The sequence below is a fragment of the Pempheris klunzingeri genome, chromosome 7 (genome assembly GCF_042242105.1).
Source record: "Pempheris klunzingeri isolate RE-2024b chromosome 7, fPemKlu1.hap1, whole genome shotgun sequence".
Classification (NCBI taxonomy): domain Eukaryota; kingdom Metazoa; phylum Chordata; class Actinopteri; order Acropomatiformes; family Pempheridae; genus Pempheris; species Pempheris klunzingeri.
Genome location: NC_092018.1, coordinates 8,645,224 through 8,789,402, shown reverse-complemented (window position 1 = coordinate 8,789,402; position 144,179 = coordinate 8,645,224). Strand labels below are relative to the sequence as shown.

General features: G+C 41.6%; 6 protein-coding genes and 1 long non-coding RNA gene across 8 annotated transcripts; 2 read left to right on the top strand and 5 right to left on the bottom strand.

The window, feature by feature from the left end:
* Positions 1–57,309: 57,309 nt before the first annotated feature.
* On the top strand, positions 57,310–58,450 carry LOC139204416 (uncharacterized). The gene is made up of 2 exons (XR_011584425.1): positions 57,310–58,050; positions 58,389–58,450. It is a non-coding gene; the product is annotated as an uncharacterized lncRNA (long non-coding RNA).
* A 17,125-nt stretch (positions 58,451–75,575) lies between these two features.
* Positions 75,576–77,250, bottom strand: gadd45ga (growth arrest and DNA-damage-inducible, gamma a). The gene is made up of 4 exons (XM_070834214.1): positions 77,106–77,250; positions 76,892–76,993; positions 76,554–76,764; positions 75,576–76,398 (listed from the first exon to the last, which is right to left on the bottom strand). Exons 1-4 carry the CDS (start codon positions 77,156–77,158, stop codon positions 76,285–76,287), a joined length of 480 nt encoding a protein of 159 aa, XP_070690315.1. The 5' UTR covers positions 77,159–77,250; the 3' UTR covers positions 75,576–76,284.
* Positions 77,251–79,850: 2,600 nt separating this feature from the next.
* Positions 79,851–86,496, bottom strand: creb3l3l (cAMP responsive element binding protein 3-like 3 like). Its single transcript, XM_070834433.1, has 10 exons — positions 86,378–86,496; positions 84,948–85,088; positions 84,282–84,672; positions 83,950–84,059; positions 83,739–83,831; positions 83,222–83,328; positions 82,771–82,839; positions 82,571–82,655; positions 82,363–82,456; positions 79,851–81,579 (listed from the first exon to the last, which is right to left on the bottom strand). The coding sequence occupies exons 2-10, from the start codon at positions 85,086–85,088 to the stop codon at positions 81,173–81,175; spliced, it is 1,497 nt and encodes a 498-aa protein (XP_070690534.1). The 5' UTR covers positions 86,378–86,496; the 3' UTR covers positions 79,851–81,172.
* Positions 86,497–88,362: 1,866 nt separating this feature from the next.
* Positions 88,363–93,306, bottom strand: nim1ka (NIM1 serine/threonine protein kinase a). Its single transcript, XM_070834345.1, has 5 exons — positions 92,996–93,306; positions 92,792–92,904; positions 91,225–91,346; positions 90,918–91,064; positions 88,363–89,121 (listed from the first exon to the last, which is right to left on the bottom strand). The coding sequence occupies exons 1-5, from the start codon at positions 93,304–93,306 to the stop codon at positions 88,363–88,365; spliced, it is 1,452 nt and encodes a 483-aa protein (XP_070690446.1).
* Positions 93,307–101,668: 8,362 nt separating this feature from the next.
* On the bottom strand, positions 101,669–107,414 carry znf131 (zinc finger protein 131). Its single transcript, XM_070833607.1, has 9 exons — positions 107,319–107,414; positions 106,090–106,237; positions 105,896–105,997; positions 105,132–105,276; positions 104,866–104,974; positions 104,543–104,734; positions 104,032–104,407; positions 103,754–103,884; positions 101,669–102,948 (listed from the first exon to the last, which is right to left on the bottom strand). The coding sequence occupies exons 2-9, from the start codon at positions 106,217–106,219 to the stop codon at positions 102,421–102,423; spliced, it is 1,713 nt and encodes a 570-aa protein (XP_070689708.1). The 5' UTR covers positions 106,220–106,237; positions 107,319–107,414; the 3' UTR covers positions 101,669–102,420.
* A 2,655-nt stretch (positions 107,415–110,069) lies between these two features.
* On the top strand, positions 110,070–113,792 carry selenop (selenoprotein P). 2 transcript variants are annotated; one of them, XM_070833234.1, is made up of 5 exons: positions 110,070–110,158; positions 110,820–111,054; positions 111,369–111,581; positions 111,691–111,808; positions 111,957–113,792. In XM_070833234.1, the coding sequence occupies exons 2-5, from the start codon at positions 110,852–110,854 to the stop codon at positions 112,626–112,628; spliced, it is 1,206 nt and encodes a 401-aa protein (XP_070689335.1). In that variant the 5' UTR covers positions 110,070–110,158; positions 110,820–110,851; the 3' UTR covers positions 112,629–113,792. The 2 variants fall into 2 exon arrangements, with proteins under 2 accessions (XP_070689335.1, XP_070689336.1); XM_070833235.1 differs by having other exon boundaries at positions 111,957–112,553.
* Positions 113,793–116,680: 2,888 nt separating this feature from the next.
* Positions 116,681–143,934, bottom strand: ghra (growth hormone receptor a). The gene is given in 11 exon segments (XM_070834171.1): positions 116,681–120,094; positions 120,096–120,840; positions 120,936–121,171; positions 122,150–122,219; positions 122,431–122,521; positions 122,688–122,841; positions 123,501–123,679; positions 124,710–124,879; positions 125,041–125,170; positions 134,451–134,572; positions 143,858–143,934. Coding segments are annotated over 11 exon segments (2,118 nt in total). The 5' UTR covers positions 143,896–143,934; the 3' UTR covers positions 116,681–119,911.
* Positions 143,935–144,179: the final 245 nt, after the last annotated feature.

Genomic DNA, 144,179 nt, shown 5'->3' with positions numbered 1-144,179 from the left:
AGGTGGATGAGGCAAAAAAGAGGCAGTTTTGCGTCCGCTCCCAAAACGGCCATTTCCTTGACCCCGGGGTCAGCGTTTTTGGCCAACCCCCCCTTCTCCACTGTTTTGGCTGCCACTTGTTTTCTGGCCGACTTACCACATTAAAAGTGATCAGTAACTGTTTCCCAACAGGTCTGGAGGTGGATGAGGCAAAAAAGAGGCAGTTTTGCGTCCGCTCCCAAAACGGCCATTTCCTTGACCCCGGGGTCAGCGTTTTTGGCCAATCCCCCCTCCTCCACTGTTTTGGCTGCCACTTGTTTTCTGGCCGACTTACCACATTAAAAGTGATCAGTAACTGTTTCCCAACAGGTCTGGAGGTGGATGAGGCAAAAAAGAGGCAGTTTTGCGTCCGCTCCCAAAACGGCCATTTCCTTGACCCCGGGGTCAGCGTTTTTGGCCAATCCCCCCTCCTCCACTGTTTTGGCTGCCACTTGTTTTCTGGCCGACTTACCACATTAAAAGTGATCAGTAACTGTTTCCCAACAGGTCTGGAGGTGGATGAGGCAAAAAAGAGGCAGTTTTGCGTCCGCTCCCAAAACGGCCATTTCCTTGACCCCGGGGTCAGCGTTTTTGGCCTCCACTGTTTTGGCTGCCACTTGTTTTCTGGCCGACTTACCACATTAAAAGTGATCAGTAACTGTTTCCCAACAGGTCTGGAGGTGGATGAGGCAAAAAAGAGGCAGTTTTGCGTCCGCTCCCAAAACGGCCATTTCCTTGACCCCGGGGTCGGCGTTTTTGGCCAATCCCCCCTCCTCCACAGTTTTGCCTGCCACTTGTTTTCTGGCCGACTTACCACATTAAAAGTGATCAGTAACTGTTTCCCAACAGGTCTGGAGGTGGATGAGGCAAAAAAGAGGCAGTTTTGCGTCCGCTCCCAAAACGGCCATTTCCTTGACCCCGGAGTCAGCGTTTTTGGCCAATCCCCCCTCCTCCACTGTTTTGGCTGCCACTTGTTTTCTGGACGACTTACCACATTAAAAGTGCCAGAGGTCCTTTAAGATTGCAGGTGCTGGATGATTTAAAGTTAAAACCTTAATTTATGCAGTGTTCAGCGGTTACTGCAAATAAAGATATGCTGACATGTAGACATCTTGTACACATTAAATTGTTTGTGAATCTAACACAGCCTTGCTTTTTAAATGACTTCTAAATTGGATGGTGGGAGACATTGCACTTTCTTAGAATATGATGTTTTCTTAGCTCCTTCATACCAAGAAGCTGCAGTGTAAACAGTCGCTCTAATTTTAGCAAATCCTAGAACAGCTGAGCTTCTTTGCATATTCCTTCATGTTATTTCAATGTGCCTCAGGAAATGAGTGTAACCACTGTCAGCTACATGCTTCCCACAGCCACAATCTGGTTCAGTACTCTGTGGGTTTTATTTGATTGAATTTGCAACAGAAAAAAACAGTTTGAAAAGATGAAGATGTCTTCATTCATTTTATCAAATAGCTTCTATATGTGAGCATAGTCTGACTAGTTTCTGGGGTTTAATTTTAGAATCCTTTTAACTCCTTGACAGTGAGGAAACCTGTAATATTCTTTGACCTGACTGACCAATTTCAATTTGTCATTCGCTGATTTTTCTTGTCCAGTTAGTTTTAATAGAGTAACTTGGAGTTCAAATATTTTTTTCCAGACTTACCAACATGCGCCTCTCAACTGTTGACACATGCATATAAAGATTTGTGATAATAAAAAAAAGTTCAGTAGCATGGCTCAGCAGTTCAACTGGTTTATTCTTGTGTGGACCTAATTTCCCTCTCTATGCGTATTTTCTCTCCTCTGTTCCAGTTGAAGTCTTGCATTTCTTTGGAGCTGCAAACAGGTGGATACAAAATCTAAATTGCTCCTATGAGTGCAAGCGTATGTGTTTATGTGTGAGCCCAGCAGTGCACTAATGAAGTGTCCAGGGTGTTTTTTGTACTGCATGCTGATGATAAGCAAGTACAGAAAGTGGATGAATGGTTACACACAGCTATATAGATACAGTTAAATGTGAGAAGAGAACTGAGAAGGCGCTGAGACATTTTTGTTTCCCTTGCAGTTTTACCCAGGAGGTTGTTGACTGACACCTCAGTAAGAGAGACAGGTATAAATTGCTGTTACGACTGGGATATAGTGAAAGATAGAGCGAGGGGTGAATAACTTAAGCCTGGACTACTATAGAAGAGAAAACAGGAGTTGAATGAGAAGAAGACGAGTGGAAAATGTGCCTGCTGAGGCGTAAAATTAGCAATTACATTGGGTGTCATCAGTAATGACTATTTCAGTCCAGATATAGGGGGTTAATGTCCAACAGTGAGACTGTAATTCAGCCGTTACACCTGTGTTCAATCAGCCGGTCAGGGGAGGCTGTGGTGGAGCACAACCCGGCTCAAAAATCACACCTATGCACCAATAAGCCAAGATGGCCGCCATCTGCTGGGAAAGCTTTCAGAGGCAATTTATTTTTTAAGACCCATATGCTGACCTTGGTTGTGAAAGAACAAATTTGTATGAAACTACATTGCAGGTTTTATCCGTCTGTGTGTGCGTGAGTTTGGTTGCATGTGTTTAAATGTTGCTAGTTTTTTCTTCTTTTGACTTCACAGAAATAAGTGCAACAGCTGAGGCTGGGAATTAATTGGCTAAAAAAAACTGAGGTCAGAGATGCAGTTGACCATGACAGGTGGAGAAACAGATTTATTTTAACTTGGTCTCTAACACATTGGGAACTTCAGGGATTTGTGATAACACATACATAATCAAATCAAATCATGTTTTATCAATCCTCCCTCATGAATCTAAGTTTGTGCAGTGCTTTTTTTTCTGATGTGACTATCCAAACCTTGTGAGGAAACTATCACACAGTGTTTCTGGAAATTGACATCTTCATTTTCACACAACCACCTTCATTGGCAAATCTGTCCGCCAAAATAGTCCTGCTCATTTGGTTTGATTATTCTGCAGCTCTCATAAAAAATAACCATCTGTCCTTGGTTTCCAGAGGAAGCGCTTTTTAAAATCCCTACGCTTTCATTCATCACCATGATGTCACATCTATCACTGTAGCGACGAGAATACAAATGAGGTGGATGCGCACTCAGTGGCCCGCTGTAAATAATTTACTGTTTTGTTTTATTGGAAACAGAGACACAACATTATTTTCTGCTAGGACTCCCCTTGGCCAAGGTCTGCAGACACATTCATCCATGGTGCACCATATAGAGAAAGTTAAATCTCATTTTTATGTGTCTTTATTATGCATTATCACTCTAACCGTTGAGGAGGGCTCTCTCATGTCCTGGACACACAGAGAAGTGCTGTTAGTGAGATGGCATGATGCATCACAGCTCCTGAAGGCTTTAGGGTGAAAGCCAGGAAATGCTATGCTGTATTAGTTACGTTTTTAAAAGCCAGATGTAGACGTGATCTGTTCTCTCTTTTGATGTAATAATGAATTATGTGTTATCTTGCAGGCACAGGAATGCCGGCACAAGGATCCCCTCAAAAACACATTCATGGTTACATATATGGTTATGCATAGACACATCTAGGCAAACACCCAGCTTCCACCCTCTCCGTCACCTTTCATTACTCTCCCCTGCGCTCTATACTATAAGTCACACCGTTTCTATTCAAGCTGAATTTGAAAACAGTCCTTGGCAGTGCAGGCATCCAGCATTTTAAAGTGCAACTCTGGACGTTAATCCTAGTGCAGCAGTTCACCGACAGTGCTGATTATAAAAGCTTTAATTGCTATCTTTAATTATCCAAGCATTGCCACTGGAGTGACAGTTTTAGAACTCTCCACTTTCTTCACCTTTAAACTTGCCAGCCAGTCATAATCCTTTTGGGAGGCTGGCATGCTGAATTGCTGTAGCAGTTACTCTGCAGTTACTGTTCAGTACTGCACAAACCATCTAATCAAACCTTATTAACCAAAACACACCCCAGTAAACAGTAAAGCTGCACTAATCAATATCTTTATATCAAAAATTAGTCAAATGACCAAATGTCATTTGAAAGCGTAACTTCAAGGGATGAACACACAGAGAATTATCACCCAACCCTGCAGTTCCCCTTAGTTTTACTCAGTATTTTAGCAACTTTCACCTAACTCTTTTGTTTGCATCTTCACTCTGCTCTGTCTTACAGCAGAGCGCATCAAGCTCTTTTCCAGCTGCAACAGGCAGCTGTTTTTAAATGATATACTAACCACAGCACCAAACTGACAGACAAAGTTAGCAAATAGCTGCTGAACAAAGTGGAGCATTTGGCTGCTAAAGGTTTAGGTACTTTAAAGAGTTAGGGGGGAAACCAAAGCAGAGCGCAAAAGAGAATGAACACTGGGTTGACATTCATCAGGTGGCCAGAAACATGAATCTTAATGGTGCTTCATGTCTGCCTGATGTGGGTGTTTGCTAACATTTCTGAAATACTAACGTTTTAAGGTGACAACATGATAATCCACAAGTGGCCAGAAAATAACTTGAATGCAGGTTTCTGTAAGTAGCAGATTCTCTAGAAACAGCCCCTATCTCCCAGTCTGCTTGCAAGGTAAATATATAGATACGAACACTACCTACTTAAGCAGATACAAAACACAAACGCTTTCAATCCTAACTGGGCGATTTCTTCACACAGAGAGGTTTCAGAGTTCCTCAGTGTTGTGCCATTTCCTCTTGTTTGTTGGGCCTGTTTGGCCAAGTGCTTCTGACACATCTCTCGTTCCCTCACTTGCCCAAAGCAGCCACTATACCAGAACTATCCACCCGAAAAAAATCAATTTGTCTACCTCCGACGTGTGCTGCACATCCGTCACTTCAAACCCTGGCTCGCTTGTTCATTTTCAGAGAAACCTTCAGCCAGCCTCAAGCGTGTGAAGGAAGTGGACCGTTGTCAGCAAGCTAAAGAGCAATTTAAGAAAAGGTGACCAGGGCAAACCTCATCTGACAGGCTGCACAGGTGAAACAACAATCATACATAGATACAGTGCATTTGAATTTCAGTGAGTGTTTCTGTATGTCCAGAAAATGTGGGTGAAGTTGCATGCAAGTTTAGCGGTAGAGTATAGACCTCGTAATATGATACATAACTTTAGGAATTTTCCATAAAGCAACTAAAAAGTGCTTTTCGTGCAATAATTTTATTTATTTCTAAAATGTATTTCTTTATTTATCGATTCTACTCAGCGGCTTTTAGAATTAACTTCCAACTTTAAGATTGCAGGACTGTCGTGATTCTCGACATATTCAACACTCCAGCTGGCACCAGCAACATAAAAGAAACAATGAGTACACTTCATCATTATGACTATCAGCACTGGTGTGACACTGGAGCACCTACAGCTCCGGTGTTCCTGTCACCAGTCATGGCAAACCCTTTTATAACAATGTGACATTTAGTGTAATTGCTTAATAACTTGGATTTGTAGCCATTAATTTAGACACATAGTTAAAGTTCATTGCAAATGAGGAGACATTTGAAATGGCACTTAACACTTACAAAACAGTGCAAGAAAAAAGCCACAATTAAATGTCCCTCTTCCTTATGATTATTTAAGTTTGTAATTTCATAATGATCATAATTAATTAATGTAGAGTGTTATTAAAACATACTGTTCACAGTATGTGATACACTGATTATAGTCACCATAGGGGGAAACACATTTCAAGTTATCTTTTTATGAATGACGGTTATTCTATGCAAAGACTTTGTCTTCTTTATCTTTCAAGTTCAAATTAGTGCAACAACAAATCAGTGTTCAGGCTGATCAGTGTCATTTCAAAATGTCACAATAAAGCAATCATTACAAGCATCGTGCATTAGGTTATATTAAAATGCAGTGTCAGATATTGTTTGTGTAGACAGCAGTGAATAACGATAAATCATTTCCCAAGAGTTTGTTCAGATGTTATCAGTGGTGTCAGATTGTGTATTATAGCCAGGAATGGACCAGGCCCAATCCTTTCCCCAAATTTCACTTTTAAGACACTTAACCGAGTGACCACAGCTACTTTCTCTTACTTCACCCTCTACCTAAATCACACAGTAACCGCACAGGCACTCTGTCTCTCTGTTTCCAAATGTTTTACAACAGATCCCAGCCCTATATCAAAGAAAGAATTGCGTAGTGTCTAATACTGCTCATAATTGCGAGCCACAGAAGCTACATTTGAGGGGTGGCTGATGATGATTATAATGTGGCTGTTTATAGGCAGCGTTATTACTAACTGACATGCAGGGAATGATGAAAGCTTTGCTTGATGCCTCTCTCTGAAACCTCTTTATGACAATCTACAGCCATTGTTGTTAATGATGATGAGAAGTGTAATGGGAGAAATGTGAATCAGAGTCATGGAAGGCAGTGATATGTGCTTGACTTAATTTGAATGTGCTCAGACCCTGCTACAGTGATACAAAGTGACATCTTTTTGAGGGTGGGAACAGCGCGCTCTTGAATTGCCTCTGTCACCAGTCGAATATTAATGATCATTGTAGATGTTTTAGGGATTCTTGAGAGGAGTTGCTTCAGCTGCACACAGAAGTGGGGATCATCAAATCAGTGCTGTAGTTGCATGTGGTCTTGGATAATTTGGGGGAAGGCATGCAGCATTATAGCTATGAAGAAGCAGATAAAATCCTATTTGACAAATGGAGCATGGCAGGCACAATGTGACATTGGCATCACCACAGTTAAGACATCGTCTCACAGCTTAAGCCATGCTCTAAATATGAAGTCTTAACTAAATCTCTCAGCTTATCTGATAGCAGACACTTCAGGGAAAGTGCTGTGGCTATGAGTTTTCATCCCCACTGTCACTGATTTGTTAGGGCCACCTTCGCTGCTGACACTGATACTCTGCTCTCCTCTCCTCTCCTCTCCTCTCCTCTCCTCTCCTCTCCTCTCCTCTCCTCTCCTCTCCTCTCCTCTCCTCTCCTCTCCTCTCCTCTCCTCTCCTCTCCTCTCCTCTCCTCTCCTCTCCTCATCTATCTCTTCCCCTCCTTATTCCCACTTTCTCCTCTTTTCCCTCTCTCCATCCATATTACCATGGTCTGCTACTCCCCATCTCCTGTGGGGATTAGCAGGCTAAACACAGGGAGGGCTCAGTAGCATATGGGAGACGGTTCCTCCTCGGATCGTAAATTCGTCCATGATTGAGGGGAGTAACGCCAGGCCCCTACTGGGCAAGCAGGAGTTCCAAGGCACCATACCAGGCAAAATGACCTCAAACTGACATTAAAGCGACCTTGGGTGGGACTTAGTGTGTCAGCGCTCTTGCTGGAACGTGATGATAAGGCTCCAGATTAACAGTTGAGACTGGGGGGGATGAGACCATCTTTTGGCGATACAGGAGATTAAGAAAGAGGAGATGCAAGAAGCACATGTGCTCATGCACAAATTCACACACGTATGGTGAAGATGAAGACGTTTAGTCAGCAAGAGCCGCAGCATCTATTTTCATGTGCTTTACGTGGGGTTACAGCAGTGTTGTAGTACTCGAGATCAGTCTTGCCTCAAGACCACTTTTTGAAAGTCTCAGTCTCAACTCAGAATCAACTGCATTTTTACCTGGTCTTGTCTCGGCCTCAGACAAAGAGGACTATCAGCCAAATCTTTTGTCATAAAATTTTGACCAACTTGGTCTTGGTCATGACTTGGTCTTAGTTTACGTGGTCTTGGTTACAACACTTGGATACACTATACTTTTTATATATCAGTAGCAGGTCATTTAGCTCTGGTGACGAATGAGGGTAGAATGTGGAAAAAGATGGTTTAATCTACTTAATGCAAAAACACCATTAAAGCCTCCCCTCAACATGTCACTTAAGGCCAGAAGTTTAACTTTAATTAACAATATGTCGAAGATCATCAAAGATTGCTCTGCTGTTATAAAAAAGCTGTAAAAAGCAAGAGATATAAGAGGAATTTGATATCATAATAAAATGAATAATTTTATTCTGTACCCGCTGGCAGAGTGGTTCCAAGCCTTTTATGCCTGTGACCCCTTGCTATAAAGCAGTATATCTGTTTTTGACCCCTTGCCATGGCTGTTGTACTGTAGTTGTGTGTAACTCAACTGACTTTCCTTTAAGATTTTTTAGAGGCCTGAAGAGGTTAAACAATTCATTATGATCCAAGGAGAAAATGCATCATAATTGCCCCCTAACTTCCTATGATGGTTTTTATCTTGCAACCCCTTATCATGGTCCCCAAACGTCCAGATTGAGAACTATCTACATCTATAGACTTTTACAAGATACTTTCTCAAAACTACAGCAAGCCTACCGGCATACAATTTGAGGTGATGCCAGACACTGTATTGAGCCATAAAAAAAACATGTAAGGAAGCTGCAGCATTGTGCTCTTCTTATGCTAAATTAACCCCATTCCTTTGCCTCCTCTTTCCTCAGCCAAGTGGCTGTGAGCTCTGACGGAGATGGACCCAGACTTATCAGACGTCTGCTCTGTCAACAGAAAAACATAGATGTTTCATGTTCTGCATGAGAATAATACCAGCTGACCGTTAAAGGAAGCTCTGTGGCTTAATCAATAGTGCAATTATGCTTACGGAAAATATTATGTCATGCGTGGCAAGGATTGGGCTCTGGTGTATTGTAATCAGTGAAAATGAGGCTCAGTGACTCCTCTGGCGAAGGCTGTGGATAGGGGTACAATGAATGACTAAAGATGAAGTGAAGAGAAGGACATCGATGATGTCATAAAGGCAGACATAATGTTTATATTTAGACTATGGGCTAAATGAACGCAGACACAGTTTGCCAGTCCTATATCAAATTTTCCTAGTTTTAGCTCACCCACCAAGTGTATTCCCTGGTGTTTAATGTATCTCATAATCAGAATATTGGGCATTCAGTGTCTGTCTGTTCTCCCTTTATCCAATTTTGGAGCAGTCTGTCTCGTGTTTCCTAATCGATTAAACTCTCTGAGATGCAGTCGTTGCGTGAATGACGCTGTCTCAACACAAACCTGCCGACCAGATGCTTGCTGCTTTTATTTACTTTTAATGAAGATAAAGAATGTATTTCACTAGAAGTGAGACAAAAGGCATGAGACACAGGTGAGAGCTGTCAGTGGCACCTCTGTACATGCTTTAGGATGTGAGGGTATTCTTTTGCAGCTAGAGCACTGGTTAACAAACACATGAGATTAACTACAGCCTTTTATTTCCTTCTCTATGGAGACCTAATTTAATTTGAGTCAATGGCAATTTTCCTGTATATGGTGACTTTGTGAGATAAGAATGAAATCCGAAGTTTCAACTCAGTACCCCAGTATAGGCATTGTAAGTGTTTTGTGCAGCTTCTGTGTCAAAGGACATCAATAAATGACAGTACCCAATAAATGATACACTGAATGGGAGCAAAAATACAATGAGACTGTTCCTTGAGCAGATTTGAACGACACTATACAGCATTATGTATTCAAAAGACACATTTATTTTTGAAAGGTGGAAAAAATAGATTCAGACATTCCACTTTCAGATTTCCTTTCAAACTGTGAGCTCAATTTGTTTCATTTTGACACTGCTTACAAGCAAGGCTACTGGGCAACAGTTACTGGTTCTCATTAAAGATTGTTCCTTTTCACGTTACATTTGTCTTGTGTTGCTGTAGCCAAGATGAAAACATGCCCACTGGAGTTCTCATCACTCACATACGAGCTGTGGCAGGACTGGCAAGCGGCAGCTCCTTCAAGGGTACTCAACAACAAAACATTTTTATACCATGTTTTCCTCTGCAAATACAAAAGAGTTCCTCTTCACATGTCAACATGATTATTCAGGCCAGTGTTTCCTGCTGAATGTGGACCGGTGGTCTTACTTTCCCACATGGAGCTGTGGGAAGTCTTGAGATGTGGGACAAAGGGGGCCTACAATCCTGCTTGGATTACCTCATGGCTTTGGTCCCTGAAGTGGCCAGTCAGTCTCTCCCTCTCCCCTCTTAAAAAACAAGCAAAGAGTGTGAGTGAGTAAGGAAGGAAAGGAGAAAGCATCCGAAAGAGAGGAAGAGCGGAGTGTTGAGTGGGTAAGAGCATAAAAGGTGCTGGTAAGGAAACAGATTGAATGTGAAAGCTAAGGAGAGATAGAGAGCAAGAAGGGGGAAAGACAGAAAAGAAGGGGTCTAATGTTTAGTATTCATCCACGTTTGTATGATTAGGCCAAGAACGGCAATTAGTCCAGATGGAGAATAGAGACTCGACTACTGATTCACATAAGAGCTTCCCCAGGGACACAGTTCACCTGGTGTGAAGCTCCCATCCAATGCCTTCGGGCAGCTAACCTCACACAGCGCTCAGCATGGCGACTCAGACATATTTACGACAAGATTTCCACCTGCCACCAATACATATACAACTGGGGCCACTGACCCTATCTGTTGTTCACCAGTGTGAGTCACCAACTTCTACAGCTGCGTTGTTGAGTCCATCTTAACCGGCTGCATCACCGTGTGGTACGACAGCACCACCATCATGGACCGTAAACACCTGCAGAGAGTGGTGAAGACTGCGTCCAAGATCACCAGGACTCCCCTGCCCTCTCTGCAGGGCATCTACAGACACAGAGTCCACCGGAGGGCTGCCTCCATCATCAAGGACCCCACCCACCCCCAACACAAACTGTTCACTCTCCTCCCCTCAGGCCTTCTGCACTGTACACTTGACAATAAACGCTTTGAATCTTGAACCTAAGAAAGTCCTGCATGTGATTTTAGATTTGTTTCTTCATTGTGTGGTGCAGGACACTACATTCTTGTGACACTTTTAGTATCTTCTCAGAGGACACTTTCACTTTCAGATCACTTTGCTGCATTAAACTGGTCTGTGATAGGTACATATCTACCTTTACTACTAATTGTGGACAGTTCTATGTGAAAGTAGTACTTATCAGTTTATTTTGGCCACTTGGTGGCAGAATTCCAAAAAGCTTAATATCATACATAAGTTTTACATATACATCCTAGTACAGCTGATATGGCTGATGTGTTAAATGGCTGCCTGTTCACACATGCAAACGATTGTTTCTGATGATCCATCATGTTAAACAGTTAGTTACTAGGCAACTAAACTGCAATGGGTTTATCAGGTGTTTTCTGCTGAAAACAGATGTCATAACAGTAAAGTTATGAGCTGTACAACCAAGACCATGCACTACCAGACTGAAAAACAGTGTTTTACTGAAAGTTTCAAGCCTATTTCAGGTGTACTCTGTTGAGGCTGACCCAACAATGTTACATTCTCCTGGAGTACAACTGTACTTCACCGCAGCAATGTGAAAAGTTAAACGATTGGAGGTCTGCAAAAACAAGATTTTCAAGGGGTAAGCGTTTTTGTAAAGCCGCTAAAAGGCTCTATACTGAACAAACTTATGACTAGTGACCTCTTCCTTACTACACTCACTCAATTAAAAAAAACACAGTTGTGCTTCAAATCTTTATTTGTACTTATTGCATCAACATTGTTCCATATGCACTGTAATGAATGTCATTTACTGCTTACCAAAAACCATAAGCATCTACTTGTTTACTGTTTGATCTTTACACAAAAGCAGCCAATTAACGGCACATTCCATTTTACTCCCAGAAAAGATTCACAGATTTGATTTACCATTTCTGGAACAGGTTGATTTATGTCGCAGCTGGTGCCTTGGTATACATATTTGCCTGGATTTACTTTGTGTTAACACAGTTTTTCTGTTGTTCAATACATTCCAGTTAAAGGAAAGCCCTGATTAAATCAACATCTCCCTTGAACAACAATCTGAACTTCAGAGATTCCCACTAAAAGCAACTGTTCAGAATAAGTGATGAAATCTATGTGGTGAAAATGCAGTCTGTGGCAACTATCACCTCGATATCTCAGGGTATCAAGCTGTCTCTGGGCATCAAGTGTTTCAAATCATAAATGAATTGGAAAAACAGCTAATATCTCACTGGACTGAGCCGCATTGATTTTACCCTTAGAGCATGAAAAAAAGAGAAAATCACTTTGCAAGCAGCATGAAGCCTGAATCTGTGGGCTTAGTAACTTAACCTTGAGGTGTTGAATATTTTTTCTGTCATTTGATGTGATCTGTGGTGCCTTAGCTGAGGAGTGAAGACCACACATAAGCCTATTTGGTAGTATCAAGCAGGTGAAAGAGTAGTAAAGTCAGACTGGCCTGTAATGGAAGTGGTATTGTATAAAAAGTAACTGCTGACTAGAAACTGGTGTTTTATTTTAGTTTAAATGAAAAGGTGCCCAAGCTTTCCTGTCAAGTTCATTAGATAATATCGATTCAGTTTAGAATATGAACTGAAATTCTCACTATTATTAGCTTTTTAGTTTTGAAAGAAACCCCTCTGTGGGAAAATAGTTCTCTATAGATTCTTCGCATGAGCAAATATCCACTGTGTTGGTGGTTGTGGTTTCAATGCATAAATGCAGATGATAAATGATAAATACAGCAGATGATTTGAAGAAAAGTTTACTGAAGTCTTTCAAAAGATGCAACAGGCTACCTCCAAGACAAATATATTGATTAAATGTTGTTTATTCATCTGCTTATGCATGAATTAACACAGTCACTTATTTTTTACTGCACAGCCTTATCATAACACCATAACACATTCTGTGCATCTATGCAACATTTGACCAAATTTTATGTATATTTGTTTTTATGTGCGACGTGAAATGTAAGTTTCTTTTTTTAAACTTTTGTTTTACATATTTTTGTGTTTTCACACAACTTCATGAGTCTGCAGTCAATCTCATTTTCATTCCTACATTTTGTTTTGTTAAATTTTGTTGTATCCATATTTATTTCTATTGACACAAGCATGCTATTCCCCGTCAGCCACTGCCTCCACGTTACTCAGAAGCTCACTGAAGCTGGGTCCATATTCGGTGACATCTGCCATCAGCAGTGCATGACTGTGGAGAAATCTGTTTAAATCTACAGGGCACTGTACTCAATGGTTCCCATTGATCTACATTTGCCTGACACTGTGACTGACAGAGCCAATCAGCCTATCATGGCCCTGGAGACGGACAGACACTCATTTACAGGTGAGATGGGGTGGGATGAGTTTGATTGATTGACAGACTGTCACTGAGCCATTGGGGCATTACAAAACCATCTATGCACAGCAGAAGAGCAATATTATGTTGGTGTATGAGCGTGTATGAGCGTGTGTATTGATGCTTTTGCATGAGTGTGTATGTATGGATGTATTTGTGAGTGTGGGTGGTCAGCCTTATACAGATTACCCATTGCACCTTGAGTGTGGTGACAGGTAAAGAATCAGGCTGTCAGGCTGGCCCAGCCCACATCTTCAAAGACTGGCAGAATTAAATAACCTATCAGGCAAGATACTGAGGCAGGAGGCTGTCAGGCCAGAATCATAATACACCCTATGCATAAAGGAAAGAAATGTGCACATATCCACACCCCCAAGGTGTGTCTGCCCTCTGCCTATGTGTTTATACAGTCTCTCACTAAAACCAGTGCTCCCTCTGTAGAGGTCCCTCAATCTCTCTTATCCCCTGCTCTCTCTCTCTGTCTTTTCCCCTCCCTCTCTCTACCCTGTGGTTCAGTGTGGGATTCAGCGGTGCCATTACTCAAACACAGCCTGTCAGTACAGATAACAGTTGTTTGTTATTTAACACTGTACAGAGAGCTGTGTGGAAAGCCAAAATCTCGAAACATTTCTTTATCCCCTCTATTTATTTGTATTTTTTTTATGCTTTTGCATTCAGCATGGTTCAAACTGGCTTAAAGCCGCAAATGTGAGGATTTTTCTCTCAAGTGCGAAGTCATATCATATCTCAAAAATCATAATTAGTAGAGAAGAAATGTCTTTTATGTGAAAATGCTTGGTCAGCATATTTAGATATCCATCAAAGAAAAGAATAGTTTAAACTGGCATGATTTTTTCCAGCTATTAACTACCTGTTTCATAGCTTCAGTCTATATTTGTTATACAGTATTTCTTTGGTTTGGCACCCCGGGTTTTTGCTCGGATAGGATGTCAGTGTGACAAGATTTTAAATGACCTTTTTATCCTTAGAACATCTACTGCCCTCATGTGGACAAGGTATGTATGTTCAAACAGAAACGACCATATATTCCTCAGAAGAAATATAGACAGGACAGGATCATTTTTACCACAGCACACAGAATGCACACTTTAAAAGACAAGTTGCATACATGTTTAAACATAAGTAGTTATGATGTTTTTTGTTGTTTTCTCTTGTGTCTGTATGTAATGTAAGCAGTGTCTTGTAAGTACATGAGGGCTGGGCACCTTTAATTCTAAGACATTTAAATCTGCTATAATCAATGATTTTAGATTAACATTGGCTCACATGACTACTTGAGAGAGAAGTTGCTCACCTCTATGAACATTTATAGCATTTGCCAGCTAACTTTTCTGGCCTTTTTACAGCCCACATCTTTATTTTTGATTCACTTTCATCGTTTTCCTATAATTTCCAGTGGCAGCAGGCAGCTGCAGTCAGTGAAAGTGCTCAAACACTAGACTATACACCGCCTCCCCACCACCAAACAACAGACAAACAAAGTTAGTGTCTAGCTGGTGAACATAGTGGGGTATTTGGCAGCTAAAGAACGAAGAGGAAAGTATTTCCCTCAGGAGTTGGTAGAGAAAGAAAAGAAAAAACTGTGTATAGTGTACTTACATTCATCCAATGTTGCTCTGTATCTGCATGGTGTGGGAATAAATGGCTGTTTGCTATCAAGTTCACAATCAATCAACTTGTGTTCACGGCTTGTTTCCACTTCCATGAGTGGCTAAAAAATCGGTTATTGCAGGTCTAAATAAAAGTAGTGCTGGCTGAATTCCAAAGTAAAGCATGTACCTTACAGTATCTCCAGGATAAATAAATCAACTTAACTGCATGTATCAGTAACTGTGTGATACAGATATTGAAAGTTGTACCACGGGAGCACAGACCAGACTTGCTGATGACAAGCCTCTGTGCAGCCATGAACTAGTGTTTGCTTGCAGTGTCTCTCACTGGGTGGTCTGGTTCAGCGACAAGGTTTTGTGAGAGCGTAAGCATGTGGTATTACAGTTTCCTGTCTGTGGACCTGACAGTAAGGCTTGGCGTGAGATGTGTGTGTTATTGATGTGCTGTTGGCATGTTTCTGTGAGGGTAGTCACGCTCCAGTGGAACCCATTCCTGCAACACACCTGTTGCTGACTCTGGCAAAAATATAATGTACTCTCTATCCAGACAACAGCAGGAATTACAGTAGAACTAAAGATGACAGTTATAGTGAGTCTAATTATTTATATACCTTTAAGCGCCTTTCCTCCTCTCTCTCTTCCTCCTCTGTCAACTGCTTTCATTTTCTGCTATGCTTCTTTTCGCATTGAGAAATTCTAAGCAGAAACCAGAAATCTAAATCCGACATAATTTAGTAGTTGTGAAAAGAAGAGTGCAGGCCAACAATTCAGATAATATTCAGACGATACCACATAGATCATTAGCCAACATGTCTACTGACACATCCTGCCAGCACATATATTCTCACCCACATGTTATTTCTCATGTCCAGGCATCCGCAGAATGGTTCTTGTGCATTTAGATGATTTTGGAGCCCAAGCTGTTTTACCAAGTGCAGTAGTCCCCGAATGAGCTTCCCACCTTGGGTTTGGCAGACAACATTTCCCGTGAGCTCCCAGAGATATTAACCTCAGCACCAGGAGTCGATTTTTAACATAATAAATGCACAGTCAGACAGTCGAAGAAACAGACAAAGACAGGAAAGTATGTGAAACTGCTCAGCCTCCCTACATTTTGAACTGGCCCTTTTGAACCATGTGAAACAGACACAGATCTTATCTAACAAGACAGATCCATTTTAAAAAAACAAATAAACAGATAAATAGAAAGTCCATTTAGAACCAGTAGATGGCAGTAATACACCACTGAGCCACTGCTGCTTGAGTGATGTACAACCATTTATATGTAAACGTTAACACTTACAACAGAGATTACAAGGCGAGTTACATTTGAGTCTATATTCTATATTGTTCTGACATTTAAAAGATGTGTGCATTGTGATTTCAGTGTTTGAACTGGGAAAATTACCTCAATCTCAGGGTAATTTCATTTTATGAAGTTAATTAACACAGCAATATGAGAGCTTTGCATACTGTGTTTGCATACTGTATCATTGCCAATTAGCCCATATGAATCCAAATGCTCTACATTCACAGCCAGCCATGGACCAATGATAATTCCTTCTATTGCGTTTGGAGTGATTTTCCTCCTGTTACAGTCTTTGCTCCTTTGCCAGAATGTAAAGGGGAGGATTGGAGGGAAAAAAAAATAATTCAAAAAGATGATGTCTGGCCATTTCACAACGTCTTGCTTGGAGATGTGCGGTGCTCTTACATTTCAAGAAAACATATTACATCACTTTACGTTCTGGAGAAAATCGTACCATAATAATAGAGGCTGTAGGTTAAAGAAATGTGCTGTTTTTAGACACACTGCTACCACTGCTCCAGGGACAGCAATGTATCTGTTGGCCAGTAGGTCCACTACTTTGGATCGGACTGTAATATTCCAACAACTACTGGACTGGACTGATGTGAAATTTAGTACAGACATTCAAGGTTTCCAAAGGATGAAACCTACTGACTCTGGTGATCCTCTGGCTTTTCATCTAGTAGCACACGTCATACCCACATTTGTGGTTTGGAATGAAATGTCTCATCAACTGGAGGGATAGCTGTGAAATCTGGTACAGACATTCATTCCTTAGGATGAATTGTGATCATCCTGCTTTTCCTCAGGCACAATCATCAGGTCAAAATTTCAATTTGTCTGCTAAACTAATGACATTCCCATCAGTTTTAGCTGTACTTTGTATTAAGTTGTTGTTTGCAAATGTCAACATGTTAATCTAAGATTAACACTGTACAGCCTTAAAATCAACGTTTTAGCTTTGCAATTGTAAGTAGGATGGCGTCAGTATTTTTATCGTTAGTATTTAGCTCAGAGCACTGCAGTGCTAACATGACTGTAGACTATGTTACTATATATACAAATGTTTTTTTACCTCTTCTCATGAAATGATTGTGACAATGTGATTTATTCTTGATAAATAAAGTTTATATCTTCTCAACTTTATTGATCAAACTCTTCCAAACATATCACAGTGAAACTTAAACCACAATTAACCTTTGCAAACTGTGTATTCAGGCTTTAACAAAATTGGGGGTACTGAACAATTATTCCAACTTTATGGGCAACAGTGTATATTATATTACTCAGTGAGAGAGGTGGGAGATTTAGCCCAAACTAAAAGTATTTTGAGTGAGAATAGGTGAAATTATGGCACTTTAGTTGTTCTCGTCGAGCTGTCAGACAAAAAAAGAAATAGATAATGATAACAAATTGCCTACACTCTGCAATCCACTGGTACATTTGAATTATTCATTAATAACCGATAAGAGCTGTGTGTGTCATCATCCACGCATCCCTTTCAGTGTACCGTTCTGTATATATGATCTTCCAGGAATGAGAGTACCAGCAAAATGAAGGAAAATGCTCAGGCTCTGCATCATTGTTTCCTTGTGTGTAGGCAGCGAAATCCTTCGAATGTATTACAGGGGAAATTACCACATAGCTTTCAATTTACTAGAAAGCGTGCTGTACTCAAGAACTTGAAAGAGAAAGCAGTGACAGGAAGTTGAGCTATTAGATCTCCAAGGCTATACACCAGACTGAAAAATCCTTTTTTGACAAATATAGTGCCATCCTAGCTGAATAAGAGCTTATCAGCAAAGCATCCATTTCCTGATAAAATCTGCACTCCTTTCCAATAAGGCAAAGGGGAGGGGGGAAGAGCAGGAAATATCAGCCGATGCAGAGGAAGATGCTTTGCTGTTCTACAATTGGCTGCTTGAAAGTCGGCAGCCTGCCATAAATCAACACTTAACGTTCAGGAGGCTGGAGGATTCTGGGAAAGCGTGTGACAATAACAGCCTGCAAAACAGCTTAAATGATCACTCCTCAGTTTGCTGTGGATATTACTAGAACTGCTGGCCGGACCCCATCACAACAAGATGCATAATCATGCTTCCAGGAAGAGAGCAGAGCAAAACGACTTCTGACTGTGTTTGGATGTGTTTAGACCACTTTCCAACTAAATTAACTATTGCATTATTACAGTATTGAGATTATTCTGGTTCCCATTAGCTCTAACAGGTTACAGTCCAAGACGAAAATCACTAGAATACAACGGGCAACTGTTGCTCTGTTCGTCTTCGAGAAATATATTCAGCTGATGAACTTGTAAATTTAAAATTCAACATATGTTGTGGGGTTGCAGCTGATTATTTTTAATGTGTCTTTTTGAGCACTGGAGAATTACACCACTTTAACCAGCAGAGGTCAGCAGACACTTGGTGATCAGATAAAGTACCTGAACTAAATCAGCCCTTTTCTGGAACATGACTGTGTTCTCACCATTTTATCGGGAAGTGATATCATTACTCCTGCTTACATCATGTTATATCTGCCAGTATTTTAACGTAGCTCTGAACTGTGGAGGGCTACCTTAGTGTCTTCTAGAAGTTTGCACTGGTTTTCAAGCCCAGTTTAATGGGCTAATTATGGATCAGCCTCTAATGGGTTACCGATCTCTGCTTTTCTCATCAAGTGTTATAACACACTCTCCTGGCTAATACCAACTGCATGTTTCAATATAGATGTTTATCTGAAACCGAAGGAGGCTGTTCATGCCACGACCAAAACAGGATCTATTACAGTATGTTCAAGGTGGTGCACTCAGGTTACATGAATGATAGTATGTTGTGACATGTCTTGCATAAGTAATTGTGCAGCCCTTCACAGCAGCATTCATTCTAGATCTGCCAAGCTTCCAGCGGCACATGACAAGGCCAGGGGTGAAAGTGAGACTTGACAATTCTCTTGTCACATGTTCTCATCTGACTATGAAGGACGAGTGAGAGAACACAGGGTGTTGTTACAGTGTGTGATCTGTAGCGGAATCCTTGAGAGCTGGATCCCCTCTGCGGTTATGGAAGGTGGGTGTCATGTGGTGTTGGTATGCAACAGAAAGCCAGTAGCATCCAGCTCTGGAGCTATGGCATGCATCGCTGTGACATCACTAGACTGCTGACTGCATGGCTGCTGAAGAGGCTTGCCCATGTTTGGAACTCTGAAACCGATTAAGGATGCAAATAATTGCGCTCCAATTCGAGCAAACTCTGGGTTTCTGACCAATATGAATTATGTCTCTCCTGAGTTCATAATCGGGGTGGGAGGTCTTATTATATAATGGCTCATATAACCTGTTAATCTTTCCATTGACAGTGCAGTGAAGTACAATACCACCTCTCCAGTCTGAAGGGCAAACTCTTGTACAGAGCATCCTGAAAAGATCCCTTTCCCCCACTAGCACTGCACCCTTCTAGCCTGCCTTACTACTTTGCCAAGCTTCATCTGCGTTGGTTTTATGTCAATAGACCAAAATTAATTCTCATAAAAGTCCTCCCTCTCATGGTGTTCTTCTTTCCTTTCAGCCAAGTCCATAGTCTGCAGGTCAAAATGATACTTATACTTATTTTTACCCAACCAAAGTTCTGTAATTTTACTGTCAACTTTGCACATTTTGGAACAGCCCTCACTAGGAGGCTAAAAATCCAATCTAACTATGAAAAGGTCGTGGTGAAACAGTTTTTCAGTTTCTCAGCTCAGTTTTTTTAAAAACTTTCCATGAATTTTTATCTCACACTTACATTTAGTATTTAGTAGAACCAAGCAATGACTTTGTGAACTGAGCAGATGTAGGTCATGTAGCTTATATTAGGGATACCATTCTATATATCTTAGTAGCACTGAGGGGCAGAGGGGGAAAAGGGGTGTGAGGGCTTATGGATTCTTCCAATTTCATCTGCTGTATGTAACGCATTGAGATACAAACCATCTGTTTACAGTATGTGCATGCAAATCAGGAATACATCAGGGACACATGCAGTACACTGCAGAGAATTCAGCCTTATAGCAACAACAAACAGTGGTGTCAAACTTCAGTCTGCCAAGGAAATCAGTGTATTGTCTAACTGTGCTGTATTGTGTGTCAGAAGTAAAGCTCTCAACATTTCCCATCACTGCATTTGAACGCTGAAAAGCATCAAGTAAAGCCTTAACCTGCAGAGAACAATTATAGATTGCAGATGTTAAAAATCTGCAATAAGTGGGTCTTTAGGGGTACTTTTACTTGGAATAGAGAATAGAGTCGTGAATAATCCAATTTCTTGCAAGAGGCGGTGCCTGCATGACTTTCAACTTTTGACTTTTAATTGATACAAATGTCCCTTTAGGTCCCATGAGGGAAAGAGTTCTGAACCCTTTGACTGTGAAGAGTGTTCAAAAACCCCCATGTCATGTACCAAATGCTTTCACCTCCCCCTCACAGAGAGTGGGAAGTGTTTACTGACTCAGAGCTGACATAGGTGGGCTCTCATTTCAGTTTGCAGTTTACATGCATGATTTATAATCAGTTGTGAGTAGTGAGAGACGAGAACCCCCATACACAGACACACAAATGCACAGCATTTACAAAAATGCTAAGTCCACAGTCATTCCGGGCTCTGCGTCTCCTGTTTGTTTTGCATGTGGTGCAAAGAATGCACAGCAGGGGTCATTTGGAGAGACAGAAAGAGATGGAAAGAGGTGAGCCGGAGGTTGACAGAGGAGAGGAGGTAAATAAATGGAACAAAGAAAAGGGTGCAGGACATTCTGACCCAGAGTGAAGAGAATGGAACACGAGGCTAGAGTAACACCGTGTATCTGCTTTGGCCCTTGTATTGGTGCCCCATGCCAAGACTGTCAAAAGATCACGGGGGCACACAAACACACACATAAAAAATTTCCCATGTACATACACAGAGGCCAATTATGTTCCTGCAAAAACACTACAATAACACACACACACACACACACACACACACATACTCACACAGTTAATGATGTTCTCCAAAGAGAGCAGGAAAGGAGATCAATAGCTATTAGAAAGCATTGTGAGGTTGTATTTCTCTCTCTTCCCTCTAATGTGTGCAATGATTTGTTTCAGTGAAAGCACACAGCCATTTCTTTTCATCTGGTCACTTGCTATTACAGTAACAGCAAAACATTACCAGCAGCACATTCCCTATTCCTCTGTGCCCAGGAAGTTATATTTGCTTCATATCCCTCGGTAATGCCAAGAAAGACTGAAGACTAATTTTAGCCATTTAACAGCAAACCCCTGGATATTATTATCACCACAGACATAACATCTGTTTGATAATATATATTCCAATGGTTCGGGACAGTGTCGGCAGTGGCAGAAGATTACCCACATTGCAGAGTTGAAATTGTGCCACAGCTTCTTGTGCTCTATTTGAGAAGCAAACTGGAAATAAACTGGAGAGATACTACTTGTCCCTGTGAGTCCACATGACTTTCTTTTATAACTGATTTACAGAGAGGGACTCTCAAAATAGCCACCCAGTGGAACAGGCTGTCTTGGTGAGGCATGTGCCTGTAACACAAGTTCAAAAAAGGATTTTATTAAGACGCCATGCTGCTTCAACAAAAGGCATGATAAATTAGATTTGGGGTCAGAGAACATAGTGATGTTGCTTACTCTCGTGTTTGGCAATTCTTCTATCAGGCTATCATACAGCTCACTTTCTCTATTTGGCCAGTCTGCTATTAAGCATGTCGAGCAGACACCTATTTAAAGGGTTGCCAGATGAAGCACAGCTGATTGGTGTATAATTGTGAGCCATTCTTGGACTTAGTGTTGGCGTGCCTTAGGAGCAGTATGAAACATGCTTGCCTAGGATGTTCTCCAGATTCAGCTTTATTGATGTTATGGTTTAATGATGCAGTCAACAGAAGTGTCCCAATATTTGCAGCATGGTGATTAGATAACTGCTGAAAGGAAGAAAAGTGAAATATAGGATTTTAAGGTGGAGCACGGTTTGCACATCTGCGAGTAGAAAGTGCTGCAGAAGTGAAAAATATGCACAATGAAAATGCATAAAGGGGGGATTTAAAAAATGCATAGAATGCATGTAGTTTTTGGTGTAAATACTCACTTCCCTGTATTGTACTGAATTAGTCACTTACATTTCACAACATTATAGTAAATAATGAATGTAGTCAACATGCAGTTTAATCAGGCAACAAGTTCTAAATATTGCAATCACTGCCCTGTTTGCTTTGAGTCAGTGTTCCTGCCCACGATGCCATGTGTGCTGTTCTCTCTCTCTGTGTAGACATACCCAACCTATTTTGCTAAATCTGGGGAAACATTTAACACTCTCCCTTCAAATGGTCAGAATCTGTGCCCTACACTGGATGTCATACCAACAAACGAGACAGCTTGGGAGGAAAGGTGGCTCAGTGGTTTGTGCTTTCATGTCACAGAGTTTGATTCTCTCCGCAAGTTGGTGTGGGTTTATCTGTTGCGCACTAGTTTCCTCCCACATGTGGAAGAAAAGCTAATCAGATGAATTAGAGAAGAAAATGCATGGTGTTGCTGTGACTTCATAGTTACATAACATCTACTTATTTGTCCTGTGTTTTGAGTGAGGAGTATTCTCTGAAAAAATAACAGAATGAAACACTATATACTTAAAAATACCAAAATCTGTGCTGAAAATCAGTAGTTTATTCAGTCTTTACTGTGGTGAGCCTATTTTTCAACAGTGCAATGCATAACAGTAAGAGTAAGAGTAAATTGTGGGTGGAAAATATGAGGAAGTGATTGCTCAGACGATGGAATAAGATAAATGCCTGAAAATATTTTTACTAGTTTTGTATGACTTGGAACAAAACAGTACTATCAAAATGGAGTATTGAGTCGGGCAGACAGAAAGCCTCCAACTCATTGTTCCCCCTACTAAAGAGCCACACGCTGGACTGTTAGTGGGAGGTGGGAGGTCAATCAGTAGCAGGCTGAGGGGTCATTGGGTCAGAGGTAGGGCTCTGTGTTGTAATTGTGCTGTCCCCTGGGCTGTGTAAGAGGGACTGGACAGCTGTCCTGCCCCATAAAGATACATTAACCCTGCCCTGGCTAAGTGCAAACTAGACCCATTCATTGTGAATGAGTCTGTAATTGCTGGAGCAGGAGAGAGATGATGGTGACATAAAACATAAGAACTAATCAGACAGCTGCACCAATGCTGTAACATTTAGTGTGCAGAAACATATACAGTAGATATGAAGTTGTTCTGCAACATACCTCTTGTGGCCCCATTACTGTCGTTCTGAGGCCTCATAAACTGGAGTCCTGTACATTTTGTGTCCGTTTAGGGGTGGTGCTCTATATCTGGTGCAGCTGTTGTATTTCCCCAAGGGCAGGATGAGGAGAAAGGGGACAGAGAGGAGGGTCTCTGCCCTGTGCTGACTGTATCGTGCTGCTGCTGCTGCTCCTCTCCGTCTCTGCCCACATCTCAGGTTTCACAGCCCACACGACTGAATCACACAGTCACCCATGAAATACACATGTGTGTGCACTTGCAGGCACACACACACACGCACAAGCACTTTTTCATACCCCCAAGAATGATTCATGGTTACCCCCTCATTTCCCTAGGGAGCAGTGACTCAGGGTGAGTGGAGAGACAGAAGAAAAGGACAGAACATGAGACAATGAAGTGAAAAGTGAAGAGAACAGAGAGTAGAGTCGAGTGGTGTAATGATGAGCAGTTTGGCCTTCAGTGCTTTGAGGAGGCAGCAGACGCTCTGTGCAACAGAACTTTTGCTGAACATGAGCTTCATGATGCACGGTGCTGGTCTTAGTCACCACGGCAACTGTTGTATGCAGCTCAATAGAGGGTAATTTTCTGCGAGTGACATTCATCATTGTTTCAGGAAGTACATGTTTCACTCACACACTGTGAGGGACAGCATTGTCAATGTGAGGACGAATTATGTTTCACTCTGTTTTCCAGTAATAAATGTCAAGACTGAAATAAATAAGTCAGGTCAAAAGTTACTGTAATTGATGGTGATCATCGTGCTGCTAGTTATTTTCCTACTAATGCTTACAAATGTAACTATTAAGCAATTAAATGTGCAAACTCTCAAACACAGAAACCTAGAATAAGTAATCTCTTTGTGAAATGCTTGCTATCTCTGAAATACTTAGCTGTGTACAATGCAATCATTTTGCAATATCATTGCTGTTTTCTGCTGAAATTATGAAAGGACAGGGAAGCAATTGTTTATTCTGATTATAGGTCTGAACTGTCATCATTTAGGATCTTAAGAAGGAAAAAAGTTAAAATTTGGCTTCTTCTTGGAACGTCAGACTCAAATTTTTGCTAAAAACCCACACGGAATACCAGGTAATGGTCATTTGCCAAGATCATTGAATTTGTGATTATGCCAGCATTATGTGTTAGAGATCAAAAGCAGGTGCAGATGGCTGAAATCTCTTTCATGCATGTACATGAATGTGGGTGGCACATTGTGGCCAGATTAGTAACAGTGATGCAAAAGCAGCTGTGAGTTCCATGTGCTTGGTGTGCAACTACCCGCTAAGATGCAGGACATGCAAGTAAAAAATGTACTCACATTGTGCCCACAAATGATAACATGTATCTGTGCTGCTAATGAAGTGATGGAAAGTGATGGAAAGTGCAAGGAAAACACCACACTTTCAATATTCAAACTCAAACTGAGCAAGCAGTTATTTCTCTGACTAAACTGACAGATTTCACCACCAAAGCGCCTTGTCAGAAAAAGGGCAGACCTTTTGATCTCCTCTGATCGGAGGTGAGGAAGGGATCTTCATATTTCGGCCTATTCATCCGTCTCTCCCACGTGTTACAGTAATTACTACATGTCCGTCCATTTATGAGAGAAGCTACTACAGTTTCTTGCCAAGTGGTCCTAATTGGCGCAGTTATGAGCAGTCGGTGTGACCTTTTCAAACAGAGAAGCAGGGTGAGTCAGAGTGTGTGAAGTGCACCATCTTAAAACATGGTCAGACCACATGGTGTAGAGTTGAAAGAGGGGGAGAGAACCTAACAGCAGTTGGGCTTATGACTCATGGCTCTTTCTCTCTGGGATGCTTTCAGCCTTAGGTAGGTGTGTGTGTGGGATTGTCAGCATGCGTGGTAGCATGTGGTGAGCTGTTTACTGTGAGGATCTGCACCATCTAATGTCAATTATTTTAATGCATAAACAATTTGGAAAAAGACCAAAAAGGAAATGCCTAGGAATGTAACACAGCAAAGTTTGTTAAATGAATATTAACAATAGTATGGGGAGTTTCCAAGTTTTCAATTTCAAACATGGCAAGTCGGATAGGAATGACTTCTACAGAAATGAAAACAACCTGCCCATGATGTCTTGTTGTGAGGAGAATGCCGAGCAAAGTGGAGTTTCCTTCAGTGGAGGAATCCCCCCATGCCGCGACCTGGTTTCCTTCTCTCTCACACCTCTCAGAAACACACACACGCCCACACACACAGCGCTACTTACACTGCATCTCTTTAGACGCACTGATGCATGTAGTAAGAATTGGTTCCTTTAACCAGCATATATTGTAAGATTATTTGTATTAAATTGCATCTTCCGGCTAACTTTTCTCTCTGATGATTTTGCCGTCACAGTTGTAAAGGTCCCATGTGTATGACTCCCTTTGTGGTTACTTTCACTTAAATCAAAGAATTTTGTGTTAACCTGTCATGAAAGTTAAATGTTTCCCAAAGTAAATGCCAAACCTACTCTCAAACCGGTATCTTTTACCTAGATCTCACTGACATATTGGTACCTATGTAGTGGCAGAGGGCCAAAAAGACATAGGTCATCATTGGCTTGACCCCTCTAATGGAGTATGATGATCTCTGACCTCTGACCTGTCTGCTCACACCCATCATGGCCCTTATTGACTCAGACCGAGAGTCAGCTCAAAGTTAGTCACATCAACCCTGAAGAAAAAGTGAAAACTGGCCCCGGATCAGCATGTGTGACCATGTTAGCCTCTTGTCCCTGCAGTCAGTGTGGCTGCCAGGGTGGAGGAAGTGAGTGTGATGTCTGATTATTATCTGACTGACAGGAAACCCTTTTGTCTCCAGGGTTATCTGGCTGCCTGCAGAAGAGATGACGTGAGCACTGGAGGACAGAAAGGCCAATTCACTGGCACTGTGTACAACTGTTGCTAGCTTCCTGTAGATACGCCCACAACCAAATAAAGACTACTCCAAAGTAATGTTCACCTGCAAGATTACTGCTGAGGTTTAGCTTTTGTCCTGCAGGCCAATCTGAAATTCCATTAACCCAGAACAGCATGCATGATGGGGCTGGATGCTGGCTCTGTGTGCCAGACAGCCACTTTCTTTTACTCACCTTGCTGGCTTTCTGCCTCTTCCATCTTCCCTTCAGTATACTTTCTGCTTTTTTCCTCCTACTCTCTCCTGTCCCTCTTGGTCCTCATTGTCCCACTGGTCTTGCTTTATTTAGCACTTGATTCCAGACATAAAATTTCACAGGAATTATGAGCAATGGGACCCCACAGTGTATACAGAAGCCACCACGGTGGTCTAACACATGCCTCAGTATGCTGTATTCTCTGTTTACCCTCTACATCTGTGGCTGTCCATGTGAGCTGAGTTTAGTAAGCAAAGGATAGTGTGGGAGCGAAGATAAATATTATGGACAAATACAGAAGTCCCGTTTCTCTGAATCTGTCTTACAAAAGACAAGATCATATTATTAGTATTAGTGATAAATAACTTATACATGATGATGTACGTTTTTATTGTTGTTTAAAGACACCACAAAACCAGATCCAGAATGCAGCGCATATTCAAATCCTGCAATCACCACTAACACAGCATTTGAGATTTTTCTGGAAAGCACAAGGAATGTAAATGTTAACTACAAGAATAATTTAATACTCCACCATGCCCTCTTTGTCAAGCTTTTGAAACATCTTGCACATTAAAATTGAACTTTTTTTTCCATTTTTAGTAAACTAAAATATTTCATGATTTTTCCGACCACTTTGTGAAATCAGCATATGTGCAAATACAATGCAGAGGAAGCTGATTCATTTTCCATTACTCCCAAATTGCAGAGCTTCCACAATCTTTTTTCCTCCTGAATATTTTTGAATGTGCCAAATTCATTCACAGGAGGCAGACTACTTCTTCTTCATTGTGCAACTACAATCTATGATCTGTAGAGTGTATGGACATTCCTTCTTCCCCGTTAACCCTTTAACCATGACTCCAAACAGACTCCAAATGCCCAATCATAATTATCTTTAAAGATCAAACATATGCTAGGACTCATGATAACACTTTGTTATAACATTTTGAGGAGATATTTGAGGGCCATGTTTAGTCAACCAAGCTGTGGGTGAAAGATAACCTGTTTGGGTTTGGGTTTTTTTACCATAGTGAAAGGGGGTTCTCCTAGAACACATCTGCTAATGAGACTTGTCAGACACAAGGGAGATGGGGCCACTTGTTTGTGTGCTGTGTCTGTGTGCAGGTGTTTCTGAGGGTTTTACGTGGGCTTGTTTGTGATTTGCAAAGCCAGAGGGCCAACTTTTGTGTGCCGGTGTATGTGTTTGTGGGTGGGACGAAAGGGGCTTGTCTGGCTCTGTGTGTCTGGTGGTTTATCTACCATACTGTATTGTGCCTTCCTTTCTCTGCTTCTCACAGGAAGGTTCACAGGTGGGAGGTGAGTCTTTGGGTCTTTTGGTCTGTCACTCCCGCCGCTAGATTGCAGGTGGCCCTGATGTTGACCACAGACATCCAGCGCCCACACAGAATCAGTCCTAGACAACACAAACTCTTTTGAGGCAGCAGGGTGGCCTTGTGTTCAGAGAGATCCTCCTTCAACTGCAGGACTGGTTCAGCCTCTCATGTTAGCAAGAATCTGTCCAGCTGAAATGTATTTGGATGAAACACTTAATCCTTGTGGGAGGTATTCTGTTACTGACCCTCACCTCTAACCTTGATGAGATGTGCAAAGAGAGTTTTACTACAAAAGATCAATAAAGTATCACATTATATTTAGCCCTGGTCCTTCAATTTCACAGTCTTGTAATCTCTTTTTGTAGCATACAGGCGAGTAAAGGACTCCTGTCTCTGCCCATGTATCTGTCTGACACACATGACTGCAGCCTCAGTGTCAGCTGCTCCTCTAAGCTAATGAAATGAACTTTTAAGACTGCAAGAGGGGATCTGCTGACTTTGAAGAGATGCTCCTTTTTACCCATAATGCCGTGGCAGGTGGAGAGGCTCACTAATTCCATTAACAGAAGTTCTTCATCTAATCATCCAAGACAGAAGGCGATAGTGGGATGAAAAGAAACATGGACCAGAAAAACGGGGGCCTTCACAGGGAGGAGCATGCTGAGCCTCCTTTCAACCAAAGTCATGACATACTAAGATCTTTTGCAATGAGATGATTCAAAATGTCATTCAGTTTGTCTTCCTTTTGTTGTCATCTTGTATCCTCAGAATGAATGTTTTGATTTTGACATCTACTATTGAAAGCAGAGTTATATAACATTTAAAACTGCATGTTATGTAAATACATGATTGATAAAATAATATTCTATGTCTGCAAAATTATTTTGATTATTTTGCATATAACATTCTGCAGTCTTCCACAATGCACAGGCTTCGATCAGCTTTAAACAAGGATGTGTTGTGTAAGGTGCACTCAGTCTATTAAGAAGGTTGTAGTAGGACATCACCCTGAGTGCACAAGCCCTTGAAATAAAGCTTTAGCTGTGCAGGCAGATGAGGGCACTTTATCATTGCAGCTTAGATCTGCTGTCTTCAGTCAGTCCGCCTCAAGTGCTGCAAACTACATTTTCCCTGTCACATGATGTTTGCGTGTGTGGGTGCGGGAATTCAACATGAAACGATCCCATTTGTGTTTTGGACTTTGCATGTTTAATCTACAGCTGAGCTCTGCATGTCTGCCATGTGGTTGTACGTCTGCATGCATTTTTTTTTCAACACTCAATTTAGAACAAAGGAGTCTAATTCTATGCTTTTCAGCAAGTCTCTCCTAACTAAAAAAAAAAAAAGAATCTCTGTTTATTGGTCCACTGGCAGCAAAGTGTTTGCATGTGTGTGTGTCCATGTTGTCCTGTGTCTGTGTTTTCGCTTTGTCTGGTTTGATTTTAGGGACTGGGCGACGTTCAGGTGTCTGGCACATAGAGATCCTCTGCTGTAACTGACAATTCATTCTTCGCACACACCCGCAAACAGACTGTTCACATGTATGCACATGCATACAGAGATACATATACACACCCTCAAACAGATGGTTCACACACACCCACTTCTGAATTTCCATTCAACATGCACATGTATCCCTGCTCTGCCCAGACACTATGTTGAACAGACAGAGTGAAGTACTACAGACTGACACGGTTTCATTGTGACAGGAAAGGGTGGCTAGTATCACAAACTGACTGGTTTTAACCCAAAATTATAATGATTCTGGGTCAACCAATACTTCAGATATGAGTATGTTTCGTAATTGTTCCCATCAACTTCAAGTCTTTTTAGCCTTAAACCGTCTTTCTGTCTGAATCAAATTGATCTCCACCCTGAAAGGACTCCTATACTGTGAGTCAAAGACAGACAAACAGTACTCATAGCAGTATGTGTAAATGATACTGCCACCATATCTGAGCGCAAAACCAAACTTAAATGGGAAGAGACACAGACAGACAGTCATACAGCTAAATAGGTGTATCCAAAAGCCTGTTATTTAGAAGACTGTAACTGCAACTCAAGCTGACAATTACAGCTCTAAGTTACAGCACCTACAGTCATAACCTGCAGCTTCTATTAGCATCTACAAATGAGTTTCTCCCAAGATGCTTAGCACAACTAGGTTAGCAGATTGGACTGGCAATGAACACTGTATTATTTGAGATCTGCTAACCGATGCTTGACACTCCAAGTCATTTGTGTCGGGCAGCACAGCTCCTGCTGCATCCTGCTGCATAACCACAATCACATGAGATTATTCCAAAACCAGCATGGAGTCAATTATGCTCTGACAGGCTTAGACGGCGCTTGATTTAGAAATGCTGATAGCCAGGGATGGAAACGACAAGATGTGGTCTGCTAGAAATAGAAGGAATGGTCACTTTAAAAAGGAACTGATGCTCTAAAAATAAACCCTTCCAGACTCAGTCAATACAAAGCTCCCAGGAAAAGTACTAAGGGAACAACAGAGACATCTTAGGGGATATTTACAGTGCTGTCATCCATTTAAAGTAGCACATACTCCTTCTTTGGCTGCCCTACATTCATGCTCTCGTTCATTCAGGCTGTCGTCTGCAGTACAGACAGATAATCCACAGCATTCAGGTGAGAGGCAGCTCATGTAGGATCTGGTTCTCCCTGGTTAGTTCTGAGTAAAAGCAGAAGCTAATCTTAACCTGTTGCTCCAAAAAGAAGACAGTGCTAATAATAGTGGTATGTACCTGTGTGTGTGTGTGTTTGCGTGGGTGAGTGAGTGTGCTTAGAGACTTTAAATAGTAGGTCACAGTAATCAGACATTTACCTCCAGAAAGGAGCATCTCTTACACATGACCCCTCTTCTCTCGAAATGATTATAATAAATTTATGTGCAATTGTTCGCATGTGTGGAAATGCAAATCATACACTTGCAATGCAAACATGAATCAGCACTCAGACCTTATGGCCTCTACACTTCAATTTTGACTTCGATTTGCTCAATCCATGTGTGAAATGAAGAGATGCATCCCCACAACTGAGACTGTATTTTCGGGCCCCTTCCAAGTAAACTGCTGCTGCAGGTCATTGGTGTTATAATGCTGACAGGAAACAACCCTATTCTGCACGGATTTATGGGTTTAAAGAACATATGACAGACAACAGTACAACAGTAACAACTTATAGTGAAGTGAGTTCAGCATGAAGTTTGTTTCAAGTAATTATGCTTACTTAACTACAACTAAAAGTGAAAAATGACAGCAAAGACTGCAGACATATGGACCGGAATTAGTTTTGTTTTGGCCTCAATGCCTCCAACCTTAAGGGGAGGGCAGGTTGTCAACACCACAGTATGTCCTGTAAACAACCTATTTATAAGTCCATCACACTTCTGTTTTCAAGTCCTGCTGTGCTTAGTGTGAACTTAATGAACTTACCAATTAAGAACTTAGCAGAGAAAAGCATTTCTATGGCTAAGGTGCTACATTATTGATGAAAGTATGTAAAATATTGATCTTCACAGTGCTCTGCCACTTCCTCTCGCTGTTTCTTTTTTCTTCTTTCTGTCAGCCTCCATCATCTGCCTCCATCATCATCATCATCATCATCATCATCATCTCTCTCTCTCTCTCTCTCTCTGTCTCTGTGTCTCTGTGTCTCTCATATACTGTATATGTGCATTGTTCACCTCCAGTCAGGCGTATGAGACGGCTATTTAGAGTGTCTCTGTTGTATCCTGCTGTTAATCCACTTCCCTCTGAAAACACTTCCTTTTCCCTTCCCAGATATACTCACTGACACGCACACACAAACACCCGCTAATGCACAAAACACGCACAAAAAACATTTCTACATACACACCCTGTAGACATGAGCCACTCATTCAAACTTCCCACACATCCGTGCATGAATGTGTTGGTGTGTGAACGTGTGAGTGCTTTCATAATTGTTGCATCTATGTGATATTTTCTCCCTCTCCTCCATCTTACCCCCAACCTTTTCATCTGACTCCGATCAGATACTGTGTGACTAATAGCTTTACCTGCTTTTCAAGTATCAATTTAAAATCTGCTCTCCTAGTGGTTTCGATCCACATGTTTGCACAAAAAACTACTAGATGGTACAAAATGATTCACCCGCCTCTTGCTCTCATCTTGCATGCTCCGGATGCGCACAATGCAAGGCATTGCTCTATATTCTTAATTGAAGTGATCCACCGCTTCTGTCGCTCCTATCTATTTTGGGTGACATGCATGCACACCTTTGTATCCACGGATGTAGGTCAAGCGCTTGTATCGAATCAAGACCTGCTTGATCATGGAAACAGGTCAGTCTAGCAGTTATGTATTGGCCCAGATATTTTAACCTACATCTCCTCTTTTGTGCTCATGGTGAGAAAATAGAGAAAGCTGGAGAAACCCACCCATTGAATTCTGGGATGTCACAATGGTTTTGCCTTACTCTTTAGAGAGCCCAAGGTGTCATAAGCGAAACAAAAAAAATAAGCATATTGGATGGGAAACTGTATTTTTCCACTCTTGCTTTCCTGGTCTTCAGTTCTGCATGTTCTTGCATGGAGTAACTTGCATGAATTTTAAAGAAAGTGATGAAAGCACTAACAGGGGGCGAAACTTTCGAAGAACTTGTTATTCTATGTGCACAACCTTCCATTCTCCTGCAATTACGCTCCCACCCCCACCCAACTCCCAGACGTTACTGTATATAATAAAATATTCTTAGTCAATTAGTGTCCTTAAAAGAGGGTTAAAGGCAGCAGCTTCAGAAGCAGGGTAATCAAGACCAGAGAAAGCAGCTCCTGTTTCAAGTTAGCTCTGATTCTGCAATTTACAAAGCACTGGCAGAGTAGAACTCCAGACTGAATTCTAGACCTGCCCTATAATAGAGAGACACTGTAATTAGAGAGAAGAGGGGCTTTTAGATGCTGAATTGTCTTTTGAGGTAGTTCAAAGACAAGCCACAGCAGCTGCACTGAGTGTTGGATTCACTGAGCTATGAGCCTGTTGTTTATTTATGTAATTGATTGTTGTATCATAAATTAGTGTTCCAAACACCAAAATGTTATCCATACGAACCAAGCAAATATGCAATTCAGATGAAAAAGCAGGCATTCACCTATAAACACTGACTTTGTACAGTCTGGTAAATGTTGAATCTGCATAAGCAGTCAGACACAAATCAGTTACCAGTAATGTGATGTAACTCAGCAGATTAAGTCTGGGTTTCCCGTGGACACCAATTTTCAATAAATTTTTTTAGTTGCAGCAAATGCAACCTTTCATAAAATATCTGAACAAGCCTATTGCATGAGTCTGCTCATGGACTCCTTCATGTCTTCAAGCTCTTTCTACTTACAGTAGATCAAAGCTGCAGCATGACATGAGGAAAGCAGCGCATGCAACTGCAACTGCAAAAAAATATGATCAGATAATCAAATGCATGTTTATTAGAAATATAGATGCTCACTGTTATGGAAATAAAGAAACACTCCAGCCACTAGTCATGTTTTTAAGTATGCTCTGAAGTGTCTTGTGCATAAATAAAAGCAAGCAGTATAGCAAATCCATCCTTGAAGGAAGGCACACGGCTCAGTCACGTGGTTTTTCCCCACATAGGCATATTTTCTTCATACAAAACGTGCTTCAGAACTCACCACATAAAAAGGATGTAAGCTTTATTTTTACACCGGAATTATATCTGCGACTGAATGTCGTTGCTAACGAGATCACGCACAGACATGTGTATGTCTTTCCTGAACATTATATTTATTGTCTGTGCATGCAGAAGCAGCATGTGTGCTACAGTTATTTGCTGAATGCCTCAAATCTGCACTCAGTTCTCTCTGGGTTTTTTTCTCTTTCACCTCCTGAAAAAAAAAAAGTCAGAGAGATGTGTCATTGTGAAAGTTCTGCTCATCGGAGGGGAAAATCGTGTTGCTACATGAGCAGTTCTGAAAATGCTCTGCTCTCAAAACAGTAATGTTTCCAAATCCAGTCTGATCAGCTGTTTCCTTATATAGATCTGCCTGCACTGACTCTGAGCTTGCTGGATAACCACAGACAACTGAGAGTGAAATAGCAATTACGGACAAACAGTGTGGTAACATGACATTTGTGGACATTTGTGACATCGCAGTGGAGCTTAGTGCACTAGAGAGGGAGGGTTACACAAGGCAACTCGATATATTCCATATCGCAATATTAGTCTTGGTACAAAATGAGACATAGATTGATATGACTTCTCATCATAGCTATTTGCATATGAGTAATATTCATGCATAAGGCCCTTGGGTGTTTCTTTCATGTGCAATTACATTTGTAAGTGTGGGTGGGAAAAGTGAATTGATGACCAGCCGTGTAAACCAAGCACTGTACTTAAGTACAGTTTTGAGGTATTTTGCACTTTCTTGAGTATTTCCAGTCAATCTAACCCTAACCCTCATACTTCAACTCCAGTACAACTCAGAGGGAAATTACATTTATCCGACAGATGTAGTTACTTTTCATATTGAGATTTTACATTTAAAAACATTCATGGTTATTAAATACAATGTATTGTTTAAGATTAAACCAGTGGTTCCCAATGTTTAAGGTTTATGACCCATTACAAAACACACATTTCTCCACTAAACATTGTTTTTTTTTTTTTCAATAATTGATGGACTCCCAAACTCTTCAATATTAAATATATATATTTATAAATAAAGATGAGAGAATAGTCCAAAAACTGATAACTTTGTGTGGCAGAACTTACAAGCATTGTATGCATATTTATTATATTCCTGGCACTCTTTTGATTGGCCAAACCCCTCAGTTGGAGAACACTGGACTAAACTATATATATAGTTTATATATGAAGTAATTTCTCAACTAGCTACAACAGAGGAATGCTACTTTTTTATTGCAGTTTTACTGCGTACTTTTTCTTTTGATAAGTATATTTTGCTGATAATACCTCTGTGCTTTTACTTATCTGAGTACTTCTTCCACCACTGTTGATAATGCTGTCTGTGCTCTTCAGCAAGACTCTTCTAACCATTGCAACTTGCAACTATGCAAACTTGTCAGTGGTAGCTCGCAGAGTGAAGCATTTAATGGAATCTGCTTACTTTCAGCAAAATGTCCATAATCTCACCTACACAAATGAATTTGGTTAAAGATGGAGTCAGTGATTTTAATCCAATACACTTTTTGTCAAATTTAGTAAATATCTCTCAGGTGTTTGTTCACACCGATGACTCTGTAAAATGGAAACAAACAGTGGCTTCGTACTGAGCCATTAAACATTATTCCAGCCAAGTAGCAACAGAAGGTGTTTGTGCTTGGGCACAGGACAGGGGGAAAGGGAGGGGAGGCTCGATGGGGAGAAAGGGAGCAGCGGGAGTGAGATGAACGGTACTTCTGGCCTACTCAATGCTAACTGGCTAAATATCAATAATCTTTCTTTAGAAACTCTATCTTTAAGTGTTGAATATATAGAATATTTTAAATCATCATGTCGTCTCCTGGCCCTGGTTCATATAGAGTGCAGATGTTGCCAAGGAAGAGACTTTTTATCAAATGTATGTGTGTTGTTGAGTCAAGTCTGAGCATGCAGAATAAATGCACGATAGCAGACAGTTTATTGCTGAATTTATGATGTAACAGAGGTGTGTTGTGTCTGTCTATTAAAATCCCTTTTGTTTTGATTTTCTCTGGAATAACAAAGGGCCGTAAATGGTAAAGGGTGAAAAACGTCATACCCTGGATTCCCTGAATCCAATAATACCCTGAAAGCAGGTCTGTTTACTTAATTACCACCCCTCTACCTCACTGATGACATCACTGGCCTTTAGGTAAAAACACAATTAAGACTCTGTGATTTACTGGTTCTATTTGTGTCACTGTGGCTAAAAAAAGAGCTGCGGCTCTAAAAATAGTGAGCGGTAACCATTAAAAATAGGGGTAAGAATGCTGTTATTACAGAGCTCAGTGTCCCTCGGCTTTCCTAGATTACAGGAGTTGGGAGCACGGGGAGACTGAGACGCATTATTGTTGCTGACGTGGTGCTTGCTGTCATAATGACTGTGCAGAAAAAAAAGACTCAGAAACAATTTGCACCTGACCTGAGTTCAGCAGGAAATCCAGCCACAGCTGAGGTTTAAATTTGCTTTTGGAAGGGTTTCAACAACAACAATACATAGAAACAAGTCCAGCATCCCTCACTAGCGCATTTATAACCTGATCTGGGTAAAAATCTGATGCCAAGCACCTGCTATTTATAGACTCTGGGGAATTCAAAAGGTGAAAACTCTCCTAGTTTTGAGGTTGATGTGCTGGGTTATCAAAGACCCTGTGTATGTGACTTTCTGTGCGTATCCCCATTCTGCCTCACAACCAAACTCATCCCTTCCTATTGGTCTTCCTTTGAACTCGATTCCCCGATACTATCTCTATCTCTCCACAGTAATATGCACTCCCAGCTCCCAAACCACACTTCTTTGTCTTCAGCTTAGAGCTATACTGCTTGTGATCTTTCTGACCAAATATGATCTTTTCAAGACGCACTAAATTAATGCTTTTTAACAACCGCTCTGCGATAATCCTGTTCAATCCTGTATGTTTTTTTCTGTGTTTTCCTCCCCCCTATTCAAATCCTTGATTAATGAGTTCAAAGGAGCCAGCATATGGGTACTCAGATCAGGGCGTACTGTAGACACACACACACACACACACACACACACACACACACACACACGCAAGCCGACAAATACTCAAGCCAGGATTAAAATACAGAAGGTGGGACTGCCATTGTGGTGGCATTATTGCTCATTAAAGCATATTTCTGGAGGGATTTCAGGGTCAGTGTGTGTCCAGGGGGATTTCGGGGGTGATGGCCATGGAGTGATTAGTGGTCTCCAGATGTTCCTTGTCAACATTGTCTTTCTGACCATTGACAAAACAACCGTATGGCCTCTTTATATAGAATGTGTGTGTGTGCGTGTGTGTGTGTGGGGGGGCGTAAGCTTTAGAGAAGACACACCTGAGACAGTAAGAGTAAGTGAGCTCTCTTTCATCCAGTGTGCGTGTGGGTGTGGAAATGTATTGCCCAAAAAAGTGTTCTAGGAATACAACAATCAAACGTAACCAAACAAAAAATATCTTGCAAGGAAAAATAGGTTGAACTCTGTCGGCCCTGCTCAAACAATGCATGGTGCATGGTCTAAAATGCATGGCCAACTCCACTTTTGCTTTTTAAATGGAACATAATCTTGATGTAAAGTAAGGCACAAGGCAAATGGGTTGAAGTTTAGGACCATGGGCGTGCACATGGGCGCTCTGCATGTGGGTGCTGGGTGTGAAAATGAAAACTGCATTGGTTTGGAAACCAGCATTGACTCTAGTGCTGCGCTGTGTGCCGCTTGGTGTAAGATAGGGCCCTTTGACATCCAAGAAAAACCATAAAGATCTAAATATCAGTTCTCTTTAATGTTTTCAGACTGGTAGGTAATAGAGGATCAGGACGAGCAAGGAGAGCTCTGGAAGAAGAAAGGAGATATGACAGTTTGGCCTCTTCCCTTGTGGAAGGTAATTTTAAGTAACTTCAAGAAATCCCTGTAACAGCCCTGCTGCCACAGCACATTGATCTCAGGTCATTTTGCCAGTTCTAGCCCTCTAAGTAAGCACTACATTCACTCAGAGAGAGAAAAACATTCATATAATGATGCCACTGATGAAGAAAAAAAAACATGCTAATAACCCATTTTATCTGAGGCTTTGGCATTTAGAGGTGCAGTGAGCAGTACATCAACCATAGATTCTTTTATTTGAAATTACCAGATCTAATATTTCAGTGGTTGACTGACTTATGAGTGTGGGTTCACTGGGTGCAGTGTCATCAGCAGTGAGGCGTCTAAACTATCAAACATCAAACACTAGTCCTCGCTTCCTTCTTTCATCTTTCACTATCTCATGTGTTTTTTCTCTCTCTTCTCTTTACTTCTCTTTTTTTCTCTTAGCTCATACCGTCCAGTATGTACCTGCACCACGGTTGCTTCTTTTCATCCCAGTCTTTACAGCTCTCCTTTACACTTTTCTCACTTGTGCCTCCCATATGCCAAAGTCATGTAGCCTAGGGGTGTGAACCTGTGTGCACTCCAAAACACCGGGTGGGAGGACAGAAAGGAAGAAAAAAAAAGAAAAGAGAGTGAAGCTAGACTGGGTGAGTTGTTTTGAAGAACAAAGGTTGTCATTAGCTGCTTTGTAACATGCACAGAGACTCAGCAGCTGCGTGGCAATGACTATTTGCAGTAAAGCTGAATCAGGCTAAAACTCATTCAAGCATAAACAGTGATAAGAATATGTAGCTAAACAGAATGTGTAATCTTTACATATCATAGGTCAAATTCTGCTTTCTGTTTAAGCTACATAGCGGCCTCCTTACAATATATAAAGTCAGACGGGAAGTCTACATAGCAGGAATCTTCTACAATCCTTTAATCATAAAGTGTTGCAGGGGTCAAGAGATTACAGATTCCTCAAAATAATATATTGTATATAGGCAGTAAAACCAGGTCAGTGTGTTAAGCAGCACACCAGCCCTTTTTTTTTTGCCTCCTTTGTGTGCCAGCGCAAGCCAGCTTGTTGTGGTTGCACTCTAAAAGGCCCCGTTTTTTAGTCGTTCGGCTGGTGGCATCTCACGTCTCATTCACTGTCACCCAACAGGTGAGAGCACAGCTGCAAAGATCTGCCTACATCTGTCACAGCAGAGTGGCCAGTCAGAGGCAGAGAAGGGCGAAATCAGAGAGGGAGGGAGTCAAAAGTGACACAGCTGTCCTCATTAACACACACTGGTGACACATATGGCGGATAGATATATGTTTAACGTATAGTGTCCAGAGTGAAAAGCACCACACATACAGCAGTACCCCTGGCGATCATGTTCATGTCCACAACATCACTGAAGGTTGTAGATTTAGGATGAATAGCTGTAAATCAATAATCATCTATGAGATCATCTAAAGTTTTTGTGGTCTGTTTCTAAAATGTGAGAAAGAGAAACGTATTCTATGATGATTTTGAAGTTGAAGTTTGAAGTTAAACTTTGCCCTCATGGTTCAAAATGTTTTTAAAGATTTAGAACAATATGAGAATAACAAAGACTATTACTGTTCTTTGTCCTCAGCTTTTCAAGTAAAAAAGTCTTAATTGATAACAGCACACTTCAAAGGTAAGCTTTTAGTATTGTGGTGCCTACCATTTTTATATGAATCATTTTTTGAATTAATTAATTGCTTTGCTTTGCATTTATTGTCTTTTTGTATCGTGTATATGATCTGTTTATTAGCATTACATCAAAAGTTATGAAGGCAGTAAAATGACTTCCACGAAACACTGTATCAATTCATTGTCATTATGTATTGCTGTTAAAAAGCTCACACAGCTGCACACACAAGCAAGCACAAATGCACACATTATAAAATCCCCTGTGGTTACTGCTGTCCTCACACCCAAGCAGCCCTGTTTCTGGGGTCCCCAGTGTTTAGGCTGATAAGTGACGCCTCATCGTACCACTTCCTTCTTCACCTTGATTGATGGTTCACTATCATGCCATGTGACTGACCAAAGCTGAACATGCAGGTCATGGGTCAGAACAAGAGAGATAACCACCTGCTGGAGCAGTTTGGAGCCCCTGCATATATCACATGCTCTGTATGGTGTGGGTGTGGCCGAGGGAGCGTGTTGACGTGTGCGTGTTAGTTGTCAGGAAATTCTGTGAAGGTTGTCTTTGTTCTAGTGGTGGAAAACAAGCTAACAGATGTTTCAGTTCAGTACGATGGCCAGTAGCTGGGGATAAACATCATGGCAACAAAGGCTGGCTTTGAAACATGGCATGAGCCGAACAAAGTTTTGTTACAACAAGTCAATAATTGCTTTACCCCACTGTGGATAACCAAGATGGGGGCAGACAGCACACAAAATCGGCCACTCCTTTCACAAGTTTGTAGAGTAATTAGCAGCTATTGTGTTATCCAGGTATGATTTTCATGTTTTTACAGAGGACTGTTGGATGCTTTAATTAGGGATCACAGACACACTACAACTGGGTTAATAACTACCTTTACCCATGTCAACCCCACCCATTCAGTCAGTGTTCCAGCGTAAGTGACACCTTTCTAACAATGATCATGGGAAACCCGCCCAGATAAACACAGGAAGTGGGTGTAGCCAAGAAGATATAAGGGTAGAGAATAGGAGGTCATTTCGTAGGAACTCCAGGGGGGGAACTGACAAAGAGGAGGATAGTTTCCACCTTGTGAATACAAATGACCAAAAGTAAGCCCCCCTCCCCGCCCGCTTAAAAACAGATATTTAATCTGCTTCACTCAATTCAATTCTCAAGTCTACAGCTCCTGCTAACACAAGATGAAACACATCCTGGACTTTTTGGTCTACCTATTGTGTCTTTCAGGAGTAATAATTAAAATAGCACTTAAGTCTTTTAAAATGCTGCACCTCTGCACACCTGTGGTCTGTGCAGGCCTCAAGTCATTTACTGTATGATACTGTGAAGGGGGCAAATAATTCCACAGTGATTTGAAGGTGGTGACAGCACTCTCATTAGAAGTTCAAAATATCTAATGAACTGTTTTCAATGATAACGAAGGCTTAAAAATCATGGAGTAAAGGGAACTTATCTCTTAGCTTTGCCATGTGCTTTCATTAGGTACTTTAATGATACTGAAGGTGAGGATGAGTCAACTGCCCACTCCTGTTGAGAAACAAGAACCTGCTCTGATGATGGTGGATATTCATCCACACACTTTCTAGGGGGGGTAATTAATGAAAAAATCAAATGCAAGAACTGCATGCTCTAACAGAACCCTTATAATGATGATATTATGGTCTTTTCCCCTTCATAAGAGACAGCAAAAATCCTAAATGTCAACTAAAAATGCAGTGTCTGTACAACTGATAAAAATTAAGGAATCTCAAATGACCTTTTCACACAGTCTGCTATTAAACTCACAAAAGTGTGTCCATATGACCACATTCACTCACGTTAATCCCCCAGGGTGTGTGTTAACAAAGATAATGAGCTACTTATCAGATGGTTAGTTCTGGTATTAATTGCCTGGTCAGTGTTATTCAAACACGACACCCTGAAGACACCCTGAGGGCTGGCTGCACAACTAACTCATCTGTAATGCAGAGCAAGCTGTTATGGAGCTCATTACTGTGAGTGGGAGCACGGGGGTGGAGCACACACACACACACACACACACACACACATACACAATCTGTCAGACTGCACACTGAGCCTGCAATACACAGAAATGTTTCAGTCTTCACAGTTAAGGAGATTTAGTGTAAAAGGGATTTTGCTGCTATGACCAAAAACTTGTGCAGCTGGAATTACTGTAAACTGTGACCCTGTGTGAGTGGTAAGTGCTGAAATTGCAGTCCAAGCCTCCTCTCGCCTGCATTATTAATAACCACACAAACACACACACACACACACAGATGGACTCACAACATTTTCAATCCTGCTACTTTATGCAGTCTGTTACACAGCTGTCACTCTACTTAGCGGGCAGGCATCTTTTAAAAGAACATCTTTATCTAAATGTGAATATGAAAATCTAACCACATTGATCTGATAATGTTTCAAAGCCCTCAAGTGTTCATTATGTTCTGTTCAGTGTACAAGTTGCTTCTCTCACTCCGAGCTCCAAGCTCTTTGATTATGGAGGAGTCTCCGCAGGAATGTTATGCTAAACGCCGCACTGCAGACGTCAGGCTTTTGGGTTGAGGACGCATACCACTGATTCCATTCATTTTACACTGCACACATGCCCAGAGAGAGCGAGCACTGAGGGAATCCCCATGGGGCCTTCTCTTTTGGTGTGCACTAAATGCTTACAGCAACAGCTGCAGACACAAGTGTGTGATGTTGGGAAAACCTGCTGCTGAACATCAAACCACCCAAAAAGCCCATTAGATCTGGTGGAGTGAACTCCCTCTGCACTTCAATAAAGCTTGTGTTGGCTTTTTGTCATTTGCATGTTTGAAGGTTTAAAATCAAACGCTTTTGAAGGCCATGATCAGACACGCAGATAGACATTTGGCTTACCGTAATGACTGTGGTGAAAAGTTCCCAAATGTAAGTACTGTACTCATGTATAATGTATTCCCACAACTTCATACATCTACTCCACTATCTTTCAGAAATTCAGAAGAAAATTTAAATATTTACATATAAAATGTGATTATCTAACAAAATATTTTCTATAAATGTCCAAAAAACTGTAGTTAAAATTAGCTCAATTTCTGCATAGTGAGTATTCTTACTTTTGATACTTGACATTTTTCTACTAAAGTAGTACTAAGTAGAACTAGAAATACAGGACTAATGGAGTCTAACAAATAGAGCATTTCCACAGTGTTGCATTGCTACTTTGGCTTCAGTAGAAAATCTCTTGGTAGGCATCGTTAACTTTAAGCTTCTGCATGTGTTAATCTCCATACATTCATTATCTCTTCCTCGTTGATTTAAAGCGAAAGATTACAACTTAAAAAACAATGGGTGATTTCAGCCAGTATTAGAATCCAACCTCGTTTCCAACCTGAGAGATTTAGGAAGACAAAAGAAAATCACGGGGATCAAACAACATTCCTCTAATACAAAGACATCGGTTCAAATATAATATGGCTGATTCCTCGCTTAGCTGATTTTACTAAATACCATAGTAGTGTGTGTGAGGAAAAACTATCTGCACAGAAAGAAAAGAAAGCAATCCTATTGTTGTGTCTTTGGATGTTTACAATGACATGATCTGCCATCTATAAACGATGGCTCCCCCTCAAAGAGTACGGACTGTAATCCCTCAATGTCAGATTAGTAAATGCTTAAATTCCCTCTGCTACATATTATTAACTACCACATTCCTGATTAAAGGATGGAGAAATTTGAGAAAAATTAGAGCAATAAGTAGGAAAAGGTGAGAAAAAGGAGGAGGAAAGAAATAGCAGTTGTGGCACTAACTGCAGAGAGAAGGGGGAAGACAGTTGGAGTCAAGACACACCGAGCAACAGAGGAAGGGGTTTCAATGTGTTTGAGGACCCTCGATAGAAATTTGAATGGTGTGTGAGATACTTTAAGAATCTATATAATAGAAGAAAGACAAACTCCCCTCTATAGGACAAACAGAGAGTCAAAAACAGGCGCACATCATTTGCGAGCAGCATCAGATATTTTTATCTCCTTGCTAAAACGAACCTCTCCAAACACACACTTCTCTGTCTTTTCTGAACTCTCCCATATACATACATATACACTGACTCACACACGCACACACATATATAAATCCTCAGGGGGCCGTTCAGCCGATCGCTCGTGCTGTGAAAAACATCCCAGGGGGATTTTAGAGAGCACTGATCCTCTGAGATTGTGTATGTGTCAATATGTAAACATGTGTATCTGGATGCATTGCTCTGTTTTTGTTTTCGGGGATGTACTGTATTCTAGCATGTGGCCTTTGATGTGGCGGCCGTGTTGTTGACATCCACATGGCTACGCTGTGCCCTTTTGAGGGCTGAATTTATTAAAGGATTGGTTGACTATGCAGAGCAGTGCAGGAGGATTATGACAAAGTCCAGTGTGTTTAAAAAAAACTACAATAATAACCATGTGTGATGTTTACACAGTGTTCTCTCTGACGTGTGGTGAGTGCACTTGGCATCAGACTCTCAAAATATACATAAGCTATTGTTGTTGTGTAAGTGTAACCATTAATAAATCAAATCACTTCACGACAATGAAATAACAACCAGTCACCACGTGCCACCAAATAATAACTATTAAACTCTGCATCTGATTAATTGTGAATAATGTAAACTACAATAGTTTAATAAATGAATCTAAACTGCTTAAAGCTTAGATTTAGAGAGAGTAAAATTTGCTTTCTTGCTGAGAGTCAGACGATAAGATCAGCACCATTGACCGAGTAAGTCTGTCCGGTACAAATATGAGGCTACCACCAGTAACCAGTTAGTTTGGCTTACCATCAAGACTGGAAGCAGGGGGACACAGCTAGCCTGTCTGTCCAAAATGTAAAAGGTAAAATCTGCCCATCAGCTCCTCTAAAGAGCGTTGATTAACATAAAATTATGTTACCAAAGTGTTAAAAACCACAAGTTGTGGTTTTCCAGGTAGTTATGTGCCAATGTTTTGGCTAGACGTGGTGACTTAGTTTCTGCTGGCTGCCTGGCACACGGCTGATTAATCTTTGGCAAGAAAGCGAATGAGCATATCTCCCAAAACGTCAAATTATTAAATGCATAAACAAAATAAGTATAAAGATTGAAGTCCTCCTTCGTGGAATGATTACTTGACAGTTGCATAAGTTCATGTTTGCCAGAGATTTTTGACACTTAAACTACTTAAAATGTTTGTTTCGAGTTAAGACAGCTATGATGAGAATGAGATTCATGCAACAGAGCATCAGACCCACTGTTGTGAAAAAATCTAGGAATCCAGCAATCTAGGCATACTAGAATAAAGTTAGAATATAGAGAAAAAAAGTGTAATGTTATGAGCAATAAGTTAAGATTTTGAGGAAAAATGATATATGCATATGCATGATAATATGCATAATATCTCATGATATAATGACTTTTTGCTGGTAAGATTTTACTTTCATTCCATCTGATATTTTTCTCAACATCTTTACTTTATACTTTATTTTTAAAACTCCAGCGGCACTAACACTGTTACAAAATGGTTAAGGTTTAGGCTCATTTTAAGAAAAAAATATAACTTAACTCCCTATATAATAGTTCAAACATCACATACGTCTAAGACATACATTTCTTTACTTTTTTTGACACTACATGCACATGTTAAGCATACATGCCTCGTGCAGAATATTTCTAACCAGACACCCACATACTCATTAGTAGGTGTGATAACAGAAAGCGGTAAGTGACAGAATCTGTGACTGCGTCCTGAACTCACCTACAGTACAGTAATCTCTTCATGTGACCCAGATTACATTGCCCTACATAGGCCTGTGGTCAGAGACTCTGCTGATCCTACAGTCCAGACTTTGCCGGTACTGTGCAACACTGCGCACCAAGGCACACAAAGACAGCCTTGTGCTGATGCAACAAAAGGCAATAGAGAACATCAAACACATCTGTAGAAGGAACACCCCCACTGGAGGCCAGAGGCAAATCCCCCTCTGTGTGCGTGTGTGCTGGTGTATGTACATGTGTATGTCTTCTAATGATGCAGCAGTGGTGGACACAGTGTCCCTGTGTGGGCCCCACAGACGGGTTGGCTGTGTCCTCTGGATAATCGGCTGGTGAAGGTCTTGATTAGCAGTGGAACAGCATAAACTTTGCCCAGCTTCAGCTGCCCTGTTATGGCCTTTTCTACGTCAGAGAACAGATACTCTGGACTCAGAACTGTTGCAATTACAAGGCTGTCTGGAGGGAGTCCAGAGTAAGGAGTGGGTCTTGTTCACAGTTGAATGTTTGTAGGGGGCAAAAGAGACCCCCAAGAATGAGAAACAATATCCCCCACACATAAAGAGTTTGTTTGCTTTCAAGGTTCTCACAGTCGTGCTAGCTCTCTCCTCCTCCTCTTCTTCCTCCTCCTCTTCTCACACCCCCACCCCATTAATACTCTTCTAAGTCTCCACAGTAAACAAAAAGCCTGTTGAAAAAGATTTCATAAGAATGGGACATCCAATTAATATCATATAAACAACATAGATTTTCAGTAGACCACCAGTATTTACATTGTCTTCTTATTTACCCCAGCGTTGCTGTCATGTGGGACCACAAGACTAATGACAGCAGATAGTATTCATGTTATTCTCGTGCTTCTGGATATTCATAGCTCCAGTGCTGAGAGGCTGAGCTGTCCTGTGGTATTGACTGCGTGGTTTGGTTGTATGACAACAGGATGAGGCAGCACGAAGTGGGCAGTGGTCAGAACAATGGATGAGAGGAGGGCAGAGGGAGGCTTATGGGGGATGAAGTCGGAGTTATAGCACAGGTAGAAACAGTTAGGTGTGTTTTTCAAGATATCTGTGTTCTCTGTTTAATGTATAACAGAGGATAATGTGTACATTTTAGTTAGTCTATTGCTTATTTTAGTTTAGATTAGCTGTAGCTGTGGTATTGGTGGTACATTTGGAATATTATATGACCTTCTTATGTCCTGTTATGTCCTGTTATATGACCTTCTTATTCTTATATGTCAAATTGTGGCATTATCATTCATTTGATTATCCACTTCTTGGTTATACATTCTCAGAAAAGCATGGTAATAAACATTTAGATTTTGCCAGTGACAATGAAAGCAAGTAAGTAGTATTAAGTTGTTAATGCTAGCTTGTTAAGTCTTTTAAGTGTAGATTTTTTTAATGATTAAAGCAAACAATTTTGATGGCATAGGTTTCTGTGGCACAATGTTAAACGTGGCTCTTTGAAGATGTATAGTCTTTTTTGGTACTGCCACTGGGGGAGCTATAGTCAGAAATTCTAAACGTAGTGGCTTTAATGACTGCAATTTATTAAATCCTATGAAACCCGTGAGTGATGCAGAAGCCATTATTTTTTGTTAGGATTTGAGTGGACTTGAAGCTAAGCTAAGATCACCATCCTAAATCTTCACAAAGAGGCATACATGTATCCATGACCTTATGTCACAAGTAGGAAAAATAGTAAAACTCCCCTAGAGCAAGCTATTCTTTGCTATTCTAAGCTATTCTATACACATTTGTTTCCCTGTGAGGCAGAATCACATGGAATATCAAGAGGCAACATACTGTCTTTATTCATAGCCAAAGCGCTCAAAAATAGTATTTTTGTAAGAAACTGTATTTTGGGTGCTGATGATTAAATGGAGCTTCACGTGTACCTGTTACATGTTTTCTGGTTTGCTCCCTTTGGAATGCAGTATTAACAAACCCCATTTCATTTACAAATCTGTTTTGTTTGTGACACTATTGCTTTTATCAAACTCTTAGTTAGATTGATTCTAATGTCCCACAGCTTTCAGTGTCTTCCTATGACTGGAGAAACACAAATGAACACCACAATTGTGCAATAAAAGTGAATCATGCGAAGGGTTCATGATACCATGGTGCCTTTTCCCCTCTGAATGGACAAGGGCAGGTGCTTATGAATCAGGATTTTACTGGCAACAAACTTTCATCTATAAATACAGTTGAGGTTTTGCAGCTGAACCTTGTATGCAGTTGTCATTTATGAATTGGCAGACCAAATTCCTCATTTGTTTGAACAGTGACATGCTTTAAAATTTGCTCAACCACCAAATAACTACATAACACCATGCAGATCTGAGCTGTGCGTGTTTTAGTAGTGTCATAAATATGAATGTATAATGCTTTGTCGAAATCAAAATGATTTTCTGTGATTTGTATATTTTGTTCGGCCCACTGCCGCAGTCACACCAAGGAACTGGGAACAAAACTAAATAACAGCTTGAGCGCAGTCAGGTCATGTGGGTGCTGCTCATTTTTCTGTGGTTTCTCTACTTATGACAGGACGGGGACAATTGTTGGCCTGGATCTGCAGAACTATTTGCTGGGAGACAAATTGTTTTGCCCCACATTCTGTTTCCAGCCCTATTGCAGAAAAACATTACACACAACCAATCGGACAAACAAACCAACCAGCCAAAGAACACACAGAGCATTTCGCTAAAACCTGAGGTGTACCTAACGTGGAAAACATGGATTTTTTACTTAGCCCTTATGTTGCAAATCATGCATTCTTTGTTAACAATGTGGGACACAATTTTTGCTTGCACTGTGATGATAGATAAAAAAAGGTATTCCTAAAAAATGGTATTTCTAAATATTTGGGAGGGAGTGACATCCTATGTAATGAGATGATTTTGTCAGGTGGAAAAGCTTCCTATTGTATTCTATATTATCCATTTGTAAAGACACAGGTAATCTATTCGTTCAATGTACCTGATAGCCACAGTGAGCTCAATCAATGCATATTATTGTCTGTCTTTTAAGGCTATTTCATTAGGGGACTTTTGAAAACAGAGCAGTCAGATGGACTTTGATGCGTAAATGTGAAGAGTGACCGTTTCTACAAGAACAGCTTTTGTAAACAACGCAGTATGTTCCAGGAAAAGAACATTTCTTTTATGAGAACTTCGACAGAGACCAAAGAGAGACAAAGAGATTCTTTGTGAATACACGTGTCTCAAGTGTGGCATGTAACACTGTAGACAAAGATCAAAGCCTCAAATCAAGGGCATGCATTTAACATATGTTCATACAGTATGACAGGGTCAAGGCTTGGCCATCATGAAGATAAAAAAAAAACTGCTCAGTCTGAACAGCTGATGCAGATATTCATCAGCAGGGGATTTTTCTGCACATTGCATGGAGGAGAGTCATCAGCAGCAGCAGCAGCAGCAGCAGCACGGGTACTTTTGCTCCTCATTTACACTGTTAAACTTAATAACTTTATGACATTAGTTCTTGAACATTCCTGAGTTGCTCAGCTGCTGATCCTAAACCTGTCAAATTCATTCTGAGGCTACGGCTGGTTTTAGTTTCAGATGATGATAATATCAAAAGCACATGAACAATAGGTCTAAGACAAAGAAACAACAAGTGAGTACATGTGAACGCTACTGTCTCTGTGTATTTCTCCCTCTTCCTTTCCTGCAGTTGTTGTGAGAATATACGCACCAGGGAAGGTGTTACATGCAACAGCGGAGCAGCGTTGCCCACTGCAGATGCCATGTGACAGTTCAGATTTCCTTTTCTGTATCTCTATATGTGAGAGGCAGGGACTGCAGATCCCTGCCACACAAACAACATGATGTGTCCCTGTGCTCCCATAAAGTTACACAACCCTGGATCACACCAAGCCAAACGGTACAGTGGGAACAAGCAACAAACAAGCATGTGCTCTACGTTAATGTTGAGATGCCTTCTTATTCTAGCGCTTGAGTGTATTCACCTGCCATTCCAGGTGTAGATCATTACATGATTAGACCGTAAAATAAGATTAACAAGCTTTAATGCATACACAAACCAGGGTTTATTGTGTTTCGATGTAACAAACTGAGGGACACTGTTCGTAATGTTATGTAAGGGTTAACACGCTCCTACATGTTATGAAAGCATCTGGTCCACTGCTCTTTTGGTACATGCCCTGAAAGCTGTGCACATGCATCCACACATGCATGCACATTAACACTTCCTCTCTCTTAGACTCACATAAAAAGCCCCATCAAACCACGTGCAAGTGACACACTGGTTTCAAAGCATGTCTTACTGTCTTGCTCATTGCTGGAAGTACTGTACTTCAGTACAAACTTGAGGTACTTTTCATTTTATGCTGCTTTATACCTCTACTCCACTATATCTTGGAAGCAGATATTGTACCTTTGTTGCATTCACTATCTTTTGTCAGCTGTGTCACAGACAATCTTTTTTATAAAGGCCCAGTCTAACCAGAAAGTGGTGCTGCCAAATTCAATTATGCATCTTTGTGAAAAATGTGGTTCTACAAGCGTAGTGACATACTGACTGCATGCAGGGCTTGTTGACAAATTACTGTTGCTGACAAATTAACTTCCAACCCACTAGTTAGATGGGGACACTGGCACAGACAGAGTAGCCCTCCAACCTAGCTAACGGCCTAATAGGACTATGAATTTCATACAGTTTGTACCCTGAACTGTGTCTCCATGTCTCATAACTATCTACAAATTGCCTCACTGGTGGAATTCTGGCAACAGAAATTAAGTTAATATACAACTAATTTGCAACAGCAAATACATCTTAAGGGAGGGAAACGTGGTGCTCACCAAGTTACGTTCTTTTTATCTTTTTTACATAGCACATGGCAAGTTGGAAAAATGTTGATGCTGAGCATATCAGGGAAATGTTCACTGACAACGTATGTCATTGGTTGTCTTTATTTTACTTCATACGTACTTGTTTTATCTTTTTTATAATAACAGAAATGGTGATCTTTCCTTAATCTTCACCGAGCACTTATGTTGCCAAAACTTTACACAGACCAGAGTGTGGACAGGAGCTCTGATGTGACAGGCCTGCAGGTCCACCCCAGATCATAACTGTAGAGTTTCATTCACTCAAAGAAACATTGTCTGCCAACTCAATCAAGGTAGTGATTACATTTATCACCGTGATGTAATTAAGAAAACAATTTAGTAACATACAAATGTAATTTCTAGGGGACAGGGTGGCTGAGAGAGGAAGGTTAACATATCAGCACTGTGCATTCTAGCATTCTTTGCTATTGATCATCTGCACAGATTCATGCATCAAAATTCACCAAAATCACCCCTACAAGCAAAGCTGCTGGTCATGGCCATTACATAGAAATGAACTGATTTTACTGTGAAATCTTTTGGTCTTTATAGTTGTCTATGGGGAAAAATGTCTTTTTGTCTGCAGGGGATTTTTTGGGTTGCAGCACCTTGGTTGGCTTGCCACTTGTGACCACAGTGGCTGCTATTTGGCTGAAGTAGGATTTCTTGCTTTCAGGCACACTAGGCATTAGTCTAATCTGATTGGCCCAACTACTCTTTAAGTAGTAGAATAAAAGTAAACGATATTGTTGCATATTTACATACAGTATATACTTAAGGTAAAGTACATTGATGTGGTGTGTAGTAAAAGATCTCCCACTATGCCTTCATTTTACACCTTATGTCATCAGTAGACAAAGAGTGATTCACACCCTGAAAACACATTCCTGTACAATGAACATGCAACACATTCCGATGAAAAAAGTCAGTTCCTTTGATTCATAAAACAAGAAGCATTTCCCTCGCATTCATCATCAGGATCTTCAGACATTGGTTTTCATTTGACAAACAACCCTGTGTGTGTGATACATGGCTCAACAACATAAATGCTGTTATTTATCATTCTGTAAGAGACTATCCCAGATATGAGTGTTGGCTACTCTTCCCATGACAATATTCAACCTTCAGATAAATCTCAGAGAATACTATCCAGTTCATAAGTGGAAATGGAGAAAGATGGGGAAACATGACATCACCTTCCTTTGGCAGTATGTGTAATCTCCCTGAACAGTAAACAAGAGATACAGAACACACAGACAAGTCTGTCTTTGGAGATAGGTAGTACAGTACAGCAGTCAGAGGCAGCATCACACACCTCCTTACATAAACCCTCACAGCTCGTCATCTCCCCATATGAATCAGCCATTATCTCACAACCAGCTCAGTATTCTTAGACAAGAGACTATTCTCCAAGAGCTCCAAGAGCATGCTTATTGTTAAAGAAGAGACCAGGCAGACACAGTCTGTACAGACACTCAGTGTGTCTCGCGGAGGTGTGTGTATGTGTGTGTATTGTGTTCATATCAGATGAGATTGACTGTCCCTATGACTGGCACGTGAAGATCTCATGTGCTTGGCATGTTGTCGGCATCATCAGAACCACTCACCTCATCCTGTCTAAGAAACAATTACAATTTTACCTCCTCATCCTGTCTCATGTTGAAACAGAGAAAAACTCACATATATACTGTAAATTATAACAATAAATGTGAAGTATGTAAAACATTGCAAACATGTTGCAGTCTTTTTGTACTTTTTCAACTAAGCCTCATTCCGTGATGTGCCTCATTATTTTATAGTGCCATTTTTCTTCTCTGTAAAGATCATGTTATTGAGTTCATAGAGATTAGATAATGCTCCTCCTGTCCCTGACAGTCAAAATGTCCTTCACTCCCTAGGAGGGCTGCGGAGGGGGTTAACAATTCCTGCTTTTTGCTGCACATCTATCACCAACTGTACAAAAACCACCAGAAACAAGAGCCATTTTCAGGCAGCTGTCGCGTGCAGCTGGTAACCTGAGACTGGGCTCTCCGAGAGGCTTTTAATTCCACACATGTGGCACTACCTGTCCAGTGTGGATTTGAAGATTTTATGCGCGTGCGGCAGCTGCTGCGGCTTGTAAGACTTGATGAGGAGGGAAAAAAAGGAGGGTGAGACTGTAAAAGTGAACCTCTTAGAACTTAAACATACAATTCCATACATATACTGGAGGTATTCAACCATTCAGTTGTCCCTCTATCCATTTATGGTGATTAGCCACATGTGTCTGAACATGTCAGGGAAACAGAGAATGAGTAAAGTGGAAATCTGTTGACCCAAGTGTGTCTGTGTTTATGAAACTTTACCACTGACTGCTGCCACACAGTAGGTCCTCTAGAGACACAGCACAGAGGGCTTAGTGAGTTGATAGATGTGGGGGAGGAGGACAGGGGGAAGGGATAGCACGACACTGGAGATAACTAATGAAGTAGGTAGGAGAATAGATTGTTCAGTGTTACCCCGTATAATTTATCTCTGAAACTATGGTGTATGTACACCCTGTATGTGCATTATGCTCGTGAATAATACACAATAAGTCTGAAAAAAGATGACATTATGCAGTCAGAAGACTGTGTTCTGAATACTTTGGATACTTGACTTTATCTAATCTTTGTGAATCTAATCCTGTGAAAATGATGCAACCATAGGAAAACTCACCTGTATTACATTAGCCTTGTGAGACTGTTATTGAATGTAAATCCTCCATCTCATGTATTGACCCTGAACCTACAGTGTTTTTTAAGCAGGTGTTTTGAGTCACGTACTAAACATTATAATCTCTTCAGATACCTTCAAAGCAGCTGTTGTAAAACCCTTACTAAAGAAATAGGCCTAGAAAGATACTAGAAAGATACTTGAAAAGTTAGTTTCAGTGCAAATATCCCTCTTTCTTAAAGAGAATAATATCCTAGAGGAATTTCATTCAGGCTTTAGAGCATACCACAGAAGTGAAATTGCTCAAACTAAAAACTCAGGCTAAACCCTGATGAAAATATGGTTCTCAGTTCAGTATCCTCTCAGTTGTAAGCGCAGCGCTTAGATACGATTGACCGTGATATCCTAATCAGTCATCTGTAAAAGTTGGTTAAATGGTTGTTAAAATGGTTCAAACCATATATCAAAGGAGGAAAGTTTTAGTCGTAGAGATCATGTGTCTAAGGAACATGACAACTGCTTTGGGGTTGCAAAAGGGAGCTGCCCTAGGCCATCATTATTCTGACCATGAAGCTGCCACTCAGTCATCATCAGAGAGGACAATGAATGTTTCCATTGTTATGCAGATGACACACAACTGTACATCTCTGCTGAACCCAATGATGCTGCAGCTCTGAAGTACATTACAAATTTTGGCAATAAATAAATGGATGAACATTGATTGTATGTTGCAGAGACTAAATACAATGTCTCAAAATATTTGTTTTCTTCATTAGAGTGCAGAGGGAGTGCAGTCAGGAAAGTTAAAGTGCATTTTCACACCGCAGACAGGATTAGTTGGAGCTTTGTCAGCAAAACCCAGTCGAAAATAACTGTATGAACAGTACAATGAAGAAAAAAAAACAAGTGAACAGCAATGTTTTGTATTTGATAGAAGCATGTTGTTTCTTTTGTTCCTCTACCTCTGGAGGAGGGAGACATGGAGTGCTACTGAGAAAGCAAGAGACACTGAGTACTACTAGGAAAGTAACTATATCCTCTTCAGGGCGCTGACTGCTGAACCTTGAGTTCGGCTGTCTACAGGAATGAGGACAACACTTTTGCACTGGGGATTTTTTTTCTCACTAACTTTAGCATTGGCTTCACCTCCTTTTAACCCTTACCACCTCTATTTCCACAGTTTAATCACTGTGTGGGAGGGAATGCACAATAGGCTACTTGCCTTCTATTTGTTAGGAAGCATAAAGTTTATGGCTTTAGAAGCAGAGAGACTGTGTGAATTTATGGAAATACAGGGCAGTTTTTACTTCCAACCTGTTTTTCTCTGCAGATTAGTCACTGTGCAGCTGGTTGTGGGCTTCACTGTATGTACTCAGCAGGACTCAACTTCCCCTGTCCTTATTTTCCTCAGCCCAGTTTATTGCAGGTTCTGGCAGCCACTTCACACAAACTTGCCGGTCCACGTGCCAGAGAGGAGGTAACTGCAGGTGACTAGGAAATGGATGATCGATGCAGTTCTATCTCACACAGCCTTTGCTCTTTAGCAGGCTCTCCACCAGCCTGTGGTCACAGGACGCTGATTACAATGTATAACCTTTAATCGAGGGGGAACCTGCACTTTCTGACCACCTTTCACTTCAACAAACTACCCTTATTCAACTTCCAACCTATCTTGCCCAACCTGATTCTCCTTTGATATTCCCACTACAAGAGTTTTTTTTTTCATATTGTTTCCCGATGTCTCAATGTGAATTTTCTCAATGTGAAATCCAGGTTCAGAACATGCTTCTTGTGACCAAAAATTTCAACTATTCACAACAATTTAGCCAACTGTGTCTCTGAACACTCTCAGTACAGTTTGACGAAGTAATCTTGCCTCAAGGAGTGCTTACTAGCTTTTTACAGAGCTTTCTACCATGTTATATCTTAATCAGGAGTTTCTTTCAGTTGCCATAGAGACAGCTCAGTCACCATGAAACGTTAAGCATGGAATGGATGGGAGTGGGCTTCTTGATCTGTCCTCAGCTGTCCACCGTCACCTGGTGGATGACTTTGATTTAAGGTTGACTCTTGAAGCATTACTATGACAGTTGCGACAATCTTTACTCCTAAGTCTGTTGGTTTTATATTGGTTGCATGCTACTCACATTACACACTGAGTCTAAATCGCCCTTCCAAACCAGAAGATGTGAAAATTTATTTGCACATCCTTGCAAAACAGACAGTGCTTTTGTTCTGAAATGTATCTGTTTCGTCACTGTAGAATGAAAATAAGATGTTGCCAAATTGGGCAATTGTGAATTTTTGTTTTAGCTTGAGAAAATTCCTCTATTTCTTAAACTAAATAACCATTTCAAGACCCACAAGGTTACCTGTAAAATGCATAATTCTGCTTTTCTAAATCACAAAAAGCTGAATCTTTAGAGATACACAGTTTTCACAGGACAGTGAAAAAATGTTGGTATGACCAAACCCTTTGGTTTCATCCCAACTAACATAAACCCAACAGATACATGCATGATATATGGCTCATTAGCCTTGCCTTATATACATGTTTGGAGAGCCATATGAACATGAACCATTCCCCCTCTCTTCACAGACCTGGCCAGTGGAGGCGAACAGGATGTAGGTAAGTTCTGCTCTGCTGAGAAAGGGGATGTCTGGCTCACATTAGATGGTGTGTGGGTTCAACGTCTACACTGCTGACGATCACATCAAAGTCATTTTGCACTAGCCAGAGCAATAAAAATCCCACTTCAGTGAGTTGTCTGGTTTTAATGTGTTTATATTAGGATGTCGAGTGTTTTAGGTTAAAGCTGAGACAACACAGAAAAAAATATGATGGAATAACAATATGCGATGTCTTAAACTCTTAGCCACTCAAAGGAGGCCCTTAATGTGTGATGATGTTCCAGCAACAGTGCCTCAAGATTATTTTTGCTTTGTGCCGTGGAAGGGTATTTAGGGAGGTTAAGCTTATCTGCCCTTCTAATGTGATTAATCCTCCAGTAAATGTATCATTTGATAAAGGATTACTCTCTATCTCTTTGTTGTCTTTTCACTCAGAAAAGATCTTCCAAGGCTAAAATGCATCAACTAATCTACATCCAAGAGTGATTCAATGACCGAGATGAGCTCAGACAAAAGGACTGTATGCTACCGGTGTGAACTTAGACGACACTAGATCGCTAAAGTTATTTTAACTCACTCATCTCTTTGACAAAGACCAAAACTCCCTGACACTTGATCAAAGGGCTTGTTCATCTTAAGATCCTTTTTTCTTTCTGTTTTTCAGACTTCAAAGCCCTCAAACATCTTACGCTCTTCTGCTTAACGGAAAAAGGAGGAAAAAAAAGTGCTTGCTGTGTGGCTGCTACAAGCTGGCAGCAAACATGAGCACAGTTAATAATATCTCAGCTGGATTGTCAGACTGTGCTTGCAACCTGTCTGCTTCTTTTTGTCTGTCTTCCCGTCTGTCGTTCTCTCTCATTCCTTTTCTCTCTCTCCTGGTGGGTCTCTGCATTTTGTGAAGGTGACAACATGGTGAGTCAGCTTGGACTTTCCAGCCTCTCCTCTGATCTCTCTCTCTCTGGAACTCACCTCTCAATGCTTTTCTAAGAATCTGCTGCAAATGCACACGTACACACACACACACACACACACACACACACACTCTCTTCAACCTTTGTCAACCTTTGTCTCTTTTCTGTGAAAGACCACATTTCACACAGGTATTTAACATTTCACCTTCTCTCTTCTCTTAAGAACTCGACTTCTTCCCTGAAGCAGGGAATGGTAACCCACCTAGAGCCACTAGGACCCCCCCCCCCACCCCACCCTGGAGTTGGGATTAGGGTGCCTACCAGACAACCTCATGTCACAGAGGAGTGCGAAGCTGATCTGTCACCTTTTCTCTCCTCTTTCTCAGTTTCCGCCACGGGGTTCAGGGCCTTGCCTGGACAGGCTGAGTGTACTGTTACTTGGGCGTGTGCCAGTGAGGAGTCCAGTTTCACACCCCAATGTGAACCTTATCTGAGAAATACTGAGTGTTTCTTAGATATGGCAGAGTAAACAAACCACTCCATACCTGAGCCACAAGAGGCCAGCTCTTGGTGTTAAGGAGACAGTGTTGAATCCTCAGATGCAGTAACTTGCCTGTCACATGTGCACGTGTATTCTGATGCACACATGCTAGAAAAAAGAAGAGGCATGGTTGTGGAGCATCAAACTTCACATCGCAGTCAAATAATCCGAGCCATATTGAAAAAAGACGAAACAAAAAGCAAAGCAGTTCTATTGGAGGTTTTGCTCAAATCGTGTTACCTTAACAATAACTGCACTTGCATTTCATACAGAAAGTATTTCTATCTTTGCAGAGACCTTTTTTATCTTGTTTTACATGCTTCTCAAAACCACTAAGGGAATGCATAGTATTTCATATCTCATCAGGTCTGATTGTGCTAACCAGGTCAAATGTGAATGCCACTTGCTACAAGTTATAGTATGTATGTATAGTATGTTTTAAAATCTAATCTGTATCCATGTGCCCTGCAAAATGATGCCTTTCTATGCATGCGTAAGTGCACACATATCGTACACTCACTTTGGAGTGGAGCCAGAGAAGTTAAACCTGCAATCAGCACGTACAGTGCCGTGAAAAAGTATTTGCCCCCTTCCTGATTTCTGTGGTACCCCGCGGTACAGATTCTGAACCCTGTTCAATGCAGTACATTTTATATACACTGCATGAATAACTAAGCCCTGTGTACACTGTCAGTGTTGTGAGAAGGTAACTACTCTATAGATCGATAGGTTACAGTGATGCCAAAAACAAAATATTCATCACAATCTGCTTTACTTACAGTGTCGTGAAAAAGTATTTGCCCCCTTCCCGATTTCTGTGTTTTTTGCATATTTATCACTCGCAAAGGTTTCAGTTCATCAAACCAATTTTAATATCACACAGAGACAACCCAAGGAAATACAAAATGCAGTTTCTAAATGATCATTTTATTTACCAAGGGGGGAAAAAATACAAACCTATCTGACCCTATGTGAAAAAGTAATTGCCCCCCCTTGTTAAATCACAAAGTAACTGTGACTAACCACAGTTTTGGGAAAGCTGAGTTCAATTTCACAGGCCACACCCAAACCTGATTGCCACCACCTTTGTTGAATCAAGAAATCACTTAAATAGAATCTGTTAGACAAAGTGAAGTAGGCTACAAAATCTCAAGAACAAACGCATCATGCCACGATCCAAAGGAATTCAAGAAGAAATGAGAAAAAAAGTGATTGAAATCTATCAGTCTGGAAAAGGTTACAAAGCCATTTCCAAGGCTCTGGGGCTCCAGCGAACCACTGTCAGAGCCATTATCCACAAATGGAGAAAACTGGGAACAGTGGCAAACCTTCCCAGGAGTGGTCGACCAACTAAGATTACTCCAAGAGTGCGACGACGACTCATCCAGGAGGTCACAAAAGAACCTAGAAAAACATCCAAAGAACTGCAGGCTTCGTTGGCCTCAGTTAAGGTCAGTGTTCACGACTCCACTATAAGAAAGACACTGGCCAAAAATGGCATCCATGGGAGAGTTCCCAGGCGGAAACCACTGCTGTCACAAAAGAACACAAAGGCTTGTCTCACATTTGCCAAAAAGCATCTTGATGATCCTCAAGACTTTTGGAGAAACATTCTGTGGACTGATGAGTCAAAAATTGAACTTTTTGGAAGGTGTGCAGCCCGTTACATCTGGCGTAAAAATGGCACAGCATTTGCTAAAAAGAACATAATGCCAACAGTAAAGCATGGTGGTGACAGTGTGATGGTCTGGGGCTGCTTTGCTGCCTCAGGACCAGGATAACTTGCTGTGATTGACGGAAAAATGAATTCTGCTGTTTACCAGAAGATCCTGAAGGAGAACATCCGGTCATCAGTTTGTGCCCTCAAACTCAAGCGCTCTTGGATCATGCAGCAGGACAACAATCCGAAACACACCAGCAAGTCCACCTCTGAATGGCTCAAAAAAAACAAAATTAAGGTTTTGGAGTGGCCAAGTCAAAGTCCGGATGTAAATCCAATTGAGATGCTGTGGTGTGACCTTAAACGGGCAGTTCATGCTAGAAAACCCTCCAATATGGCAGAGTTGAAACAATTCTGCAAAGAAGAGTGGGCCAAAATTCCTCCACAGCGGTGTGTAAGATTTCAGTTATTGCTGCCAAAGGTGGCACAACTCGCTATTAGGTTCTGGGGGCAATTACTTTTTCACATGGGGCCAGATAGGTTTGGATTTTTTTTTTGTGCCTTAATGAATTGAATCATCATTTAGAAACTGCATTTTGTATTTCCTTGGGTTGTCTCTGTGTGACACACACACACACACTCAAACATGCACCTGTCTCTGCAGCAATCTTACGGTAAAGAGTTTTATTACAAGACTCACTCGCTGCCTCAAGACACTGTAAACTTGCTAGCGTGTCAAGTTTGTGTTTGTGTATGTTTGCGTGCTCCACGCTGGCTGTCAGTTCCTCCTTTTGTGATGCTTGCAAGCAAAACAGCTGAACACATTAAGAATATTTTTCAACCACAGGTGGACAATGTACACAACTCTATGACTTGAGTCAAAACGTAGGTACTCCTGGTCACATATTACTCCAACAGACGTGGAAGTTATTCAGTCAATTTTTTTTATGCCACAGCATATGAAATAGAATGAAGTGGAGTCAAAGGTATAATATTTGTCTTTCTAATGTAATGGAATAAAGGTCATAAAGTCATTGTCTTGTTAAATGATGGAGGGAAATACATTTTTTTCTAAAGTCTTTGTTACAGATTTTTGGGTAGTAGTTGAATTTTGTCATGGGTGCACACAAACACATTACATGAACACATACAGCCAGAGAGAGGCATGACAAATGATTATTATAGTCATAAATTCTATCCTCATCATTACGAAATTATCCATTTATTTCTCCAGGCAAAGTGTCACAGGAAAACTTGTCAGTGGTGGTGGAGAAAAAATTGCGTATTTTGAGTACACTCACAGGCTTATACACACCTTTGTAAATACTCATGACCTCACAGGTATTTTCTGAAAGGGCTTTCTACCCATGAAGTCATGATTTATGTCTTTCTAAATCAGGCAGTTGGATCGTCCTGATTAGATCAGCCAGTCAGCGTACAACATCCACACAAAGAGCTGATGGTGAAGTGATGGCTACGCAGGTATACAGGAAAGACAGGCTCCAGCAGCAATTACACAGTGTGTTGCTGTAAATATAAGGATGTGGTCTTAATAAACTTGTCCAGCTAAATGAGGGCTTTAGGGGTTGCAGACAGGTAGGGTGATGGTGGGCCGACAGTAAACCAGAGTCTTCGACAGGTAGATGCAGGTACGAAGTTAGATAGCGAGGTAGGCCGATTGTTATCAGCCACACAGCAACGTGTGCTGTTGTGAGTGCAAACAGTCAAGATAAGGGAGTAAAATGACAATTATACTGCTAAAAGTATATTCTGTTTGTGTTTACACACATGCAAGACTCCATATGTGCATGTTTACATACACAACAGCAGAAGTATGTCTTTTATTAGATGTGAACAGGTGTGTATCTGTGTGTTTGTGTGTCTGTGTGTGTGTGTTTGTGTGTGATTGTGTGTGTCTGTACATCTTGTGTAGTGTTTTTCCCACTCAATCTGTCATCTGAGTCCCATACCAATCTGATCATTTGTAGCAGAAATTCAGGAAAACCAGACCAGGTGTCCAAGTTCCTCTGTGTCAAAGGTCATCACAGTGGTAAATAGGGGTGCTTTTTATCAGTATGCTGCTGGAAACTTAGTCAAAGTAAGCATTAAGACTGAAAGCTTGCAAGGGTTTCTTAAGTGTTTATGTGTCCATAATTAAGATAAACCTCTATTTGTCCCACATGTAGGAATGTGATTTATTATCAAGAAAGAAATGTTACATCACTGATTCTCAACATTTTTGGCTTGTTGCCCCTTAAAAACAAGAGTACATACTTGCAGCTGCCAACTAAGGTGTGCATATGTGAAATGATAAACAGCAGAATGATCCCTGTGTGAAAACGTCTGAACAAAATAGTGATATAGTAACACATTTGAATCATACATAATATACCTGGATTAATGATTGACAAATACATGAATTTACATAACAGGTTCCAAAATGTTTATATTGCTGTATTATAAGTTTACCCTTATGTTGGTAAAATTGTACATATATAAAAACGCTGTTTACTTCATTTCTGCCCTTTTGCCTTTGATTTGATCTCATCAGCCGTCCTGCTTATTTAAATACAGCTGTGTTGTCGTGTTGGAATGAGATTGCCTTGAGGAATGAATCCAAGTTTATATTTTAGTAAAAGTGTTAATAATGCAGCACCAGCAAACAGTCCCTCGTGAATTCTAAAGCTTTTTATCCAGGTCCAGTTGGCTGTAACTGCCATATCTCAACTTTTTTTTTTCTCTCTAAATGTTTCTTTCCAATTCAGTCAAGTGCATAAAAAGACGCAAATAAACACGTTAATACACGCTGTGTCCTGTTTACTTTGTGATCACCTGCTGAATAGTTTCCGATTATATCTGCCAAATGCGCAGAAGGCCCAGCGAAGCTTCCCTGACAGCTGAGGGTGGAATGAACCTCTACCTACTAATGTGTTTTCTGAGATTAACTGAAGTGGCTGCAGCTGTTAACAAAATAAAGGAGCCATGGATTCTAAATCTTGCCCTATTCAAGATCCAAACTTTTTTAAAACTTAAGCCCATGTTGTGTGACGACTCAAACAGGATCTAAATATCAATTGGGTGTTGAAATTCAATGTTATCACTGCATATGTTATTTATGCAGTGTAGGCTACTGTGTAAAGTTCACAGGATACTTTGGGAGCACAGGAGACTTTATTTAGGTCTTTACCCTATCAAGATTATATCTAGATGATGGATAAGTCAAAATGAGGGTTTGATTTTTTCATTTTAAGTGTCACTCCCTATAAATACACACTTGCATATGATCCCACTCATCTCATTTCTCCCCTGCAGGATGTTTCCTTTCAGCTGATCGGCTCGCTGCTTGCAGGGAGACTCCAGGTCTGCTCAGACAGCCCAGGCAGTTGCTGTTGCTAATATAACTTTGAACAAATCCTCTGGCATCCTCTGAATGAGCCATTCACAGGCAGTCATTATCCTGATCTCACTATCCATGCGGGATCAAATGGCCTCGTGTAACACATTTCTAGAATTCAAATAAGAGGCAATGTTCTCTATTTGCTTTTGTTTGTGAGTAATAAACAAAGAGAAGACAAAGGTTCCGTAATTGAATCAACTGTCGTTCTAATTTCTGGGGCATCCCTCACCCTAATTAAGAATTGCTCGTTGGTTGTCATGAGAGACAATGACAACCTCAATAGAGCTGTCACTCTGGATCAGACTGACGTGTTGCCTTGGCAACAGGGGTCAGTGGGTTTGCAGTGCATGTGGAGATGGGAGGAGGAGGAGGAGGAGGAGGAGGAGGAGGAGGAGGAGGAGGAGGAGGAAGAGGAGGAGGAGGACAGAAGTGTGGAGGGTGGAAAGAGAATCTAGATCCAAGAATCAGCTGGGAGTCAGTGTTGCATTAGCATTTGATAAAAGCAGCTAAACAAAGCATGCATACAGAGTTTGCACAATTCTCTCTGAAGGTCAGCGCAGCATTAGGGATATCTTAAAATGCAATTTGCAATGTGTCATATACTATCTCTCAGGTCAGACTCTACCTCATTTGTCGTTTTTCCATAATTTATCTCCATTACCTGGATTTTGCAAAGGGATGACTCAATGCTCTTTGAGGCTTTTAACCTTCGGTTCTGTGTACTTTTCATGACGTTTCGAGGTAGAAGCTGGAACACACCAGAATGGGGCTTTTGATTAACAGATTTGCATGTGTCTCACAAGCACTCGTTGCTGTGTAAATATCAAGTTGTTTTGCAGCTCTGAATGACTCCTCTGTGTCAACAAACTGCGGCTCTGTCCTGGGGATGCCATTGTGTCTAAATAAATTGACGTGGATGAAAACAGGGCTATAATCGGGTTTATGAAAGTCTTTCTGCCCCTCTCCCTCCTATCCGTCTACCCAGAATGCTCTTTTTATTTGCAGAGACATTTGCGTGAAGTGTGCCACACTTTATGTCTTGGCAAAAATCCACAGCCATCTATCTCAAAAGCTCTTTATTTTTCCTTGTGCACACACACACTGCAGAAAAGTGGCCCCACTCACAGCCTTGTATTTTTGAAAGGGCCTGGCTCAGATATCCTATAGGCAGGAGTAACAGCTGTCGCTAAGCCACCATAGCTGGCCCCCACTCAGCACCCAGTGGGGACCCAAAACTCTCCATGTCTATCGCTGTCTCCATCCCGCTGTCTAGCCTTTGGATTGGCTGTCGCTTGCGACTTTCACTGTCTCTGCCTCTGTCTCCCATTCTTCCTCTGCTCTTTTTTTCACTCTAATTGCATTGTATCTTAGTTTTACATTTAGGAAAATGTGGTTCGTCTTGTTTTTTGGAATTATAAAAAAAAACAGAAAAAGGATAGAAAAGGAAAGCATATGAATACGAAAATGACCCAAGGGGTGAGACAAAGAAGGGGAGAGGTCCTCTACTCCATTCATTGAGTGTAAGGCCAAAGACTGGGCCGCACGCCCCTTTGCCACACACACATACACACACTCCACCCCACCCGAGCCACCCTGTAATCTGCACTGTTCCACCCTGAGGGCCTGAGGCTGGGGCAGCTGCTACTGATGGAGCCAGAGAGCCAGCTGTCCTCGCACACATACACACACACACACACACACACACACACTCATTCATTTGGGACAATGGAGTCAGGATAGGGGTGTGTGTGGCTCATGATTTTGGAGTGTGCCGTGGTCATGGGGAGGGGGGCCCCCACAGTCAGTAAAGTGGTTTTTATGTTCGCTTTGTGTCTCTGCAACAGTTGGCAGCACGTGTGTCAATGACACGCCTCTCTGCTTTATTGTCCATGAAGTCAGAGGGTTTAGGGTGACCCGGGACAAACACACTGACACACTTACAGAAACACAAAGCGATGCATACACACAAACAAGCGAGCATGTAGATAGACTTTTTTTTTCTTCCAAAATCTCATCAAGAACAGAAAAAAACAGACACATTGTTTGCTCTGCTTGCTACTGTGATTTCATCATCTTGCAACATCAGCAGAAGACCCGTGTTTGTTTTTTTGTTTTTCACTATCCTTGTAAAAACGTAAAAATTTGTTCTGTAGCACAAAATCTGTATGTAAGTTTGGATTTCTCTGTGTATTAATATATAATATAGGTACAAAGTAAGGACATAAAGATCTTGCATGTTTGACTATGAAGGAAAAGTTCTTAGCAGAGCTTCAAAAATAACACATCAATGGGTACAATCTTCAGGGTCTGATTGGTTTATCTCTATCTCTAACTGCTTCAGTTTCTGGCTCCTGCTGCTATTGGATATCCCTCTCTCTTTATACCCGATTGGCTCAGCTACCGATTGCATTCAGCCTTTGCCGTCTGATTGGTGGAGTATCAGCCCACGAATGGCTGTGATTTGCCCTTGGTTGCGTGTTCACCAGTCAGTGTTTTCTTAATGCTGCAGCTGCTTTGGAGACAGGGTGTTTGTATGGAGGCTGATTTGCTCGAGTGGGTGCGTGAGGTGGGTTAGGTGTGTAGTTAGCGACTAAAAGGCCATATGGCCGATGACACATACACACACACACCTGACGGCTGCCTCACACCTGCTGCGCTGTGTATGGTTGAGTAAGATCCAGATCAAAGGAAACAAGCCCTCGGGGACTGGTGTGTGCGTGCATTTGTGTGTGTTTGAAGAGAAATTCACTGCTTCTGAATCTATGCCAACAAAGAGGATTTGTATGTGAATGAGAGACGACTCATGTCTGGCTTTGCTAAGATTGAGACCTGGTAGAGCTGAAAGGGTATATGTTATGAAAGGGTAAGGGGTCTGTGCTGCAGACTGCACACACGCACGCACCAGAAATAGACCTACATTAACAGGGACAGGTAGAGGGTGGCAGTATGGGAGGAGGGTGGCAGGAGGGAGGTAAATTGTAAACTGTACTGTAAGTTGTATAGGGTTCATTTTCATTGAAAGTGTGTTGGAGCCATGCTCTGCACTAAAGAAAAAAGAAAGAAAGAATTGGGGCTCGTCATCATAAATCAGGCAGTGGATCTTAGCATTAAGACCTCATTAATAAAGCTGGAGATGCCCTTTAATTTGCTGCAGGAATTAACGTTCCCTTACACTCTTACGCACACCCACCTACAACCTACACGCATATGCACACACACGCAATCAAATGCTGGGTTCTTTCGGTTCGCCCACAAAGGCAACAAAGTCTGTCTTTGTCACTTTCCAAGTCAGACGTCAGTGAGAGTTTGCCTTGCTCTGGGGCTGAAGATAAAGCTTGCCCACACAAAGCCCTCATGTATATCTGCATAGTAGTAACCACCCACATACACACTGCACACAGTACAAGATACTGTGGGCCTACAAAAAAGTATTATTTAATAAAGACAAACAGCAGATACAGAACTTCCTAATTCCTCCTCCTTGCATATATGCAGCACATGCAGGCATGCATGTAAAGGACAGAGGCACGCGCTCATACATAAGATCAGCCAAACACAATTCATGCAAACTGACAAACCTACAGATCCTCTACAGAGCTTTTGTGGTCCATGTCCATGTCTGTGAGCACACATGCACGGCTGTGTTTGTTTACAAAGGAAACAGATTGGTTCTGTGTCCGTGTACAGTAGTTGCTGGGTAGAGTTGAGGAAGATGTCTGCAGAAGATGTTGTGGTTGGCTAGAGCCTTTCTTTGTTTCATAAACTGCCTGCCTGGCACTCTGCTGATAGTCCGGGACAAAGGGGCCGCTTCAGATTCATGTTAGACCTAAGGAGGAAGAGGTTTGTCTGAGGAAAAAGTAAATGCTTTTCTTGCTTTATGTTATAATGTTTTCTTCCACTTCATTTGCCTTTCACGAACAAATGCAGTGCAACACTCATGTTTCACTCATGAGGTGTCCTTAAGCAAGACACTGATCTCCAGCTCCAGGCGGGCTGCTCTCAATCTCATTTCACCTCCCAGAGGAGGAGGAATGAAAGAGGAAGTGGTCCTATAGAGACCAATTTAGTATTGCATTTGCTTGTCCGTATTGCTGCTATGGATGAACTGTCACTCAATTTCTACATCCCTGTTTTCCAGTGATTTGGCAAACGTGATTGCACTGACATGCTTTGTGGGTTGTGCTAGGACAAAACAAAAGCATGGATTACTGATTAGATTACCTCTCTCCTGCCCTAAGGGCACATTCATCTGAAGAGCTGGTCGTGGATTTAAGACAGAAGGAAAAAAGGATAAATTTAGATGACAAAGAAGCGCCTGTTTTATGGAAACAAACAGTGGAGCACACACTCACACACAGATGTACGGTCTTGCACGCTATTGTGAAGCTACTGTTCACTTGCTGCAGCTGCATCCTGTGTGGCAGGTAGCACATGGCTCCTACTCTATATCACTCACATGCATAAACACACACATCTGCACATGCACAGTTAAAAAAAACACACACACAAAAACACAGACCACACTTACACTCGTTTCAGTTATTACACCTCTGCAAAAATATGAAAATGAATGCAGATCATTGGTACTGTTAAACAATCACAAAAAAGTCAGTTTAGTGTTCTTTCAAAGAACCAAATAGTACTAAAAGGCAATTTCCATAAAAATCAATCAGCATTTACAACTAATTATCACAAAGCACAAGAGAAAATTGAAATACATCTATGCGCCATCGCCATCTTTGTTTGAACATGGCTTTAATTTTGTTTGTGTTCTACTGTGTGTGAGATAACTGCATTTAATAATTGGGAAGATAACAGAGCTTCTGTGTTTTGTGTGTCCACAATGATGAAGAGAGTGTTGACAGGAAGACAACAAGATCCTGACGGTAAGGAAACCTAAAACTGGTGACATAAGCAGCAATCAACTTCTTTAACAATAACAGCTGTATAAGGAAAACATACACATGAGCACATGTACAGTCGTGCATGTGCACAAGCGCAAAAACACACATTTGGGATTGCTGCTTTTATTGTGACAGATGCTCATGCACAAACACGCACAGCCTCTACCAACCAAAAATCTAAAAATGAAGAAAATATTTCTGTCACAACAAAAAAATAAGAGCAATCTTAAGGAGTGTGTTCAGCATTTATAACAAACAAATCACGCACACACAAACTCACGGGCAGGTACACACATATACACTCCTCATAACCCTTCACTGGGAGATTGGACTGTTGATTTTTAATTGGCTTAGTGGCATGTGTTTATTTGATCCTGGTATTATTGCCCAGTGTGTTTTCTTCCTTGAGTGAGCTGATTAAAAAATCTCCCCCTGTCAACATGCTGCCAGATAGATACCACTGTTTGATTAATTTACACACGCAAACACACATGTCATAATCCCTGCCCTCCCATTGGCTACTGTGGGAGCACTGTTTCCAAAGCAACTTCGGAATGCCGTGCGTGGCACCGCCCCTTTCAGGAAGGAACAGCATGTAAACAAACCCGACATGTGCAGCACTGTGTGCTCCGCCTGACTCTGTGGTAAACAGAGTGTGATTCTGGGTGCAGGCGGGCTGAGGCTGACCTCTAGGATTACATGTTATTCTGTTGCCTTTGAGGACTTTACATATTTGCAGGCCTGGACATGTTGTTGGTGTGTGACTTATTGAAACAGAATTGTCAAATCTGAGCCAAAATAAAAATGTAAAAAATACACACAGGAATACAGGCTACAGTGTTTAACTGTGTATTTCTAATGTTAGGTAACGAAAGGGTGTGTCGCAAGTCAACAACAGTCTGCCGTGGGAAAGCAAGTGCAGGTGCATTATACACAAACAACAGTGCCAGTGACCTGTCTTCCAGCGTCACATCTAACCCTTCCCCGTGTCATTTTACGTGATGTTCAGCCTTTTGTGCTGCTGTGTGTGTTTACTTCAGCAGCCCAGTGAGCACAATATGGTCTTTCCTCCGCAGGCCAGCAGCTAAAGGTGACCAAAGTTCAGGGGATTTAGCTCTGAGTGGTGCATAACAGCTCAGGCATTTCACGATGGTATGGCCTCACTGGCTGGGCCATACAGTCCTCTACTGTAGGTGAAAACAGAAAGGGGAAACATAACAAGGTTATTAAAGAACATAACAGCAGACAAACACATTCATAACAGTGATCAAAATACCCACACACTGGGACACCTATCCCATTGAGCAAGAACTTCCAACAACCAATCAAATTTCTGTTACCAACAGCAACAACTCATGTTTGTGCCTGCCCCTAGCTAATCCTGCCCTCCAATTGGCTGCTGCCTGGATCTTGGAGCACAGCCCCTCCCCCCCCCCCCCCTTCTCTCTGCCTGTCCCTCCATCCCTACAGATTAAGTAACACAGGCAAAACAAAAAGAGCTTATTTTTGTTTTGCATCAGTGACAGTGCACCCACACAAACATGGGACTTTAAATGCAAAGGTATATGCTTTATGATGGCACAGAGAAATGAAAGAGCTACAGTCACAGAGGAGTGGGAGAGGAGGCGGGATAAATTGAACCACTGTTGCCATGCGCCCTCAGTGTGTTACTAGGTTAAGTATGGTATGTTGCTATGAAAAAAAACGAAGTGCAAGGAAGAGGGGCAATTGCATCACTCCCTTGAAAAGTCCTTGAAAAACACGTCTCTCTCCTTTTGTACCCTCTGCAAAATTCTAATTGCACTTTCATATCATCCTCTGGGAGGAATTTCAAATTGAAATTCTACACATGGAGCTACAGCGAGCAAACTTCTAAATGTTCTCTCATGCATGAAACTCCATGAGACTCCAACTTAATCTCTCAGTATTTTAGTGTTGTTGTTTTAAAAAATAAAAAAACAGTCATGCATGATCTGTGTTTATCAGTTGTACTAAATCTCGTTGTTCCTTTTTGCTGCAGGCATTTAAGGCAAAGAGTATGAACATGCAGCCGGCTGCAGTTTGTTTTTGTCTTGGGGTGAGTGTTCAAAGGCTGTTGTTGGAGTAGACATACCATTAGATAAGATACGTTGCCAAGAACCTGGTCAGTCAGTCCAGATCGGACGTTATTACGCAACTTCATAGTAGTTCAAAGAGCATGTTTTTAACCCACAAGAAAACATGTCAGCCCCACACATGTATAGGAAAACATTTACACGCACAGGCACACACACTCTTTCAAAAAGAAGTCAGCTTGTTTGTGCATGAGCAGGAGGCTGTCATGATGAACTGCTGCATCATCGCTCCCCTAATAACCCTGACCTGTAATCGAGTGATGGCACTGCGCAAACAAACAAGGCCATCTTCAGGGATCCACCTCTCTGCTCTCCTTTACTTCTTTGTCTGCTCTGTCCCCTCTGTTTCTTTTACCTACTGACATCTTCCCTCTCCTTACTCTTCCTCTCTTTCTCATCCTCCAGCCCGTGTCCCTGAAGGCTGCTCAGCCTCTCTCGAGGTTTCTAATTAGCGTGTGCACTGAAAGCAGAGAGGCAGTCTGGCAGTCTCACTGTTTACTCACTGCTCTTGCTCTCTATCTCTCTCGCTCCCTCTCTCTCTTCCTCTATCTTTGTCTCTCTCACCCTCTCTCTGAAAAGGTCATGCTGCCTTGACACCTTTCCACAGCCTGCACCAAAGCACTGAGAACTTCCTTAAATTGAGAACATAGGGCTCGTTACTTCTATTTCCATTTTCTACTTTATTCCATGTGTTCAGAGTCCTGATGTGACTTAACAATTAAACTCAGTGGACAATGTCTTCTTGTTTTTCTGTGTGTGGCACATGTGTTTCATGCTTTAACATTGCTCTTGAATTAAACAATCCCCGCGAGATAGAATGAGCCATTCAGACATTCTTTGTTTAGCCTGAAATAGTCTTACACATCAGCTTGATGGAATTTGGAATTTACACCATGCATGCAATGCGTCTCTTTCTTTTTTGTGCTCTTTCAATCTACCCTTGAATCAACCCGGTCATGCCGTCTGCCGTTTCTGTCTGCGTGCCAGTCAGAGCTGAGACTCTATCATCAGATGAGCAAATAGCTTGCAACTTTGCCACATTTTATCTATGTGTCTGTCTTCAGACCGCAGTATTCACCTCCCCTTCTCCAGGCAGCACTTGTATGGCCATGGCTTCCGGCCTGCTGCTCTACATGAGGATTGCGGGCTATTACAAGGGATTCCTGGCATGGCTTTGAGTACATGTGCTTCTGGAAGGATAAGCTCAGCTATGTCAGTAATGTGTCAGCCCCGCTGAGGTTACAGGCTGCTCCCCTTATTTGGCAAATCACTTAGCATTGCCCCACCTCAGCCAGACTGGCAGCCACGGTAAACCAGAAAATATGAAGAGAATCCAGAGGCAGACGGGATAGAGACATAAGATGCATTCTTACATTCACTAAACACCTTAGCCTTTAGTGAATGATAACACACTTAAAGGCATGATTTTAAGGCACTTGACTCTATATTTGGCTAGTTTTCTATATTCATTTTCTACCCTCCTCTTATGTTATCTACTCTTCCAGAACATACCAGGTGAGACTATAAGACTGTCAGAGCTGTTTCAGTTGTCCTAAAATAGCTTTTGCCTTTTACAGTTATCTCATTGCAGCTTATGTAAAGAAGCAAGCCCACAGCTCCAGCCTCATTCGATCAATGCATTTGGCATCATATCACTCCTTGTGGACTTGAGTCACATTTGATTTGTTCATGAGCGTTACTTGTTTTCTCATCTCAGAGTGTTTCTTGTTTGGCATGTTTGTTGTGATCGTGTTCACTTCATGTGAAATACCATGAGGCGGCATCAAATTAGAAACCTGGCACTTGGACCATGTGATCTAAGTTTAGCTGCTGAGGTGTATGTAAGGTCAATGCTTTCATGGCCCATATACATTTTACAAAGGCACTGAGTACACACACTTGTTTATGCTAATATTATAGACACAGCGCTCAGAAATCACACAAATCATCCAGTCAATCCATTCAGCTGCTACTGAACAAACACTCTGATGCAATCCCAGAGCAATTTTTGCAGATGTACCAATTTGAAGACAGACGTCCAAATGATTATATTCTGCACAACGAGTGGAAAGAAATATTTTCCAAGTTTAAAACCATTCTCTCTGCCCAGCTGTTATTAGTAGTATATAAGGACAATTGTGTCATTGGTTTAACCAATAGAGCCAAGAGTAGTATTTCACATTAACAGCAGTTAAGTGTGTGTCATGACCTCATCTGCAATGACCTGCTGTGTGTGTGTCACTCTACCCCCCAAGGGAACACAGTGGATCTCTAAGTGTAGGTCAGGTCTACATGTGTGTGTGTGTGTGTGTGTGTGTGTCTGTGAGTGTGTTTGTAACCTGGTCACCATCCCCTTGGCTCAAACACACAGCTGTTTTCTGACACATGCAACTTTTCTGATTATAGGCTCTGTAGAAAGACAACCAAAGATCATTACTTCTGAAGTGAGAGGTCTGGCTCATCTGATCTCATCCCACCTAGTGTGGTGCGGTCATTCCAGGTGCCCAGGTGTGTGTGTGTGTGTGTAAGTGCATGTGTATGCGAATTTGTGTATGTGTGTGTGTATGTGTATGCTTCAACATGTGCAGCTACCTCAGCCTCAACCGCAACCACAAAACTCAAAAACCACCTGTATAAGGTCATACTGACAGACTGATAGTGACTTCTCACAAACAGCAGCCTCAGTGTGTGTACATGTTGTACTGGAATCACCTTGGCCACCACAGCGATGAGAAATTCCCTGCATTGTGAATCTGAGAACTTCTAAAAGTTGCATATTGTGCTGGCTCACCACAGGGTCTTCGTGGAGTGAGCTCACTGTAAGTTGAGCAACAGCAGCAGCAGAAGCAGCTAGGGTGCAGCTCATCTCTCCAGTGAGTGACACATACTTACATTAGAGACACCCAACACCATCCATCCATCTATCTATTTCTCTCCGCTGCCTGCCAGAGTCAGCTGGGTCCTGAGCTCATTGCACCAATCTGGCCGCACCAGAGAGAGAGAGAGAGAGAGAGAGAGACTCAGAGCTGGGTGGGGTGAGAGGAGATGCTGCCTGCCAGCTCATGGTGTAATCTCATCTTGCTGTGGTTACTGTAAATGAGATGGAGAAGGGAATGGGAAGAAGGGACCACAGTTCCCAGTGAAAGTAATGGCTCGGGGAAGGGAGGGAAGTATCACTCTACCAAAGTTCCTCTGAAACATTTAGCATTTACAGTTAAGCCACAAGTCTGGGAATCATGTCTCAATATGGAAACACAGACTGTAACATTTCACCATGGTTAAACAGCACACTTTATGTGGTATTATAACAGCACAGGAGAAAATGTGTAACTTAAAACAAATGTCTGAAGTATTAACATTGTACATTTTCTTTCCTCTCTTCATATGTTGACAGCAAGGCTCAGCATTACCAATGCCTACTTTTTCTTTCATAAGCTCGTTGCAGTGCTCTTTGTGTACAGAAAGAGGTTTAAGTGGATCTGATGCTATGTTCACACTTCAAGCTTCAAAGCTACAAGATGACTAAGCGCGGCTGGCTACACTGATGCCCAGTTTATGTTGAAGTGTCGCTCAAGTGCTCGTTGACGTGTCGTGACTGCCACATTCATTTATGATTATTCTTTAATAGTTAATAAACATGATTTAGTAGCAACACACAGAAGCTAACCTTAGCTAGCATAGCGTCAGGTAGCTAGATAACGGTTAAAATCGCACACGGGATCGGCTGATGGCAAAAGTGAAGCAAACGTATGATTGGTTGACACTTCAAAGGTAGGGACCAGCTTAACTTTATTTGTAGCACATCACGCCCCGATTGCCAAGCATCAGTTTGTAGCTTCAAGTTGCCGGCTCCCGCTAAAAATGACTTGTGTGACGTCACTTTGCCGCTTTTAGTTTGAACACATGAGAGATCACTGCACAATAACCTAAGACAGCACATGCAAAGAGCAGAACAGAACTCAAGCAAAGTAAGAAAAATACTTCACCAATTTGGCAACAAGTGCATAGCATGCTGAGAAAAAACTGCTGCAAAGGAAGAAAACACAACCAAACACAGAAATCTTAACCCAAGATTCTGGAAGGTGCTGGTAAATTGGCTAAAATGTACACTTTTTGGTGGGACAACTAGTACGTCCCAGCCAAATCCACGCGTTCATCATTTTTTTGCTGTCTGTGCTACTTGCAGCGTTATTTGGTTGTAGTCTGTATTTGGTTCGTTCTGCATTTTGTTGTGTTTATTTTCAGTTTACAGCATTTTTTGTTGACAAAATGTCTTTCCTCTTTGTTTGCATTTTGTCTATTTGCATGTGTTTTTGGTTAAAGTGCATTGATATTTCCACAAACATTTCCATGTCTATGCCAAGCTAAGCTAACAAGCAGCTACATATTTACAAATATAAGGCTGGTATCAATCCTGTCATGTAAGTCTCTGCAAAAGAGCGAATAAGCAACTTCTCAAATTGTCTAACGTTTCCTGAAAGCGTGTCAGTAAGTTATCAGTTGAACACCCTTTAATCGTCAAAGTAAATTTTGTGTTTGCCATCGGCCTAGTAGATCCATCTGGGACAAACTGAATATTTTGTCTGGGGTATCTTGAGTATATCTCATTATCAGCGCTTCATATAGAAAGAAAACAATGTGGATTGCTCTCTGGAGTAAACTGCTGCTTGATGTTTACCATATTTCTATGGAAATACTAATGTTTCTCAGTCATAGCACACATCTGTCTGATCTTGCTCCCTCCCTCAGTCTATCGTGGTGCTAGATCTGTGGCTCAGACCTCGTGCAGACAGTCGGGCTGCCTCAACAGTCTGGACTGTTGCTCTAGGCTTTGGCACCACAGTCAACACAGGGAGAAGATGTTAACTCCATAAAGATAGCAGCAGAGGCAGAGGCAAGGGACTGCTTCCAGTAGCCCGAGTCTTTTTTTGTTCTCTGCTGTCACACATACACCTGTATCCAAAAGGAACACAGCACAAACAGACAGGCATGGTATTGCCTTTTATAGAGCTTGCATAAGTTGGTGCTACAGAAATGAGGGTTGATAATGTAGGCCTGACTGATACAGACATGGAGAAATTAGATGTTTGAGAGCAAAAAAAATTGTTTTATCTATCACAAGAGCCATTACTGTCACATTAATGTTACCCAAAGTAGGTCAAGGATTTAGTCAACAATCTCCTTCGTACTTTGTTCACTCAGAGAACATGATAAAACAGTCAACATTTATATTCTTGATATTTGGGGTATTATATGTTGGGTTTTTCCAGAAATAGGTCGAGATTAGACGCAATTGCCTCTATTACAGTTGCCGGTAGTCTTGTTTTTCATGGCAGAAGACATTGTTGTCACAAGGTTGTCTGAAGAACACTAATCTGCATAGGCAAAAATCCTTGATCCTTGATTTGTTTTTCTCTTGGAAACGTGCCAGATTTAAAAAAAAAAAACTTTCTCTTTTCAGTTTGAACATATTAGATGTGTCCCAATCTACCCTGTGAGTTGCCTGGGACTTTTATGGATCATTTTCACAAGTAATTGTATTTCAACTTTCAGTCAGACATAGGCTTCATGTTTGGTCATAGCAGGGTCCAGAGTGCAGCAACCACAGACAAATAGTCATCGCAAGCCACACTGGTCTTCAAATCAGAATGTCACAAAACTGTTTAATGCCAATCTAGCTCACAGTTTTGACAGTGTATGTAAGAAAATGACTAGTTATGTCAGCATTTATTTGAGTCTCACATATACACTACAGTGCAGATAGTAATGGAAAGTCCCTTTATTGCTTCTCTTAAACTTGTTTTTGAAATTCTGTCTGAGTAAAGCTTCCTTTGTTCTTAGAATACTGAGCAATTACTTGAGATCAGTCTTAGCAGAGGTGTGTGTGTGTGTGTGTGTGTGTGTGTGTGTGTGTGTGTGCGCGCGCACATGCAGGTGCATGTGTCTGTTCATGTCCACCTGTGTGCTCAGGCATGCACACATGCAGAGTATGACCAGTGGTTGGCTGAAGACTGAGGCGCTGCCAAGAAAAGCTGAAAAGATGAGTTCCTCTGAAGTCTACTATCGCTTTGATGTGGGCCGCCCTTTACTGTCAGCCTCAGCTCAGAGCCAACCACAGCACTCACACACTTCCCCTTACCTGCCACTGATGATCTCACTGACCCTCATGCTACTACAGCTCGACTCCAACTCCAGTCTGTTTCCTACGGTGTGAATGCACGTGACAGTGTGTGCCCAGTGTACAAAATGCATAACTTTTCATTACTTTCCCCATGTGTGTTGCCTAATGGTTTGCATGAATCTTGTAAGCCATTGCAGGATTCATTTAATAGAATTTTCCATGCTTGAAAATCACATATTATGCAACGCTGTAGATTTCCCAGCAGTGCATTTCTGATAAGTAAAGTTTAACCTCAGCCTACTGCAGCAGAGCAAAATTGTGTTATTAATACCACATAGTCTCCGATTTCCCCTTGAGTGCACAGAGCTACAACTGAGCACGCAGACTTCTCTAGCCTCAGCTGCCTGTGCGCAGAAAACAAAAGAAAGCTCTCTCCTGCAAGACCCCCAGCCTCGGCCTCGATTCTGGCTGCAGCGATTGTGCAAGCTGTCGCGTAAGGCAGCTGGTCTACGAGCAGTAAGAGATCAGTGCCTGGAAAAAGCACATGTCACAAGCGTCATTATGTCGCAACTACCCTACTCTCTATTCATTCTCTCTCACAGCCACTGGACGTTTTCTGTCTTCCACCCACATTTTACTCTGTCATTTTTCTCTTTTGACATCGCGCAACATTTCCTGACACCTCTGTATCTGTGCAATCTGCTTAAACCTCCCACACTCTGCTGCATGTTAGCTAACCTAAGGTTCGGCCATTGCAGGATTCATTCAACTGTTAAATATTATGCAACACAGTAGATTTCCCAGCAGTGCATTTCTGATGGCCAGTGCTCATGTGTGTGAGGTTTAACGCAAAGGAGAAACAACATTTCTGACAAGAGAGGATGAGTTTGATTTCAAATGTTTATTCATAAAACATTAAAAATGAGTACAATTCAAATCAAACATTGCATTGTTTTGTCTGCATATTTCAAAGTAAAAACAATAGTCCGTGTAAAAGTGTCACAGGTACAGACACAGCTCAAATCAGGATCTGCAAGCAAAGTCTCTGCTTATTCCAAGAACTTCCTGAGAGCTGCACTGAAAAAAGAAAAGTTCAGTCCGCTTAGACATTTTCGGATACCCTCTTCAGTACCAGCGTCTTCCTTGTTGCCCTCCGATGGGACTCAGTCCTGCCTCTGCACTTTCATATGTCCATCTCTTGCACAGTCTTTATCTGTGTGACCTTCTCCTGCGCTCTTCCCCCATGTACAGGGCAGCAACTGGGTCAGACCACACCATCTCTTCATGCACTATGCAGTATAGTCCAAATCCTCCTCAGTGTCCATCAGACTTTCTGTCCAACTCCACACACATGACCCAGTCCACACCTGACCTCTGAACTTGAGCCCCTTCCTCAGGGTAATCCAGAACCAACGTGCTGACCCAGAATGCACGGGAAGGGTGCGTTCTTGCAGGGGGTTACAGCCACAGCCTCTTAATCCAGACGTGTGAGGCAGAAAGGCTCGCCACCCCTAGCTGAAGCTCAGCTCCTTGACTTTTCATCTTTTCATCATCTTCATCATCATCACATGAAGCATCGTGAGTGGAATGTCACTTCAGCGCTCAGGGAGTGTTATGGTGGGCACCCAGTCATACACACTGCGGCTTTCCTCACAGAAGAGACTCAGTTTGTCCAGAGCGGGGTCTTTCCATGGGTTTGCACTGGGGCTCTGGAATAAAAAGAACAAGATGTTTAGAGTCAGAGCTACAGACACGGGCTGTGCAGGCGTGCAGTAACTTAGCAGAGCATGCAGGAGAGTCAGACAGGGTAAGTGATGCATGCATGATTCACTGGCTGACTGAGTGGGTGCTCCAGGGAACGTACCGTGACAAGAATGCAGTGCGCGTCCTTGGGCTCGCCGGTCTCGTCTGCACCCACGAGGTCGGCCAGGCGCTCGATGTCGTTGACGCGCACCACGTTGATGTCGTTGTCGAAGCAGAAAGCCTGGATGAGGGTGAAGTGGATTTGAAGAGCGATGTCACACTCGTACTCCTCATCGGTGGCGAGGACACAGAACGCCACGCTGTCTGGATCACTGTGGGAACGAGGAGAAAGGCGGTCAGATAACATCCTCTCACGCTTGTGCGTAAAATTAAAACATATATAGGCTATAAACATATATCCAGCTGTAGTTCTAACATTTCATGGATTGTTATACTTACACATTCATGACTTTAGCAGATTCATAAACTCCAACTGTCAGGTAGTCCTGCTTCTTCGCAGCGACCAGCAGCTCTTCCAGGGCTGCGCCTGCACTTTGCACCCTTGACAAAGAAAAATACACATCATCAACACACTGGGCGCATTTGGGCAAAAGGAAATAAAGCATCGACCCGACAGTTGTAATAATCTCGAGTCCGTGTGTTAAATATTTACCTATCTGCGTTTTCCATTGTGTTGTCTTGTCCGCGGATCTCTTCCAGAGTCATAGTTATAATCCAAGCGCGATCGGCGGTTTTTGCAGCGGACTGTAAAGGCTGTGTTGAGTCTCTTGCGTTATTCTGAGCTCTAAACCGGCTGTGGGCGCTTTTATAGCAGGTCAGCGTAGTTTCTCGGCAAGGGGCGGTCTTTTCCGCTCCTGCCTCCTGCCATTGGCTCAGAGCAGCCGGGGTGAGGAAAGCAAAAGTCCCCGGGCAGTTACGCGGAGCTTGTTGACAACTCCACGTGGGGCAAGATTACAAATTTTCAAGAAATCCCCCCCACCATCCGCCCACCGTCAATTCCCCCTTACCTTGTCAACATCCAACATCACCACACTGAACAAAAACTAAAAGTCCTGCTTACGATGGACTTTCACAGTCGCATACTCAAAAACAAATCTGGAGCCCACCACGGCTTCAGCCACCTGAATATCACATAGTAAATAATATTCTGGTTTATGCTGACATGTTTATGACCTGAATGTATCATGCACACGTGATATCACACGCTTTTGAAAACTAAACATCACATTTTTTTATTATAACAACATTACCTGATTGTTTGCATTAGTGGCATTTATAGTGTCGCTTGTCACACCCTTGTGTTTTTTTAAAGTTATATCATTCTTATGCACCATGTGATGTTTTCCCATGGCAGTTATAAAACCAGGCAGGTCTCACATCATCCTGCAGGCGACGGAGTGTACTGAATAAGCAGATAAAGGAGAATTGACTGTGGGTGGATCAGTCTGCTCCATGATGAATCTCTGTGGGACTGGACTTCCCCAGCCTGGGGAATCACTGCTGTGATAAATATAGCCCGTCCAAACTTTCCCTGCAGTCTGGCCGTGCTTTAATGAACAGCCCGCTGATGTTCCACCTGCATGCCCGTGCGCACTGTTACCCTGTGTGTTTACAACCTGCCACCCTGCAGATACAGAACTGCAAGCCTTTCCTGACCCAAATACAGTTCTTGACAGTGATGCAGGAGTGACCAAAACAGCTTGTGGCCGGCACACGCCAGGTTTTGTCCGCCTTTTGAAAAGGAGGCTTAATTGCCAGTCTGACTTGACGCGTGTTGGAGGAAAAAAAAAAAAAAAAGGCGACTTTGTGTCACAACAATACCCACGTCCTCCACCTGCCCCCGGTCCTTTCACAGGGGTTGGAGGGGGTGTGAGTAAGTGTGTGTGCGGCCACACTACTAATTACCCCACTCCACACGGGCAGATGCCCGACAGATGCGCACGGACCCCTCCCGAAGCAAAGCGCCACGTGCCGACCAGATCGCAGTCTAGTCTTTTCAATCCAGTTTATCTTATCAGTGGGACTGCGTGTGTTTACATTCAACATCATTCGCTTTTCGGACAGATGCCGAAGGCTGACCATGTTAACAACGGCCGTCTGGTCTTATGTCGACTTGAAAATCCTGTCTACTACAATGCAAGCAGTAATTTAAAGCATGTCTGAGTAATTCAGACTGGAAAACAGATGAAACCTCATTAGTCATAGTGAAGAAAAATTGCACACTAATTGATAGTAACATCACAACAGGCCAAATTACGGGGAACAGCAATCTAAGGAAATTAAATTTCTTGGTAAATCTTTAGTCATATAATAAACCACTCTGACATTAGTTGGGGTATAATATCAAATGCCAATATGATAACAAGATGACCTTTAACCTTGCCCACACCATCCACACAGATCCTGAACAGCGGCCCCTGCTGCAGGGCTGAGAGCAGAAGTCTGGACTGACATCGCCATCTGCTGGCCGCGGTGAGAACGACCTTTCCCTTACTGCACAACTTGCCTCGACATGTTGAATAAGCTCATGACTCATGATCCCAGCCTCACGCTGGTGAGTCACCAGCCACTCTGAGTGTTGTTATTCCCCAACAGCTGAGGTAACCTCTTAAGTCAGACAAATATTGTTTGTCAGCCATGGCATATTAATGTTAATAGGGGAATACGCAAACAGAAAGAGTTTGTGAGTCAAAAAAGCAAAAATTCTACAGTTTGAGGATACAGAATTTAAGTATACGTGAATTGAAACTGCTTGCGTGACCCCATTTTACCCATACAGGTGCATTTACATGTATACATGTATGTACATGTATGTATATTTACATTTTTAAAAAAATCAAAAGCACTCATATGCTGGTCATTTTAACATTGTATAAATGTTTTTGTATCTGGAGTTTTGTGTATTTTACAGTTCTGAATGCAGCAAGCGGTTTGGTCAAGAGGACAGGGGAAATCCCAGGCTGGCTGTGAAAATCCCAATGGAGGATAAATCAAAAACTCCCCAAGTGACCTTGAATGGGGCACCCAACTCCCTAAAACAACTATGGCCAAGACCTGTGGCAAACAGTTCCACACTGTGGTTGGCCTTGTAGCTCCTGAGCGCTAGTTAGCCTGTGAAAATGTCACTAAGAGGGCCGAGCTGGGCTGTTAAAGAGGACTTTCTTGTCTAAAGAAAGTTTCCTAAAACTGAGAAGACTTTAAACAAATGTACATAATGTTAGGAGAAAACATACCCACACTACTGTCTAGCCAATTGTGTCTCTCTTGTAGTGTTTCATTTCAACGTAGGTCTTGAATTGTCAACAGCCTCAAGTTGCAAAATAAAGTAGTAAAGATCGAGCATACAGGTATTGTTCTGTTCCTTCATTAATAACACTGATTAAGGAAAATGGAGTCATTCTGATTTATAAAAAGTTTATTATTATAGAGGTCCAGACATGTCATATACATAAAGAATTCAAATGTACAGAAGAGTTACAATCATTTAAGCATATTTACATTCCCTTCTTAGACTACGTCAAATGTCAGTGCATTTGCTCAACATGATCAACATTTAAAATCTCATTAAGAATCGATTATAACAAAAAGCAGTTCCAGTACTATTTAGATTCCATTTCTTACTGACCGTAACAAAAGAAAATTCACAAAAAATAACAAAAATGCCTCACTGACAAAACAGGTCATCACATTTTTGAGTATATTTTACTGCAACACGGTTTACAGAGTAAATATATCAAACCCCTTTTTCTGTGCACACACGCAGGTGCTAAGGTATTTCAGAGATGCTTATACAGGTCAAACTGTCCCATGAAGTTGAAAAAGAGGAGGCCGTGGGGGTAGACTGGGGCTGGCAAACAATGACAAAGGCAAGGGTTCGGTGTTTTGTTCTATATTTTGTAGACAATTTTTTTGCTGCTTTACTGTACAACATAAGAACTAAGCATTCCAAAATTAAAATGAGCGTGGATACCCTTGTTACAAGGGAAATACTACTAACAAACTTTACAAGTCTTCTACATGGCCAAATGTCCTGCAATGGCTTAAGCATTACTGTGGTCAAACAACCACTTAGATCAAGCAGCCTATCTTCTACTATGCAATGGATGGTTCTGGCTAGTTTACTGGGCAAACTACATATTTTCACAATAATTTACTATGGGAGTGTCATTCATGAGCAGCTTACGTTAACATCTACATCTGCTGGAGGGGATCAGACAGATTAGAGTCAAACAAAGCTCTCACTAGAATTTGGCAATGAATAATAAATGATCACGTAATACTTCTCTTGAAGTCATCTACTGCCGGTTCATTGTAATTTTTGATGCCAACAACTTAACAGATTTTGGTCATCAACACCACTTTTGACGGTGCTACTGTCAGTGCTACCTGAGTAGCATGCAGCCTCCAGCAATGCAAGTGTTTATATTATATATATATGTCGCTGCAATGTCCTGTTCTTTAGAGTGCTGAAATTTAGGAATCTCTCTCCAGTTCTTTTTGCCCACTAGAATAAGGGATTCAGAACAAAGTGCAAAAACAGTAACAGCAGTACACCAGAGGGCTATAGAGGGGAAAAGTAAGGACAGACAGATGGATCATATATCTTGATAATTACTGGCGATTTCCCTTCCTCCCTTTGTAAATTTAAGCTTCTCTCTGCTACCTTGAACATGAGGAATATGGCTCCCTCTGCTGGTCATTTTGATCGACATCTCCCTACTACATCTCATCCGAGCGATGCTGTTGTAATATAATAGACGGGGGATTCCGGTCTATCCAGTTATCCTTGGATCCTGTGACCTCATACGCCACAGCTGACGTCACTGCAGCGTCAATGGATCCTTCCTGTAACGCCCCTACTCCGCCAGCCTGCCCCGGCGTCATCTCTGTGGCCTGAGCGGGACTGGGGAAGTCTGCCGAGGAGTTGCTGTTGACTCCCGCTTCCGAGTCGGGCTGCTCCACCCTCTGGTAGTCAGGGGTGTGATTCTTCTGACCGCCGGCGAAGATGGCTTTAACGTTCTCCACCTCTGCTTGGATCACTGAGTGAAGGTCCTCTTCTTCAGGCTCAAGGTAGGATACGGCGTCTGTACTGTCTGGTGGCAGTGAGCGAAGGGTCCGGGAGATGACTGCAATAACGGATGGAAAACGGTTACCACAACTGAGCCAGCACAGCCATGTTGATGAATAAGAAAGTCATGAAACCTCAGTCACACAATAGAATAAAATAAATAAAACAGCACTACACTGGCAAATGGTCAGTGAAGCAGAGACTGTATATAAGAAGTGGATATCACCACTGTGACGTCAACCATTGGTTTGTGGACCACCGTTTTGAAGCCTTGAGTTTAGCTTTAAAAGGAGTCGCCATCCTGGTTTCAAGGCTTTTGGAGCCAGAAGTGACATTTACCCCTGATTGCTTCGTCACAAAGTAGTCACGCTCTAAAGCATACCCCTGCTTTATCATCGATTTTCCTCTAAATTTGGCCATAATTTATTAAATGATCATCATGTTTTGAAGAAGACATGAAACTAGCGACTGACACCATAAACCCATTAGGAAAGTGCTTACTGAGGTAATAAATCAACGACGTTTCTTCGTTCCTTTTCTCACAGACTTCCAGTCATTCGTACTTCTTTTTGCAATTAACAGAGTTGCCCCCTGCTGCCATTAGAAATAATGCAGGTTTAAGGCACTTACAAATTGGCTTTACTTTTCACACCTGCAAGCTACCCCAAATCCTTCTATACAGTCTGTTTTCACATGAAAATCTGCTGAGGTGACCTGGTGTTATCTGCAAGTTCACACTTCCACGCTACATTGATTAAGAATTGTGCGTATCGAAAAGGCATGTGCATAAGAGGTTGCAATCTAAGGAAGGACGGGCTTCTCTTGTTTTGAGGAGACTTACTGGAGGAGGGTGTATAGAGTTCCTTCTGCTCTTTGTTTGCGCCAAATGGATTGACTGACGGGAAGATGATGAGACAGAAAGAGAGCAGGAACACCTGGAGGACAAAGCCAAGTAATGAAAAAATACTGCAGCATGACAAAGAACTTGGCACTTAGAGTAAGGGCGAAAATCAAGAGAGAAAAAGAAGTATAAATAGTGACAAATGTACCATGACACAAGTGCTGGTTGTGCTGGCCTTCATTGTTGACATCTTCACCATAGCCTGTAGTTTCCTCAGTTGCTCTATTAAGGATCTGTAAGAACCAAGAGGATACATTTAATGCAAGAGATGTAAAACAGATTCACGAACACTTTCCACATATGTGATATTGCATATTGATGCAGAAGCAATATCTCCAGACTTCTTACATGTTCTGTTTCTGAAGCATTTGGACTTTCTTCTGTAGTTCCAGGTTGTGCGCAGTACAGATGGCAACCCTGTGGTGGACATTGATTCAGTAATTAATATATTAAAAGTAAAGTATCTGACCAACCACAAAAACTCAACCATAAAATTGACAATGAATCGAAAAAAATAGTGGGCAGATTAATCGATACTGAAAATGATCCGTAATTCATTTGAATGCTGATCATAGTTTTGTTTTCAAACTGGGAGTTTTGAAATGAATTGGACTTGGTACTTAAGACTGGTATGATGGCAACAGTTTCAGAATATCTTATCGGAGAGAGTGACTATAGAGGGTGGGGTGGAGAAAGTGTCTGACTGCTAAGAACAGATGAAGAACTTCTGTATCTACGCTAAAGAGCTTCATAGACAATTCTTTTCTATTTTGCTGAAATTTGGTCCTCGTCATCTCACCTGTTCTCTAGTCCATCAACATACACCTTCTTCTTCTTGCGGCTCTCCTGAGCAGACTGCTTATTGCGGATCTTCCTCCTAACCCTCTTCAAGGTCCTCTCCTCTGCCTGTCACACAGAAAGGAAGCTTTCACCACAATGTTGACGTGAAAGATGGCGACATGCATGTAACAGCCCGGAGCAGCTGTGCCGCGTCAAAGACCAAACGGAAAATCTAATTTGAAAATTTGTCAGGCAAAAACAGGGACTGAGGGCAAGAAAATTAAATAGCTATCACACTGAGATATGATCACATATGGTCAAAAGAATTTAAAAAAAAGGTTACACTGTTAAGGATCATTGAACACCATGGCTACACAAATGAACAAAAACAATCCTGATCAGCAGCATGTTGTCCAGTTTTGTTTGTTATTACTGTAGATGAACATTTACAACATTTGGAGATGCTCTTACCAAAAGCATTACAGTGCTACACGGCCATTAGCTCACGCAGTTAAACACTTTTCGCCATTGTTTACCTTTGTGAGGGGCATGTGTGTAGGAATAGTGACTCCCTCTTTGGACAAAAGCCGCTTCTCCTCCTCAGTGAGCACAATGTCTTTAAACTGGAACTGGAGGGACAAGAGACAAAGAATCAGCTCGCCATTCATGTCACAAACAGAAATGAGGCCAAACTGAAACTTTCAGTCTTCTTCAAGCGAAAAAAACAAAACAAAACATAGAACTGACCTGGTCTGTTTTGGTGGGTTGAATTGAATCCTGCATTGAGTCCTCAATGGCCAAAGTGCAGGGCAGCTCACTGGTGATGTCCTCCTCCATTTCCTCAGTCACCAAGTCGTCTGACACAAGAGAAATATATTTGAAATAAACTAAATCTGCTACTTGGATATGCTAGGCAAGTAAGTGCTCCCATTTTATTATGTATGCAACTTTTTAAGGGGATTAAGAATTTAAATGGATACTGAGGGGTTGAGTGGAAAAGTTGTTAAGTATTTAAGTACTTGAGCTTAAACTTTAGGAAAAAGGACATCAGAATCATTGAATTTTTGGACTGCACATACCCAGATCAATGAAGACATCTGTGTCTGGCTTCTCCGCCCTCACACTCTGAAGGACATCCATATCTCTGTCTCCGTTCTGCAGCAGAGAGTAGCTGTGATCAGCATGGACCGTTAAGGCCTCTGGGCTCTCTGTCTGCAGCTCTCCAGGGGCCAGGGCAGGGTCTGAGTGCACTGGGCTGGGCTGGGAGTAGATGGGACTGGGCACAACGTCACTATCACTGCCCTGGGGACTCGGGCATCCTGGAAGGTTGTTGTGCACACCAGTGCTGCTGTCATCAGAAATACCGCTGTCGCTGCCCAAGGGAGAATGAGAGGGACAGATTGCCTCTATGTTCTCCTCTCCCTCTAACAAGCTGGACAGAAAGTCTTCAGTATCCATACCTGTCAGCATCTGGGAGAAGAAAAATGTCACAATCCAAAATGCCCACATAGCTTTAGTTGCTCAATACTTTGATATTAGTGTGTCCAACCCCTCAAAATTTACCTTTACAGCTAGTAGTTAGTCATATTAGCATGTAACCAAACAAGGAAAACCCGATTTCGAGCTTTAACACCAAGAGTTAGAAAATGCACAGCAGTAGCATTTTGAGTCAACAATATGGTTAAATACTCTCCTCTCTTCATCATAATTTATCTTTTCTCTTTTTTCAATGACTGAATTCTTACATCTTGTTCAGATAGCCAGGATTCGATGAGCCCATTTCCATCAGGAAAGAGAGGCTCAGTAGACCCGTCTTCTCCATTGTGGAACAGCAGCCCTAACAGGTCTGTTCCATCCATGTCCGGAAGGTCCTCAGTGACTGACATCTGTAGCAACACAGCAGCATATAGACCACAGCATTCAACTTTAATACTGTTAACAATCGCATCTGTGCTCATATAAGTATGGCTATTGTCAGCTGTCTGGGAATTGTGTGACATATCTTAAAAGGTAACTTATTGGTTTCACAGGCAGCATCAAGGTTAAGTAGTGCTGAAACAATCAACAACTGACAAATTGTTTCAATTAATGGACACATTTTAGAGAAATAGATTAGAAAATAATTCATAGTTGCAGCCCTACACTAAAGTGATACAATTTTCTGAACTAATTTAACAGCCCTGGCTGACTGAATGTGAATGAGTGCTGAATGTCTTCTTGAGTCATATGATTGCTTATCAGAGATCCTACCACACACTTCAGCTACGACCAAATGTTGCATAAAAGTCCCACTAGTGATAACCTCAATATGATTACATTCCAGATATCAAGTATTGAGTCAAACACAGATCTTTTTTTTCCAATATCACCCTGCTGTAGAATCTGCGATGTTGATGTTTGTGTCACAAGACAACAGAGAGGTGTAGTAAATGCACTGATGAAGCTTCTCCCACTAGATTTAGTAGCTTCACCCCGCAGGCTGAGCTCCACGTGGAGGCTACAGGTGCATGTGGACACTGTGCTGATTGTAAGGAGTTTAATCACCTCAGCAGCCACAATATTGAGGCTAAGATGGAAAGCATAATATACTACACCTCCCCATCAATGGGTTAATAACACGTACACTGAAGCACTACAGCTTCGTCTTGCATCATCGCCACGCTCCCATAATGACCTCATCTTATATTGAGCCCCGCCCCCACATGTCTTTGTCACGAGTTGTGAATACAAGATCATGTGTCAAAACAAATATCATGTTTAGCCTGTAGTTAATTGCAGCAAATGGTCATTTCTACTCTGCATAGCTGGCCGAGGCGAAAAGAAAAATGTGCAGTCCGGATGCATGGTGTCTTTGTCTTTGGACAGTAAGAGCACTGTCTTGCAGCAAAGCTATTCAGTCATTCACAAATGACCTAGTTAACGTAGCCGTGAACACAAAAGCAATACCATTCGTGGATTTTTGATTGTAACAAGTTGGGAAAAAAGAACACTGCATTATATATATATATATATATGTATGTGTGTGTACAAATATAGGCCAGCACTGACGAGGCAACTTGCTAATGTTAGCGTATTAACACTGCCATGATCTTTATTGCCCAGAGGGCGTGGTCCCTTGTGACATTAAAAACACTGAAACACATTGAACAGTTAATGTTGGCATAAATTTGCTTACCTTTCGTTGACAGCAGACAAAATACCATTCGAGTGAGTGCGTCCGGGTGTCCTTTGGTTTCTCTACTCAGCGTTTCTTCACTGCTGCCGTCTACAGACACAGCGCTTCCTCCCGAAACCACCTTCCAACGAGGCAAAAAATGCGTCATCACGTAAAGGCGGATATACCTACGTAAGCGTCTTGGGGTACTTCTGGGATATGTAGTGCGATACAATGCCATGCACTGTACTCATGATTCTCTGCATACACATGCAGTAAGTGGCAGCAAGAAAATACAGGAAATTAAAGATAAAATAAAAGATTACCCCAAATTGTTGTTGTTGTTGTTGTTGTCATGTATGTGATATTACATGTATACGCGTATCCAGAGAGGACCTGGATGAGTGAAACTGCAAATTGGCTACTAGAGCAGACCATAGTTGGATCAGAGCAGAGAATATGGACCTATTATACAAGTAAAGGGGGCTAAATGTAGATATATGGATGATAAATCCAACATCTAGGCTAACAGGGATGTTAGGCAGAATGCAGTGCTGATAGATGTAGCAATCCTTAGTGACAGCAACATCAGAAGGAGGAACGCGAGAAGCTTAAAAGATACCAAGGGCTGAAAAAGGAGCTAGAAAAAAATGTGGGGTGTAAAGGCAACAGTGGTGCCAGTGGTGATCGGAGCACTGGGGACCCAAACTGGTAAAGTGGCTCCGGCAGATCCCAGGTAACACATCTGAGGTCTCTGTCCAGAAGAGCGCCATCCTTTGGAACAGCTAAGATACTGCGCAGAAACCTTCAGACTCCCAGGCCTCTGGTAGAAGACCTGAGTTTGAGGAAGTCACACCATATATCACACATGTGTTATGTGTGATATGTGTGTGGGTGCTGTTACGTAATTTGCCCCATATTGACATACTGCAGACTGTATTATATTATGTGATAATACTTGATATTTTGCTCAATACTGTGCAATGAATAACTGCTTGCAAAATACCACTTGTGCACTTTTTGAGTGTATTTAGTGTTAGAATTATACAAGATACAAGAAACAAAAAAGTATCATATTCAATAGAAGCCTGATGCATTTGAATTTATTTGTAATCAAGACATGAGCATGACCATGGCATCAGATAATTAAAAAAAAAACCTAATTACTGAAACTTGAAATTGCCTGAGTCCAAACTGAAAATTTTGCCACATGAACAACTAACAGCTTTGGTGGTTGGTATGTTGGTATTCGTAAGCTTAATGACATTTATTGGCTTTTTCAGGCCACAGGGAAAATAGAGTGAGGTCATTCAGGTCAATCAGTCCGACATCTCAGAGAGATACATCAGATAACAAGGTCGGATGTAAAGTCTCTATTCATATCATCACAAACATTAAGGAGTGTAATGAAACCAGCCTGTCTGATTTCAAAACATGATAGAAAACTAAGGCATCGAAGAGAAGTGCAATTAAACATTAAAGACACCACATTTCATGTACTGACTGCATGTTTCACCACTTTATCACCTCAGCATAATGTTGTGGATTTCTAACTCTTGTCCTTAAGATTTATGTTATATTGATTTCTCATGGGGTTTATTGGTGTTCCCGCACAACTGAGCATAGGATGGCCGTGGCTTATATAACTATCTGGCCTGCACGGCCCAAATGAAATGTTATGTATGCCATCTAATCATCGTTATGTTTACTTAAATAAATCATATTTCAGAACATTTCCAAATCTCATGAGGAGTACATGTCCCTGTCAAAAAGGAGACAAAAATGATTCACTGGCGGCAACATTCTCACAGAGACTAATTTCACTTACTAGAAGAAAGATACTAAATCAAGAAATCCCAGATTTCAGAAGCTGAGTGGGGTTATATACCATGATTTCAACTTAAACTGCTGGACTGAAAAGCACTTTTTTATTTCTGAAGAAATTCATGCAATCTCATCCCAGACTATAAAGTCAATGAATTTCCAGAGCAAAGGAAAGCGTTTTGTCACAGAATCACACAGAGTTTAGATGTGTGCCTTAAGCTACGGTACACTTTTAGTCGTTCCTTTTTACTTGCTGTTGTTGGTCCGGCTACCTTTGTGAGTGCTGGTATGCTCTCAACAGCTCGTCTCTTGTGAGCATGGTGTAGCAGGATCCTATAGACCCCCGTGATGGAGCTCCTGCAGTCCTTCCCCTGGTTGTTGAGGATGTGTTCTGACGTGATTCCTAGTGTCTCCAGTGCTGCCTTTACCTCCATCTCTTCATCCCTGAGTTCAGGTGGATCACTCTCTGCTAGGTAGGACGGATCTAGTTTAAAGGGCTCCATGGCACGCGGAAAGTCCACAGGGAGCAGCCACTCACAGCCCATCATCTGCTCCACGGTGCAGCGGTCAGATGGAATGGGTTGGAGGATCCCCCTGATCAGTCTCTGGCATGCCTCTGGCACCCATGAGGGCAGGATGTAGGCCCCCTCCAGGATGCATCGCTTCAGTTTGGCCACAGTGTCCGCCCTAAAGGGCATGGTGCCTGTCACCATAAAGAACAGCATCACCCCAAGGGCCCATATATCTACAAAAATGCCAACGTAATGCTCATCCCGAAAGAGCTCAGGCGCGGCATAAGGCGGAGAGCCACAGAACGTGTTTAGTGTCTCACTGCGGCGGCTCAGTGTGCTAAAGCCAAAGTCCCCCACCTTGACACAAGAGCTGCTGGTGTAGAAGACATTTTCTGCCTTCAAGTCACGGTGGATGATGTTGTTTTCATGCTGTTGGAGAAAATGTAGAAAGCTGCATTACCTACTTTCATGCCAATACACTGCTTGAGGATTATCCAAACCATGATTACATTAATGGTCTAACTTTGGCATGCAAGTACTTGATGCATCGAGGTTAAAAAGAAACATGATTTACAAATTAATTTTGTTAAATGTGGGCGTTTGAATCTGTGTGAATCACTCTGGCTGTGAGGATACTGTGAATCTGGCAGCACTAGTGTAAAGTCCCTCCCCACCCAAAAAATGTGTTTTGCTTATTGTTAATTTATTTGGACTTCTCTGTGCAGAAAAATTTAAGCACAAGCTGTCTTCACTTTCACCCTAAATCTGACTTTAAGACGTTAAATACAGCATGATTTTGTGACATCGCAAGGCTAGTCATGATCCAACACACAACCTACAAAGCTTTTACATGGAAACTTAAAGCATCCAGTGCACAAACACTGAGAGTGGACTTTTCAGTGAAGTAGCAAACATCTTGTGTCCAACAGTTTAACTTTTGAAATTAATAATATTTGCATTTTCTTAGCTTTTTTGATTTTCCATTTAGGGAGGAGGGGATGTTGTTTTAAGTATAAATTAAGTAATATATCAATATTATAAGCAGAGTATTTTTATGTCTTAAAACATGTCTGGATCTTTAAGGATTAGAGAGCCAAACGTGTGACTGCCACATGAATGGATTGAATCTTGACCAGATAGAAATTGTATAAACATAATTTTCCTAATCCACAACATTTTGTATTATCATCATATTGTCAGGTATGAATATCAAGAATTAAAAGACTATTTAATCCATTGTTATGTTTTGATCTTATAGATCAGTTTGAGTTTGAAGTGTCAGATTGTCCCTCTGTTGTGCTTATTGTGTGTTAGAATAGAATAGAAATAGAATAGAAAGCCTTTATTATCATTATACAACATACAAAGAGATTTGAGGAGCAACTGCATGTACTGCACTGAGGCTGAGGACTCAATCGGAAGGTCGGTGGTTCGACCCCCCAGCCATGAGTCAGCATGTCGAAGTGTCCTTGGGCAAGACACTGAACCCCAACTTGCTCCTGAAGCATAGCTTCAGTGTGTGAATGTGTGTGAAAGAATAATCTCCTCCAATTTAGATTCCTCCTGAATGAATGATGTGTGAATGGGTGAATGAGGATGTGATGTAAAAAGCGCTTTGAGTAGTCGAAATAACTAGAAAGGTGTTATACAAATACAGACCATTTACCATTTACAGCAGTACTACATAGTAAAGGAGTTGTTCAGATTGGTCATTGCTCCGGGGAAGAAACTGTCCCTGAATCTATTTGTCCTTTAGCGCCTGCCAGAGGGCAACAGGTGAAAAAGATGGAAACCAGGGTGTCAATTTATGATGTTTTTTGCTCTGTTGATAAGTTGGTAAGTGGATGCCTAAAAGGTAAATGTTATATGCATGCTTTAGATATAAGGAATGATAATGGTGATTATATGCTGGTTCCATATGTGATGTATCAAAGCCAGTAGTGAGTAAACAGCAATTGTTACATGAGATTAATTAAATTAGAGGTTTAGATTAAATATTCATTATGCCAATGGTTAAGCAGAGAAAGGGTGATACTACAGATTAAAATACATTTAATTACTAATATATAGCAGACATCTTAATAGTCACAGTTATTTGACCATTAAGGTCAAAAGCATGACATACTATGACCACATCTAATAATGTAAAGTAATGTAAATTGTAAAGACTGAGATTTTATTATCTTACTGAAATGCACCACCTCATTCTAAACTTATGTACTGACCATGTGTTTAACAGCAGAGAGGATCTGAGCGAAGACGATCTTGCTCTCCGTGTCAGAGAGCTTCCCCTCTGTAGTAATCTTGGTGTAGAGCTCCCCTCCCCCTGCGTACTCCATCACCAAGTGTAACCGTGACAACGTCTCCACCACCTAACGGAGAAAAAGAAAGAACACAAGGGTGACCAGAATGTCAGAGAGCATTACTGAGAAGTTTACTGGATGTCGGCCGGATGTAGTGATCATCGAGAAAACCCCTGGGATCAGATGAGGTTCACGTATAAATCAATATGAGAGGGTGTATGAGTCAGACCTCATAGAGGCGTATGATGTTGGGATGGTGTAGTTTCTCCATGCTAGAGATCTCTCTGGACAGCAGCCTCTGGGTCTTCTGATCCAGCTTGGTTTTGTCTAGGATCTTTATGGCCACTTTGTCTGGTGATATTAAGGAAGAATATTAAGAGCAAAGCTCTGTGACAAATGACACATTCCTACAGAGTCAGGTGGGCAGGTCATTTAAAAGCATGCAGATAAACTGGAGTTTCATTTCAACAGAAACTTGATAAGGAAGATGAAATTTTGCTGGTTTTAAAACATGAAGATATGGCTGTTCCCATTGTTTCTGTCGATATAAAAGTAACTCCACTTTTCTGATAACTAAAGCATTAGATGTGTTAAATAAATCTGGTACATAGAGGATAGAAATGTGAGCCTGGTTCCACCTAGCAAATACAGAATTGCCCCTGAAGTGACCAAGCCTGATGCTCTGCTCTAGATAATTTGATGGAGGATTAGCTGCCCTCAGAAACCAATTTTCTTGATTATGTCCTCCCAGGGGGTTGATTCTCACTTTCAACCCTATCTTAGAAGGGAAATTGCTCTTTTTCTTGTCATACTGCAGCCACTTGAGGTCCGAGCAGATATCAAGGATTGAGTCAGGGCGAAGATTAAATATGACAGGGACAGTAAGCCACGTTAGCGCGGGATCAAATTCAACTTAGCACCTTTAAATGTGTCGAGGGGAAAGTGCACTGCACCACTTTACAGCCAATAAAGATCAAAATACTTCACATATATCAAATTCAAACAACCGATATCTACTGTGTTCTGTTAAATGTTTCATAAAGTGAAGTCTCATAGACCGCAGGTAACTGAATACAGAAAAGTTCTTAAGTGGCAAAATGGTGTTGAGATATCTAATTGTGCGTCAGTATGCATTATTCAGGCTGGTATTAGACTCCCTTTCAGCTGTGACATAGCTTTCAATAGGAGCATTTAAAATGCATCGCAGCTCATATTGTTTTTGGAGGACTAAATGATACCACTTACATGCACATGCACGCACGCACACACATGGTATGGCATAGATAGGCACACAGTAAAGTACATGTAATCCTAAAAACAAAATGCGCACACGCACATAGAGCTACACACCCATTCTCCTCCCTCTTTTTAGTCTTTGATGAGGCATGCAGCAATTTTAGCCGTCGCTAAGGAAACTGGAGATCTCTAATCAATCCATCTGTTCAAGGGTAGCAGACAGACTGTCTCTTTGTGGCTGAATCAGCCCCCTGGCCAGGCACACATCGCCTTGTTAGTGAATTGCTACATAAGGACACACTTGTTAGTGTTGCAGCCCATTGATGGAAACAGTTCAGCCAAATTTTCACTTAAATCTAATTGAAAAAAACGACGGCGAAGAGAGCATTTTATCTTTAAAGATGGAGGTGTTCAGACTTTTAGTGATGGCAATATAGTCAAACTGTCCACCTTTTATCACTACATAATATCTTTATAGTCAGTATGATCGATGTGTTCTTTCACTTTTAACGTATGTGTTTTAACAGTTGCATTTCACTGCTGTCTTGTAATTTTGTTACCTTTGGTAAGGGCATGAATTCCTAGTTTGACATGGGAGAAATTTCCACAGCCGATCTCGCCTCGGATTTTGTAGAAGCCGATTCTTCTGCCCACTGTTAGCTCGCGGACCACCCTGTGACCAGATTACGTATCAGAACATTTAACTGTAACTATGTTTTAATAATATACTACAGTGGAGCCAACATTGTAAGAATTTCTACTACCTGTCATCCTGGCACATATCCAGATTCAGCCTTTCCAGTGGAGTGAGGCGGCGGATGGTGGCTCCTTCATCATCAGTGTTGATGTCTGAGCTGTCCTGGCGGCTCCAGCGGGTGTACCTATGGCCACTAGTGACCGCAGCCGTGCCTCCAATTGAACCTCCGACAGAGTCTCCATTAGACTCCCCGGTGTCAGCCCCAGAAGCTGAGATGCTCCCAGTGGTGCCTGCTGCCCCCGCCCCCTTAGAGCCTGCTGTCCCGGCCCCAGCTTCAGCACCTTCTGGGCTGTTCTCGGAAGGGCAGACAGCAGTCATCCTGCAAGGGACACCCACGGTGGTGTGGGCTTAGCTCATGGCTGGAAGTGGTGGAGGACTAGATACAATATAAGACAAAAAAATTCCCGTTTTTTTGTGAGAGAAAAAAATTCACATTTTTTTGTGGTTCATTTCTTGTTACATTTTGTGACAGCATTCTGTAAAGACACACACAAACACAGACACACATAAAATCCACATGGTGTAAAATTAAAATTAAAGTTAAATAGCTAGCAGCAACATATTCATTATCCATTCACTTAGGTACTGTGCAGAAAATGAATAATTGTTATACGGTTATAAATCATTTTACTGTCATAGATCCATGTATAGGACATGTAGGACAAAAACCTTGACTTACCTTCATATATGTGAATCACTTAGAAGGTAAACTCTTTCAGTGTCCTTGCCCAGATCTCATAGCTATTTAGACAACTGACTCAATAAACAAATGTTATGACGTATGAGTTTTCCTGATTTTCAATGAAATAAGACAGAGCCTCCAGTCCATGGACCCAAGCACATGCTGCATCCAAAATGTCCCAAATCTGCTGCAGTTACAAATGGTCCTCACCACAAAGGAATATCAGGGTCAGTCTGTCAACGGAAACGTCACGCAGTTGTAGTCTTGTTGCATCTCAAGAATTTCCAGTGTTTGAAGCCGTCGTTTTTCATATTTGTAGCTTTCAAAGGAAAGGATCGGCCATGTGTTATCGGATTCATGCTCACTTTTGTCCCTTGCTGAAGAGGTCTGCGGAGCTTTAATGGGATCTCCTAAGTCTCCAGGGTATAAATAGGCCACAGGTTGAGGAGGAGGGAAGAGGAGATGGATGGGAGGGGGGTGGAGGAAGGAGGTTGAACAGATGATAGTGTCAGGATACAGCCATGGGGCATTTAGTGAGACAACCTAGAATAAAGCACAAGAGAGACACAAAAATAAATCACTTATGTTAATTTTGTACCTCCTAATAGCCCCCTTTCCCCTTTCATTGTCTAATTCTTGTGTTTTAATCTATTTTCTTTTCATGAGTTCATTTTTACATATGTATGTATGTATGTATGTTAAATGTTATTCCACCCTCTATGTGAAAAACTGAGCACATGTCCACACATTGAGTCTCTGTTAATGTGTAATGTAATCCTGACTAAATTTAGTCTTTTGAGTCCTTCTCTAAGGTGCCAGCTGAGGTTCCAAGAGAGCCAAATAAACAAATCAGAGGTCCTCATCGCTTACTACAACCAAGAGGATACTTACAACCTGACTAACCTATTCAATTTCTGATGGAGAGTATGAGTTATGACTGTCCTGTGTGTGTGTGTGTGTGTGTGTGTGTGTGTGTGTTTGTGGTACAGAACAGGTGGGTGTATAAGTTTACAATTAGGTGATAATTGCATGCTGCTCAGAAAGCAGAGCTCTAGCAATGTCCCATGAGCAGGAAAAGGAAAGGTCAATCTGACAACTCAAATCAGCTAATTAAAATAACCAAATTATGGCGTTTTAATACCAAAAATCCCTTTTATTGCCAATATATTTGTCAAAAAAGGGAAATGTGGCAATATTTTTTGCTGAGAATTCTAAGTTGTTTCAAAAATACATTGCAAATTGACCTAAATGAAGCCCAACTGAGCTCAAAGTTTAAAACTTTATCAGTTTGAAACTGATGTATCAAGTGTCAGCCCTGTGATCTTAACACAAATGGAGTGGCTTGACCTTCCAGAATTTAGGTAGGGGGAACTGATTCTCCCCCATCTCCCAGCAGTACTTTTTAACTGAATGTTAATGTGCACACTAAATACTTTCAACCAGCATTGGCCAGCATTCAACCTGACACCTGGAATTAATTATCTTGGAAAATACCACAATGAATGGCATCCATAAAACAGTATACTTAAGATGAACTACAATCTACAGCCCTCGCAGTATTTAATCTGGGATATTGTGTTGAGCCATCTGTGGTTGCATTAAAGGACAAAACCACTGAATGGATTGATCCTACCAACAAGAATTGTCTTAGCCTGGTAAATACTTTTCCTCCACTGTTGTCCAGATACTATTTAAAGACACAAATGAACCACACCATTGTACTGGATGCTCATGTTTCTCCACTCACTGTGGTTAATTCTGGTTCAACTGACAAAAGTGCCTGTCTGTATGAAATTCTGCCAGAATAATTAGTTCATGTGAATGCAAATACATTATCAAATACATGATCGTCTTAGGTGAAGTTAAATAGCAAACAGTTGAAGGTATAACCATGTCTGGATATCAGTTTTATAGTTGGTGAGAAAATCGTTTTGTCTTCATGCTTTAGAAGGTGTTCTCTCATTCATCTCTGCATTAAGATGAATGGCCCAATGTTAAAGCCTTGCTAGGAAATCAAAGCAACTCTCCTTTGTGAAGTCTCCCGGCCTTCAAACACCTTCCTGCCATCACGGCATGAATATCTAAGCATTGATCAGGCAGCCTAAAAGGACTTGCTAAGAGAGAACAGGCTTCCACTTTACAGCACAAAGCAACAAGCCCTGAATACCAGCCTTTTATGTATGTAACTAAAAAGACTGAAGGACAACCATGCATGAGATAAACACATTTTAACACGACAGCCATATGAGTATTGTATTAAATATAGATGAATATTTACTTAACAGATTTGCTTTATGAATGAGGATTGATTAATATGTCATGGAATAAAGCTACTGCATTGTAAAACAGCTTATTAGACATGTTTGCAACGTGTTTGCAATGTTTGTTTCCAACGAAAATATACTTCTTATCTCCATAATTGCATTCCTAAAATCGCTAAAAGCCTGTCACATTGAGTGCAGCAATTATAAATAACTAACTGTATCTAGTTACTTCAAGTAGGAAAGTATCTCCACAGAGGGTCTACAGATGAGTAATAGTTACCCAGATTGCTTTGTGCTTTGCTTCTAGTGGATAACAGATCTACTTGGTTGCTTGGTGATGGACACTGACCAAGCGTGTGTTTGTCTATTCTTTATGCTGACGATTAGGCATTAGCCAGCACCGCGTATCAGGAAGGAGAGCACAGAGCACAACAGAGCACCAGCTGAAGAATAAGAAACAATACAAATTAACTGTATCTTGCTTATACCTGTTTTTATACTTGTATACCTGTATATCTTCTGTCAGCAACGACATTGCAACCTTAAGCTGAATATCAATTTGCTTGAAAATAATGATCTGTCCAAAATACAGAACACAATACAATTTTGTTGTTGAATGATATAATGCATTTTATATTTATCTATCTTGTCCATAAACTTAAATAACTACCATGCATGTCAGAAGTTACTAAGTAAGCAAACTGTATGCAGCCCATTCTTGGAGCGAGACCTGGAGTGTTTTGGCAAGCAATAGGGCCCGATGGGCCAAAAAGAAGAACATGGAGCCAACGCCCAGAGGGTCCCCAACCTGCAGGGGTTTGGTGTATTGTCCACTGGGCAGCGGGCAAAGGCAGGGATCATGGTCTTCTTAGAATATCTGAGTGGGGTCCTTGAAAGGACACTGACTGGCTGGCATTGACAGGTTTGAAACTTCATGTTCAAGCCTAGGGTGATTCATAATTGTACTTGGTAACACCTCAAAACCAAAGATCAATTGTGGAAATTGTGGTCGTATCATATGTATGTCTTGGACACTTGGAGTAGAGCTGTCAACTGACTGCCTGGAAGCACCTGGAGAGGATCCCTTGAAGCAGCTGGCAGGTACCAGGAGGCAAGAAGTAAAAGCAAGTGAAGAAAAAACACAGATGTGGGGGGGGGGTTAGGAGGGCTATGGACAGTGACTTTCGGTTCACCTCAAGCAGGTTCTTGCAAATCATTGGATGAATTAGGAGGGGAAAGCAGGGCTTGGCTCAGGCTGTGTTCAGCAGGGGAGGAGAACTGCTGACCCTGACAGATGATATGATGATGTTATCAAGCGGTGGAAACTCCTGAACCCAACCAAACATCCTCCGTGCAGAAGGCATGAAGGGGAAGCCTCACCCTCCTCCCTGGGTGAGGTCTGTGAGGTAATTAGGATGCTCCTCTGCTCCAAGGCACCAGGTGTGGATGAGAAGCACCCTGAGACGCTAAGGGCTCTGGACATTGTTGGCTGGCATGGCTCTTCAATGTCATGTGGAGGTCAGGCACTGTGCCTGCAGAATGGCAGAATGTGGTGGTGGTTTTAAAAAAAAGAGGACCGCACAGTGTGCTCCAGTTATTAAGGTGTCACTCAGACTGCACTGGGAAAGCTTATGCCAGTGCTGGAAAGGATGCTGCAATCGATGGTCGAATCTCAGACCCAGGGGGACAATGAGGATTCTATACTGGTCATGGAACAGTGGACCAAGTCAGTACCCTTGCAGGCACACTTTGCATTGAAAGGAGACAGTTGAGGTAGTTCTGGCATCTGATCAGGACTCTTCCTTAGCACCTTCCTTGGGAGATTTTCTGGGCATATCCAAGTGGACCCTGGAGTAAACCCAGAACACACTGGAGAGATTGTATATCTCGTCTGGTTTACCGACAAATGTACCATTCAAAAACTCAAAACTCAATCAATACATTACACAGCTTACCACAAACAGGTGTATGAGTCTGCAAACAGCCAGCCCTTCATTAGCGAACACTATCAGCTTTGCCAAGCATGCGTACTTCCTCACCAGACAGTCAATCATTTGTCTGAGAATCCCTAAAGAGAAGGAGGGCTCTGCTGCTGATCACACTGCTAGCATCAGCAGCCTCTTCACACACTCCAACAACGGAAAACATGAGAGCCCATCCACAGCAGCTGTGGATCAAGAATATAACTCTCTTTCCCAAACGCCTGTTTGTGCCTGTAGTTAGACAAGCTGAGACAACAGAGGAGCGGTTTCTCACATCACAAATTATCTGTAAAAAAGTTCCTCCTATCTGTTTTGTCTCTAAAAATCCCCTTACTTTGCCTCCCATTCACTTTATGTCCACTCTCTCATTCCGCCTGTACTTATATCCCATTCTTTCTTTTTTCACTACAGTTATGCATTCAGGCACAAAGCAACGCACATGCCGACGCACACACATTCACACACCTTTTCCTCAGACAGACACATGCGCAGGCACACTCACACAGACAGCAAGCTCTCTCCACACAAACCTCCCCGGTGTGTTAATAGAGACGCATGGCTGGCAAGAATAAAGAGCTCAACAGTGAAAGGGCTGCGACAATGGAGACTATGGGCCCTAGGAACAGAGAGGCAGGCCTCCCTGGAATCTATGGGGCAAATATTTCACATTTCCAAAAAACAGACTGACCTCTAAATACCCCCCCCCCCCCCCCTCCCCCCTACACAAACATACACACTGAGTCCAACCCGAAGCGGCACAGGCCTCTATGGATGCAATAAAATTAAAGCACTTGGGAATAACTCGGACACGACAGCAGGCTTTGCAAATAGTCAACTGAAACTGACCATAAATACATGAGTAGGAGAATATGCTAACCTGTCACTACTGTAGTCATGTAAGAAATGTACAGTACACACAAACCCGATAGTTCACAATGCACATGGATTGCTGTATAGCTCCCAGTACATCTTGGAGAGAGAGTGAGGCTCTCTGAGGCAAACAAAGTTACCATGACACTGTATTCAAGGAGCACAGTAACATAATGCACAGGACACTGGAAATCCTGCATCTGGGGGTTCGAATCAAATTCTACTTGGTCAATTATGTCTTTCTGCTTTAAAGAGCCGTCTGAGTTTCCACGTTATTCACCATGGGCACTTCAAAGCGGGTTTGCATCAAAGAAAGAACACATGAAGCACAATGTTTCATGTGTTCTGACTGATTGACCATCAAAAGAATAAAAATCAAGAACAATTTTCATTCAAGCAGAAGTAAACAGACGCCAAAGGGGCTATTTTTGCTTCAAAAATATGGAAATATACTCAGCTTCTAATCCATGTTTAAACCGAGAAGAATGATTAATGCAGGTTTGAAAAGGTTATTTTTGTAATGCAATACACTAAAGAGTACCTTCTTAACACATAGATTATTTTGGTACAGACACAATATGGGGTATTCTGATTGCCTAGTTCGATACAACGCATAATGTAGGGCAATTGTGACATCCGAATCTGGCTGCTGAGTCATTCAGATCTTTCCTTTCTGCTATCAGCAAACAGAAAAAGCATAAAATGCTAATAAATGTCAGCGTGCAGAAGACCTACAAACTGTTCTAGCTTCGGGCTGTTTAATTTGGTGTCCTTACAGCCACGGGCACACACATTTGTAGTCTGTGTCAGTGCAACTCTTTCAGTTGTGTTGTGAAAACCAATTCATTGCTCCCAAGCCTGCAAATACAGTGATGAGAATGGTCAAACTATCAGTCACTAAAAACAGAGATCCTGCATAGAGACAAATAAAAGTGCAACAGGTGCTGGAGCCAGTCTTTGCCTGACTCCACGCACACTGCGTGCTCAAAACAGAAAAAGAGGTTTATCAGTGAGTCAAGAAGTTGATGTGTGTGCGTCACGTGCGTGCGGAAGTGCCAAGTGATGCATTGTGATCCCTTTCAGAAGTGATGAATTCAGTGTAACGAATAAAAATCATCAAATAAAGTCATAGAAACAGAGATTATGGAAATAAATGATCATTATTATTAATAAATGAATTAATAATTCTCGGTCCGTATAACACAACCTCTCCCACCTGATGTGTGTGAGTTCGAATATAAATACAATTTTTGCGAAAACTTGCAAGCTTTCAAAACACTAACCTGCTTTGGTGGAAATAAATCTTGCCGAGCATCTATTAGCTGACTTGTCTGCCGGTGTTCAATGACAGTCAACAGTTAACATCTCCTCGCAGCAGGCCATTGCCTGTGAGCCAGCGAATTTATTATCACGACCCCCGTCAGCACAAACGCACCACTTATGTTACATTTGCGAATCTTACTTGGTTGAAAATCTTGACGAGTTCCCGGCGATAAGCTTCACCGGCCTCGCTGTAAAACCATCTGGTGCGGCGCCCGGTGACATTGAGTTCTGGCTCTGCAGCAGCTGCTCCCTGGTTCAGACTATTGTGAAGGAAATCCCTTTGACCGGCAGATGAGACGACCAATCAGCGGCGGGCTGAGGGGTCCACCGTGCGTCTGTTACCCAATGAGAAGCAAGAGTCACAGCTTTGTTTTGGTTCAGTACCACGGGAGCTGTCCGGAGGGTGAGGCGGCAGGTAACCCAACCGGTGTGGCCTCTGTCACGCTGCATGGTCACCTGCCAGGCTATTAGCACGGCAGAGGTTCAAGGTGGGGTCAGGGGGCCTTAGGAGGTCTGAACTGGATCCAAATGGGTGTGGAGCAGTTCATTAGACTAACACACAGGTCTCACTGCGCTGGTGTGTAGGACTGTTTTAATATACAGGGATCCCTGCCTCAAATTCACCAAAACAAATCAGAGGTCCACCCACCTGCTTTTTCCAGATCCTTCATCACCAATTCACGGTCTTCCTCAGCAGGTGGAGCTTGTTCAAGTGTCATGGATATGGCGTAGTGCCCTTTTTGCTTTTAGCTGTGCAGACCAGTTCTGTAGAGACCTGCAGGTTGACTGCTTTACTTACTCAGGTGTCACATTCAAATATCTGAAGTATCTTCAACTCTACATCTAGACGAGAGGATTTTTTTAAATTTTACACAACAGCATTTCATGACATAATTCTTCAGGAAATATGCAACACCAGCATTTTAATCACATTCTTTTAACAAAATAGTTTAAGGTTTAGGAGCACTGGTCTGCACATCAACACCTTATGAAGTGAAATTGGCAAACTACTTCACTTCTATTTACAAATATAGAGGGACATTTATTTGGAGTCAACCCCTGGAGTTATCTACATCTAACATTCCCTTTCCTTCAGCCCTGGTGTGGTTTCTACCAGCTCCTGAAACGTCTTTTTCACTGCTAAATGCTCGACAATGTTAACAAGCTACAGAAGTCGCTAATTTGTCATTTGGTGCTGGGAGCTATTTAGTGTTCAGCAGGTTTATTAGAGCTTCTTCGCTGATAACAGCAGCCTGCCGCAGTTGCAAACATTGCTGATGAGAGAGGAGACACTGAATCAAAACAGTTGCGACCATAAAACTCAAAGCAGCAAGCTGAAAGACACTAAAATAAATCTAGTGCTAAGGATACTGCAGAGATGCATGATAATTCTCTATGGATTCATCACTATAAGCCACTTATTTCTAAACACACAGTCCCTTCATCCATTGCTAATATAAAACTGTTGATTTCAACCTTTAAGAGTGAAAAACAAACAAATTCTGCAAGTATAGCAACTCACAACTCAACTGCTTTTCTTAATTAGACAAAACTAAGACTTGTAGTCCATTGTGGAAACCATTTTTAATTCCATATCTGAGTTTTTCCTACAAAAACACCAAAAGTCAATATGAAAATAAGCTTGAACAAAAGTGTAGCACTAGCACTGAGGACATCAGCACCATACATCAGATGTTGAATGAGCCTCAACAAGAACATTCCATTCATTGTCAAATTGTCTTGGCAAGTGACCAAACTAAAAGAACATAATATAGATTTGAGGTAAAATAAGGACTCACAGAAAAAAAAGAAAACACTGAGAAAGAACTGATTGATGAAGCACTGAAGAGTCACCAGGAATATGTGATATGATGGCAAACAGCTTAAAAATAAATACAGGATCAATAGCGGGAAATTATATATCTCCATGATTCAGAGTTCAAAGAGCGAGGGGTGTTGGGAACCAGCAGGTGATCTGAGTAGGGATCACATCCATTCTTGTAAGTAAAATGGCCAAATTTCATTCAATGTCATTCAGATGTTGCATCTTTTGCATCAGAAAGCAAAACTCATTCGTTGCTTAGTGTGCCACAGGCGCTCACACTGCCCCCCCCCCATTTAAATTAACAAATTGCCTTCTGGTGGTCATTCAATGTGATGGCAGACAGCAGGACATATTGAGGTGACATGCTTTATCCCGACATGCAGTGTTCCTCATGGAAACGAATCTGTCAGCTACAGGATGATGCAGTCGTTCAGGACTGAAAAAGTGTCCCTTCAGCTCAGTAAAGACGCGGTCCTTCTCACATTCTCATACCACCACTGCTGGTACTGCCTCCTCAACATTCACCATTTCACCCTCCACCTCTACTTCCACCTGAGAGTTCACCACCTGCTGCCCGTCAACTTCAGCTGTGGTCACGTGCACCACCTGGATTTGCACCCCGGCCTGCTTTAACCTCTCCACGTCCTCCTCACACATCTCTGCCACCCCTCCGTCCTCCACCACAACGGTTGCCGTCTCCTCCATCTCCATCACATCCACAGGCTCCACTGTGACGTGTTCCACCTGGATTCCATCATCCAACAGGACCGTTTCAGCTCCTTCCATGCTCTGCGTTGCAATGGCGAGGGCAGCGGTGGCGGCAGAGTCGGCGATGACCAGTTCTTCGGTGGACTTGTCGTCCTCTATGGAATGGACACATTTGAGGTGGGCCTTGAGTTCTTTTGGGTGGGTGAACCACATGTCACACATGGTGCAGTGGTTGGGCTTAACTCCCGTGTGGCTGACAAGGTGGTCTTTGAACTGGTCCCAGCTGTTGAATACACTGCTGCAGACCTAATGGAGGAGGTGGAGGATGGAAGAGAAAACAGTGGGTCACAGTCATAGAATAAAAAACACCATCAGCATTCCTCTTGATAAAACATAGTAGATTAACTAGAAGATAGAAATGTTCCCATGGAAGTTGAATTGTTTTGTCAGACCAGCAGTCCCAAAGATTATTTAAATTACTAAAGACCGAAAAAGCAAGAAATCCTCACAACTCTGTGATGTTTTTGTAGTAACAGGTAGTAACAGAGCCACATCGATGTTTGTGTAAAAAGAGTGAGCCAGCAGGATGGGATGCCACTAGATGATGCTGTTTGTGTGACAAGTCGAGCCTCTTTTGCTCCCGGAAAAACAGGTCTACTATCTAAAAGTCACATAGTGGGGCAGCAATTTACTGCCTTTGTTTCGTTCGCAGCAAACAAGCAAAACCGCCCTTAGCAGCAGGTCTTCTTTACACCAATATTGTGCTATCTCTGTGTGAAAAAAGGGCTTCAGATTACGACAGAATACTTGACTGAGACATCTCTACTGGAGGAAAATTACCTGGCAAAAGTTGACATGAATATATAGTGAAAATACTATTGGTTAATGCTTCGATGTTGAGTTTATACAGTGGCAATGCATTCAGTATTAGTATATTATTCAATACATCAGTTTACACACATTAAAGGCATTTATCAGAGCATTTGTCCATTATGGTTTCCTGCATCAAGTGAATAAATACATATATAAATGTATTTGAAAAATCTTCTCCATTGTAAACGCTGCACTAGTTGGAGGGAACTTGATGGCCTTGATTCTGAACAAACTGTACCTGGCATTCATAGAGTTTCTTGCGTCCTTTCTTGGCTCCCGCCCCATTCTGACAGGCTGCCATATGGCACTTTAGTGTGCTGTTCCTCGCAAACCGCTCGTGGCAATCTGGACACTCGTAAGGTTTTTCACCTACAGAGAGACACATAAAGCAAAGCGTGTATTTCAATGAAAGACGTGTAAAAACAAAATCAGTGATACATATTTTTAAATCTACTAAACTGAGTAATTTGCTTTTGAATGAAACAAAACACAACCAGCTTTATTTTTCATTCTCACCGGTGTGCTTCCGCAAGTGCTCCTTAAAGTGACCGAAGTGGTCAAAGTGCTTTTTACAGTATTCACAAACGTGCACTTTCTTCTGGGGTTTCTGGTTTCGAGACAGTTCTTCAGCATCAAAATGAAACGTGCTGATGTGCTGCTTCAAGGCGCCCTCCCGTGTGTAGGCTTTGCCGCAGTGGTTGCACACATGCGGTTTTTCCAGCGAGCCGAGGTGTGTTTTCAAATGCTGTTTGAGGTGGTAATACAACTTGAAGCTGCGATCACACTTGTTGCAGCGGAACATGTTGTCCACTTGGGAAATCTGGACCTCTACGACCTCGACGTTCTCGAGCACTTTGGAGGCGGTCACCGTCTCCTCCTGATACACCACCTCCTACCGAGTACAGACACAAGGCAAGACAGGTTTAATCCCTACACAACTGGAGCTCTTACTGTATATCTTTCACCAGTTTATAAACCAGAAAACATGAAACTTGGCTTAAATTAGGGTTTCTACGAGTTAATATACCTCTTCTATTCCTCCCTTCTTAATGACGTGTAGCGCAGGTTCCCCGTGCTGGTACTTGCTGGTTATATCAGCGAGAAGAGCCAAAGCAGAATCATCAGATGCCGCCTGAGCGTTCCTTGCTGCGTCCACCACCTCCTCCAGTCCGGTCTCTTCCACCTCAATGGCTCCATCCCCTATCACCTCAATCTCCACCTGGAGCACATTGAACAATGAAAAGTAAAAGCCACGTATGGTTTAATACTGTCGCTAAGAAGTAATCTCATTCTTCACTGCTTTGCAAGGAACTATACCTGTACGAGTGTGACCACTATGAACACACTGACCTGTTCCCCTTCCACTGACGGTAGGGTTTCTGTAATTACATTAGATGTCTCAGCAATCTTCCTCTTTTTTCCTTTGCTCTTTGCTGTCAACGAGGGGCTCTCATTTATCCTACAAGAGAAGATGAGTTCTACTGTTTACACTAACAAGTCCCTTTCTAGCTCATGAAAACACAGCGCCACCACATTTGTTAGCAACATAATTTAAATTCTGATAGATGATGATACAAGCAGTGATAGGTGACAGGTCAACTGCGTGCAAGTCTCACTTATTGTTGAGTGCTTTAATGGCTTCCTGCATCTGGAGGTATTCAGCAGCCTTCCAGACATCAAGGGCCTCCTCTTCTCCACTTACAACCAGTGTTGCTGTGTATGTGAACTCCATCAGTTGGCGAAACGCTGTGTTACTCACTCCTGTCAGAGTGCGACACAGCAGCAGTGTGGTGAGTAAAAGCTGTTGTACGGAACACAGTAACAAACACAGGAAAATATATCTATAGCTACAGATGTTTCGAACATTAAGCTCATTTATTATGTAGTGCAGCGACTGAAGATGTTCAATACCATATACTATTCTCATATATAACACCACATTCTGATTTTTTAATAATGATCCCTTTGTTTATGGATAACATAAAACCTGTCTTAAATGTCACTTTACTTTTACAAATGTATATATCACAAGACAAAAAATTTTCATTGCAGTGCTGGGGAATATGAACATTCTTCTAGAAGTAGCAACAGTAGGACAAGCAACTCCAGAAGAGATCAATCACACGTGTTCTGAACAAAAACAAAAAAAATCTCAGTTCTACTTTCTAATGGCTTTATAAATATCCACGTGGAGACAACTAACGTCATTACAGTAATTGCAAATTTGACCAGGATCTACCTCTCTAATGGATGCTGGCACCGACAGTTAACAAGTAATAACCTTAGCATCCGCATTGTTTTTGCTTGCAAATAAGACGTTTATAGTCTCCCCGTGTTTCCTCCAACTGAAGAGCAGGCTGACAAACAAAACAAAGAATACCTTCTATCTCCACCAGTGGCTCCTGGGTAAAATCCTGGAAAAACTTATGGAAAAACTGACTGCATGCTGCTAGTACTGCTTTATGTGCTCTGAACTGATGTCCTGCAAGAGACAAGGGACACAGAAATAAGAAACATTGCTTGGGAATTTCACTAAGACATCATGAAGAAGAGCTATAATGTATAGCCACTTACCATCCACAATCAAGGTAATGTCTGTGAACTGGTCCAGCTGTCTTTGTTCATTAAGTTTGTCCATCATGACTTTGTAATGCGCCGGGTACTCGCTGCCTCCGTCCACCTCAACCTCCACCTCAGCCGCCATTATTGACCTTATCCTTCTCTGCACAGAACAGAGGAAGATAGACATACATTTCTTAATATTGCTTAATAAAATGTCAGATCGATCTAAATCGCCCCCCCACACACACATCCATTGTTTTCATACACTTTTAGAAACTAAAAAACACTGTTTTGGGAATGGTTGACACCACAATCTTCACACTGACAAGACGTCTGCTGATGAGGAGAGATGGTTTATATTCTTGAATGATGCTCTCATGAACTGCTGCACTACAGTCTGACTGAACCTCCCTTTGTCCAGTACAACAAATCCTCCAGCATGTATTGTCCAGTAAGTAAATCTTCACCACACCAACTCTCTGAGAATTGTGCCAAAATTAAAGTGGATTGAGTGCCAGATATCAGAAATGCGATGTGACAGCATTTAAACTTTTGATCACTTCAGGAATGAATTTGCAGTCTCAGCAGGTAGACCTGTCACTGGACGAAGAGGGAAGGCTGCAATTAAATTGACTAGAGTTAAAAGAAAGGGAAATTATCTGAGCTTCAAAGCTGGAAAGGCACTTATTACACAGAACAAGGAGGTATAGATGAGGGCCCAAGAGAACCATATGTCTAGTAAACATGGGTAAACATTATAGTGTACAAGTTAAAAATATAACACCCTGAGAAAAGTCGCATCTTGATGTACCACATGAGTAGATGAGCATAAAATTAAACCTATGATCCCACACATGGTTGTTAATTTGGCTAACGTTGACATATGTGCTAGCTAGCAAGAGCTCGGTGTTGGATTAACTAGCAAACATACAACCCTGCACCCCACAACACAACAATTTCTGCCATTACACACACCCGAGAAATATATGTAATCAAAGCCCAACTTACCAGGACGGCATATACCTATGTGATAGTGTCGATAATGGAGCACCAAGGAAGTAAACATGGCACAACCCCTAAGTGTTGGGGGTAACGGGCCTCTTAGCACGCTCGCCATTTCGCGTTTGACAATCAACATTACGTCATCAAACCGCGCATTAAAATACACATTTCCCCCACCGATTTCCTAATTATAACCGCCCCGGGTCTCGATACACGTTAAAAACCATCGGTATACATACCACAAGTTTGGTTACGCTGCTTCAGAAAGTTGTTTGGCGATAATATTTCCCTCGACGCATGTACCGCTGTTCTACTCTCGTTGCTCCAAAAAGGGCGGTCGTTCAACCCTCAGGACTACGTTTCCCAGAAGCCCTTGCGAAGTCAAGGACGCCGAGCACCGTTGCCTAGTGACCGCGGTGAGTGACAGACGTTTACGTCTCTTACCAGCTGCAACCAGGCAAACTAACATTTAGCTGACAACGGATTAAAGTGTAAATGACTCCTCCCTATCAAAACAATGAGGAATTGTCCCAATGTGCCAGACCATGTTCATGCAGAAAGTTACAAAAAATTATGTATCTGTGTTACTGGTAAGCAGTGATGGAGTAAGTGCTGACATCTTTGCCCAAGTGAAGTGACTAAATCCAGACTAGTAGCCTGCAAGACAAAAATCCTGCATTCATAATATTAATTAAAAATAGACATGGACATCTTGCCAGCAAAATATGCTTATCAAAAGTAAGTTCTCATCAGGCAACAGATTGCTATAAACCAGGGTCGACTTTGAGACTTGACTCCAGTTCAGATGTCACAGTGCTGCAGCTTTCGCAAACCATTCACTAATCAACACCATGAAATATGTGAATATTTAGAGAAAACAAATCCATGTCTTAGCATGCATCACCCATCTTTACACAAGGTTAAAGTCTCTAGAGATAAGATAAGATAAGATGAGATAGAACTTTGTTTATCCTGAAAGACATTTCTACGCAAAAGACACTCAGTAGACAGAGTAAAATGAATATATGCAGAGAATGTATTATACTGTTTGAAAAGTTGAAAAACATGTTAGATAACTATACCAGGGGAAGTACAAAGTACAAAGAGCAATCAATAATTGAAAAAGTAGGGCAGCGATTACAATGTTTTAAATTGCAAAGGAGTGAAAAAAAGACATATGCACCATGCATAATATTACAGATATGTTACAAATGTTGCAAGCACAGAAATAGAGTGAATGGAAAAAGATGAATAGGCTGTATGAAGAGGTGCATCACAAATATTTCTAAACCTTTGTGCCACCACTGTCACCTTTCATTGTTATAGTGTGGATTAATCTTATCTTTTCAGATCTCTTGACACTTACTGATAGGCATGATTATATGCTGGTCAGTGTGCCCTAGCAAAGACCATAAAGCACGGTGCCTGGCTCTATAAATGAGTAACACTCGGTCATAGAATAAGGTCACTCTAAAACACAAGTCATGCCGTGCTGTATCGGCTTGCCGGAGCTACACCAGAGTCGTCACATCCCGCTGTACTGATCAGGTGGTGTTCATAGACACTGATCGGTGCAAGTACACTAATGCATATTTTCTGCTCTAAAAGCTGCACCACAGCCGGTATGTGTTTTTTTCTGTTTGTATGTGTAGACCTTAAATTTGGGGAACTGCTTGCAGTGCTTCCTCCATGTTGGAACAGTATGTAATGCTGATTGTGTATTTTGGCAACACCTTAAACGCTGGCGAACCCAAATCAATGAGATTGCAAAGTACAGACTAAAAGTCAAGAAAAGAAAAATGAACAGTCCTCCAATTCAGTTACAACAATAAGCTGCAAATGTACTTCCTGCAGGGCTGTTGTATTAGATTATCTGATATTGTGCATGTGTTATAGTTTCAGATAATAGCTTACATTCACATTCCTAACCGTGTGTGTTTAAATACATCTTGTTCTTTGTTAAATCAGTGGTACTGACATTTGCGGGCTTAATTAAATCTAGCCTTTGACCATTTTATAACCTTATAATTTTATAACAATGCTCTCACAGCCCGTAAAATCATGGCCTATATCTGCAGACAGACAGCCACACCTGTCTGATTGGACTTTTAGGCTGTTAACAGCTTTTATATACACTTAAACTGATGGTGTCACATGGATCATTGTCCATTTCATGCAGTGTTAAGCAATAGTGTAAATTAGCTTCAGCAGCTGATGGACTTTAGATTCTTTCATGAAGTCGCTGTCTTTTGTGGTTCTTCATTCTTCATAAACCTCTGCAGGAGAGGTTCATCATTTATTTTTCCCTCAGTTGCTAGGCTGTGCTAAATTCCTCTGTTCTAATTCATCATATGCACTTTTGGCTTGCCCTTTACCGTGAGGATATCATTTGCTCGCTGAAGATCTCCCATGTTCTGTGCAACACAATACACTGTTAATATTTTCCCATTTTTCTTGCTTGTGTGTGTATTAATCTGCAGGCTACTGTCTCAGAAATACCACTTGTGTTCACTAAATGCGTCCTGTCTAGCTGTGGTTGCAGAAACAGGCTGGATATGGACCAGAGTCCCGCCCTATGTCCTTTTCCACTGCCCCTCTTTGCTCTGAAAGTAAAAAAACAGAATTGCACAATGTTCTTGCAGGCATTTCAACACTCACATTGCATATCTATAATATACTTTACACAATGTAAAAGAATCCCATTTGATTTACAAGGCAAATGCATGCACTCATCTCCAGGGCTGACATAATATAAACAGCCATGACAAAGAGGGAACTTTTCTCCTCATTCGATTCTCCTGAAGGAATTTGTCAGAATTTGAAGTGGATATGAGCCATTTACCATTAAAAAAGTGTCTGCATCCTGTCAACAAGGGGAATTCATGTACTGTAACGTTATTAACTTGAAAAAAAGTGTAGGCATCAGCAGACAGCTGGGACTGAACTTTGTCCTCCATCCAGACAGAAAAACAACAGGCAGAGTATAAAAGGGGGGAGCAGCGGAGGAAGAGACTTGTTTTTGTTCAAGGAGTTGCAGCAACAGAGTTTAGCGGAGCGAAGCAAACTTTTCAACAAACGGGTAAGTGACAGAATTCATTACATTTGACCCACATTTTATGCAGTAAATACTTGTAATACTGTATTTATTGATGTTGTCTTTTAGAGCTGCAATAAATACATGGATAAGTGCTAAGACGCATGATTTAGGGGTATTTTGCAAAAGTGTATTTCAACCTTTCTGCTTTTTTGAACCTTTCGTAAATGTGAATGTTTTCATTGTGAATGCATCAATGCGCCACTTCAACCAGCCATTGAGTAATTTTTTTCAGTAATTAACCTTTCTGCCTCTCATACATATGGTAATACATCCCCAAAACGTCATGCTTCCTGCATGTTTGTATTTACTATGTGTATCTATGTGTTTAAATTTGCATAGAAACAACATGATCACAGATTTGGAGTTTTCAAATAAGTGTCTTTGTTTAATCTATACAATATATATATATATATTAATAGCTGCTACATCACTTTACTAGTTGCACAGTGACTCTATTGCACTCTATATCCAGTCCAACAAACACTTGAGTGAAAAAAGTGAACACCTTGGACCTTTTGAACAACGTGAAAATGAGAACCCTTTTTTTGACCTTTTGTACAATCCTGTCACAGTCTGCTGTGTTAGACCAATCTCTGATGTTCTCTCCTCCCTCCTTCTCATCTTTCACCGCATCTTTTCACAGATCGGGGCAGTGGGAGGGGGGGCGCCACAGGGATGTGGGCGTGCCTCAGTCTGCTCATCACTCTCTGCCTGCTCCATGGGGGCGGAGCAGAGAGTGACGGGGGTGGTCCTCGCTGTCAGTTGCCCCCGGCCTGGAAGATAGGGGAGGTGGAGCCAATGAAGGAGGCCATGGGCCAAGTAACTGTGGTGGCTCTTTTCCAGGCCAGCTGACTTTTATGCTTGGTGCAGGCCTCCAGGTATGAGCCCATCATGTGTTAGCCAGTATCCATGATGACCTCTTGTTATGCACTTCTGTCCATTTGTGAAAAAACATGGCCTCAATTTGTGGCATCTGTAGCATGACATTCACACTGCTTAGCTTGTCAGGATGTGTTACAGAATGGTATTAGATATTTATTCCTACCCATGCAAAACTATTACAAAGTTCACTGTTGAAGAGGTGCCTTCTGTTTACACCTGTTTATCAAGTAGACTCTCCAGGAAAGCTTAATAAACAACTTGTTACTTGACAACTGATTTGCAAGCTCTCTGATTTCCCCCATCTGGGCAGATTGGAAGGCTTGCGCCAGAAGCTGGAGCAAGAGGGTCTGAAGGATGTGGTCTACATGGTCATTAACCACCAGGGGGAGCCAGCACAACGCCTGCACAACATGCTGGCAGACAGACTGTCCGAGAACATCACACTCTACAAACAGGACGTGCTACAGTCTGATGTGTGGCAGACACTGAGTGGGGAGAAGGATGACTTTCTCATTTATGACAGGTTTGTTACCTGTATTGGATTGTTCATTCACATTAAGCAAGGGAAATCAAGAGCAGATATATTTCTTTTTTCTTTTCCTCACCTTGCTCTTTTATGACTTTTCCATTAGGTGTGGTCGTCTCACCCACCACATTTCACTTCCATATTCCATCATCGGACAAGGCCATGTTGAGGGTGCGATCAAAGATACCTACTGCAAACGCATATGTGGGAATTGCAAATATGAGGTACAGATCGTACATAACTGCAAGAATACACATTCATTTAAACAAACACACATCCTCGTATAGTTTGTTGGAAACACTTTTAATCAAAGCACATACACTGAAATCTTTTGGCTCTGTTTCCACTTAACCTGTCCTAATTTTCCCACAGAGTGCTGAGACCCCAGAGGAGTGCAAAGAGAAACCAGATGCACAGCCTGACATGGACGGTACCCCACCTGTAGAGGAAGACACTGGACATGGTCAGCATCATGGACATCACCATGGTCATGGTCACCATGGGGATCACCATGGTTCTCACCCACGTGGCTCTGGTCATGGTCGTGATCCCATCCATGGTCATCACCATGGCAGTGACCACAACCAAGGTCAGAGTCAGCAAGGTGTTAGACATCAGGGGCATGAGCAAGATGGTGACGTATCTCAAAGGCAACATCATTTAGATTTAGGCCAGATGCAGCAAGCAGCACACCTGCCCCAGGTGCCACAGGAGGCCCATGCAGCCCCTGTGAGTCCTTGACAACAAGAGAAGTCAAGGTGAAAGTCAAAGCACAGCTGACAGTGGACAGCAGGCTCTGACAATGAAGCCTCTCCTAAAGCCAGCTGATGTTGACACTGACGCAGGCTGTTTGGCCAGGCAGGGAGTGAGCAGCCAGTTGGTCTCTGACACTGTGATGAGGTGCTTCCCGCCTCTTGACAGTGACATGGACTGACAGGCGATGTAGCCAATAATGTTAGGGAGACCTGACAGTGACGCTCGCCTCCTGCTGACTGACAGCAGCCTCAGCCAGCCCAATGAGCCTGACCCTCAGGTGTGAGCTGAGGATGAGAGCAGCTGTAAGCTGGCTCTGATCGCAGCTTCATACTAATACCAGCCAGAAACACCAGGGGTCCAACGCTCTTTTTACCAACAAGTATTACCCTGGGAGAGGGCAGGGCAATCCCTGACAGCATGGATGTGGGATCGCTGAATGGGTGGAGACCAACATCACAGTGATGAGGACTAAATAAGGTAGATAAACACACTAAACAAAGCATGTATTGGCAGCTTGTTAACTCATTAAATTTGGCAACAGATATGCAAATAATCTGATTGTGCCTTTCACCTGTGTCAGCATGTCTGTCAGTGGGTTGCTCTCATCCTCTCCCAGGAGTGTGTGTGGTTGTCATGTTCATAAATTGCCTCCTCCATTTTGCTCTCTCCATCCTTTATGAAGCCAGGTGCACAAACTACGCTCTAGTAGCATCTGTATGAAGTCAGGCAGGAGAAAGAGGACGGGGTAGTTCACAAACATGATAAACACTTAAAAACATTTCAAAGTCCAGTATCAGAGGACATGTGGGGGAACAGAAAAATAATTGAGATGTGAAAAAAACAACTAATGATTAAGGAAGAATAATAAAAGATACTATGACAGTACATCAGAATTTGTGAGTTAAGTAATTACGAGAACTCTTTTTGAAAGCACTGGCAAAACGTAATAAGCATTTAAAAGCAAACCTAAAAAAGAATCCCAGCGACGTGTTTGTCACATGTAGGGCATGCTATTGATCATTGTTCTTGAGCACAGCAATAACTAACATGAATGCCTCTTTTTTTGTTTTATAGTTCTCGACAAAATCCAAAGTTTAAACATAAACCAAGTGTATCTTTTACCAAAAACATGCACATTTTAAATGTTGAGCGCTTGGCATTCCTGTATATTTTTTCTTTTCATTTTCTAGATTTGCTATGTAGGTTGCAAACTGCACATTTATACAAGGCTTGCTTTCAAAAAGTAAACCAAGGCTCAATTGTTTGGAAAAGGTCAGAAGGGAAATGAGAGCGAAGCAATAAATGATTGTTGGAATACACTCTGCTGCTTAATGATGGTTTCTGCGGGAAGGTAACAGCCACCCTGAAGGCCTGATGCTTGCACAGAGAACTGTATTTCTGGAGGTTGTCAAACATGGAAACTGAGAGCTGAATAAAGATGGTTGAGCTACATTTTTAGTTTGTGTGTGTGTTATTGTCAATGGTAAAACATAGAGTTTGATTGTGAATGTGTATATTTAATCAGACTGAGTGGAAAATTTGCTGTGTATGAAGAATTGTGGGGTCTGCCATGGAATCCAAAAACTGAAGGGAGGGACTCTTGGTGGTATTTGGCAATCTTGCACGTGCCTGAGAAGTTTGACGCATGTGACTTCAACAAAGCAGAGGGGTCATGTTACAAGTCCATGCCCACAATACTTGAACATTTATGATATTTTTAAGAGTCTGTAGCATGCCAGTAAGTCACAAGTCAATAACAATATACAGACATGTCCCTTCAGCTGTTAAATATCACTATATCACTAAAAATATTTTGGAAATGTATGGAAAGGGTGCCACTGCGTTGCCCAATATTTGTCAGCAGATGGCGATGAAGATCTACACAATAAACCATCACCACTTGCTTCATAGCGAAGTGGTGAGTGTGCTGATCTCATGTAGGCTTAACACATTTTTGACAACTCCACCCAAATGAGCTTCTCTTCTCCTCAATCGTTAACTTAAGTGACTTTTTTTTTTTTTAATGTGACGAATAACTGCAGCATTTTCATGGATCATGTGTAGCAGCCATCCACCTTTATTTTCCTGTGTCACACATGAACAAACACGGGCAATTTTAGTCCCAGTTTTTCAAATTAACCTGCTGTGTATTCATATATTTTGGTTTCTCAACAATACTGCTGGTTTGTGACATACATGTATACATATGGTAGAATAATGATGCTCTTTTTGTTACATTTTTCAGTATAGGTGATACTGATGATAGACTGTGGAAAACCCAATAAGAATACAGGTTTTTATATTTAAATAATACTGTGAATTTGGTTTCTATTATTACTTATATTTAGAATGGCCTTGGAAGCATGTAGCATTAACAATTGTTCCATCACCAAGAGAAGCATCTTAAGCTACTTTTTCTATGCCAACATTTACATAATGATGTCAACGCACAGCTCAAAACCAGGGTAATTGTCTTCAAGCCTTAAAATGCAACACCTTCTGCTCAGTGAAATGTATCTGAATTGCCTGTCAGACTGTGTGTCTGAAAAGGTCAACAAGCAACCGGAGGTAATAAATGAGGCAGAGGTGGACTGCTTGTGTGGGCGTAATTGGGCTGAAGATCCAATACTGGGGAAAAGTGACTTATGGGTAATTACCTGCAATGTCCTGAGACGAAGAGCTGTGAGTGGTTGTCTCTCTGATTCAATCAGCCCCACACAGAGCAGTGCATACACAGCCTCCGTCTTAATTGTCCAATATGCTTTCCCCACGATGCACAACTGTTTCTGCAGCCATTTCCTCTCCACTTATTCCAGCAAACACAGAGAATCACAGGCTTGTGAACTCATTCACACACACACACACACACACACACACACACACACACAAAGTGCCTCTATGTTGCTCACAAACAAGTGTGCACTATCCACCATACAACCTCCACCCACACAATTCCTCTCTGTGACACACATGCACAAATCCATTTCCATTTGAACTCTCAGATCGCAGTGGTTGTTCATTAACATCCTTTTCTGTCACCGAGTGCTGATCTGACCTTCACAGTGCAGTGTACTTCTAATGGTGCAGTGAGGTCTTGTGAACAGAGTCCAGCAAATAACATTTAAAATTCAATTGAATTTATGATCAGTAACATGATCTTGACAACCAAATAAAATCTGATTTGTTTATTTCACTTTTGCATTTCCAACACAAACATTAGATTAGTTCAAATGAAAACTGGGTCCAATAAAAAACAATTCAAAACATACTAGTTAAATGTTTCCTTTAATTTTTGAGGACAACTGATGACAAAAACATGGGCATCATGATTGAGATGCTGTATATACATTTATTGTGTAACTTGTTGAAAGCTTATTGATCACACGTACGACAACAGAAAGGCTCAACTGGTGAGAGAACAATATCAAATCATCAAAGATCAACACAATTCTTGTACTTGAGTAAAACAACATCCAAAAGGACAAGGACAGTGGCTCCAAGGTCAATAAGGTAAAGACGTATCAATTAATGACGCTGATGCAATCTAATAAATTATGGTGTTTTATACCTGCAACCGTTATGCAGTTGTTTCCAAATCTGACATGTAGGATATTTTATAAGCCTGGATGACACGTGTCAGAGAATAGCAGTGCACACAGCACTCATGCTGCCCAATCCATTATTGTCAGATAAGGTGGTGGGGTGATCTGAGGGCTCTCAGCCGACAAATAAATAACAATCTGATAGAAATACAGAGCGAAGCCACTGATCTTGGTCATAAAACAAGCAGGGGTGTATACGCTTGTACTCAAGTCAAGAATTAAACCATTTTCCCAACGAGCTGAAAAATGTCTGGCTGAACACTCTCTGTTTGATAAAGAGTTACAACCACCACAAATTCTCGCACTCGAAATTACTTCCAGGCTTAAAAGACAAACCCAGCCTCAAAAACTGACACAAAACGAAGAAGCTGGAACCCAAAAGGCATCATTATATAACACTGTATCCCCTTCAAATGCATTTCTCAATAATGAAATGCAGAAATCACGTAGTGGGAGAAATGTAAGAGTGTAGAATTACAGTAGGCTTTAACTATTTCACTCTGCCGATATTTTGATATGACTTCATAATAGACTATATCTGCTCTATCTAGCCATAAATCTTATAGCAAACATTAAATACTCCATTACAGTACATCATTCTATCAATCTGGTAGTGTAAAATACATCCTATAAACATAAACTCTGTAGAACAAAACTGAAGCTTATTGATATTGAAGGATCCTCATTGTCTGATTATTGTGCTGAATAAAAAAACAATAATAATGCTGTTTTACAATAACAGGTAATTCATAGATTTAGTCCAAAATACAAACTCTGAATACTATTTTAAACATCAGATATATATGTGTGTACAAAGTGCTTGCTCTAAAGTGTCTGTAACATTTATAAGGTTGAAATAACAGTTGAAAACTTACACTACATTAAGAGAATAAACTCATTGTGAACTGGTAAACAACATGCAGACACAATGTAGTAAACACCTGTACAGTAAGCTTGAACAAAAAAACAAAAAACAAAAAACAAAAACACCTCCCAATTTATCTTCCTTGCTGTAGACTTGATTGAACTTTTCTTGTTTTTACAACTTTTCCATAAATCATATTTGCATTGCATATTCCAGTTTGCACACATTCACAATCACCACTGTACAACTGAAACAGAACCTTAATAGTGCTTTTTCCATTATCTGATCTTCCTTCATATACACAGACATCTGGGGATCTTGGGATGGATGTAAACACTGTGAAAGTTGGATGAGCATTACTAGATGACTACATTGCAGCTGGACTTTGGGGCAACACTGTCTGATTGTTAGTACTGATACAAATGAACCAAGTCATACCTTCCCAATTCTCCCAGACAGCATTTTCAGATATCAGCATCATCCAATTTGCAGGTTTTATCACAAACATTTACATAATAGTGACCATCACTCTCTTTTGAATGGCCGCTTTCCACCACAGTAATGCTGAATGCAGGAAAAATACACGTACCGAGCAGCAGTATATTGTGATTAGTAACATTAATGACATAAAAAATATATACTTGTAATGTTACAGCACTAGTAAATATATTAAGACATTTCTGCAACAGCACTGACTTGCTGGTATCAACAGCACTAGGCAGCAACAACAGAACACTGAGCTCTTTTAATAGAAAAAGTAAGAGAGAGAGAGATAAAGAGAAAATGGCACATGTTTATGGCTCTTGCTTTGTCTCTCCATTATGGGATTGTCTGATACAAAAGGCCTATTCTATCTGCTTATCTCAAGGATGAGTCCAAAATAACATGATTCAAAGGCAGGATACGCTTCCTTTGCACTGTGAAGTATGTTTTGTTTAGGTTGAGATGTGCCCATTTGGAGGCTGCCTTAAAGTTATACAATAGCAATGTTTCTGACTCATTCATAGATGAAAATTCATTATTGTTGTATCCCAAAACCATACACATCACGCAACCTAAGCTTAGATAGCTTATTGAATGAAGTATGCTATGCTACTGTGTTTGTCACAAGCATATTGTCAGAGTCTTTATGATTGAATTCATAGGAATAAAACACACAAGGAGTCTAAGAATTATAAAAGGACTCCTTTGCAATCCTCTCAGGCCATTATGAAAAGTTTATACTGTCCATGGACCAAGGGCAAGCTTACACTACAAGCTACAGGTTCCCCAGGCCGATGGCACGCGCAATTATCCACTGCGCTACCGGCCGGACTTACACTACAAGCTAATGTGATGGAATAATTGATTAAGCAAGTAAGTAGCCACACTTTTACCTACTATATTTGTCTTGGTTGCTTGGGGGGAAAGACTCTTATCTATCCATGTTTTTGTTGCTCTAGTTCAGTATTTTTTTAAATTCCTAAACTGTGGTCAGTTTTACGAGCATAATTGGAAATTACAGTTTAGTGGCCTCAGAAAATGTTCACCCTTGTAGCTATGTCCTTGGACAAATTTCAGCTCACACTTTTTACGACTATGTCAGGAAAGCAAAAATTAAATGTGTGTCTATGCATGCACATGCATGCATGTTACTGTGTTAGTGCATGTACAGGTTTTTAAGTGATGAATCTGTGCACAGAGAGGCTTTTCACCAAGTCACCGGTACCTAGCAGTACCTGCCTATACATGGCAATGCATACATGCATGAATTCTAACCAAACAAACATACTTCAGCAGAGAAATGGCAAGCTAATAACACTATCATAGGCACAGGCTGTTAACACGGCGTAGTTGGCAGAAAATAAGTATAAAGTGTTAGCTAATTACGACTATTACATAGTTTCACAGTCTTACAACTTGCTCCAGTTTCTATCCCTGCAATAGCAATGCAACATGAGAAGAATACAACTCCCAAGTAGAAAGCTTGCTCATTAAGGTTTCACTTTTATTGACAGGCTATGAATGAGTGCTGGTCGTAAATATGACACTTTGCTGCGGTTACAGGTTGAAATGCAATATCTGGTTTCTCTGAACTGCTGGGTGTGTGTCTGTGTCCTCTCCCTTTGGCTAAATGACCTTATCAATTTGCCCTTTAGCAAGGCACTTGGTGGTGCTCAGTGTACTACAGCACTGTTTGTACTGAGTGGCTCTCAGATGTGGATGAATCTTAAAAAAAAATAAATCTTTCCACCCATTACAAGAACTGCTGTTAGTGTTAAGCATTTTAAGAGGAATAAGATGAAAGTAGATAATCGAGTTAAAAGAAAATTCCATGCAGGGACAACTATAATCTGTCTGTAATTTTCAATTCATCCATGGAATTATTATTTTTTTTTACAATTACTCATGTCTGTGTGAGTGTGTGCATTGGTTGTGCATGTTTTTTTTCAGTTGTTGAAAGTAGTTCTTCTATAAAACTCTAATGTGGCTATAGAGAAAAATATCTTGACATCATATAATCTACATTTGGCCATTTATTCATGAAAATATGAACAGCATAACATTAAACAAAATGAAGCCAGGAATGCAAGGTTAAACTGCATAGTTGTGTTTTCAACTGTGTCTTAGGGTAGATTTTAGCTTTAGCAAATGCCTTTTTTTTTTTAATAAAAATATATCTCTAGTGAAGTACTAATAAGATGACATGATGAGATAAGAAATTTAAGAATATAAAATAAGCCACAATTGAGCCAGCAAGAGGTATCAACAACAGCAATGACTATTTCTTAGTGTAGTATGAAAAACATGCCTAGAATGTGCTCGTCTCCCAATCAATCATACACTGATGTCTCCCTGTAAGATTAAGACTTCTACAATGACATTACTCTAAACACAAATGGCCAGAGAGGTTATGTGATCCAAGGCAGTTTAGCAGTGAGTTGATGCTTTATGACTCATTACAATCACAGTCTCAGTCTATTATCTGTGTGTATCTTGTGCATGGGTGTCGGCGAACAGAGCAAACTGTGCATTTGGTTTGTAATGTTTACTTTTGGCTGCCTCTGCATCAAACAAATTGATGTAGCAGATGTAAAAGAGTCAAGAACACAGCTTGTAGCTTATTACATCTCCCTTTCAGCACCCTCTGAAAGCAAACACCTGTACACTCTCATCCACACTGTGTGCTGCGAGTTATTTGGTTTCCAGCAGGAATCAGGTATTAACAGGCTTTTGTGACTGCAGGGGACTTCCTGGTTAATCAACCTTACACCTAAATTCATTTCAAGGTGAGAGGTTCCCCAACAGGTCTGGGGTGATATACCCTACAGGCATAGCAGGTAAGGCCTTGAGCGGGTGCTGTGGCATGCAGGGAGGAGGAGACTGGCGTGGAGGCGGGTTGAGCAGCAGACTGTGCCGATTGTCCACTTCCTGTACCACTGTGTAGTCTGCAACAGGGGGAAAGAACTGGGTTTGGGGAGATTCAGGAAGGATGTACGGTGACTGATTATCCCCTGCTGTGGCTGCAGGTTTGGTCTCAGCTGGCTCAGGGTGTATGGTTTGATACCCCTCGCCAGGCATGGGGGAGCTAGGGGGAGTGCTGATCTGCCGGGCGTTGCTCTCTGTGGTGTAGCTGCTTCCTTCAGGGTCCACCACCAGCAGCTGAAACTGCAGCTCCTTCTGCTTCTGTTCCTCAGTTTCCTCGATGCCTTTGTTTTCTTTTCCCTTCTTTTTTGTTTCCTCCTCTGTGGCTGAGGTGCTCTCTTGGATTCTGACTTGCTGACCAGGAGACAGCACCACACCTCCAGAGGGCATCACATTGCTGACCTGGGCATAGAAGTCTGTGTTGATCCAAGTTTGGGGCCCTCCAGTTTGGGTTTGGATGAGGGGCCTCCCGCCTCTCTCTGTGGCTGGGGCTCTTTCTCCAACATCAAAGGAGGCTTCTCCGTCCTTGGGCTGGCCTGGCAGCTGGGTGGCCATCAGCATTAGGGTGTCTTGGTCGGGGAGATCTGGGTCGTAACAGCTAGCCCGGCCTGAGTCATCATCAGGGACGCTGGGGGAGAGGGAAACAGATGCACACATAAAATATTTGTAGAGTGATCTGCCACCATGAAAAAAAACTATTTTACATGCATATCTGTGAAGTACCTGATGGCATTGGAGCACCCTCTGTTCATGTGGTGGCTGATGGGTTGGTGCAGACCCAGGAGCCTCTGGGTGTCTGAGCCCTGGCTGTCCTCTTTCTCTCCAGCATCCGCATCCTCAGCATCCACCTCGATGAACTCCACCCATGGCTCATCTTGGTAGAAATCTGGTGCATAAGTCGGTAGGCCACCCATACCTCCACCACTCAGGATAAAATCCAGCTCGTCTAACTTCCCCTTCTGCAGGTGTACAAATTTGAATGTGTAGAAGTGTGTGTGAGAGTCAGAACGCTGAAAGTCAAAAATCCTACCTTTTCCTATTCTTTACACAACATTGTGACTAATGCGTAAATTTCAGTAGTAACCCCAGCACGCTTTGTCTTTCACCTTTATCTGAGCATGAAATAACAGCATTATTATTTCTTTCAGAGGTCCAGGGGCAAGGTTGTTTTCTAAGAGCAAACAGGCTTCCTGCATCCCACACCATCGGCAATAATCCACCCACAACACATTCAAGACCCTCTTCACATCCTATTATCCCTCAGTGGTCCCTCCTCTTGCTACACAAAACAAGAATGCCTGCTTGCTTTCATATTATTTCTGGACATTTTTGCTTTATTTTGATAGTTGACACAGTTGATAAACTGGCCATAATTGGGAGAGGGACAGTGGGTGATGTGATGATTGCATGGTCTGAAGTACTTCAGCCAAATGAGCCACTTGGACACCCAGCAATGTCTGTTTTTAATCATAATTACGATGGAAACACAGTGGTTACACAACATTTTATATAATCACTTAACTGAATAAACAATAGACAATTCCATGGGTTCGCTGCTGGGATTTATTGTTTTGGATTTCTAAATGTGTTAAAAAAATAACAATGATAATACATAAACTAATATTTGTTTTATAGATTAAATCAACATGAATCAAATAAAACAAAAGATATGTGAGATATTTTCCAGCTAAAAAAAGACACTCATCAGTGCTCTGGTGGATAAACTATCAGTGGTGACACTGTTTTGAATCACAAGCACACAGCGTCTTTGACATATTTAGTACCGCTATTTCTTATACGGACCAACATACATGCAGATAACAACACATCTATAACAAGCTAAGAGCATGTATGTCCACGTATAGGTTGTGGTTTAGTACGTATGTTCACAAAAAGAACAACATAAAGGCAGAATAACAACAAAGACATAAATGTACCTTTAACAGCTCTGGATCGATGCCTTTAATTTTGGGTGCAGGAACTGGTGGCAACAGAATCATCATCAATCTGCAATGGCAGGAAGAGGAGGAGGACATGATGAAGATAATCTGTTCACAGTTGTCAGTATTTATGCGTGTCCATGTGTGTGGCATGACACCGAGAGCAGCTGCTGTGGATTTAAAAACATCTCATCCGCCTGTAACATTGTTAATGTAGTACAGGCTGAAAATGTTTTGGACAGTATTGGTGTACGTGCAGTGACAGAGTCTGTTCCTACCTGTGCTGCTGAGAGACGACAATAAACATGATGAGAATGAGGATGCCCACGATCCCGAAAACAAACACCAGTGTGAACGGGAAAGTAGATTCTAAAAAAAACACATAACAGAACCCATCATCATCGTCGCAACTACAATGGTCCCGGTTGTTTAAGGTGGCTGTCTGATCTGAACGAAGGGATTGGGCCAGCCATATTTATCTATTGTGTCTAACCAAAAGGTTGATTGCTGTATTCATGATGCACCAAAGTTTTACCTTTGCTGTGAATCTCAGTCACTTGAATGAAGATGGAGTCGCTGAACTCTCCAAACTTAGTGAAGGCCTGCATCCTGCAGCGGATGTGCACTTCGTACTCTTTTCCTATGTGCAGACCGTAGATTGTCTGCTGGGTGTGTGGCTGGATCTCCAACTAGAATACAGAAACAGACAGGGAAGAAAGGAAAGACAGAGAAAGATTTAATTCATCAGTAAATGCTTTGGCTTAGTTTATCCTGAAAGAAACTACAAGCTACAACTGAAGCTAAGCAGAGTGTCAAGATGTCTGTCTATTTTTGCTACCCTTTCCAAAGGTGCAGTTGTTGAAGCATTTCAGATACATTAGACGGAGGACATACTGTTATAATGGAAAGCTCTATAACAGTTTCCAAGGCTCCATTTGTCAAACTGTCTGGCCCGGCGGTAATGAATATGAGCCTGTTCAAGGTCCCATGGCCTCTGACCTACAGATCCCTCCCTTCACTTCCTCCAGAGAGGCTGCATTTTCCCCGAGGGCCCTGCTCTGGCTTCCACTGCCTTGCCAACAAAGCAACACAGCATTTTAGCCACAAGAGTTTCAGGGGGAGGGGGAAGGAAACACGACACTGTGTGCCTGTATGACCTACCTAGAACTTTCTTTAAAGAGGGTGGGTGACTGTTTGTATATGTGTGCGCTTGTGCATAAGCACAGAGGCATTTTGTGAAGTGTTAAGGTTGGTGTTTACACGTGTAAGGACATAAAACTGTGTGGGTGCATAAAAGCAAAGGAGGAAGAGAGAGAATTTAACAGCAAGTAAACGAGAGGTGACCTACTGCTTCCCAGTTTGTGGAATTTCTCTCTCTGTACTGGATCCCGTACTCAATGCGCATCCAGCCTGCCCTAACGTCTGCAGAGGGTGGAGGCTCCCAGTTGACCATGACATCATAACTTAACCCGGAGGGACTTATATTTAGCAGGGTCCAGTTTAGAGACACTGGTGGGTCAGGACGTACTGCCAGAAAAAGGGCAAAAGTTCAGTTTGAGCAGAATGAAAACATTTAGAGCTATTTAAATCATTAAACATGAAAATTAATTGGCAACTTTGAATGTACTTGCATAGTTAATCAAAGAAGCTATTGTAAATGTCCTATTGTAAAAATCAAACAGGTGCTCACTGGTTGAAACCACTAAATTGATTAAACAAAAAAGAAATAAAAAATAGTTAAGACTAGTGTTAGCCTTGTGGGGCAAAACATGCAAAGAATGTCTTATGAATGGAACTAGCGATAAAGCCATGAAGTCACAGCAGATAAAATGACGCTTTCCCCAAATTTCATACCAATTTGCCTATTAGATGTTTTATGTTTAAAGATCACATTTTGACCTGAGGGTTGCACAGGGAAGGAAAAAGAATGTGCAAACAATGGAGGACTGTGAACAAAGGAAAGGGTTCATCCTTCAATGAGCATGAATATTCTCAGAAAATTTGATTGAAAGCTGATATTTCTTGGGTACAAGAACTTCCTGGAAATCAAATGGATAATTGTTGATGTATTTTGCTCTGGCCACACAGTCCTGCATAAATGAACAGACCAACTATCAGTGGCCTTTATCCCCTTCTGTGGGTTCAGTCGCTAAAAAGATCGGATCATCCAAACATTATCTAAAAAAAAGCATGTTGATAATCAATGTGCACACACTAGGAGAGCTGATAAACAAATGTTTCTCCATGGAAATACATATGACACCGTCATGTGATAATACAGTATCTATCAGTATCTTCCACAGTCCTGTTTAGATCGACCATCAGACGATCAAAACATGTCAACACTGTATCTGACACTCGCTGTGACATCGTCAAGCATGTGACATTTGCTGGTTTAGCTGATATGCACCAGCGAGTACCAATTATTGGAAAACCGTCTGTGCAGGTGAATTATTAAAGGCAACACCAAAAATTGAGGTAAAAGCTGTTTCACTGGAAATGCAGCGTAGAATTCATTGCAAAAATCAGGGAATATACACACATAAATGTTACTAACCAATATTTTCCACAGTGAAACAGTCGTCGTCATTGAAATAGGTGATGTTGTTTTGGCTGCGGAGCTGCATGCAGTAGGGGATCCAAACAGATGTATGGTTTACGTCGAAAAAGCACTCCCTATTCGAATGGATATACTCTGGACATTCTTTCCAGCCACTGGTGGGGGAGCTGAAGGAGAGAAACCTAAACGTGAGAAGGATAAAAAGGAGCAAAGAGAGAACACTTTTGCACTTTTGTTAGGACTAACATATGCACATACAATGCTCCACATGCAAAACAATTGTTTGATCGTCTCCTGGTAAAGTAGGTACCATGGGTACCACACTCACTCTTTCTTAAGGTAGAAGACTCTGAGCGCTCCAGGGGAGGACAGGTTGTGGAAGCTGCCCGGACTCCACCAACATCGGAATGTCTCCTGGTCCCTCGATATGCACTCTGTGAAATGAGGTTCAAGGGAAGCTGAAAGAGAGTAACAGAAAAACGTTAAGCGTTAAACGTTGAAACAGCAAAAAAATTAAGGATCAGGGACACAACAAACAGAAGGACCCTCAATATCCCCATTCATTCTCAAACCGCAATTTCTGCTAGGCCACACGGTCACATTTCCACAGTAGATATGAGTAAGGTAACTGCAATTCAATCTAAAGTTCAAGGTAAAGGTGAGGACACATGGCGCAATGTAAACATCACAATATAACAACCTCAAGGTGACCACCTATCCTTGAGAGACTGAAGGATTTCTTTCTTTAACATACTTGCTCATATATCTTACATTGCATTGGCACATATTTTCAGGAATGGAGGTTAAGACCCACCTGTAGCTGCCAGCTGCCCTGAGAAAAACATGTGATGAAACTGCTGTAATGTGCAGCGGGGGGGTAACACTTTCTGCTGGTGGGGGATGAGGCTAATTTGCAGTCTGCAGCTTATGCTGACCTAAAATTGATATGTGACGTACGTGTGAGCTTGTTGTAGCCATGCCTTTACAACCGTAAGATCCATCCACGCATATTTCATACCATTTCTCCTCTGCTCCACCCTGAGGCCCTGACTAAGCCCTTTCCACCTCCACCTCAGCACCCTGTCACTCCTCATACCAATCCCCCGCCATCTCCCACCCCTCTCAGAGGCCAGTTTCTCATCCAGCTGAGAGTCCCAGGCTTTGGTGCAACCATAAATAAGGACGGAAGGTATCATTGATTTCTGCTCTGCCCGCTCCCTTCCAGCTCTGCCTGCAGCATAAATCACACACAGAGCCAGAACATAAACAAGCTTCACGACACAAGGCAAGGAATTAAAGACTGACTGGAGCAACACTCTGCAGATGCAAAAGACGAACTGTCATAGGATAGTTTATTTTACTTAAGAAAGATGAAATATTACATGTGCATGTGTAAGACAGAATACATCCCCTGTTAACATAAACACGCTTCTAACCACAGACACCACAACAAAACACCCTAGCAAACAAGCCCAACCCTGGGCAGGCCAGACTGCAAATACTCATCATTTATTCACACAGAACATACACCCATTACTTTGATTACTTTCTATGCGATGCCAGTGTAACCTCATAATTCATTGCATTCCTACGAAACTGTGCCTCTAGCTCTCAGCCCCCCCGCCTCCGCCCTCTACCCACTTTCCTACCTTCCCTCCCTTCATCTTTTGCACACTGTCGTGGTTCCCAGAGCTTTGCTATTTCAACTCAGCTGCCCTCCCCCATGCAACAAATTCCAGCTGCCACCATCAAAGAGCTTTCTGCAGACACTGGATGCAAAGGAGAGCTTACAACTGCAGCAGGACAGATTACATAAAAAGTAGAATAACCTTGGAGGTGCTTTTTGTTTTATCATAAAATTTCATTACTTGTGGACAACATTTTTCATTCTTTTTGAAACCTTTAGCATTTGCTGCTTCCAACGATTTGCTACTTTAAACTGTTGCTCAACTGCAATCATTTACATATCAAGGCATGTTTGAATGTCATCGCAAATGTGTTGTTCTATTCTGGGCGGAGAAGACTTGAAAGCACACAGGCAACGTTTTGAAAGCTGAAGAATGAGGCTCTGCTGGTAAAGGTCAGGAGGTACAGCTATTTTTTTAAAAGTTGTTTTCATTTGTGAACACAGCTCTGGATGGTAGACGGCTCCGAAGTGTGTCAGAGGTGAAAGGTCTTGCAGCAACACCCAGAGAGACTCAATGCTCACCTTATTTTCATTGTCTCTCTTTCTCACCAATTTTCTGACAGCCATTCTTTCTCTTCCCTGGTATTATAAGGCTTAATCCTATACATTACTGCAAAAGCAAACAGATTCTGATCATGATGTCTTTTTCAAATGATAAAAAAGCAAAGGGAACTGCTCATGCTGGGACTGGCTCACAAGCCAGGGGGCAAAGCTAGATGCTGATTACCTGCCATTCATAGACTGGTAATTTTGCAGCACGGCCCCCTTTGCTAATATATAATCAGTTTAACTGATGGGGAGATAAGTCTTGCCTGTACCTGCCAGGTGCCATTAAATGATCAACATTTTAAAGCCTTCAGCTAGAGGTCGAAACCTAATTTTTGTGTTTGTGCCCTCATCCTGGCCGTCTGTATGTATCTGTCTGTCCTTGCGTGCTGTGTGTGCAGCTGAGATTGATAAACAGCTCTTAGCTTCACGTCCTGTCTTCATCAGTCCATACCGAGGAGCTGGGAAACCACTTATCTACCTCCATGACAGCTTTAACCATTAAGGTTTAAAATCCACTAAAAAGACTAAAAAAAGCAGTCTTCTCCTGGCTCTTGCACCAGCTGGCAAACAGCACTAAAAAGGCAGCGACACAAAGGTGCAACCAGGCTTTATCAGTGGCTGCATTGTGAAATGCTTGACTGTCATGATGAGCATGAGCGAAATGAGTCCATGACGCTATGAATTACCACCTTTTCCAGCTCATTTGCAGATCTAAGTTAGTGCTGAGGTTAATGTTTGAGAAGGCTGCTAAAAAGGTGAGAGAAGATGTGAGGTAAGAAGGAGGAGGAGGAGGAGGAGAGAGACAAATCGATGGTAAGAATAAGAATGAGCGAAAGTGCGGATTATGGTGCAACATCAGCAAAACTGTAGCCAACATCAGTTGTTGCAAAACAGAAATGTCCCTGAGAATAAAATCTATGTCATTAAATAACAGACGAATATTGGACGATAAATTTCCCCTTGATGAAAACATGATATTTTCAGATTTGAATCAGAACATAAAGTCAAATTAATCTTTTTTTAAACAATGTTGATACAGAAGATTGGCAGCCTGCCATCAGTGTATGGGTGAATGTGAATGTAGTGTAAAAGCACTTTGAGTGGTTAAAAAGACTATAAAAAGGCACAATACAAATTCATTCCATTATCATTTATTGTGGGCTACTGTTAAAATGTTGTCTGATTGCTGCGAAAAGATTTGACATTTAAGCTTTACATTACATAAATGGAACTTGATCATCTATTACTTTGGGACTGCATGTACAGTTTCCACGCAGCTTTCATGAGGCGTTTTTATCCATTTCTTACTTGTGCTGCCATACTGTCAAAAATAACACAAAACCGGACACACAAATAGATACATAAAACACTAGATCCGTGGATTCGGAGTGTCCCTTCATTGTGGTATTAGCACATAATTGATTTGATGGCCCTGTTACTGAAGAAAACACACATGTGGCTGGGGAACGGTGGGACCCGTTGTCCCAGATCAAGCCACTCACACAGCTCGTGCTCTGCTCTCCACTAGCAGCGTAAACACAATTACAAGACACTTAAAGCCAAATTTCCGCTGCAAGTATCAATTTGACTCTATCAGGAAGAGTAAGATGTAACCCTTATTTAAGGGTAAAGCTATAAAGTTAAAAAGCATTAACTTTACATTATTTTACCACAAAGACTGTATCTAGAAATTCATTTTAGAGTTGTTTTATTGCTGCAATAGCCTTTATTCACCTGCCTCCACCTACCTCACTTTATGTCTCTACATGAAGCAGAGACTGCTTCTGAACATTTAAATGAACATACTTGGTACTGCTGTTCAGCACCCACCCCTGACTGCTATCACAGCACCCATGCCAGATGATCCACATCCCTTCCCGCAGCACCATCAGTCTGTGTGCATGTTTCAGTTAACCAGATGGAGAAACTGGCAGCACACACTGACACTGAGAGTAAAAGTGCCTGTCAGTCTGCGCTTGCCAAGTCCTACATTATGTCCCTGCTCCAAAGCCCATACACGTGCACACTGCAGCACACACTAGTAAATGCGATAATGTTTGTGCAGCAGACGACATCATTCGTCTTCCATGGGGAACATGTCCTGGAGCAGATAAAAAATGATAGAAGATAAAAGTCAAGAAGAAGAGAGGACGAAATCTGGAAAATGCGAACAGGAATTTTCTTCATTTCACAAGATCTCCCATCTTTGTTCCACTTATGTACATACATATGTTGATTTTTTGGAGGAAAAGAAATTGAGCTCAATAGTGTGAGGTTAAATGTCGAGTCAGGGGGCTATGTGGCAGTCAAGAGAGCCAGAGAGGGCGGGAAGTGGGCCAGAGGAGAGGGGGAGAAAGGTGAGGGACGGCAACAAGATACAAACAAGGGAATGTAAACAGTTGATATAAATAACTGCTAACGTTCACACACAGTTTCACACATAAGTGCACAGACGCACACAAATGCGCACACAGTGAACTCGCACCTTCAAAACAAAAACCGACAAAGAATATCAAAGTGCCATTGTCCAATTCCATGAATACGCTCTGCCTTTCCTCCATGTTGCACAACAGGACCTATGGCTTCTCTCCCCCACTGAGGTTTAGGACCACAGAATGACAATTACTCGCTCCATCTGATCCTCGTGACTCCCATCAGTGTTCATAGCTTTGAAGTCTAACAGACACAATCTGGTGTGTTTAACCATGAAGTGACCTAGTCAGCTTTTTCTGGTCCCAGCGATTTATTAGCCTGAACTAATGACGTTAATCTCCTCTAATGCCATTACAGCCCACAGTATTGGCTTAGTTATATCATATTATGTCCAAGTGAGATTAAATATAGATGGGCAGGGGCGCCTGGCTTACAGCATGGACACCTGTACATACAGAACACAAGCATTTTCTTTCCTCACCTTACTTGCTCTGACTTTTTTTTTTTCTAGCTTTTCCCACTCTGTCAACCTCGGCAGTTCTGCAGGGCGCAACACGTTTTTCATGCTGCACAAAGCAACATGTTAAAAATCAATTCAGTAAGAGACAGATTTAGAAGACCGTGATTTTAAGTCAAACAAAAAACCTCGATACATTTTTTGAATGTGATTCTTGGCATTTCTCCTTCATACTTCCTTATCTTATCTGTTTCTTTCAATGCTTTTGGGATGGTCTTTCATAAAAAGGTAAGCAGGGTTCTCTGCAGCATCTATAATCAAGCCATCCCATCTGAAATGTAGGTGGTAACGTATGAAAGAGATACAGTGAGGTGACTTTTTCAACCAACATCTGGAAACTAACTGAAATGACTAACAAGATGTGATGCGTCAGGATCTGTCTGATTTAGCACAACAGGTGATTCATCCATCGTGTCATATGTTCACTTTGCAGTAATCAATGAGAGCAGCGCATTTCAGTTTGCATTTCTCTCTCCTGCTTAGGTTTACATCATTGTGTTTAACTTCAGACACCATATCCCGAACAAGGCCCCAGCTTCACTGCTCAGAGCAAACACACCCACTGCTTGTCTTTGAAGCGCTTGTAACCATATATTGTGTGTGCTAACCCGACAAACCAAACCGCTCTACTTTTCCCACTGGTTACCACCCCTGTTGCCAAGAACACAGAACAGGATCGATCTATTGCCCCGAGGAGCAAGTCCTCCTGAGACACACAGCCAGGCGCTTAGGAAAGGTTACGGGAAAGGGGAAAAAAAAAGAAAAAAGTGTGTGTGTGTGTGTGCGAGGACTGATCGAGACAAACGACTACCACTGGCTATAATCACTCTGGTAAGCCTTTAAATATATAGGATCATCTCCAAGCGTCTACTCTTGGCTTGTCATGCGGCTGGCTCTACATGTTGCAAAAACAATATAACCCGCAGGATTTCAGGGAGGCTGTATTAGGTCCCAAAGTGGAAAAACAAAAGCAACATGTTTGAGGTTACTCACCTACTCAACAAGATTTAATGAACATCTACTTGATGTGCCTGACAGTAAAAGCGTTGGGTAAAAGGTCAAAAATAGACCATTTAAGTGTAGAAAGCAGGTGTCAGGATTGGAGTTTATACTGTGGTGAGCTTGAGATAGGCGCAGGTTGCGTGTGTTTGCTCATGCTATCAGTGGCGGCTTTGTGTTTACAAATGTTTTAATGGTTGTTGAGGAAGACCAGGGCTCGATCACTGCAGCGCTCACTGGAGACCATTCTAACGACTGAAGGAGACGGAACAGTCAAATCTTTTGATAGTTTGACCTCACTTGGCTATCAGTGGTTTGTCAGAGAGCTTATCAGAAAGGTAATGTAAATCCACAGAGATAAAGACATTTGCTACAGTTTGTGAACAAATACAAAGTCAAAAAGCCTGAGGGCATAGGCACAAAGCTCAAAATGATTGACTATGATTCACCAATTCATTTACAGTACAGTGCAGACACACCCGTCTTTTTCACACTGGTGCTTTTGATGTGACAATCATAAGATTAGCTGTGCTGAAATCTGCCTTTTTGTGTGATTATTATCAAACTATTTCTATGTTGACATATAACAGGCTGTCCCCACTTTATGTAAGGTAACTGATGGACTCATCTAGTTTTCACATGCTTTTTTTCCCCACTTAGAATCACTCTGATTCAAACTTATTTCTAATCCCATTGCTAACATTGCCATTAACCTAAATGGTTAATCCAAATGGGAGAGTTTATATACTGCATCTATACAACATCTGGGCATGCTCCTGATGATATGGCGGATGGTGTCCTGGGGGATCTCCGCTAAGACCTGGATCAGGGCATCAGCGAACTCCTGGACAGTCTGTGGCACTACTTTGGCAACGTCGGATGCACTGATACACAACATCCCAGAGGTTCTCAATTGGATTCAGGTCTGGGGAACATGAGGGCCAGTCAATGGCATCATATACACTCTTTACACACGGGGCCCACAGCGCCAGCGTTAGGTCTGATAATGGCTCTGAGGATTTCATCACAAAAGCCTAAAAGCGGTCAGGGTGTCGTTGGCTAGCACGTGGTGTATGTTCTTGAGGCTGTGCTGGGAAACACAGCAAACCTCCTTGCAACGGCACGTATAGATGTGCCATCCTGGAGGAGCTGGACTACCTGTGCAACCTGAATGGACTGCAGGTACCGTCTCGTGCTACCAGTAGTGACAAGGGCACTAGCAAAACACAAAACTAAAGAGGAATCAGTCAGGAAGAATAAGGAGAGAACAATTGCCTGAGGCTACCTATGCAAAACCATTCCCTTTTGGGGGTTTGCCTTGCTGTTGTGTCTCCAGTGCACCTGTTGTCACTTCCATTTGCACCAAAACAGGTGAAAATGATTAACAACTGCTTATGCTTCCTAACTGGACGGATTGATATCCCTGAAGTTTAATTGACTTGGTGTTATACTGTGATGATTACATGTTTTTGAGCAGTGTAGTATGTTCACACAGACACTTTAGATATTGATCCAACAGGCTGTGATGAAGGGGGTTATTTAGAGCCAAAGTCTGTCTCACAATACACTTGTGAGCTGCTTTGGTACCAGCACTGGCACCAGAATTATGTTTTGCTTGGAAAAGCCAAAATGGATTTCACCACTAAAAACAGCAGAGCAGAAAGAACAATATGTTCGCAGAACATAATGATTACAGCAATGTACTAAACTTCTGGACTTCTGCTGGACCATTTATTTTCCCCAAAACTCAACTTAACCAACTAATAGCTGGTGAAGCTTTCACTTACTTATTCTCTGATCATTGCATTTTAGAGAGATGCACAACAGACCACGCTGACCAAAACCATTTCCCCACAGAAAGCCCCCCAAAACAGAAAAGATGGGTGTGGATTTGGTCTTAACTTTAAAGATTAAGATGCGTTTGTATTCTCCACTGGACATCAGTGATAATTTTTTCAGCTGTTTTTCACAAAACCAAACAACAAAACAAGAACAACAAAAGACTCGTGCTCTTGGCTCCACTCCATGGACTGTTCCAGTGTTTCAGTAAATCATGCCAATTGGTGAGCATGCACCACACCAGAGTCGTGAAACTGCATAACTTAAATGGAATGCAGCCATCATAAATGTTATCAATACCACCTGTGCTTTTTTTCTGTTCTAAGAGGTCAAAATTTCTGCTGTGAACAAGGTCAGTTGCCAAATATAGCATTTCTCCAGGTAATGTGCATGCTATCCACTTTGGCAACAGGTGCTGCAGCAGCTAGACAGGCAGCGATGGCTTGGAGGTTTCTCTGGCCAATGTTGTCTGGCTTCTTAAAGGCAATGCACACAAGAATATACTGTCAAGAGAGTGACCTGCCAAAATGTACATTCAAGGGCCACTTTTTATTGTGTTGCCAAATGCCTTCATTGCCATTAACTCCATGCTAATTTAATGTTCCTTTAGCTGGAACTGAATGAAGCTCAGCCAGGTTCCAAGACAATTAAGACAGGGAGAGAGAGAGAGTGAGAATAGAATAGAAAAAGAGAAAAGCATTTTTCCACCATTTCAATTTGAAGGAAAGAAACTGTTTTCAAGTCATAGTGTGCACAACTAAAAAGGCATTCTGTATTTTGAATCACATATCCCATGTAACATAACTAAATAACTAATAAACTGAAGGGTTTATAGGAAGTGTTTAGCTAGCCAGCTCACAATGTAGCTCCGAATGTAAAAGCAAGCAAGGCGGACAGAGTAGAAGCAAACAATAGATGGCGTCGTTTGTTTTTCTCAAAAAAGTTTAGACACATTTTTACAAAGTCAACTGCAGAACTGATCTATTCCTGGGAGTTGCTGCACCATGGCTGTGAGGATTTCTCTAAATCGTGTACTGTTCTAGCATCAGACTTTAAATAAACAAGACTCTCGTTTGGCTAAGGTTGCACAGCTGCACACTTTCACCTAATTCCAGCTGCGGTGGCTTTTAGCAGTAAAGGGAAGTGCCAAATCATCATTCTAAGTCTATTTTGTGATTAGGGCTCTGAGCATCAATTCTGGAAATGATGTGGTAAAAGACAGCATAATGGATTTAAGATTCATACCGTGGCCACCTATTGCTTTAGGGAAGTAGTGAATTATATCAGAATTAGAGTTTTCTCAGCTGTAGCATTCTTTCACCTGATTATTTCAAATCATTCAGCGACGGCTGGATTAGCTGGCTGAACATCCTGCATCATCCTGTCCCTGGACTTTGACAGAGAAACCTCAATCATATATTTACACTGGCTCTATTGATCACCAGCCTGTTTGACAAGCCAAACCAGGAAAGTGTGGCGTTTGCTGAACCTTTCCACATGCATTTGAGCAAACACAGCATTCTGCAACTGATGTCTGACATAAGACGTGATAACAAGTGTCAACACCATGTTGTGCGCAAAACCTGAATCCCATTTGTTAATGTTTGACACGCTGCATGGAGAGAAATTGATACTGTCAGAAGAGTGATTTGTCTCACATCAATCTCTTGCTTATTTGTCCTGACATGAAGCAATAAAGACACCATTAACCTACCTGATGGTGTCATGTGGTCCTGGCCCATGATAAATGCAGATCCTGGAGTGGACAGCCAATCCAAAGAGGAAATTAGGAGAAGGAGCAGGAGATTGGAGGAGGAGGACGACACAGCCATGATGCTGGAGAGAGAGAAAGAGATAGCGAATGAGAGAGGGACAGAGACACAGTGGTTATAATTATCAGTTGGACTCCATGATGACATGCCCATGTGAAAAACCCTCCTTCCCTCACTAATCTGTGCCTCCCTCGCTCTTTCTCCCCCTTTCTTTCTCTCTGGCCTGTGAGCACAATTTGGGGATGCCATTTATTTTGAGCTGATGTATGTGAAACCCAACACGGACCAGGGCATAATTAATTATCTTGCCAGGTTGCTTCTACAGCCATGGTGGAGGGAGGGGTGCGCTTCCAACAGAGGCCCTGAAAAAAAGAAATATATATATATATATACATATATGTGTGTGTGTGTGTGTGTGTGTGAAGGATATAGTTATTTTTTAATTTTGACATAAACATTTGAACATAAGAGTAAAGATCTTATGCTAATGGTCAGTCTACAGTAGGGGTACCACCTCTAAACCAATATTTTTTTTGGTGGGGAGGGGGCTAGAGTAAACATTTATCTAGTTCATTTTACACAAGTCCAGTTTATGAACAGTGATTAATAAACTGCAAGAGTAACATGTAATAATATTAAACTTCACTGAAGTGACACTGACACATTAGCACCTTTTAATGTGATATGGTGAAACTTTTTTTAGACATCCAGGAAAAAGGAAACAACTTAAGTATTTATTTGAAGTCTTGTCTCTGAACACGTTATGAATGTCAGTCTATGTAATTCACTCTACTTTTTAGCTCCATTTTGGTCTCCACCAACTCCCAAGGGAGATATCTGGCTCTTTACCTGCTCAGTGCTTCACTAGGTTCACCAGCTAGTTGCTAACTTTTCTGTCTGCAGTTTGGTGCTGGGCAGGTAGTCGACGCAATACAACTGTGGGCCATAAAGCCAAAACAATGAAAGACAGTTAAATGCTCCTTAGAGCTGAGGTGAATGTCAGAGTCAGGTGAGAGTGTTCATCACTACAAACGACACCTTTCACATTACACACGGTCAATTGATCCATTATCAACACATAAATATTGATTAAAGCAGCTTTAAGCTCCAAAAATCTCAACCAAATCAATTCAGCTGTAACAAGTGCTCATTTTTATGACTTTTGGTGTCCAATCATCACATCCTGTAGCAAAATCCAGGAGAATCAAGAAAGACTTCTGAGCAAAATTTGTACCACACAACACAGTATCATTTCCCCTGGGCATGACTCTCCCTCAAAAAACTAGACTTGAATTTCCCAACAAAACCTTTAGCACAGAAAGACGTGACTAAACAACTAAACTAAGAGTAACACCACAGTTTTAACAGTAAAGAGCCTGTAATATATTTTTTTAAAAAACTGTGAAAAACTCTTCCTGTTCAATAAGCTGGTGTTGGTGGACAAGTTCTACTAGTCAAGTCCAACCTCTAAATATAGGCCAAACTCTCTGTCCGCGCCCTAGGCTATTTACAGCTGTGTGTCTCCACAACTTTGCTGGGCAGCCAACAACCCCAAACGTGGAGACTACGTTCCTGATGGCAATGCTGCCAGTGGTTTCCCCACTCTGAGGACAGAAGATTTCCCAGCAGTTCCACTTTCACGTATAGAGTGACAACTACTGAGCGACAATATGGCCGCAACAGGCACATTTTCAAGGCTGACGAACTTGGATAGAGCGTTGTAAGACCTAGAGGCAATAAAATGCCTGGTTTAAGTTCATATCAGTGTTTGTACAACAGTGCATATTAAACACCTCACACACAGTACACGTCTATGCAAAATTCAGGTTTGTTACTCACAGTGTAACAATGCAAATTTACCATAATGTTACAAATTTCCCAGATGACCAACAACATTTTTTGTCAATGTAAATGTTCAGTCATAAGTGTGGGTGTGCATGTGTGTGTGGATGAATCCCAAATGTCAGAGGCAATACGAGGCCAAGTTATACAAAGCAAGAATTTATGGCAGCGAGCTGACAAGCAGCAGGCTCATCTGGCCTGACAAAAATGCGGGATCAATTATTGCTCTTCAAATCTTGCCTAATATTGTCTTCACATCCTCTCAGACCCTCCTGTCTCCCCTCAGTTCTAATAGTCTGTTAGATCTTTTTTTTTTTTTTTTTTTTTGTTCTTCTCTTTTCCACATTGTCTTTTCTTTCAAATTCTAACATTCTGTAATCAGTTGAGAAACCAAAGTGCTATAAAAAAAAAAGGGCCAAAAGCCCCTCCTCTCCAACACGTGGCCTCATGTTAACTCCAACATTTGTCTCCCCCTCTTTCATGTGAAAATGTCTGTGAGAGCTGGTGCTTCATCGTCATCTCGCGCACGTTTCTCCCCCATTCCTCTCCTTCTCTCAGCCAATTACACTTAGTTACTCAGACTTGCAGGAAGGCTGCCTAAGCCAATCAGAAAAGAGGGAGGCTCACCCAAAGCCTCCTGGGGTCCCTTGGTAAACATTTAAGGCCTCTATGGTCAACCCTCCTCCCACTACCTCTGCCCTAAACACACACGCACACACAACATCTTGACTTGGCACCCTGTTGCCAACACCATGCCTCTCCCATGTTTCTTCAAATCTCTTTTAATCATCTATGTTTGTTCAAAAAGAACTAACAAGGGAGGGAAGAGGAGGGGCTTGGGAGCAGATGGGGTGATGGTGCAAGGGGGGAAGCCAAAGAAAAAGAAAGGTTAGGAGGTGAGGGGTCACATAATCTCCGTTAACCCCTTCTATAGCTGTGGAAAAAAAGCATGCACGCACGCACGCACGCACGCACGCACGCACGCACGCACGCGCGCGCGCGCGCGCGCGCGCGCACGCACACACACACACACACACACACACACACACACACACACACACACACACACACACACACACACACACACACACACACACACACACACACACACACACACACACACTGATGTTGCAAGTCAAAGTGTAGTTAGAGGTTTCTCCAAAGAGAAAGCAGAACAACTGCAGCAAAGGGGGTAAATGTTAAAATTTATGAGGTGTGGTCATTGAGAAACACAAACTTTCCTTTATCTAATTTGCTGGTGCATTGGTTCTACAATCTGAAACCACTGCACAGCAAGGGAGAACGATCATGACTAAAGGGAAAAACTTGGAAAGGATGTTAAGATGAAGAAAAACTAATTTATGAAGACACAATAACCAAATAACCCTGCTCCTATGCTTGCAAGACAATAAAGATTCAGGTTTGCTATATTAACCGAATCACATCTGCTTAACTGATAGATTTCTGACAGGGAGGAAAAGAAACAGGCGATGCCCACCGAGCACACACACACCAGTCATATGTGAAATATGAAGCTCGTCGTGCTCTTGGGGTCACTATAAACATAGAGGGAGAAATTTGGCTGTTGCATTTAAAAATGCAAACCAGGACACATTTCTTCAAAGTTAAGTTTCAGTACTGGAGTACAGAAAGGTTTGGACACTCTTGTGCATGGATCAGGAACACAGATGAGTATCACAGCTTCTGACACCATCTTGGGAGACTTTGCAGATTTTCATTGTTCCCAAAATCACGAGTTTTCTTAGTATCATAATACAGCTTACAGTCAGTCCACGTTTTCTTTTGTATCCCTTGAGATAAATGCCCCATTGCCAAGATGCACTTATCTAACAAAGACAGTACTGTACTCGACCAGTATTTCAGAAAACGTTATGATCATCTATACATTAATATTAAATGATTGCTCTAAAAAGCAGTTCGATAATTACAGCTTTTGGGATGAATAACAAAATGACTTCTGACTTAGTGGCCTTAAAGGTGCACCTGTAAAGTTTCTGACCAGTAGTGAGTGCTGCAGAGCATTCACTCGTTTTTATGAGCGGTCCCTTTTTCGTTTTTCCAGGACACGTAGCAATGAACCAATGGCAGTGAATAAGATTGCCAGCATGGACAAATGGATGTAAACAATGCACAGTTCAAACTTTGTTTGTTTTTTTGTTTTTTTTTTACATGAGTTTGCGAATGTACATTCAGCATGTTTGTTACACCTCAAGGATATATGCGCTTTGGTTTAGGAACGTGGGGCACTTTAATATACAAGGCTATTTACTGTTATCTCCTGAGCTGTAAGGTAAGTTTAAATATTTGAGAGTAACAATGTTTTACAAATATACCTCCAGGCATCTTTGAAGCAAAATAGAAATGATTATCTGGAATGTGTGGATGTTTTCTTTTTAAGTGGATTGTAGGCATGTAAACACAGATATCATACATTCATTAACACGATTACACAAAAACATAGATCCATGCACAAACAGAAACGCACACAGAAAAATGAGGTCACCCTTAAATAGGATTATGACCCCACGTTGCGATGGACATTCTCTACATTCACGACCCTCAGTGAAGTGTCAACTTCAATCTGTGTGAGACACTCTTGGTTAACAGCTACACACACACACTCTACAGTTAAGATAGAGGAAAGGGGTGTTTTTAGTGGCTTAGTGTTAGAATAATTGACAATGCATTATCTTTCTTTGTCTCTGTCAGTATTCCAGTAATATCAGTCAGTCGTTGTGGCAGACTCAGTGGAGTCGAGTGCCTGGTCCAAAGAAAATGAAGTGTGAGGCAGGCAGAGAGTGAGAGAGACGTGCTGGCCAAGGAGAGTAGTAATGTGTCACTGTAAGTAAAAGCAACATGGACAAAGCTCCTCATGGGGAGTCAAACATTGGTAGGCCAAAAGTGGCACTGTGGTTCCTTGATGGGTCGTCAAGGCCCTTGATGAACTAGAGGAACAAGTGTCGGCACGCTCTAACAGCTAAACCGTGCTCTACAAGGTAGTTTTAAAAGTAAGCTGCTTCATTGTAACACCCGTTACAGAGATACTGTTTAATTTCATATGACGGACTGGCAGATTGTTACGGTGCCTGTGCCTATAACTGCAATCGATGGATCATAAAATTACAATTTGTGTTTTGTTCATTTGTGCTCCAACACATCTGCATGGAGTTACAGAAGACAGTTCAAAAATGATGTGTAAAAACAGCAGTCAGACTCATTTGCCTAATCGTCATGGGTCCTCAGATCGTGACAACAGCGGGCTGAAGGAACCTTTAAGTTCCTTGGGGAAAAAAAATCCTGAAAATATAAGTTTCGGGTACTTTAGGTGGAAACGCATCTTAAAACAATCTTTGTATGGGTAAAAGGTTGTCTGCACTTATGTGAAACCGTAACAGAATATTTTGAACCTTATAGACACTCTTTTTATTCAGCTTTGAACCACTATATTTCTAATGTTTCTTCCAGTGAGTCGGGGGTCTGAAAGGTTTTCAAAAATAATAGACGACAAAGCCTTTCAGTGCCTTTGAGGTGTTAGGGACTCTTCAAGTCTTTGAATGTATCAGTATGAATGTAATGCCTCCCATTAATGCATTCCTTATGCTCACTCTCTATCTACTCTTCATTATGTCTTTTTTGTTCCTTGGTTTTTTAGCTCCTCTCTCTCTCATTCATTGCCATCTATCTATTGGTATAAATACTCTGGTGCTGCAAGCTCAAAGTGCTTATTTTTACTGCCAATTGAGGGCTAAAGGAGAATTCAAAGAAGGTGTGAATCAGTTCAGCATGACCTTGTTAATTATTTTGGAACCAGTCACTTTATTACTATCCAGGCCAACATAACAAAATCCCAAAACTATCCTGGGTCTCATTTCACAGGGAAAGCCAGACAAAAATTCAACCAAAGGAACATCAACTATAATCATGGAATAAAATCCAGATGAATGGTTAATGGCTGTAAAACCGCAGAGAGGAACAAGTGCTTTGAGTAAAATGTGCAAACATTAGCTTGCTAGTGGCTTAGCCAGCATTACGCACCCACAGAAAAGCACACAAATATGACAGATAAACATAAAAACTTACCAAGAAGTCTTCATGTCCAGCTATTGTGCTTTCTCACATCACCAAACCATGAACCTTTACCTCCTCTGTTGTGACTTGTCAGTAGCTTCTGACAAGATGTAATCTGCAATCTTATTCCCTGCCGTTTGAAATTGGCCACAATAAAGAAGGCTGCAAGCTCAGAAAACTGTTTGGAGGCAGCCTGAGGTGATTAAAACATTGATGATAATTTAGAAAAGGTGCAAGTACTCTGGAAACAATGCCTGATCGACACACTCCTCATCTAGTCACTGATCATTTTGTTGATTGGTTTAAAAAGTATAAATTATTACTCAATTCAGTTTGAAATCGCTTAAAAGCTTCACGTAATAAACTTCACGCAATAAAATGACAACTACAACTGCTAAATTAGTCCAACAAGTTATGTAATTGTCAACTTTTTGCAATGCAACAGACTCCGAAGCACCTGGCACCTAAATTTACGTCATGGAGCATCTTTAATTACTGTCTCAACAAGGCAAGGTGTCACTTTGTGGCTGTATGACAACAACTACACAATTTTTACACAGTGTGGCAGAAACTATTTCTAACACGAGCATTTTAAAATAATCATGTTTGTGAGTGCACCTTGTTGATGTTGTCCAAGGTCCTCCTGCTGGTTCTCTCAATAATTACACAAGAATCATGCAAATAGATTTTCTGCCCTCAAGCCACCACTTCACCACCAACCTCTTTCTTTAAAATAAACAAAATTTAAGTAAACATACCACAGACTTTAACATGAGCCTGCATGTTACACCAGACACTGGTGGGTCCACATTGTCAGGGCCCCTCAGACAATAGACAGGGCCTGAAAACTGTAGATTACCCCACTGCTCCTAACAGGCGTTATGACTGTTAGACAGATCTATGCATTAATTAATCTGTGGTGAGCGTGTGTGTATATGTGTCTGTGTGTGTATGGAGAGGGTATACACGCAGACACAGGATGCATTTTTAACCTTTGTGCACGTGTTCCTGCATGAGCTCTCAGGCATTCAGATTTGGCTACTGGATGGCTCTAATGTCTCCTTCTCTTATTTCATTAGAGAGAGTGGAAAACTCAGAGTCAGCACACTGGCATGAGAAGAGCCTGCGCTGGAAGTAGATCAGGACACACATCTGCAAACCCAGCTACAGTCTGAGTGTGTGTGTGTGTGTGTGGCAAGTGAGAGTGGGTGTGTACGCGTGTGCATATTTGTATGTACAAGATCAAGTGTGTGTATCGGAGAGAGAGCAAGAAAGGTAAGTGAGTGAGGAACAGAAACAGAGAAAGTGTGGGACTGTACAGATGTGAAAACTGATCTTTGTGGAAAATCTCTGCTTTGCAGCATTCCATGTGGTGTGTGTGCACGCATGGGCATGCAGCGGTTTGTCTGATATATCAAAACCAAAACTGTCAGGTAACATTTTCCCCCAAAATCTAACTTTTATATCTGTCACAGCTGCTTGACATCAGTAGAATAACTGGTTGCCACGGTTGGTAATTCCAGAGAACATTAATTCAAACTAATCAGGAAAGACAGTCACATGTGAACTAATTGTGGTTCAATTGATTTGCTGTATTTTGAATGGTGCACATTCATGCTCATGGTTGCAGAGTTCAATCCTTTTAAAAGAATACATAAAGTATCTGTCAACCCTCTTGTTGTTTTGGAGCACTAAGTATAGATGTGCAGCATGAGCCACTCTATTTTGCTCTAAATCCTCTATGCAAGACACACACTGACAACCATGCGCAACACTGAGGATCAAGTGCACATTGATGTCTGTAAAATCTAAAAGAGTATAAAAGCTGTATTAAATGTAGAATGTGAGAGTGTAACGAAACACTGAGACTGAAACTGATGGAACTGATGTCTCCTCAAACTCTCCTCAAAAAAAAAAAACGTGATACTTCAGCTGCCTGGTGGGTGCTATAATGGCTGCCATTATTGAGCAACTGCTCCAACATTAAATTCAATCAAATATGGTTCAGCCATATACATTGAATATTAGCAAACCATGCAGTCATAAAGAAAAGGGCTGGGTGATATGGGTAATATCACACATCCAACAGCATCAGAGATTGTTAATTATTTCTCAAATGCCCTCTAAACTAACTAAATCCAGTGGACGTGATAAATATGCAATATTTTAAACAGCTCTGCAACAGCTGTTACAGAGGAAGACTATTAAGTTAATAAACAAATCACATCTAAATACATGATGCTCAATCATGCAATAGAACCATTTTCTCAAGAAATTAATTACTCCACTGTAATGTGTGGGCCTTCTATAGAGGCCAAGTGTGCACATTGGATTTCAGCACAGTGTGGCATGGTTTCTAATGAATACAGCTGTCAGTACAGCAGCCTGCCAAAGTGTGCCAATCAACAAACTGATATGAGAGGCTCTCAAAAGTGAGAAGAGGTGCAACGCGGTGATAGAAAAACACACATACAACCTCTCAAACTACTCCTTCGGCTAATGCTAGATGGTCATTTTCACTGAGTGAATGTCAAGAATTTAGTTATGTGGAGTGGAAACAATTAGTGTGACAATGAATGAATGAATTAAAAAATAAAAATCACATTTACACTTTAAGAATGAATGAAGATCAGCTGGTTCCAGCTTTTCCTCCTGCAAAAAAGAAAGGAACCTGCTGTTTTTTCTATCATTTTCCATAACAATGTAATTGAATGCCTTGAAAGGAATGCTTCTCACTGACACTCCATTTCATTTGTGGATGAATAAATCAAAATAGCAAATGGCACAGATCAATACATCAGGCTGTGTCAACACTGAAGGAACACTACAGTATTCTGAGTTCAGCTGCATCCCTTTTTTTCTTTCATTTAAAGCCTTGATCCTTTTTTTTTTTTTTTTTTTTTTTTTTTTTTTTTTTTAAAGGAGCCAGCTTTACTATCTCATTCCAATAAGACGTTTGAGTACTTCTCTCGGGCAGAGCTGATATTTGTCAGCGTGCAGTTCAGCAGCAAATAAAACTCCCCAAAATCTGTCATTAATGGAAGAGATAACTTACCGGATAACGAGGCTACATCCGTCTCAAGACCCAGCATGACTGTCACTTCATCCCATCCCCTCAGTGTCCGACTACTCTTGCAACACCAACTTTAAACAACCTCAAGTTTCACTGATTTTAATGTGCGCCTCTGTCACCAGTGCGCATTACACCCAGCAGTAGTCTAAGCACACTAAATGCTTGTGACTGGTCAGATATTTTTGCAAGGAGCAGCGTGAGATGTGAAAAGAAAAATGTAATGCAATTTCAGCAAAGTTTCCCGAGTCGTGCCTGAGCTGCCTAAAACGTGGAGTCTTGGAGATCTGTATGGATGAACGCAAATAAAGATGCACAGCGAGCTTTAGGAAACATGAACGCACTTACTTAGTATGAACTCTGGAGCTGAAAAACTGCAAGGACATCGCAGATCGACTTTTCAGAACTTGGTCATCTGATGGCCAGCGTGAGCACAAACAGGCACGAAGAGTCCCGCTTCTCGCCTGCTCGGCCCCCTGAGACCTCTCCGATCGAGAGTTTCACACCAGCCGGTCATTGGATCGCGTCTGTGCCGCTTTCCTGTTGAAGATTTTTTGTCTTATCTGCTGCTCGGTTCATCATCTAGCCCACTTTCGGGGCCGCACACACTACGCAGCTGAGACAGAGCCAGTGTGTGTGTGTGTGTGTGTGTGTTTCAAATGGCGGTGAA

Coding starts and splice junctions, on each gene's coding strand:
- gadd45ga (XM_070834214.1), bottom strand. CDS start 77,158: ATGACTCTGGAAGAGATCCGCGGACAAGACAACACAATGGAAAACGCA. Junction 76,994..77,105: donor ACAATGGAAAACGCAGATAG/GTAAATATTTAA, acceptor TTCTTTGTCAAG/GGTGCAAAGTGCAGGCGCAG. Junction 76,765..76,891: donor TCTGCTAAAGTCATGAATGT/GTAAGTATAACA, acceptor TCGTTCCCACAG/TGATCCAGACAGCGTGGCGT.
- creb3l3l (XM_070834433.1), bottom strand. CDS start 85,088: ATGTCAGTCACTGAGGACCTTCCGGACATGGATGGAACAGACCTGTTA. Junction 83,329..83,738: donor CACACATGCCCCTCACAAAG/GTAAACAATGGC, acceptor TCTGTGTGACAG/GCAGAGGAGAGGACCTTGAA. Junction 82,656..82,770: donor ATGCTTCAGAAACAGAACAT/GTAAGAAGTCTG, acceptor TGGTTCTTACAG/ATCCTTAATAGAGCAACTGA.
- nim1ka (XM_070834345.1), bottom strand. CDS start 93,306: ATGACTGCTGTCTGCCCTTCCGAGAACAGCCCAGAAGGTGCTGAAGCT. Junction 92,905..92,995: donor GATATGTGCCAGGATGACAG/GTAGTAGAAATT, acceptor ATCTGGTCACAG/GGTGGTCCGCGAGCTAACAG. Junction 91,065..91,224: donor ACATCATACGCCTCTATGAG/GTCTGACTCATA, acceptor TTTCTCCGTTAG/GTGGTGGAGACGTTGTCACG.
- znf131 (XM_070833607.1), bottom strand. CDS start 106,219: ATGGCGGCTGAGGTGGAGGTTGAGGTGGACGGAGGCAGCGAGTACCCG. Junction 105,277..105,895: donor GCCACTGGTGGAGATAGAAG/GTATTCTTTGTT, acceptor GCACTCTGACAG/GAGTGAGTAACACAGCGTTT. Junction 104,975..105,131: donor ATTAAAGCACTCAACAATAA/GTGAGACTTGCA, acceptor CTTCTCTTGTAG/GATAAATGAGAGCCCCTCGT.